The sequence below is a fragment of the Grampus griseus genome (genome assembly GCF_964374135.1).
Source record: "Grampus griseus genome assembly, chromosome: 14".
In the NCBI taxonomy this organism is placed as follows: domain Eukaryota; kingdom Metazoa; phylum Chordata; class Mammalia; order Artiodactyla; family Delphinidae; genus Grampus; species Grampus griseus.
Window position 1 is genome coordinate 63333117 of NC_139008.1, and position 123442 is coordinate 63456558.

Sequence of the window (123442 nt, forward strand, 5' to 3'; positions counted from 1 at the left end):
AAATGGACACTTAAGATCTGTGCTTTTCATTGTATATTGAAAGTTTTTCCATTGCAGCCCACAGACTGGGCAGCCCCCAGGATCACTTTAATGGTTCTAGCAAGTTCTCTGGCTAAAAACCAGTGCCACATCTGTCAGACAATGTTGACAGTCTTATCAAAAGTGATATTCCCATGGTGCTTAATGTTTTTCTGCTTCTTTCTGTCTCTGCATGGTTCCTTGAGGGCTGTGATGTTCAGGCCTGTGTGTTCTGAATGGTCAGTTCCGCTGTCATCCTCAGACCCTTCCGGTCCCCAGTTGCCTTGCAAAGGTCATCACCAACATTTTATTGGAGGGAGACCCAGGAAGCCGATCTTGGGAGCCAGGGCAGACATGGCACCCACTTTCTCATGGCACATGGCTTTGATCTCGTTGGGTTGAACTTGGGTGTCATGGAGGAGGCAGCTGGTGTTGGAAGAACCCAGATGCCAGCTGACAAGAGATGGATGCACCTTGGCCTCCTCCAAGCCGGAAGCCCAACTGCAAGCAAGTGCTGAACTCTAGGTCACCACACATGTGCTGAGGTCTTAGTGGGAAGGGTACTGACGTCTGCAACTTAGTTTGAAATGCATCAAACAAATATGATAGATGGGCAGAATTTAGGTGGTAAAATGTGTTATCTGTAAAACTAACTGCTCTGTGTTTGAAAACTTTCTTAAGAAAATATGAGGTTTCTGGCTATATTGCAGAGAGGAAACGTGAGGGGGCCAGACAAGACTCAAGAAGGCCAGTGAGAAGGCTGCTTCAATTGCCCCAGGGAAGAAATGATGAGGCCTGAGGTGAGGCTATGCAGTGGGGGTGGAGAGGAAGGAGGCCAAAGACATGGGGGAGGCTCCGGAGGCGAGGGGGGAGGGGAGAAATGAGTGGAAACAGCAAGAAGTCAGGCCCCCTGTGAAAGCCTGGAATGGCCTCTCTCAGGAGCAGCAGACACTGAAAGTGCAGAGATGGGGGTGGGAGGGCATCTTGAACATCCCTTCCCAACACAGAGGGGAACATTGAAAAGAGTTCCTGCGATGCGCCCACCTCCAGATGTGTCTCCTGGTTTGTCCACAGGTTACCTCTTTCTCCTCTCCTGGAGGACGGGGTGACTAAGTGAGCACAGGAACCTCCGTGGGGTGACTTCGAAGGAGGTGCCAGATGGGTCCCTGTGCTACCCTCCTAGCCTCCAGGAAGTCGAGATAAGCACAGAGCAAGACATTCCCAGTCCAGGGAGGTCTCCAGTCCAGGAAAGGTGCAGAGAAGTTTGAGAGCTTGCTCGGTTTGGGTTTCGGAGCCTCCGCTGGTGCCAGTGGACACAGCCGCCCACACGGTAAGAGATTTGTGATCCAGCTCGCACACATTCAGCAAGAGCTCCAAGCCTTTCTGGGTGCATGACAGATAGCTTGGTGCAGCACTTTCCAGAAGCAGAGCTGCCTCCCACACCATCGCTGGGAGTGAGAAAGTGATTCCCCTCCTACTCTCTCCCAGTCCTCAGAGGAATTTGGGTACGTCTGCAACCCTTTTCCAACCACTGCCAGTTCTCCCCCGGGGTGCCTTGAACAGGCGACATCCCCAACCAGAGCTCCACAATATGTTGTTTGTTTTCACCGTGACTTTAGGAAAAGTATGTCACCTCTCTGCAGGGGACTCACCTAGACCTCATCTGCAAAACACAGACCTACTAGAGAATGGACTTGAAGATATGGGGAGGGGGAAGGGTAAGCTGTGACAAAGTGAGAGAGTGGCATGGACATATATACACTACCAAATGTAAAATAGGTAGCTAGTGGGAAGCAGCCGCATAGCACAGGGAGATCAGCTCCGTGCTTTGTGACCACCTAGAGGGGTGGGACAGGGAGGGTGGGAGGGAGACGCAAGAGGGAGGAGATATAGGGATATATGTATATGTATAACTGATTCACTTTGTTATCAAGCAGAAACTAACACACCATTGTAAAGCAATTATACTCCAATAAAGATGTTAAAAAAAAAAACAAAAAAAACCCCAAAAGAACAGTGCCCAGCTCCAGGTATCGGAGTGGGGTTAAATGGGTTAATACCAACAAGGGTGCATAAGAACTCGGTAAGCTTAATTATAGCCATTATCTTCATCACTATAATCCCGTTGTCACCTATTTCTGGGAAGCGATGTTGCTCTTTCATTTTGCTGGTGTTATACAATTTCCTGTTAGAAGTAGAAAATCAAATGTATTTACGTTTCAAACATGATCCATTTACCAAAATGCGTGTTGAGTAAACAGTAATCTTAGGAGTTGGCACATATTGCAAAATGTAAATGCAGACGTGGCAGGTAAGGGAAGGCGGTACACAGACAACAGGCGTTTGGGAGATGATGGCTGAAAGACTAAGAGCACAAGCTTTGGAGTCAGATGGACCAGAGTTCAAATCCTGACATCTTGTCCCGGTAGCTGTGTGACCTGGAGCCAGTCTCCCCACCTTTGTGTACCTCATTTCCTCATGTGTACAATGAGGGAAGGGGGAGAATAGCAGCGAACTTGCAGGCTGGAGGCTCAGTCTGGCGGGTAGTGAGCCCTCAGAGATGGTAGGGCTGTTCCTGTCCTGTACTTCAGTCAACCTCTCCTTTCTTACATAATTAGCCCCCAGGATTGTATTCCGAAGTCAAACTTGGGAAATGTGAAAGTCGAACGAGGGAGATTTACACAAGGCAGGTGTGTGTCTGTTTGCGGGGGGGGGGGGGGGGGTGTTGACGGAGGCTATCCAGTTCCCAGAGGGCTAAAACCACTTAAACCTTCATGGTGCTCTGATGGTACAGTTCCAGCATCCCATATTTGTCCTGTATTTTTGGTCTCTGTCCTCACGACTGAGACAATTGAGCACTGTGTTTTTATATTTCTTTGTCCATTTCTGGTTCTCTCTCTATCTCCCCAGGAGAATGTAAGACCCAGAAGGGCAGGGGGCAATCTGTTTGCTCCCTGCTATGTCCAAAGCACCCAGAACTGTGTCCACACTCAGGCAGTGTATAATACAATTAGCTGACTGACCCACTGGCCTGCTGGCTGACTGGGTCTGTCTGTCCCACAGTCCTGAGTTACTAAATAGAATGAGGGAGATGGGGAGAAATACTGAGCACAGATCTAAAACTGCACAAGCCCCCACATGCAGCCAGGTGTAGGCATATTCCTAGCCCTGCCCTGGGCTGCTAAGGAGGCTTTCCTCACCCTCATGACCAAGAGGGAATGGGATGGGGGCTGCCCCTAAGAGTCTGTCTCTGAGGATGGCCATTTGAGGGGATATAAGGCTGAAACTCTGAGTCCCCCAAACTAAGACTCCCCATTTGTGATCTCAGAAGCTCCCAGGGGCCTAATACAGGGACCTCCACCTCCCAGGGGATCCCCCCAATATTCCACCCCACCTGCCTGCCACAGCCAGACCCCATTTCTAAGGGCAGGCAGAACTCCTAAAGGACGGTTCTCCTAACGTCCCCCAGCTCGTAAAACCACTCAGTTTCTCCTTTATCCAGTTATAGCCACACAATATCAGTAATAACAACTGCAACAATCTTAATAGAAATCTCAATACTAAGAGCTCCCTTACTGGGTTCCAGGCTCTGCCCTAAGGAAGCACTTTTCTTCGAGCCTCTCAGCTCATCTTTCCAGCAGCACTACTGTTTTTGTTAGAGGAAGGGGGACCCCTTCCAGGGTCTGAGAGTGGACTCTTGTCTAACACTCAGAAATAAATTGTCTGAGGAGACAAGCGCTGACAAAGCAAGAGACTTTATTGGGAAAGGCACCTGGGCAGAGAGCAGCAGGGCAAGGGGACCCAGGAGGACTGCTCTGCCACGTGGCTCACAGTCTCAGGCTTTATGGTAATGGGCTTAGTTTCCAGGTTTTCTCTGGCCAATCACTCTGACTCAGGGCCCTTCCTGGTGGCACGCACATCACTCAGCCAAGACGGATTCCAGCGAGAAGGACTCTGGGAGGTTGGTAGGACATATGGACTGGCATCTCCTCTCTCCTTTTGACCTTCCCCGAATTATTCCGGTTGGTGGTTACTTGTTAGTTCTGCTTTCCTTACCAGGACCTCCTGTTGTAAGATAACTCATGCAAGTGGTTACTATGGTGCCTGGCCAGGGCAGGAGGTTTCGGTCAGTGGTTCCCCTAACAACTCCCCCCTGAGAGACTTCATACTCAAGATACTTCTTGGGAATTGGGGCAGAGGTCTCTTTCTTCTGTAACTACTTCCTGCTGAGAGTGGGCGTATTCCTGCCTAGTAGAGTAGAAGTTTCTCTCCACCTGATCTAAATCGAGGTATTCTGTGCCCAAAACCAGCATAGTAACAACAATTTAGCCTGAAACTGTCAGACGCTGTCAGAGATGAACCTTGTAAGCAGTTGAAACAGACAGGGGCCAAATAGGAAGCTTAACAGGATGGTCACCGCCAGGCCCAGAAAAGGAAGGCAACATTTGGGGTGAGGGCTGCAGGCTGTGTGACTTTCTTCTGATTGGTTGGTGGTGAGGTAACAGGATGGTGCTCCAGGAATCTTGCACTCAGCCTGAAATTACCATCCTCCACCTGGGTGGGGGCCCCAGTTCTGCAGAAGAACTCAAAGATATTGTTATGCTTACTCCTTGAGGAGAAACCAGGACCCTGCCCCAAGGCTGCACTACCATTTGACTGCTCCTCCCCTATTTCTGCATCCCGTCCCTTCCCTGATTTGCAACTGTTTGAATCTGCCCTTTGGAACTCAGGGAAAGTCAAGGAGGTTGAATAAAGCCTAATCCTACAAACAAGAAACAGGGGACACAGAAAGGATTTGTATTCCAGAGCCCCAGAGAGTCCTGCTCAGTTTCAATTCAGGGAACTGAGCAACGACAGCTCTGGCCACTTCCTGCTATAACAGGCATAGTCCTGCCTCAATTTGGGGAATAAACACTGAATTGGAAATATTTCTGAGTTCAAAGTCCTGTATCTATGTCTTGTATGATTAAAATCTCAATCCCTTGGTCCTCCATTTTGGTGTAACAGACCCAGTTAGAAGTAGCTGGAGGAGGGACAACAGGAATTTTAATAGACAAAATAAATCTCATCTCCTGAGGAATTCAGAAGAGTAAGCCTGAAACCCAGTCTGGACCTCACACCCTGGGGAGACTTGTAGCCAAAAGTTGTTTACTTTTATCTGTCGGTTTTTACTCCCAATGTGGTATCAACATATACATAACAGGAGCTATTGGCCACTATACATCTTTTTCTACTAATATCTGATCTAAAGCAATTTCATCTTCTAAAAATTTAATAGTTACAAGAGGATACCTTGAAACCATAAGGTTGCAGCTAACAGCTGCCAGCAGCAGACATTGTTTCGAGAATGGCTGGTGGCCTCCTAAGTCTGACACAGCACAGAAAACTCAAGTTCTTAGCAATACAAGGACTTGTCTGAAATCATGTCCATAATGCCACCTAGTATTACTTTGGATGTCTGAACCACAGATACTCCATTTTGACTTTCAATTGCATTTCTCTCCTTAATGGGCAAAGCAGATGTCACCATTAATGATTTTAGTGCTTTTCTAGATATGAGAAGATGCAAGATTTGGGGCTCATAAAATCTTTTCCTGAAAGTGTCTAACTATCTGAAGGCCTGTTCTGCTAGTTTTTCCAGAGCACAGAGCACCTCATTCCTGATCTCCACCCTGAACTCCTTTCAGAGTGTGTTGAAGGTCAGTGGCTGCAATGGCCATTGACCTAATCCTTGCAGAGGCAAGGAAAATATTCCCTCTTGTTGCTTCTTCTCACATCTAGTGTTACACTATTACAATCATTGATCTCATAGGGGACTATATCATCATTTTATCAGAGACTCTGTCATACATTTGGTAATGAAACAAACAACAATTCTGTAAAACAGGCAATATAAAAATAATATAGGGTTTCCCTGGTGGCGCAGTGGTTGAGAGTCCGCCTGCTGCTGCAGGGGACACGGATTCGTGCCCTGGTCCAGGAAGATCCCACATGCCGCGGAGCAGCCGGGCCCATGAGCCACGGCCACTGAGCCTGCGTGTCCGGAGCCTGTTCTCTGCAACGGGAGAGGCCACAACAATAAGAGGCCCGCGTACCACAAAAAAAAAAAAAATAAAATAATATAGCTAGCAGTATTAGTAAGGTCATAAGTAAACACTCAAGAACTTCCATTAGGTGCCGTCCAGTATATCCCAGGTCATCTGACTTAGCCTGTTCTGAACCAATCCTTATCTTTAAGGGAAATCATATATCGGCACTGTCCATAAGGCACCCAGTCCAGTTTCCTAGTGTTACTAGACTGATTATCCTTAGTATGATTTAATTGTTCCCAGCACAGAGGAGCCTTTAACCTTAAATTACCATAGCCTGGTGTTAACTACGTAAATCCAGCCCATAATTGTGGGAGATTTTATTCCTTGGCTGAAATGTTGCTTGTTCCTTTGATTGAGCTTGAGTAATAGAGGAAAATGCATATTTATGGCCAGGGTCAGAGCAGGCGTTATTAATTGGCCAGGTGAGGGGATTCCATCTAGTAATATCAATATCAGTGGCTTGAACAGGACTAAAAGTTTTTCTTTTAAAATAAATTCCTAAGAGCCAACCAGTTAGACCCTTGGAGTGGAGAAATCCACCAAGGCAACCCAGAAGTGCTAGACACAGGTAACTGGCCACAAACCCAACAACTGGACTGATTTTTAAGACTAGCATGAGACGGTGCCCATGGTAGAAATACACGTGATTCATATGCAAAGGTCCAAGAAGTCAAGAAAACATTATAATATGAGTCAGGTCGAGGATCTTGGGCTAGCTGTCCACTTCTGATGTTGTCTTCTTCTTGTTCTGGTAGGAGTGTAGTTTCTCCTCTGTTGGAGCATTGTTTTAAGGTGAGCCTTAGTAAATACAGACCTCCATTAACAAAACTGGAATTTAATGTTCGCTGAAACATAATCTTTTTTTCTCTCTAAAACTACCCTCATTTTTATCAAATATAACCAAATTAAGACTCATTTTTTGCAAAATAAGTCTGGTCTCAATAAACTTGATCTGATGATTTATATAAACTATGATTGTTCTTATAGGCCTTTTTTTTTTTTTTTTGCTTTGCTGAAACTTTTATAAGAAGTCTCGGACTGAACTTTTAAAAGACCTCTCGGGGCTAGGAAAGTCATGCCAAGGTCTCGTCACAGATTTCGCCTGACAGATCTAGGTGAATTTCTCCCTTTTCAAGGTCCCCAAAATACCTTAAGATTTCTGTACGTGTTAGTGAGGTAGCCTTCCTAATTTATCTGTTAAAGCTGCTGGGAACCTAAGAGTTTCCAATCTCTGGAGGGAACAGATAGACAGAAAAGATAAATGTTTCAATTCTGCTTACAAAGGTACAATTTACCAAATTACTGTAAGTCATAATGAGTTTAAGGGGAAGGTTTTCCTTATACCTGGAAAACACAGATTCAAACCAGTAATTTTTCAGATAGAAACCATAAAAATTATAACCATGTTTACCAGTTCACTCAGTCCTATGTAGATAATCCTTTTTGTTAACAGTTTTATAAAGCCATCAGGTTTCCCATTTGAATTCTTCAATTTCTTACCCAGTTCAGCATTATGGTCTAAAAGTCAGAAACTTGTATTTATCCAAAAGTCCTTTCTATAAATCTTGAAGATGAGGCATTTTTGCTAAGGCATTAGAGTGAAACCGTAAGTGTCTACGAATGACAAAAAGAATTAAGAAGGCAGAGAAAAAAAAAAACCTGATTACAATTCAATCAACAGGGAAACTTGGTTACTGCTGTGACATACAACACTTGCAGATAACAACTAGAATTATGATTGACAACATTTTACCAGGACATATCAGAACATATTTAGGAACTCCACATAATTTCTAGAATATCTATATTAGTAACATTTACCAAACAATATAACCTTAGAGGATTTACTACTCATTTGACAATACTTCCCATGTAATTTAACATACCAAATGAACTTAATTAGTTTAATATCCTCTTTGGGATGTTTCAGGAGCCCTTTGAAGCATCCCAAAGTTAGCTAGAGGTCAAAAGGAATTCATTAGAATTTAATTTTGGAAGTGTTGTCAAAAAAAAATCAAAAGGATTTAGAATACTCAGTCAGATAGGATCATAGATCACTGTGAAACAATAGTTACTCAGTTAAAGTAACAATAAGAGATTTCAAAGACAAATACAGAACAGATCACTTAAAAGGTCATAACACTAGAATTTCAAGTTACCAAAATCTGGAGAGACTATTTTTAGATAGACATTCTTAAACATAATTCTTCCTATAGAGTTTACCTAAAAGCTCTTCCCTCATTTGCATTTAATTCACTTATAAAATTTCACCAAGTTATTTTTCTTCCTGACAAATCTGCAACTTATTTATATAAGATCTTATTTAACTTTTATTAAACCTAGGTACAATAAGGGTATTACACTTAATGTTGATGACTCTGAAGACATGTCTATATTAATTAGATCAACAAGCTTATACATTAACACCAGATATTAATTTAATACCGAATATTTCCCAGTTCACGTGAACCTGAAATTAATTCCGGCCAGTTACCTTCTGTATTTTTCTGAATTTATATAAGCGCCTAATTTTCTTTGAGCCAATTAAGTAGAGCTCATTGACAAATTAATTTTGATAATACTGTCAAAGGTAAAGACAAAGAAAATGCACACATAAACACATAGACAGACACTACAAGAGATCTCATAGTTTCATTTTCTAAACTTAGTCATGAATCAGATATTACAATATAAAACTCACTAGTTCATAAATAACTGCTGGAATAAGTAAAATGTTAAAAGGCTTCTTCTCCGTTTTTTTCCCCATCTCAGAGATGGTCTAGATAAGATAAGTCTTCCTGAGAGACCTGGTGTCAAGGTACAGGGAGAGAAAATTAAGTTATCCTAGTAGGACTTGTTCCTCAGGGTCAGAATTCTGAAAAGATGTGGGGTTTTTTTGTTTTTTGGTTTTTGTTTTTGCGGTACGCGGGCCTCTCACTGTTGTGGCCTCTCCCGTTGCAGAGCACAGGCTCCGGACGCGCAGGCTCAGCGGCCATGGCTCACGGGCCCAGCCGCTCCCTGGCATGTGGGATCTTCCCGGACCGGGGCATGAACCCGTGTCCCCCGCATCGGCAAGCGGACTCTCAACCACTGCGCCACCAGGGAAGCCCTGCAAAGATGTTTTTATCAAGCTTGCCTCTGTGTATGCAAAAAGAACCAGTTTGGGAATTTTCAAGAGTTTTACCTAAACCAATTTTCTCTGGAGTCTAAACAATATGGTGGCCACACAATGTTATAATAAAATATCATCTCTTTCTTAGTCATAGGCTCATAACGAAAATCTTTGCAGTCAGACAGAATTCACCCAAGAGGGCTCTGCAGTGGAACAGAAGCAGAATTTCACAAGGCAGAATGGCCGTCACAAATCACAACACAGAACACAAAGTATAAAACACAAACAGGCAAGGCTGTCCTAATCAGACGCTTCCTTAAATACAAGATTGCAGTCTCTCAGAAAACCTCCTACAGAAACACAGAACTTCAGATCTGAGTACTGACAGAGTAAATAGAAATATCTCAGGTCTTCAAAGATTTCAAAGGGAGGAAAGGAGCCCAGGTTGAAAGAAGTGGGGAAGGGAGAGGGACAAAATGGGTGGCCTTATGGACGTCTCCTGCCACCTGTGGATGCCCAGGTGTTATGGAACTTTTCCCTGGGCTTCCAAGAAGGGAGAACAGGAACTCAGCCCACCAGAAACCAGATACAAGATACCAGACCAGAATTTGAGCTCTCTGCCACCAGAGGTGATCAGGCTCCGACCCTCAGAACAGGCTGAGGCCGTTCAACCAGACTCCTGCATCCAGGACCAGTTCAGAAGAAAGAGATGTAGGACAGGAGGGGTTGAAAACAGGAAAGGGAAAGGGAAGAGGAAAGAGGTCAACAAAGTCTCTTGTTCCTTACCCATTCGGGGCATTCTGGCCAGTCGTGCGCATCAGGAGGAGACCAGGGACAAAAGGGTCCCGGGAGCGGCCACTGGGTCTGGTTCGTCAGCAGGTGAGCTGGTCCCTGACTACCCCAAGTGGTCAGGATGTCAGTCCTAGCAAAGAAGAAATCCCGCCAGAGTTGCCATTTGTTGCAGGAAGGGGGCCCCTTCCAGGGCCCGAGAGTAAGCTCCTGTCTAACACTCAGAAATGAATTGTCCGAGGAGACACACGTGCTGACAAAGCAAGAGACTTTATAGGGTAGGGGCGCCCGGGAGGAGAGCAGGAGGGTAAGGGAACCCGGGAGGACTGCTCTGCCACGGGGCTCACAGTCTCGGGTTTTACGGTAATGGGATTAGTTTCCGGGTTGTCTCTGGCCAATCATTCTGATTCAGGGTCCTTCCTGGTGGTGCTCGCATCGCTCAGCCAAGATGGAGTCCAGCGAGGAGGATTCTGGGAGGTTGGTAGGACATACGGACTGGAGTCTCCTCTCCTTTTGAACTTTCCCGAATTCTTCTGGTTGGTGGTAGCTTGTTAGTTCCGCCTTCCTTACCAGGACCTCCTGTTGTAAGATAACTCATGCAAGTGGTTGCTATGGTGCCTGGCCAGGGCGGGCTGTTTCGGTCAGTGGTTCCCCTAACATTTTGAGAGTTAAATGAGTTAATAAGTGTTTAGAACAGGGCCTGGGAAGGGAGTGAGTGCTTGTGTGGCTGTGAGGTTCCCTTCCCATGTCCACAGCTGAACCAAAGTCAGCCGCTGCTCAGTGACCTCGGTGACGAGGGCAGGGCCGGAGCCCCTTCTGACAGCAGGGTGTCTCCACAGGGCTCCCCCTGCTCCCTCTTGGGCCTCTGATGTGGCCCCCAAGAGATGGACAGAGACAGGGAGAGAGAGAGACAGAGGGAAGGGGACAGAAAGAGATAAAGGCGTAGAGAAACCAGTCTGTGTGAGAGACAGAGACAGAGGCCCCAGGAGAACTGGTGTCAGAGTGTTCAGACAAGTAGGGTCCTGGAGGCCTGGTTTAGGGGGTCAGACCGGACTCTCCCTCTGCCTGAGGGAGCCTCCACTGCAGCCTGTGGCTTTCTGGGGCGAGCCAAGGGGCTACCAGGACCCCAGCCCGGCTAGTGTTCAGTTCCCATCCCCCACCTCCACCTCACCTCCGACCCTGGGTCTGGTTTCTGGTGGAAGTGGATCCAGCCCACTTCCCTGCCATCCACTCTGTTCCATCACAAGGCTCAGATATTACCTGAAAAACGGGGTTTGCCTCTTGGTGGCTGTCAGGCCAAAGACACAGCCAAGGCAGAGATCGGGAGAAGGAAGGACTTATTACTTGCAGCCAGTAAGGAGAACACCGGGGATCTTTCCCAAAGCAGTGTCTCCCTGAGCAGCACAACCGGGGAAGTTTTAAGCTCAGGGTACGTGCATGAAGGGGCTTGAGCAGAGGAGAACTCAACACAGGATCGGGGCCAAGGTCGGCAGAGTCCAAGCTTTAGTTGACTGAAGTCACGAGGATCAACGTCATCATTCCATCCTCCACCCGGGTGGGGGCCTTAGTCCCTGCAGAGCGCAAAGACTGTGTCAGATTGTTAGGTACATCCCGAGAGGAGGAGCCAGGACTCGGTTTTATCACTGAGCTATTGTTTCCTGACTGCTTTTCCTTTGTTCCTGCATTCCCTGACTTCCCTCGAAATCGGTGATTACTGAGACTTGTTCAAGGGCAAGCATTGCGGCCAGCCTTAGACCACAAAATGGCTTAGGCCAAAATGGCTTCTCTTATGTCAAGAAAGCCTTCCTTGTTCTCTTTCTCCAGAGAAAGAGACAGACAAGCCCCTTGACTCACTCTTTCCAAAACCCACCTTGTTTCTTTGTCCCTACACCTGGAAGGCCCTCCTTTTCTGACCCTGCATGTCAGCCTCTTATCATCAGCCCCGATGAAAAGTCACCTCTTCCAGGAAGCCTTCTCTGAACTATCCCCCTCCCCAATCAGGCAGGGCACCGCCTCCAGGCTGCTGGCAACTGTCACGCTCAAGACAGGTGTGGACCAAGCTACCTGCTCTATCATCTGACACCTTTTGCCTGAGTCCCACACTCTGGCCTTTGTACTGCTTGCCTGGCCCTGCTAACACTCCTGTGCCGACCTCCATCACAGCACTTCCGGGAGAGCCTGGGCTTACTGCAGTTATAGCACTATAGCTCTGTCTGGGTCTCCCTTCCTTAGAGCACTTGCTTACCAAGGCCAAGCTGACCTCCACCTAATCACATGCCACCTCATTGATAGGAAATCACAGTGCTTAGCCCTCTGCTTGCATTGACCCTCATATGACCCAATGCCTGTCCTTTCTGTCCCTGTAGGACCCATCCCCCCCTTGACTATGAGCCCTACAAGGGCAGGGCGTACCTGATCTTTGTCGCCCCCACTCCCCTCCTAGAGCTAGGAGTCTGGTTTAGCCAAGTTCGTTTGCATTGAATCGAAAATCTATTCCTGTCCCATAAAAGAGGGATTACGCCTACAAGGTTCCAACACGGATTTCTTTTTTCCTTTTCCTGGTGGTTCCGGGACTAGCGTGACAGAGCTTTTGTTTCATCCATCAACCTTGTCCCTGGCAGTGTTTCCCAAGAATCCTGAGCTGGTGAGGGCTGTGGGCCAGCTCTGGGAAAAGAATGAGAGCTTTCCTCCACTCCCTTGTTCTCAGCCCAACCTGTTTACTCATTTTCAAGCCATTTCATGGGACTGATTGTTGGCTGATCCAAAAAAATGCATTCAGTGTAAACATTTTTTTAATTCTGAAAACACAAAGACAATGGTAAAGGTCACCTATGATGACACAACTAAGAAATAAGCATTGTTACCATTTTGGTGCCTTTCTTTCCAGTATTTTTTCTAGATGGAAAAAATAATTTTTTTTTAATACAAAATAGAAGAAACTGTTTCCTTTTTCACTTGCTGAGAGCCTTAAATTAGTTTCTCCGTATTGTTTTGTGACAGCTGCCTGGTGGCCCACAATTTATTTAATAAATCCCCTGTCGATGGACATTTAAGCTGGTGTCACTTTATACATAATGCTGCAGTGCACATCCTAACAGTTCATTTGTCAACATCATCAACCTCCTAGTTCCAACCCGTCTGGGGTCTACATGCTTGTGGGCAGCATACAGTTAACTTCTTCCACCTGGTAAGGGTTTCTGCAAAAACAGCTCAAATGATATGGCTCAGAATATTACCTATAGCTCTCGAGGAGGAACTGCTAAAGGTCCTTGACTTTGTGTAATGGCTAAACTATTATTATTTTGTCTTGCTTCACCGTTTCCCTTTACTTCTGCATTTTCTTACTATTCTGATTAATTATATTCTTTGGAACTCAAGGAAAGGGCTAAAGTTTTCCATAGACAAGAGGCAGGCAGAGGACGTTGGGCGGAGGAGGGGGAATCTGTCCCAGGAAGGACCCATAACACGCTGCTAGGTTACACTAATACTTGATTTTGCTCACACCACTGGGCAATTCCCTCTGACAGAACCTACACACACCCTGGGTCATGGATATGAGGCTTCCTAAGAACAAATTTGCCCTGGAGAAAAGGCCATTCCTCACTGTGTATTTACCAAGCTCCCTCTGCTATAAGCAAAGGTTATCAGAGTCAGCCTGGCCCACAGCATCCTTATCTAACAGTTGGGGAGACTGAGGCCCAGAGATAAGGGATTAGCAAACTCTACGTTGTATAGAGATTTTTCTCCCCTCTGCAATCTCTCTGACATTTTGCAAGGGAATGCAAAATCTTCAAGGATGCAGGTGGGATGGAGAAAGGACATAGCATCTATATCTCTCACGGCAAACATTGCTAACAAGCATCACAAATTCTTCTGCTAGTCCAGACACTTGAGAACGTCTCCAACAGCCATTACCATGCAACAGGACTTGACAAAACAAGTGAAGTGTTTCTGCCATTCTGGTGACATCTTTGGTGCCAACAAAGAGCCTTTTTATTTTATTTATTTATTTATTTATTTATTTTGTGGTACACGGGCCTCTCACTGTTGTGGCCTCTCCTGTTGCGGAGCACAGGCTCCGGACGCGCAGGCTCAGCGGCCATGGCTCACAAGCCCAGCCGCTCCGCGGCATGTGGGATCCTCCCGGACTGGGGCACGAACCCATGTCCCCCTGCATCGGCAGGCGGACTCTCAACCACTGCGCCACCAGGGAAGCCCAACAAAGAGCCTTTTTAAATTGAGGACTTGAGCCCATTCAAGTGAGTTTCTCAAGGTGGCTTCCTTTTGCCTTCTGAGATAGGAAGAGTCCACAAGTCCTCCTGATTTCTGTCTGTCTAACCCTGCCATGTCCTCAGAGACCCTTTCTGGTTTTCCACAGAACGACAGATTTCTAGGAAGAGGATGCCCCTCATCCCAGCTGGAGGTGACAGGGTGGGCTGGGACAGAGGGGTAGAACATGGGCTCCAAAGTCAGACAGAAATGGGTCCAAATCCTGGCTCCACATTTTACAGCTGTGAGACCTTGGGCAAGTCACTGTCCTCCCCCAAGAACCTTCTTTATCTGGAAAATAGAGGTGATAACACCTCTGTTTTCTCCCTTCTGGGCCTTACTTTGTTGATTTGTAAACTGGAGATGGTCTTTTTCCACTCTGCCACTTTGCTGTGTCAGAGTGTATATCTTTGATTCAACAGCAAACTCTCTCCCCACCCCTAACTGAGGTTTCTACATACCTGTTTGGCAGGGGAGAGGAGATCTCTCTCTCTCTCTCTCTCTCTCTCTCACACACACACACACACACACACACACACACACACACACACACACACACACACACACACACACCTTTCCCCCTCTCTGGCTCCATGCAGGAAGGGAGCACAGGCTGGAAGGAGAGGAAAGGAGGAGAGGGTTACCTTGACTGATACTATTGCAAGATGGCCCCCTACTCTCTGGGGAGAAAATAACTGTTTACAGCTGAGTCTCATGGGCACCTTCATGGGAGTGTTTGAAACCTCCGTGTCGGGCCTCCCAAGCTGCAGCTCTAGACGAGGGTAGAGCTTCTCCAATGGCTGACAGCCCTACATGCCACCCCCAGCCCCTGGTTCTCTGGCAGCCTTTCCCCACTGCCCAGGGATGATAATGGGAAGGACTGAAACCAGTCCCATTCCAGATCCCTCTCCTGCAGGGTCCACACCAGGCCCTTGGAAACACACACACACACACACACACACACACAGAGACACACACACACACACACACACACACACTTTGACCCTGTCCAGAAGGAGCAGAGAGCAATAATTTTTCCCTCCCAGAAGCCACTCTGCCCACAATGACATCAGCTCATCAGCCTGTTTCTCTCAGGAAGAGACAGAATCCAGCCCGTCGCATATCCCAAGTCCAGGGTCACACCCCTCTAGGTGCGCACTAGGGGTAGACACCCCTGCTCTCCACGCTGAGACAGTGGGAGAAGGGACCTCAGCTGCCTCCTAAGAAGTATCTTCACCAATCTGTCTCCTTTGTCCTCTTGACCCCTTTGTCACCTCAGTCTGGGTCAGGAGCCTCCACGTGAGGGACCCAAGAGCCGTGCCACTGCCTCTTGGCCACCGGCTTGCACTGTGGTCTGGCTCTTCCTCTTGGTTTACAACATCCGTGGAAGTGTGGTGCCTCAGAGGACACTTGTGTTTTGGGACTTGCGGAAGCACTAGTGAGGACACTTATTGATGGGCAGTGGTCAGGTAGCTTGATGCAGATATTGTCTCTGAATTAGGCCTTGAGGGTCAGTAATGTGAATATTTCAATAATCATAATAGCGTTTCCCATTTACTAAATTCTCTGATGTTCCAAGCATTTCACATTATCTTATATGACCCTCAAAACAGTCCCATTTTACAACTGAGGAAACAGAAGATCCCAGAGAGGAAGCCATTTTCCCACAGCCATACAGCTGATAAGGCCCAGAGTAGGGATGTATCCACGTCTGGTGGATTCCAGCTGCTTCCCCTGCCTGCTGCCCAGACAGGGCAAGACGGCGTCTTCAGGGGGGTGGATGAGGCATCCCAGGAAGGGGACACAGCACAAGCAAAGGTCTGGGAGCTGGAAAGAGGGGAGGCCAGGACAAAGAGGCCCTGAGCAGTCTGGGGATTGGTGGGGGCTGAGTGGCACTGAGGGCAAGGTTGTGGGTTCCAAGGACAGAGGCACGCTGTCCATGGGGGGCAGCATAGCCAGCTGGAGAGCCCGAGAGGAGGCATCTGCCTCTGGAAATGCGCCCAATGGAATGGCAGGCTCCCTCTGGGAGGCCGCTCTGGCTACAGAAGCATCTCATCGTTAGGTGTTTGGGGCCGTTGCAGACGTGGCAGGATGGCAAATGCTCTGCCTTCTTCGTCTTGACAGCTCCAGGGAGGGGAGACCAGCCAGGGCCTGGCCATGCACTGTGTGACACCACGGCCCTCGCTGCCCCTCTCTTGTCCACCTGCACACGGAGGCAGCATTCAGTACCGGCTCTCCCAGCTCTGAACCACAATCCCAGCTTCTAGACTGAAGCCAGGCAGCAAAGGATGATTCCCCAGATTATGCCAAAAGGCCCTGTTTGGGTCCAACTCCCCGACACTAAGCTGGAGTCACTGGGGAAGGACAGAGTAGTAGTGAAGAGTGTGTGGTCTGGACTATACAAAACACTCAAGTCCCAGCTCTGGAAGCCCTGGGCATGGACCTGGAGCAAGGCACTCACCTCTCAGGGCCTCAGATACCCTGGGTAAACTCAGGGCTGCTGACACCCACCTCTGGGTGAAGTGAGCCAAGGCACCCAGGCAGTGGGCGAGAGGGGTCCCCTTGGTTCACAGCCATGACTCACTCATTCACCCCGTGAATACTCACTGAGACTTCTGAAGGCACGGGCAGGGCAAAGTTGGTGCAACTGCTGCAGAATGAACGAATAAGAACACAGGCTAAGGGCTGGGTGAGCGCGCACCTCAGTTCATGCTCTCAGCAGCCTGCGAGGGAGGTGCTAGCATAATCCCCATTTTACAGATGAGGACATTGAGGCCCAGAGAGGTGAACTACCTTGCCAACAGTTACACAGCAAAGAAGGGGCAAAAGTGGGATTCAAACGTATTCTCTTGAGTGAATTAATTCATGGAGATGTGTATTCTTAAATCCCAGGACATATTTAGGAATAAGGGATGGGCAAGGCTATCCTTTCCATCCCCTAGGTTAATTATTTGGCTACACTATGATCATAACCTGTCTGCAAAGGCTCATCCTATTCTAAGCAATAATAACAGCAACAAGCACTCACATTTATTGAGCACTTACTCTGTGCCAGGACTTCCAGTCCCTGTCCTCTCAGCACTTGAGGAGGCAGGTGCTACCATTATTCCCATTTCACAGATGGGAAACTGAGACTCAGAGAGGTTAGGGAACATGTCCTGAGTCACAAGGCATGGAAATAGTGGCACCAGGACTGAAACTCAATCGGTCTCAGGACGCCCTGTGTCCACCAAGATATCCCTAGACAGGTTATGAGGTCAGAGTTTCGGTTTGAGTGCTGGCTCTGCCGTTTGCTGGCTGGTGAAGCCGGTACCTCTGTGGCAAAGTCAAGGCAACAATGCTGACCCTGGTGGGAATGAGACTCCGTTGATATGACTGATGTAAAGCCTGGGGTGGCACCTCCACGTTATAGGTGCTTAATATGTCATCACTGCTCCTGTTTTCATCATTGTCCCCACGGGAGTGGCCGCCCAGGAGGCAGGGAGCCCCTTGCAGAGGCCAAGCTGTGCCCGGTCCGGCTCCCCTGCCAGTGCCCCACCCACCCCTCGCGTCAGCCAGATCCTCCTTTCTCCAAACCTCAGGAAGCTGGAGTTCGAGGTGGGGCTGTGGTTCATCAGATGCCACAAATATTTACCTTTGGAGACCTCAGCCCAGATGCAGAGGGTGTACAGGATATAAGGCTGGACTTCCAGACCCACTGCCCAGGTGAGGAGAGCAGCAGGCCGACGCCTCCACGTGTCCAGGTAAAAGGGTAGGGAAGGGGCTAAGGGCCTAAGTCACCAGGAAGGGACTGAGCTGGAGGCATCTGTTGGGGTCAGGTCAAGAGCAGGAGGGAGGCCTGGCCCCGGTGTAAGATCCCTCAGTCCACTAGGACCTCTGAGGGTCAGGGCCAGGGGGTAGAGAGGTGCCCAGCTTCCTCACCCAGAAGACCAAAGAGCAGTGATGAGGGACTGGACTGGCCCAGTCTTTCCCCGACCTCATCCCCACGACATTAATCCACTCTGCACGCACCAGCTGCTCTGTGGCCAGCCCTATGCTGGGGTGATTCTGGGGATAAGAACTATCAGACAGTCCTGGCCATCAAGAAACTCCCAATATGGGCCAACATGGTACATGCTGTGCTCAAGGAAAGCCCAGGGACATGGTGGTGGAGGACAGTCAGGGAAGGCTTCCTGAAAGAGGTGATATGTTGGTGGAGAAGCTCAGTAGAAGTTGGCTGGGCAAAGGAAGAGAGAAAGGCATCTCATGCAAAAGGAACAGCATAGGCAAAGGCCAAGAGGTGAGGTGCAACGTGGTGGGTGTGTGTGTCGTGCTTGGATTTGTAGAGGAGACAATTTTCCACAAGAGGGGAGGCTACCATCCTCTTGCTTCCCTGAGCACCTCTGATCAGAAGAGGACAGAGGGGTGTGAATTGATAATGAAGGCAAAAGAGAATCAAGGTATTTGAAAGAAAAAGACAGTGGCGTGGGGCCGGGGGGCTTCCCGGGTAAAAGAGCAGGGTGCAGGCAGGGCGTCACCGCTGTCTTCTGACTCTGACTGCAGGTGGCTCCTTCTGACCCTAGTATTAGCAATAATAACTCTCATCATCGGAGTAACAGCCAACACTCATTGAGTGCTTGCGGCGTGCCGGGCCACAAAGGGATGGCCCTACTTAATCCTCCCAAAAACCCTGTCATGTAAGTATTATTATTATTACCCCTTACTTTATAGATGAGAAAACTAAGACAGAGAGGGTAAGTCACTTGCTTGAGATCACACAGCAAGTGGTAGAGGCAGGCCTCCAATTCAGGTCTGTCTGACTCCCAGGCCCACGATATTTCTCCTCCACCCTCAGGTCTCCTGAGACTCAGGGATGAGGGTCCTATGACTTGACAGGGGTCCTCGTGGCCCAGACCTTCCCAGATTAGCAGGCTCACATTCTCCCACTATTCCAGGGCTCCCAGGGGCCATTCATTCATTCAGCAACCATTTACCTACTAAACACCCACTGTGTGCCAGGAACTAGGCTGGCTGGTGGGGACACAGTGGGGTGCAGGTAGACCCAACCCTTCCTCCCGGAGCCCTTGGCCTGGTCAGCAAGGCAGATATTGAAGCGTTACTGCAAGTGCGTCAGAGAGCTCACACTGCGCCAGCTCACAGAAGACACTCGTCATCCAGAGGCCACGTCTGTCTGAGGCAACAAGAAACCCGGGTGCTGAGCCAAGCAAGAGCCCAGGTCTCTGGGTCAGGATCCTCCGTCCCTCCAAGCAGGACCGCCCATAGGAGGCAGAAGGGTGCTTGGGGGCAGAGCCAGGATGCAGGCTGGCGAGCTCAGGATGAGGTTATAGCTGCGGATGCTCTACGCCCTGCAGGGGACAGAGCAGCCCAGGAGCCAGGACACCCCAAGCTCCTCTCCCGGGAGGCACCCATGGGTCTCTCCTCTCTCTTTCTGCCTTTCTCTTCCTGGCTCCAAACAGCCACCTACTCCCTCCTCAAACCACTGAGTTTTATGAATTAAGCAAAGAGCTTTCCTACCACTTTGCATCTTACCTGAATTCTCATCTCCCTCCAGCCCCCAAACTTCCTGTCCTGGGCACATACCAGCCTCCAGGGTGACATTTCTCCAAGTGTGGTCCAGGCTCCCTGGTTGCAGGAGAGGGAAAGCTTTACAGAGAAAGGGACACGTAAGCGGTTTTCAAGAATGAACAGGAGTTCAGCAGGCAGATAAGGAAGCAGGAAGAGCAGGGCAAACGCACACACAGGAGAGAACGAGGTAAGTTCTGGGAACTTCAAGCAGCTTGGAAAGACTGGAAATTTGTAAAGCAAGAGGGGAACCCCAGGAAGTGAAGTTGGCTGAGGAACTGAAGAAGCAGAAGTGTTTTGTCCTGAGCACTGTTTTGTCTTGTAAGAAAATAGCTAATATCTTCCAAGTGCTTGCCACGCGAAAGGCACCGTGCCAAATGCTTTCTAGATATTAACTCATTTAATCCCGACTCCATGAAGTAGTGGTTATGATACCCATTTTCCAGAGGAGAAAACTGAGGCACAGAGAGGTTAAGTTGATTGTCTAAGGACACAGAGACCCAGTAGGGCTCCAGAGCCCACTCTATTGACCATCTCACTAAACAGCCTCTCCTGGACTACATGCCCCAAGTCACCAGGCGTGGTGGGCCTGGCCTGGGTCTCTCTGCCCAGCTAACAGGGCCCTCTATGCTCACCCCAGGTTGTGCCATGGGCCACCTGCCCACCCCCAAGAAGATGGCCAGCCCACGGACCTTCACCTTCCTCTGTGGTTTGCTGGCAGCCAATCTGGTGGGAGCCACCCTCAGCCCTCCTGCGGTTCTCAGCCTCGGCCCAGAAGTCATCGAACAAAGTAAGTCTTGGCTGCCCAAGGCCTCACCACCATAAGGCAAGGGGGCAGGTAAAGCAGCCCTCCAAAGGAGGGAGAGAGTTCCCCATCACTGGGGGTATGCAGGGCACTGTTGGGCTCCCAGGTCTTGGGTGAGACTTGATTGGGTGAGTTACAAAATTGGGGAGTGTCTACGATCCTCAAGAGTCCATGATTCCAAGATCCCCTTCTTCTTAAATTCCACGATTCCCAAACTCACTACTCTGAGGTTCCACGGCCTGCAGAAGGGGTGTGCGGCCACTGCACGCGACGACGCAACTGCCTCTCCGGCCGCTCTCCCTTAAACCCCTTTGCCAGAGCGCCTCTTCTGAGTTAGACCCAGGGCGCAGCTAGTCTCCAGAGCAAAGACCCTCAGCTGGGAGTCTGGCCGCCTGGGCCACGGGCACAGCTTTACCACGCTCCAGCTCTGTGGCCCTGGTAACTCCCCGAGCCTCGGTTTCCTCCTCTGGAAGAGGGTCCGCCCCCTTAGGTTGTTGAGAAGTAACAACAACCTTCTTGTTACAGGAAGTAACAAGAGCTTCATGGCCTCTACAGCTCAGCTTCTCAATCTCAGCACTGCTGACCTTGGGGGCCGAATACCTCTGTTGTGGGTGGCTGTGCTGTGCACTCTAGCTGTTTAGCAGCGTCCTCGGCCCAGCTGTGACACCAAAAATGTCTCCAGACATTGCCAAGTGTCTCCCAGGGTACATTGCCCCAGTTGAGAACCACTGCTCCAGTGTTGTCCCCTGAGAGGGAGGAAATCAGTGGGCTCTGGAGGTCCCCCTAGAGCAAGTAGAGACCAATCCTCTGTACGCAGTGGGTCTGGGCTGCATCTGGATGGGCAGGGATGGGCCAGGTCCTGCAGGGCCAGACAGGCATTGTAACCAGAGGAGGGAACCCCTAGGAGGGATGGGAAGCAGAGAGCTCTTGACACTCTTTGGGGAGGCATATGTGCCTTGGGCCCACGCTGAATCGCAAGCATGTGGAATTTCAGCCAGAAGGAGCTTGGAGAAGAGCAGCCATTTAGGTTCCCCAGCAGCAGCGTCTGAGTTCAGGAGCTGTGTGCAGGTGGGTTGTCCTGGAGGCGATCCCAGGAAATACCTGCAAGAGAGCGGGAAGCAAGTCAGGTAAGGGGAAGCCAGTTACCACCGGGAGCTGCAGCTCAGTCCTACTGGGCGTCTGTGTTAGTCAGGGCCAGTCAGAAGCAGAAACCACACAGTAAGCCCAACGGATGGGTTTGTATGAAGAATTATCAGCAGGAATTGGAATACTGGAAAATTGGCTAAAAGGAAAAAAAGTGAGAACGCCAAATGAGACCCTAGGGATTGGGATGCAGTAGGGAGCTCAAATCCAAGTAATGAAGAAACTTGGAGGAGAGAATCCTCACCAGAACTCATGGGAGGAGTGTGTTGAAGCCCCTTGAGTGGTGGGGAAAGTCCCTGAGCTGTCTGGGGTGAGAGCTGGTCCACGGTTGGCAGGCTGAGGCCACCTGGCAGAGAACTGCCTGCCAAGGAGCAAATGGATTTCTTTGGGGGGCAGCCCCTGGACAAAGGGATTGCTGTTGACTCACTGGGAAGTTGTCCCTGGGTAACTGCCTGGAAGGGAGCTGGGGTGCCCCCAGCATGGGCTGCCCATGGGAGTCCACTCAACTCACAGCCTGAAGCTCTGGGAGGTGATGCCACTGGAGTCTGGCAAGAGGAGCACCAAGGCCAGGAGGGGAAGCTCCTTCCTCCCCCATGTCCCTCCAGAGCCTCTACTGACAGTGCTGAACAGTGCGCCAGCTGGCAGAGGAGGAATATTTACAGGGACCAGCTCCATTGTCACAGGGCAGGCAAAAAGGCCCACTTTGTCTCTGAGAGGCACCAACACACAGGGACTCTGGGATACAGCGTCCCCACGGGGCGGCGACACACCTAAGTCCTCCTGCCCGAGGGTGGAGGGAGCTGGGGTATTTATACACCAGTTCCCGTCAGTCACTGGCTGAGGTTTTCTTCTGGAGCATCAGCTCTCCAGCACTCTGAGCTGCTCTGCACACAAGTCAAATGGGCTCCAGCTGTCAGGAAAAAAAGTCCAACAGTGACCAGAACCCAGGGGTCCTGGCTCTTCCTTTCTCTACTCAGCACCTGGGGCTCTTTGGACAACAGGCCCATAGGATATGGATGTCAGAGAATCATTAGCAAGTGAGTTTCAGCAGCAAAACAGCCCCAAACAAGGCCTTATGAGTTCCCTGCCTCTTGGCTCCAGAGTGTTTGCCCCTGGCTAGGGAGAGAGTTGCAGGTCCATGTGCCGGGTGTCCTGGCCAACACTCCCGGCAGAGGCTGGCAATGTTCAAGGGTGTGAATGGTCCCACCCGTGCCCAGCCACAGTCTTCATGTGAAAGCGACCCATCCGGACCATCGTCCTGCAGGCCACATTTACACAGTGGAGATGATCAGCATGGAGCCATCCAGAGCCTCACCTTATATCCCAGTCCACGTAGCCCTGAGTGATGTCCCCTTCCAGCCTGGAGCCCCCACCAAGCCATCCTTCTCGCCCCCCCTGCTGGACCCTAATCCCTGGGATCTGTCTCCAGGGCTGACACAGAAACTGAAGGATCACGATGCTGTCAACACCCTGCGGCAACTGCCGCTGCTCAGTGCCATGAAGAAGGAGTCGGCTGGGGGCATATTCAGCAGCCTGGTGAGGTCCATCCTGAAGCATATCGTCCGGTAAGTGGAGCAGAACCAAGTCGGGAGCTAGCTCTTTGCCCACACATCTGCCCGGGACGCGCTTTGCATGCTCAATCGATCGGTCAACAAGCATTGGTTGGTATCAGCTCTGTGCCTGACCGTGAAGGATGGCTCAAAAAAAGCCTCTCCCTCAGAGGCTCCCAGAGGAGTAACAATAACCGTAAGAGAGTGACCCAGGAACCCTAAGGGGGGTGACCTCAGAGGAAGGTCACCTGGTATGGGAGGGTGAAGGGATAAGGCGATGCTTCTCAGTGGAGGGGACAGGGGAGCCAATGACTCCATGCTCACCAGGAGACAAGAAGAAATGGCATTCCAGGCAGAGGGACTGGCCTGAGGAAAGGCATGGGCAGGGGGAGGTGAGGGTCAGAGTGGCCGGTGCTCAGACCCCAAGGCCAAGAGGGAGAGATCAGCAGGGCCAGGGCTCAGATGGTCTTACAAGTCAGCCCCAGGAGCTTGGATTCATCTCCTAAGTGAAGGGGGAGCCATGGAAGTGTTGCGGGCAGGGGAGAGGAGAAGGATGGGGGCAAGACCGTGCTGAGGAGGAGTCAGCACACAGGGCTTGGGTCCAGCTGCTGGCTGGGCACTGGGGGGTTGGAGACAGGAAAGATGGAGGGAAGCTGGTCTGGGGACGATGCTCAGTGAACATGAGGCATGAATCTCATCTCTCTTGTGTCCCATCCAGGCTGAAAGTCACCTCAGCCAGCATCCACCAGCTGCAGGTGCAACCCCTACATGATGGCCGGGAGCTGATGATCAATGTTCCCCTGGACATGGTAGCTGGATTCAACACGTGAGTGTCCCCTCAGTCAGGCACAGCTGGCCTGACAGTTTCCTCCACTCATTCTCCCCACCCCCATCCTCCATGCAGGTGTCTGGAAAAGAGAGTTCCAAGCAGAGGAAAGAGCAAGGGCAAAGGCCCTCAGGCAAGAGTGCACTTGCCTTGTTCACAGAACGGAATGAGAGCGGGGAAAGGGGGCAGTGAGGTGGTGCCCCAGCAGGCATCTGGGGCCAGATCGTACAGGGCCTTGTGGGTCAAGGTGAGGACTTGGTTTTACCAAGCGAGATGGGAGCCGTGCAGGGCTCTAAGCAGAGGAGGGACATGACATGATTTCACATTCTTCAAGAAGCCCTCTGGCTGCTGTGTATGGGGGCAAGAGTGGAGACAGGGAGGCTATCCAGAAGCTACTGCAATAATTCAGGAGGAGACAATAATAGCATGGACCGGGGTTTAGGAACAGGAAGGTGGTGAGAAGTAGACAGATTCCAAATACGTCTCGGAGGACACAACAGGATTTCCTGACAGATTGAATGGGGGCTCAGGGTGGGGCGGGAGGAGAGGGGAGATTGAGGGGTCAAGGCAGCATGGAGTGGCCAGCAAACAAAACAGGGAAGATCATGAGAGGAGAAGATTCGGGGAAGGAGCCATAGTTCAGTTTGTACATGTTAAACCTGAGATGCCTGTGAGACATTTGAGAAGTGAGTATAAGTTTGGAAGCTACTGACATAGGCAGAGGATTTAAACCAGGAGAGGAATCCAGAAACTGAGCCTGGGACACAATGAAGTCAACAGTTGAGGAGATGAGGAGAACCCAGCAAGGAGCCTGAGAAGGGAGGAGTGAGAGCCAGGAGACAGAGGTAGAAAGCAGGCTTGGCTTGATCCAGCCTGAAGCTGGGTTGGAGCTCACAGCATGGGGCTCCTCCACTCCCAGGCCCCTGGTCAAGACCATTGTGGAGCTGCACATGGAGGTGGAGGCCCAAGCCATCATCCACGTGGAGACTAGCGAGAGAGACCACTCCCGCCTGGTCCTCAGCAACTGCTCCAACAGCCACGGGAGGCTGCGCATCAGCCTGCTACATAAGTGAGTGTGACCTCCTCCCACTGGGCTCCTGGCATGCCTGGGAGGGAAGCCAGGTGGTGTCCTGGCCCCATGTTACAGATGGAGAACATTGAAGCCCACAGAAGGAAAAGGACTTATCTCTCCTGACTCCTGATCTGGAGCTCCCTCCAGGAAATCTGTGATGTCAAAGAGAGCTCAAGATATCAAGGGTGAAGTGATAATGATGGGATTTCAGGCATCATGCCAGAAATTGGGGCAAACTTTTGAAGGTGGAGAGGAGGCTCTTTCCTAGGCCCCTCAAACCACACAGGTAGACTAGGGTGGAGCCATGGGTATAAACTGTGGAGTCAGGCAAACGTGTCTCCTTCATTTACTGTCCAGGTGACGCTGGGCAAGTCACCTCCCCATGCCTCACCTTCCAGGCCACAGTGAGAGGATTAACAGGGCAGCAGCGCTAAGCACTCAGCTGAGGGCAGGGCACGCAAAAGATGCTCAAAGACATGGTGCTTCCCTCCATCTCTCCTTAGCAGGAGAATGGGGGGGATGCCAACTGTCCTCATCCCAGTGTCCAGCACAGCCCCAGGCCCTGTCCCTGAGAACTGTCTGCCACTGTCTACACCAGGCTCAGGGTCTACCCCAGCCTTGTTTCTAATAGGCCCTGTGCCTTGGGCAAGTTCCTTCCTCCCCTGGACTCAGTCTCCCCTCCTGTAAAACAGGGGAGGGGTGATCATCTCTGACCCTGCCTCATCTCTCTCCTCTTCTCCTCTTGGGAAGGCGCTCCTTCCTGCTCAACTCCTTAGCTGACAAGGTCATAAGCCTCCTGGTGCCAGCCCTGCCCAAACTGGTGAAAAGCGAGGTAAGTGGAATCAGGGTCTCTCTGGCCTCTGAAGCTTGCTCCCCCTGTGGTTGGGGATGGAACTGCACGCTGGTGCTAAGGGACCTGCGTTTCCTTGAGTGGGAAGCTTCTGGGCTTGGGTCACTCTTTCAGCAGTGGATTCTTGAGATCAAGGTAATGAAACTCCCAAAAGTCAGCCAGGGGACCTTGAACAGTGATGTGCTGACAATTGCTCACAATTGACTCAGGAGGGGTTGGTTGAAGGAAGGGAGCTCTGATTTGTAACATTTACTGATTTCCTTGATGTAAACACCCCTTCCATTGCCAGTTTCAAGCTACTAGTGTGACGTCACTGAGCAGAGTCAGGAAGAGATGCCTGGTGGCCCACTCTTGTATGGCACTTCCACCATGCAGATACAATAGATGTAAATAAGCTAAGAACAGTAGATAACAGCAAAATAAACAAAATAATTAGGAAGTAATGAGTTTTCATTGACTTTGATCTTAGCATAACTTATTTAATTGTAAGTTTATACAACTTAATTTTTAATAATGTCAGGTTTAGCACCAAGCTCAGATATTCCTAAAAATTTAACGTTTGGCCCTCGTAAATTGGTCCAAGCTGGCTCGAGCACACCAGGGCCTCACCATCCTGGTTGTGTCATCAGGGGTTTGTCACCCACCAGGTCTTGCTGCACTTATTTTTCTTATGTTTCTTATTCATAAACACGAATCCATCTCATTTTATATGTCCCTTCAATGTCACAGGTAAACTAAAACTCTATAAGTTGGATTCATCCACCGTGACCATTGATTTTCACTGTAAATTCCAAGATGTGTTCACAACAGTGATTCTCCTGGGGTTAAAAACACCTTGTCAGGGACTTCCCTGGCAGCCCAGTGGTTAAGACTCCACGCTTCAACTGCAGGGAGCGCAGGTTCGATCCCTGGTCACGGGACTAAGATCCTGCATGCCGCACTGCGCTGCATGGCCAAAATGAAATAAATAAATAATAAAAACACCTTGTCAAATAATTAATATACTTTTAATAAAAAAACTTTTTTGAATGGAAAACACACTATTATAACCAAAACTTTTGGGAAAAAAATACCCATAATCCTTCAACCTTGGCAGTTATTTTTTCTTTTGCCTGTTGTTTTCCAAATCTCCATCCACATGCACTCAGATTTTTATGTGGCTGCACTCGACATCAATATTATTTGATATCCTCTACAGTGTGTCTATTTCCTATGATAGATATGATAATCATAACTATTTTAATAGCTGCACCGTATTTAATACTTCTTAAAACCATTCCAGAGAGCCTTCTGAAAGGACTCTGAAAGTAAATAATTCTGTAAAACTTAGCTTTACTTATGTGAGGTACTTTTTCTCTTAAGAAATTTTTTTTTCTATTTAAAGGTGGCAGTTTCTTCAAGTAGAGCCCAGCTGGAAATTTTTTCCCAGCCTCCAGCAAAATCATATTTTAACTGGCATTATACTTTAATAGCTAAAGATGTGTCTTCCACTAGAAAAGATGGCAAGAACTTAGGATTATAAAATGTTCTTTGCATGATATCTGTTTTTAAGGGTGAAAAGCCAAATAAAGTGAAACTGGCATTCCATTAATCATCATGGTTTCCCACCATGAATCACTGGATTTGAAACTGCAGTCCTATGAATATTTTACTTGGCATGAAGGGAAAAAGGCGCAGCATGTTTAAATCTGGCAGGAGCCCATCTAGAAAATGCTGATGCCCCTTTCAGTGTAAATATGTGGGTCCCAATCCCAAATGCACATCAGAACCTCTTGGGAAGGCTTTTTAAAATACCGATATCAGGGCTCGACCTGAAAGATTCAGATTTAATTGGCCTGGTGGGGCCCTGGTATCCCGGAGGATCCTAGCTGCCCCAGAGGAGGATTCTAATATGTAGCCAGGATTGAGACCCAGGGGTGGAACTGAAGGAAGGGGAATTGTGGGAGAAGACGCAGAGGGTGCCAGCGACACCCTTCCCGTGAGGAACAGGCAGTGAATGCTGGGAGTCTGTGAGCTCAACTCCTCCATCCTTCCTGGGTTCAGGGTTGGCAAAGCAGCTGGAGCAGGGAACAGGATTTTCATAGGAAAAATTAACATTCGTCAAAGTGCATTGTCATTTCTCGAGAGTAGCAATGGGTGGTCAATGAGAAGGTTCTTCACTGGGGAAATTGTACCTAAGACAAAATGACAAAATCTCAGAGCACTGCCCTGGAAAACAGGCTGCCTAGAGCAGAGAACAAGGCGTTTGGGCCCCATGGTCAAGTAAGCCAATTGTTTAACTTCCTGCCCAAGAAGAACAGCTCAGGCCAGAGGTTGTGACTATGGACATTTGGGCCCCCTAATTCTTTGTTGTGGTGGCCGTCCTGTGCATTGAGGGATGTTTAGTAGCATCCCTGGCCTCCACCTACTAGATGCCAGTAACACTCCCCCTAAACTGTGACAACTGAAAATGCCTTCAGAAATTTCCAAATGTCTCTTGGGAGACAAAATCCTCCCCTGCTGAGAACTGCTGCAATTTTGAGGGGAGAAGAGTTTGGGGGGCAAAGAGATATGTTGGAGCTAGAAACCCACAGAGATTGTTCGCAAGTCTGGTTGGGTCTGTCTTGCTGGCCTGTATTCTAACCTGACACGTGGAAGGAAGTCAGTACCTAGTGTTGACTCAAGAAGTGAATGAAGGAACGCATTCTCCATTTCCCTCCTATGGAAACGTGGGCTCTTGTGAACACGATGAGTCTGAGGGGAGGACAGCTGACAGGACAGGCACACCCTGGACACAGGGCAAGGGACAAACCATTGCAAAAGATGCCAAGTGACACCAGAGGCTGTGACGGGCTCCGAGCAGCGGTGATGGCTGGGGACGTAGACGCACCACTGAGTCCTCAAGCCCATGGGTGAAAATCTGGCTGGCCGTGGGCACAGGGATGGGACTCAGCTCAGGAGAGCTGGGCATGGGTCACTGTGGGGCTATGTGCTGGCGCCTGGCTGATGGAGGCCCTGCATTTGTGCTGTTGCAGCTGTGCCCTGTGATCGAGGCAGCCTTTGAGGACATGCGTGAGGACCTCCTGAACCTGACGAACGGTAGGTGCGCCGCTCTCTCATACCTTTCTCCTTGACTGCTGAGCTGGCCTCCAGGCCCTGGCCCTGCCCAAGGCAGGCCTCCCCCCATCAGGCTTGAGCAGCAACTTGGCCCAGGAGCAAGTGAGACAAGAATCATCTGATCCCTGGCCAGGATGAGCAGACAGGAAATCACCACAACTGTGACTTCATGAGCACACAGTATGTGCAAGGTTCTATGTGAGCCAGTGGGCGCCCCAGATAAACGCAAGTTCAAATCCCAGTTCTGCCACTGATTTGCTCCATGGCTTTGAAAAAGCCAACTCCACCTCCTTATTCTGTTTCCTCATCTATAAAATGGGGTTTATGCAGCCCTACCTCACAGAATTGTTAGTGAGGCTTAAAAGTTTATGGGAAAGTTCCAGATACATAGCAGGTTCTCTGCCTGGCACAGAGAGGTGCTTACAGATGTGTGCTGGATGGGTGGATAGATGGATGGATGGTTGGATGGATGGATGGATGGATGGATGATCAGAGACTACTATGGGCTACTAGGGAAGAAATAAATTGTATCCTCAGATCACTCACAGTGAAATTCTGAGTTCTTGGACCCCTCAGAGAGGGAACTGGTAGGAAGAAGAAAATTCTACCATCTACTCTTTTGGGATCTGAAGAGGTTCGTTCAAAGCCCCCAGAGAGGAGTGGAAAGAAGAGAATGGAATCAATAGGCATTCAGCACCCATAGAGCACCTGCTTTGGGCCAAGCCCTTGGGCTGAGTGTTTTATATACACTATCTTACTGACTCCTCAGACAACTCCATGAAGTGGAGTGGATCACTACCCCACTTCACAGATAAGGAAACTGAGGCTCAGAAATGAAATCATTTGTCCAAGTCCACAGAGGAAATTAATGATAGGGGAAGGCTTTAACCCAATTCTTCAAGTTCCAAATCTGGTTTAATTCAGATTTGAGCCAACTTTACTAGGTACCAGTCCTGTACAACCTATGAGGCCGGTATACTACTCTATCCCCATTTTAAGATGAGGAAACTGAGGTTCAGAGGCAGGAAGAGGCTAGCCAAGGCTGCTGGGGCTCCAACCCAAGTCTGTCCGGCTTCCCTGCTCCCCAGGGGCAGGGCAGGAGGCCTCCCCGAGGAGTAGGCAGACCAACGACCAGCTCCCCGTCCGCCTCTGCGCCCCTCCCTTGTCCTCTCCATTTTCCGCCCGGGCACATGAGACGCCGCCGCCATCTGGCGGCCAGGTGGGAAATCCCAAGGCAAACGCACGCAATCCCTAGCACAGACCCAGACCCTGGGGGGGCGTGCAGATCAGTCTGGTGGGGGAGGTAGACAGGTATAAGCAGTAGGTCAGTTTTGTTCCAAACCAGAACCCACAGGATGCCCTTGAGCAAGTCACTTCACTCTCGTGAGCCTTGCTTTCCCCATCTGTAAAATGAGGGTAATTGTAGGACCTACTTCCTAAGGTTATTGTGAGGATTCCATGAGCTAACACATGTAAAAGTTTAACACATTACCTGGTGCTTGATATATGCTCAATAAATGTCAGTCAGTATCATCATCATCTTTTTTTTTTTTTGATGTTGTGGATAGGAGTTTATTAATTTATTTATTTATTTTTGCTATGTTGGGTCTTCATTTCTGTGCGAGGGCTTTCTCTAGTTGTGGCAAGCGGGGGCCACTCTTCATCACAGTGCGCGGGCCTCTCACTATCGCAGCCTCTCTTGTTGCGGAGCACAGGCTCCAGACGCGCAGGCTCAGTAGTTGTGGCTCACGGGCCTAGTTGCTCCGTGGCATGTGGGATCCTCCCAGACCAGGGCTCGAACCTGTGTCCCCTGCATTAGCCGGCAGATTCTCAACCACTGCGCCACCAGGGAAGCCCCATCATCATTTTTATCATGGTCCTTATCAACATCATCATTACGCCTGCCCCTCCCCTTACTCCACCTCATGCAATAATGCTGTCCCAGCCCAAAGCAGCCCCAAACCATCCCATCCAATACTGTCCTCCGCCCTCACAGAACTTTCTTCTTCTCCCTGAGCAGTGCCTGTTTCTCTCAACTCTGACCATCTGGAGTTTGACTTTATGTCTCCTGCCATCGACCATAATGTCGTTCATCTCATCCTGGGGGTGAGTGTCATGGGACCTCAAGGAGAAAGTGGGGACATCACTGCCCTTCTCTGACTCCCAAGGGTCAGACACCATGGGTCTGTTTCAGGGGAGAAAAACGCCAGTCACAGTTAGGACACACAGGCTGATTTAGAAGAATCTCAACAGGCTGAATGTGTCCCATGTAAACCATTCTGATGGAGAAAAATCAGCAGCTGGAAGCCACACACAGAACATGGACCCCAGTGACCTGATTTCCTGCAACCCTGATTTTTCCAGTCAGGGTCCAGAGTGTGTGGGGTTCTTGGCCTTTCTTGCAGGCAAGCCCCTTCCATTCCTCAAATACCTGGTGACCTTGAACAAGAGCCCAGGATGGAGACACATCATTGAGGATCACACAGACCTAAGTTTCTCTCCCAGCTCCACAGCTCCCTGGTGTGTGACTTTGGGCAAGTTTCTTCACCCCTCTAAGCCGCAATTTCCTGATCTGTAAAATGTAATAACAATGGTCACCAAGGAGAGGAAGAAATGAGGCTGCATGGGGCCTGGCAAGAAACCAGTAACCATCAGTTCTCTATAAAATGTGGAGCCTCCCACCCACACTGGGGCTGGACGCCCTCAGGGACCAGTTCAAGCAACGGAGCGTGAATCTCAGACCAGCTTTCGTGGATCCTTGGAAAACAGCAGCATCAAACATTTCCATCCGTTCTGTTGCAGTCTTGAATTTTCCCTTCATCTAAAGGGTTTGTGAGGTATCTGAGAAGTTGAAACCTAAATGCCACATAAGACATCTAGATTTTTTAAAAATCAGAGATTACCTGAGGGGTGCAAGTGCAGTAGATGTTGCTAGGCACCTGAGATAAGTCATCATCTACAGCAAAGCACTGAATGCCAGGCTGAGTTTCCTGGCAGCAAATGCAAAAAGGGAAACAAGATGAATGGTGTCATTTCCTTCTAGGTTATTACTGGATATGTCGTGGAGTTAAAGTTCCCAGACAACTTTCTGCTCTGTGTCTCCTTAGGCCAAGTTGGTGGACTCGGAAGGAAAGGTGACTAAGCTGTTCAATGACAGTATGGATTCCCTGAATCTGCCCTCCCTATACCACAGCCCTTTCAGCCTCACCATGAGGAAGGATATAGTGAATGCTGCAGTAGCTGCCTTGCTCCCTCCAGAAGAACTCATGGTCCTGTTGGACTATGTGGTAAGCCTCAGCATGGGACAGAGCGTGAAGCCACCTCTGCCGCATTATGGGGATTTCCTGAATCAACGGGGACACAAGGACCCCTAAGCAGGCACCATCTGTCAGGCTCAGCTTACATACCTGCAGTGATGGAGAGCTCACTCCCTTCTCGAACAGACCCTGCCTCTGATATATAACTCCAAAGCTGAAAACCTCCCTGTAACATCCAGCACCAGTCCTAGTTCTGCCCTCCTGGAACCTGAAATGCCTGCTTCCTCTACCAAATAACAGGCCTGTCCAAAGGGCATTTTAGATTCTGACTGGCCCTGGGATGGTGATGGCACCACCGTCGTCCACTGCAGGACCCACGGCAGACATCACTAATCTCTCGGGGCCCTCCTTCCTGTTGACCCTGGATGCCGACACAGCCACAGAATCCTGATCAAACCAGCACAGCAGAAAACCACCCCTAGTCAACTGGAGTGTGCCACCTCACCGGGATGACCGATGGGGAAATCGAGGCCCAGAAGGGGATAGGGTTGGCCCAAAGTTAGGGGAGTGGGACAGGACTTCAGGTCAGCTGACAGACAAGAGATCACCAAGATCTCGGGGATTAGAAGTCAGGGTGAGGGGCTGGGATGACAAGAAAAGGGGAGTGGTCACCAGCAACCACATTCATGACTATAGTAAGAATTCGGTTGCTTCTCTATGTCCTCAGAACAGGGAGCCATCCGCCCACAGACCCACGAGCACCACCAACCCACAATAAAAGTCCAGGCTGGCAGGGACTTCATTCTCCACAGCCACTGACATAGGGGATGTTTCCCACCAGGGACAGACATGTGCACTGGACCACCAGGTCCTCCCAGCTTTTCTGGGGTTTGGGGGATCCCAGCAGTGGGGCTGCTGGGGGTGTGTCTCCCCTCTCCCCGCCAGCGGACCTGCTCTGGCTTCCTCTCTTCCTTAGCTTCCTGAGACGGCCCGCAGGCTGAAGTCAAGCATCAAGGTGATCAGTGAAAAGGTTGGTCCATTTGCCATCTGCAGCCTGAAGGGTGTTTGCTGTGCTCTGTCTACTGGCCTCTGGGGAGTAAAGTATGTGTGGAACTGCTCTGTCCTTCGAGCACTGGTGACTGTAACAGACTGGTCCCAGTCCTCACGGATATTTCAATCTTACAGGACAGTTTGACCTGAATCAAATAATTACACAGATAATAATTCAGTTACAAGTGTGATGACAAAGGACAGATTCTAGGGGTTATGAGAGCACTACTGGGGCACCTGATAGAGTCTGGGAGATTAGGAAGGGCTTCCCTGAAGGGAGAAGTATTCCAGATATAGGGAGAAGCAAAACCAAAGGCTGTGAGGTGGGGAGAGCAACAGTCTACTCCAAGATCTGAGGAAGCAGGGAGTCCAGGAAGGTTGACAGTGGCCAGACCACATGGGGCTGCATGGGGCCGGCAGGCCATGGTGAGGCACTTGGGAGGTCACATGTGGGTCTGATGTCCTTTCAGGCAGCAAATCAGCTGGGGCGCACACAAATCGTGAAGATCCTGACTCAGAAGACCCCAGAGCTCCTTGTGGACCAGGGCCATGCCAAGGTGGCCCAACTGATCATGCTGGAAGTATTTGCCACCAATGAAGCCTACCGCCCCTTCTTCACCCTGGGCATTGTGAGTTCAGTTGTCTGAGACGTTGGCAGCAACCTGCGGGACACCCCTGTCCACTGTTCCTGTTCACCCCTTTTGCTTTGCTAAACCTTTCCACCACTCTTTTTATCTCAGAGGGATAGGGGAAGGGAATTCTGAACCAAGAATCAGGAGATTTGGGGGCCCAGCTCTTTATTAGTCAGGATCTTTGGGCAGAAATTTAATTCACATGCACAAAATGAATTCTATTAGCTCATATAACTGAAAAGTCTAGGTCATGATAGCTTCAGGAATAGCTGGATCCAGGCGTTCAAGCAATGTCATCTTCATTCTTCTCTCTTCCCTTGTTTTTCTTTGTGCTACCTTCATCCTCAGGCAGGTTATCCCTTCATGGAAGTGCCCCCAAGCTACATCAGGCTTACAACCTATCCGCTTGGCAACCCCAATGGAAAAGCTTCTCTTTCCCAGTAGTTCCAGCAGAACTTCCAAACCTGACTCTCATTGGCTGAGTTAGGGTCAAATGCCCACTCATGAACCAACCAGTGTGGCCAGAAAAACGAAGTATGTAAATTTTCTGAGCTGGGACACACACACACAAACACACAGGAGTGGGGGATTGGGTTTGGCTCTATCCAAACCACAGGGCTGAGAGGGAAAGGGGTAATTCCTCTTCTGAAATATGAACAGAACTAAATCAGCTCCAAGTAAGTTCTTAACTGATTTTTGCAGTAACCCCAGCAGGTCAGATCTCAGAGCTTCTATATAGGGGGACCCTGTGCGTAAAGGTATGGGGCTGGGAGTCATCAAAGGGCAAGCCCAGTAGGAAGGTATCTTAGATGGGGCCCTTAGAAACAGGCCCGAGACAAAGACTCTTATAAAAGTGATGTATTGGGGGAGAGCTCCCAGGAGAAGGACTGAGCAAGGATGTGGTCTCAGCTGGAGGCTCGCTTCTGCTTCACCCCACAGAGAGCTCTGGAGCATGGCGGCACCACAGAGTCGAGTCCAGGCTGAAACAAGAAGGTTGGCCTTTTGTTCCCCCTTGTCTTTCAGTTGTTGGCCATAACTGTCCCCAGAGTAGGCACAACATAACCTCCCAGCAAGGCCGCTCCGCTCCAGCAAGGGCAGTTCCCCAGACAAGGGGAAGGCTGGGCACTGTTCGCAGCTGCATTCAGCTGAAGAATGATGCCCCACCCAAAAAATGGATCTGAGTGGGCCACCAGCTGCATGCTACAGAGGACAGGGAGAAGAAAGAGACGAGGCGAGGTTCATGGTTGGGCCCTGGATAAGTGAGGCCGAGGAATCTGGACATCACCTGGTTGTTGGAGGCTAACGTTACACTCTCCTCACAGGAGGGTCGCTGCATGTCCTGTGCAGGCTGTCCACACGCCACGTCAGCGGGCACCATTCACACAACTCCAGGACGCTCAGTGCCCTGGTTTCCTGTGTGGGAGGATACTCTGAGCCCCCAACCAGCAGGGGAAGTGGACTGCCCCTGGCCAGCCTCACTCCCTGGGGACTTCCCCTCCATGGCCAATGGCAGGCACTTTTCAAAAGGTCACCAAGCCCAGGCCTGCAGGAGAAGTTTGTTCTCTGGGTGCAGCTGCCCTGGAGCTGGAGCCTGGCACTTGGGCTCACCCCAGCCCATGGGTCAAGATGATGGATATCTTCGGCACCTGCGTTTCAGGCCTGGCTGTTTCTGACCTTTCCAATAATAATAACCGGTTAAGATTTACCATCCTGTCTGCCCCTCAGTTTCCTCACCTCTACAATGGGGTAATAATAGGACTCACTTCACAAGAGTCGTGAGGATCAAAGGAGATGATCAGATAAAGCTCTTAAAACACCACCTGACACACAGTGAGGGCTCTGTGTGTATTGGCTACTGTCATCATTGTCATGATCAGTAATCCTCTGTGCAGTCTCTTCAATGGGGAGTGGGTACAGGTACCAGCCCAATAAAGAAGGAATTTGAGGCCCACAGAGGTCAGACCCTTTCCCAAGGTCACAGCCAACAGCTGAGATTCAGACGGTGTCAGCTTGGTCCCAGAGCCTCCTCGCAGAACCCCACACTCTACACCTGACACATCCTCTAAATAAATGGGGCCTGGGTTTCTCTTGTTGCAGGAAGCCACCTCAGAAGCTCAGTTTTACACGAGAGGTGACCTACTTATGCTCTACTTTAACAAAATCAGGTAAACATGAAAATCACTGTGAAGATTCTGCTGATGAAAATGAGTCCTGTCTGGTGACCACTGGTTTCTTTAAACACCCAGTGTTTTGAGCCTCTGGGGTGACAGCGTGAGTGAAGGCTGCTTCAGGACAGGCAGAGAGGCTGTCTTGCCGGGTCTGTCCTACTGTCAAGGACTGAGTGTGAGAGAAAGCAGAGGGACATGGCCTTGCAGCAGTCACGGGGCAGGCTGACCCTGGCCACGTGGGAAGGGGCCGCCCAGCACCATCCCCTCGGCCTGGGGCAGCCCATTTTGGACACCAAGAAAGTGGCAGTGACAGTCATGCCCAGATGCTGAGCCCCAACGGAGCCCAGCCCAGCAGCACACGGCTCCCGCTGCCTCCTACAACCCTGCCTGTCCTCCCCTCATCCCACCACCCTCCTGCTGCCCCAAAGGGAGTTCAGGGGTTGCAAACTGGAGCCTCCTGGGACAAATCAAGCCCATGGATGTGTTTTCATCAGCTCACATAGGGTTAGGTTTTTTAATATAAATTAGTCGCCAACATATACAAATCAGAATATCTGGCCGCCATGGCCTGCATTCCTACATGGCAACAAACAGTGGAGCTAGGAATTAGGTACCCCCTTTAGAAGGAGAAAGAGCTCCTCAGTCCACCATGGTCCTCACTCCTGGGGGTGATCTTTCTGCCTGCTCTCTGGGCAACTATTTGTTTGCTATCTCCCCCTGCTTCCCCCATGCATTACAATGTAAGCTCCATGAAGCAAGGATTTTATTTGGGTCACTGCTGTACATCCAGAGCCTGCACCGTGTCTGGTACACAATAGGTGCTCAGTAAGTAGTTGGTGAATGAATGAATGGGACTCCGAGGGACCAGCCTCATGGGCATCTTCTGTTGCAGCTCTGATCAGATTCACCTGATGAACTCAGCCATTGGCCTGTTCAATGTGAGTATGTACAGATTTTCGCTGGGTATGCAGGGGATTGCCGAGGATAGTCCATCTCAGAAGCAGACATTGCCCAGGATTTGCTTTGAACAAGGTCCCCACGGGCAGCCCCATGGTGAGCTGGCCAGCCTCCCCGATCTCAGCCTCAAAGTCCAACCTCCTGGTTCAGGTGTTTACTGAGCACCTACTGTATGCCAGACACAGCTGAGAATACACACATTCACAAACACAGATACACACAGACTTCCCTTCTGTAAAGTTCTGACCCTAAATCAGAAACAAATCTCCTTTATTCACATCTCATTTTGCTCATATAGACTCACCTCAGTGGTGACCCTGGGCAGCCCCTTCCCCCCCAGTCCTCAGTTTCCCTGAGTCAGACTGAATCAGAGATCTCAAATTGGTTGAATCCTGTCTTCTGCTGTGGTGGGGTATTTGTTTCTATGTTTTGGAGAGGGGCAAATTTTTCCACCCTTTTGTTCTTTTAATTTTTTTTGACAAATTTTTTTTTTTTTTTTTTTTTTGCGGTACGCGGGTCTCTCACTGCTGTGGCCTCTCCCGTTGCGGAGCACAGGTTCCGGATGCACAGGCTCAGCGGCCATGGCTCACGGGCCCAGCTGCTCCGCGGCATGTGGGATCTTCCCGGACCGGGGCGCAAACCCGTGTCCCCTGCATTGGCAGGCGGACTCCCAACCACTGTGCCACCAGGGAAGCCCGACAAATATTTTTTAATGGGGAGGTTTCCACATGAAAATCAGGACTTCTGGCTTCCCTTGAGAAGTCAAAAACTCGGGAAACAGGGTGAAATTCCCTTGGAGAATTCTGCTGAAACAGAGCGGTGGAGTCCTTGAGATTGGGGGTGAGGGATGCATCCCACAAACGTACGCCAGTCCCCTACCTGCTGGATTCAGGGTCACCTGGTTTGTGCCCCACCCCTCCCCCCACAGCCTGTCTTGTCCATGGAGCCCTTGCAGTTCTGACCAGTCAGGAACCTGAGATTCAGCATCTCCACCAGCTGCCCTCGCCACAGGGCGGGACTGTGCCCATCCTAGCAATGGCTGGGAGGACTTCAGATTCTCAGCCAGGGTGATGGGGCCCCTTCTCTTTCACAGCCTGAACTTCTGAAAGACTTCACCACCAAGATCCTTGCCTCTGTCCTGCTGCCAAACGAGAACGGTGCGTCCCTTTGCTGTCCATCCCCCTGGTCCCCAGGGCATTGAGGGCAGGTGCTTTACTTCTCCTGCCTGTGTCTCCACTTGGGGCCCCTTTCATTTATTTTCCACCTATCCTCAGAGCCTAGTTCTAATTCTGCCTCCTCCAGGAAGTCTTCCAGGTCACCCACCTGGAAATAAGCTTTCCCATCTCCAGCATCCCAGCCCAATTCCTTCACTCATGCCAGAGCCTAGGCATGCATGGCAATGCCCCAGGCTCACAGGGCTGACAGCAGGAGAGAGACAGAGGTGGAAACAGACAACTAGAGCACACCCAATGTGCCTCCGATAGACCCGGGCTCAAGTGCTGATTCCCCTTCTTGCTGGCTGCCTGGCCTTGGACAAGTTGCCTTATCATCCTGAGCCTCAGTTTCTCCCTCTGTAAAATGTGAAAATAAGAGCACCTTCCTCAGAGGCATAAAGGAGAAGATGTGTGTATGGGGGCAGAGAGGGGGCGCCTGACACAGTCAGTGTTCAACAGTTCTTAGCCTTTGCTGTTGTTGGCTGTTATTCATGTCAGTAGTGGAGGAAGCCAAGAGAAAAGGTTGGAATTATTCCCGTTCAGCCCCAGGTCTTGGGGATGGGGAGAATTGGTAACCTCTGACTTTTGTCATGTCTTTGTTTTATCAGAGTAAGAAATCTCAAAGTATAGGCACGTGTTGTGGATGATGGGAGGCCCTGATCTTTCTTGAGCAGGAGCAGGAGAGGATGTGAGGGTACCTTTAGGAGCAGCCAGAAGCTGGGGCTGGAGACAAAAAATGGGGAGATGAGGCTGGGTGGATGCTAGGGCTGGAGAACAGGGAGAGGCAAAAGGGGCAGTCTGAGTCGGGAGTGCCACGTCAAGGAACTGTGAGCCTCCCACAGCTGCCCAATCCCACCCCAGGCCCACCATTCTCTGACCACACTTGTGATTTCAGGCAAATTAAGATCCGGGATCTCAGTGTCAATGGTGAAGGCCTTGGGATTTGAGGCAGCTTCGTGGTCTCTGACAGAGGTGAGTGGGGTTAAACATACAGTCGCAGGGAGAGCCCAGGGATGGGAGGTGGGTGCTGCTCTCCAATCCTGGTCCCTCTGGTCACTTATGGGGGACCTTGGGCAAGTCCCTTCTCTCTCAGGGCCTCACGTCCTCATCTGTAAGCGGAAGAGGATGGCTGTCCTAGCCTGGAGTCATAAACCTCCAGCCTTTTCTATCTTACCTGTCATCCCACCTGGCAGAGGGAAGGGTAGGAGGCTTTGTTAACTGGCTTCAAAGGCAAGGCGACATTTGACTCATTTTCAGCTGCCCAGCCTCAAAAACTGTGTCCATGCTTCAGCTGGCTTTGATGGAGAATTATGACAGCATACTGTGCATGATACCTAGGCTGGGTCTAGACTCAGGGACCAGAGGACCAGTTCAAATGCTAACTCTGCCTCTCTCTCTAGCCAGGGGCCCTCAGGCAGATCCTTTGGCCTCTCTGAGCCCAGGTTCCTTACCCATAAAACCAGCAGGTGTCTAAATATACAGGCCAGCCATGCACTAATGAACTATATACAATGATTCAATTATAATATAAGCAGTTTATCTAAGACACATACTGCATTTAATTCATGTTGGATGGACACAACAGGTGTCCATCCAACTGGGTGGCTGGAGCTTAGTAGATCTCATGTATCTCTTATTAGGGGGCATTTAGCAACTGTCCTTTTTTTTTTTTTTAATCAAGTTGCAAAGCATCATTTGCAGTTCGGGTTAGAAAGGTATCATTTCACACTTTGGATCTGCTTTTTCCAAATTTCCTGTTTTGCTCTATTAATTTGTTTTGGACTAGCAGCACACTGATATCCTTTTTATAGCCTTACAATGTAATATGTTTTAAAATCTAGTCAAAGGAATGAATAAATGGATAGATTTGAGGGAATTCCCTGGCGGTCTAGTGGTTAAGACTCCGTGCTTTCACTGCCAAGGGCCCAAGTTCAATCCCTGGTGGGGAACTAAGATCCCACAAGATGCGCAGCATGGCCCCCAAAAAAAAGGACAGATCCGAGATTAAACAAGTATGGCTTTTAAAAAGTTAATGGTAGAATCTAGGTGATGAGTATACAAGTGTTCACTATAAAATTCTTTCAACTTTGCTGTATATTTGAAAATTATCATAATAGAATGTTGGGGGAAATCGAATAGGTTACATTCCTTGTATCACACTTAGTTTCCTCAAAAAAGGCAGACTGTTGTTAAAAATTTAGCTGCCTGGGACCCAATGGATACAGCCAGGAATCTACATTTTCCAAAACTTCTTGGGAGTTTTGTTAATCTGCTGGGCCTGGGGACAACAGTCCTATATAACCCCAGACTTTGCACTCAGATACTTTACCTGTGCCCCAGGCCCCTGCATGGTGTCACTGTTCACACACAGACGCTCCTGCTCTGACTCTCCCAAGAATTTTTTATGAGTGAGTTCAAGGTCATGACCCCCAATACCAGCAGTCACCTTGTGGAGGATAAACTAGCATAAACCACAAAAGGGCAGAATGTTAAAAAAACTTTTTTGACTTTTCTCCTCCAATTCCAGGATGCCCTTGTGGTCACCCCGGCCTCCTCGTAGAACCTCAGACCATTTTCCTCTCTCCCAGTGAAGACTTGCACTGGAAGTGTGGAAGCCAGCTCTGTAGACTGGCCCTCTCTGCAGTAAATAAACTTGTCTGTGACTCCTGCAGTCTGGAGTGTGTCTTTGTCCCAACTCAGAGGTCATTTTGCCCCTGGCAGGCTTAGGGACTGGACATCCAAGCCACATCTAGGTCATGTTCAGGCACATCTGAGCCAATCTGAGCCATGTCCAAGACATGTCTTGGTGATATCAAAACACACGTGGACAAGGTCCAAGGTTTTGGCCACCTCCCTGAGCGACAGGAATAAAAAAGCCAGTTGCCCCCTCCTGCCTTCCACGTCAGCTTCTAGACCACCTATGGTAGGACAGCCTCTCTGGGGGGTACGCACGTTGTGTTGATCTTGGTGATGTGGTGGGTCGGGGGCTCGCTGAACAGTGTGACTCTGGAGGCAGGATTTGAGTTCTGGCCTGGACCCCTCAGTGGTTGCTTGACCCTAAAATATGGCTCCCCGTCTCTGGGCCTCCGCTTCCTTCTCTGTAAAATGGGGAGAATCTTAGTCCCCACCTTGGAGGGCTGTGGTGAGGATGAAATGAGAGAAAATAGTTCCCAGCACGTGGGAGGTGCTCAAACAATGTCATCTGTGGGTGATGTCATTGTCACTCTTGTTACCTGGACTCCGGGATGTTGGGCCTTATCACTGAAGTCCCTTCCCACTTAGACAGCACGTGACTGTCATTGTCTCCCTGGCCCTCCTGATGCCAGCAGGTTCAGGACAGACAATAAGGCCCCTGTCCTCCAGACTCTGGGTCCGTCCCAGCACACAGAGCTCACATCCCATGAGGGGCCTTGCAGGAAGGGACAGGCGGGTGTTTCAGGAAAAGACGCTACACAGCTTCACAGTAAAAACATCCACAAGAACACCTCGCAACGTGGAACGGCAGCCAGGTAGGAGTTTCTCCTACAGGACTCCTACAGGTTAGGCCGAGAGGGACAGGACAAGACCCTGCACGAGGTGCTTACACTGGGGTCAGTGAACACTCGCTGGGCAGTTGCTGAGTGCTGGGCCCTGTGCTGCAGCTCCCCACATGCATCCTCGACCCCCAGCCACGCTTTGTGGTCCACATCCCACATTCCATTATTTTTCTGTATCATATTAAACCTGGGTTTTGAGCCCCCACTCACAAGGGAGCTGAGACAGTCCATCTCCATCTTCTCTGGCTCCCTAGGGTCATGTCACGTTCTATTGTGAGAGTTTCCCAGGAGCCTGGAGGGTAGGGCAGGGCTTCCGGTCCTTGGTCCCATCTGGTGCCGATGAACGGATCTCCGTCCCAGCCCACAGGATCCTGTCAGAGGTGAGCAGCTTGGAGCCCTGGCCACACTGGGGCACTTCCCCAAAACAGCCATGGCCATGGCTCCTGGGTTCCGACCGCCCACAACCTCTTGGGCTTCCTGGAGGGTGGTGAATATATAACCCTGCTTCCTCACCCCTTGGGAGCAGGGAACAACTCCACACTGGCCCCCACAGCACCCCAGAGGAACTGAGCCCCAGGTGCCCATGGGGACACTTGCTTGATACACACCTTTATGGGCTGTCTCCCTCCCTGCCTCACTTTCCCCCTCTCCTACCAGTGTCTCCTGGCATCACCTACCCTATCAGCTACCTGCACTCAAATCCTGGTCTGAAGTTCTGTTTCTAGGGAACCCAAACCAAGACAAGTATTTGCTCTGCAGGTACTAGGCCAAAGGTCTTACAGACCTTCACTCACCCAGTGCCTCTCCTATGCTGCTCCCACTTGGCAAGTGAGGAAACTGAGGTTCTCACAGCTCAACACGACTACCAAGCAGCCCCTATGCATTACCCCGCACCGCCTCCCTCTACTCTCTGCTCCCTCATCACTCCCCCAGAGTCTCCACCCCCCCCGTAAAGAAGAATAGAGGTGGTCTTCTGTGCCAGCCCCCTTCCGATTTGCACCCTGAAACACAGGAGCCATCCGTACACCCCTGAGGCAGGAGCCGCAGATCCGGAACTCCAAGATTCCAGCACCTTCCTGGGCTAGGAGAGGGAAAAGTCCTCTGCTTCCCTCTGAGTCTTAGCAGCAGCAGCAAATGAAAAACACCAAGTTATATCTCAGTAACTCTTCCTGCCTTGCAGGAATTGTTGTCTTACAGATGAGAACTCAAGTAACACAGAGCTGATGAAGTGGTGGGAACCCAAGCCTCACTCACTTGCCCCAGCCTCCCACCTGAATCCACAGCAGGACAGTGACCCAGTTTTCTTTTTTTTTTTTAATTGGAGTACTGTTGCTTTACAATGTTGTGTTAGTTTCTACTGTACAGCAAAGTGAATCGGCTATATGTATACATATATCCCCTCTTTTTTGGATTTCCTTCCCATTTAGGTCACCACAGAGCATTGAGTAGAGTTCCCTGAGCTATACAGTAGGTTCTCATTAGTTATCTATTTTATACACAGTATCAATAGTGTATATATGTCAATCCCCATCTCCCAATTCATCCCAACCCCCCCTCCCCCTTGGTATCCATATGTTTGTTCTCTGTTCCTCAAAATAACAGTGACAACTAACAGCCTCTATTCCCTGAGGGCTACTCAGTTCCCAGTACAGTACTAGACATTTCCTGTGGGTTAACTTTCCCATTTTATAGATGAATAGACTGGGGCTCAGAGACAGACAATAATGATGTCTTGTACCTCTCTGTGTCCTTCCCAGGGCTTCCCTTTCATGGAGGAGACCCCCAGGAAATCTCCCATCTCTCAGCAGAGATTAGTCCATGAGGTAAACATACAGAATTCATGGTGCTCCAGCCAAAATCTTTCCTCCTATCCTGTTTAGAGAGGCCAGATCTTGGAAGGGAAGGGAGACCTCTGTGCTTCCACCAATATCCTGCACCAGCCCCTAGTGACTCAGATGAGGAAATTAACCCTAGAGCCTTTCTCTGCTCAGGCAGGAGGACAGCACTTGGCAGTATGTTGAGACCCAATTGACAGAAATGAGGGGGACCTGCCAACTTTTAAAGCATCTTCCAACCAAAACGTCCATGATGATGATGCTGAGATCCTAGAATAAGTACATCCCATCTGAAATATGGCACCAAACCATACTAATATCAGCCATTGACTTATTTATTTATTTGATTGCACTGGATCTTAGTTGCGGCTCATGGGCTCCTTAGCTGCGGCTTGCCAGCTCCTTAGTTGTGGCTTGCGAACTCTTAGTTGCGGCATGCATATGGGATCTAGTCCCCTGACCAGGGATCAAACCCAAGCCCTCTGCACTGGGAGCCCGTAGCTAACGTTGCCCTAGCATTTCCTGCATAGCTGTTGTCTTCCAGAACCAGCCCTTTCATCATCAGCCCTTCTGTGCCATGTTCCAGCCCAAGAATGGAGTTTAACACCTGCCCTAACCACAACTCTGACTGTGAAAGGGAAAGGAATTATCCACAAGGAAAATCTAAAAGCCGCCTAGAGGTGAGTCCTGCCCACCATTGAGATGACTGCGCTGGACAGCAGTTAATGAAGGAGTGGATGCTGACACAGTCAGCTACGTGCACTCACAATGGTGGCGTCAAGATTCTCATGGAAGAGGTCTGCAGAGCAGTTTGGTTGGGAGTGAGGACTTGAGGTCTTGGAGCTGCATTACATAGTAACACCAAATTTCCCTTTCACTGGATGGCCAGTTTCCTCTCTGGGCTCTGATTTCAAATCCCAGTTTTGCCACAGACATGCTGTGTGACCTTGAGTAAATCACTTAACCTCTCTGAGTCTCCATTTTCTCATCTATAAAATGGAAATTAAAATAAGCAACTTTTTTGGAACATCCACATGAATTGCCCCAATGAATGTTCACAATACCAAAAGACATAGATGGATTATTATTCCCATTTTGCAGACATGAAAAGTGAGGCTCAGGAGGGAAAGTAACTGGCCAACATTTATACAGCTACTGAGTGACAGTGGGGATTGAACCCAGACCTGTCTGGCTGCAGAGGCATGGCATGGGTGCCATATATGGAAAGAGCATGGGGAGTGGCCACAATGTGGTCACTGGGCCCCTCCCAGGCCTGCCTCTAGCCCTGCTCTCCTCTACACACACCCCAACATACATCCTAACTCCCTTGGGTCCTGTGACTGCTACATCCTGCAACAGGAGCCTCCTCGGGCCCCTCCTGAGAGCTGGAGGCCCTGCCCCAGGCTCCATAGCACTGATGTGGCGCCTAAGGGAAAGGGCCCACCCCCAAAACCACAAGGCCCCCACCTACTTCCTCCCTGGGGTCTGTTGGCCCAGGACTAGAACCTACCCCTAGGACCCCAGTGACTAGCCCCATCAGTTTTGGCCAGAAGCCCCTAGCCTTCCGGTGCCAAGAGGACCCCTCCCTCCTCTGAAGGGCTCCACTGAGCACAAACCGGCCAGGAGGCTGGACTTCCTGCCATGTTTCCACCCACCCGAGCTTCAGAGCTCGGGTTATAAAAGTTGTGCCTTTCTGAGAAGCTAGTGACAGAGGCCCGGGAGAGATTCTGGACAGCCCTATTCTTGGAGAGGTAAGGACAAGGAGGCTAACATGGGCATTTCGCAAATATTTCTTAAGTACCTACAATAATGTGGTGATGTGGTGCATAGATTCTCAGCCAAACTGGGTTCCAATCCAGGCTCTGCAGCCACTACCTGTGTGACCTTGGGCAAGCCATTTCTCCTATCTGTGCTCATTTCCGTAAAATAGGCCTGCTATCAATGACCCCAGATCGTTATGGTAAGGATTCAATAATGCAACAAAGCTTGTAAAGCTCTCGGCATAGAGCCTGCTACATAGTAAGGACTCAAGTAAAAGTCGGGGCCAGTATGATTCAAGACTGGTACGAGATGGAGACAGCTGGGGGACGGTGTGAAGTACTAAGGGCAGGAAGGGAGGAGAGACCTGACTTGGGTGAACTGATTAAGTGCCTAACATGGGCACTGGCTAAACAATGGTTGGATGAGTAGTGGATGAATTTAAGATCAGCCTGGTAGCAGAATATGAATAGTTAATGCCATGAGTACACATTTCCCAATCCAAAATTCACATCTGCAAATAAACAAGAAACTTTCTTCTTTTTAGGACCCATTTTAATCACTGTTTTGAATTCCTGCCATCAAGCAAAAAAAACTGGATGTTGCTGATTTGAGACGATGCCAGGATGTTCTCAGGCACTCCAGAGTAGGCTCAGCCACTCTGGGGGCTTTGCCCAGAGGCAGCATTTACCCTCTGGGTAGTGTCTTCATGGGCATTGGGGTGGGGATGTGGTGGCTCCTTAATGGGCCCCGCTTACGCTGGCATCTGCCCTGGACGTGTCTGTACCCAGCTGGCCTCTGCCTTGCAGTTCCAAAGGCTGCATCTCCTGGCAGCACACCCTTGCCCACCTGGAGCGCCCCCTGCCTGCAGGCTCTGGGGTCCCAACTATGCCGCTTGGCCACCTGGGCTGAGGCTCAACAGGCAGGAACCAGTACAAACGTACTGTTTGAAATACTGAAGTATTTCCCTACTAGTTGGTAAAGAGCCATGACTTTAAGCCCCCCAGGTGCCTACCCTGGCCACTATGGAGCTTCCCCCAGGACCCCCAACCCTTGTCCTCCTCAGGATTCAGAAACCTCCATGGTTTTAATGTCTCACAATGTCACACAGCCACGTTAACAGCTGTTGGGCACACTGCTTGCTAAGTGCTTTGTGCATATTGAGTGCATTCCCCACAACAATCTATGATTGTCCCCCATTTTACATATGAGAAAACTGAGGCACGGAGAGATCAAGTAACTTGCTCAGGGTCACACAGTCTGGAAGTGGCAAAGCCCAGAATTGAAGAGAGCCCACTTGAGAGGGAAGGACATTTCAGGCAGAAGGAACCGAAAGCACTAATGTGAGATGGTGGGGGTAAGGCTGTGTTCAAGGACTAGCAGATCTAGAGCGAGGGGGAGAAGAGAGGGAAAGAAAGCTGGAGAGATGGCTCTAGGAGAGGCAGAGCTGGGAGAAGCTAGCCAGTGGCTCCCCAGTGAGGTGGCCAGTGGGGTTCCCAGCTCTGTGTCCCCAGGTCCTGGCCAGGAGGATGCTGCTGTTCTGGGGGTCACTGCTATGCTGGGGGCTGCTGCCCCAGGCCCCAGGGGAGGCCCAGCACCTAGTCTTCTTGCGCTTCAGCAAGGATCAGCTGGAAACAGGTAGCTTTTTAAGGGGTGGGTGGCAGGAGGCAGGAACTCAGGGAAGAGCAGGGGTGGAAGGTGACACCACCTCCCTGCTCAAGCCTTTTCCTCTTCTGGCCTCCCCATCACCAGCAGCAGAATTTGCCTTCCTTTGCCCAGAGCTGACCCCATCCTTCCTCTGCTCTAACACTTGCTGTGGCTCCCTAGTACCTTCAGAAGCTCCAAGCTCTTCATCCTGGTTTTCAAGGCCCTGCCTCTCCAGCCTCTTCTACCACCACCTGCCCTGACCGCCCCTATAGACTTTCCAGCCTCCTTCCTTTGCTTGTGCTATTCTTTCTCCCATTCTCAACACAATGGATTCTGATTCACCATTTAAGGCAAAGCTCTAATAGTCCCAGTTTCCCCAGCAGGAGTCTCCTTCCACTGGGTTCCCACAGCCCTTTGGTGAAGCTTCATCTATGGCCTTATCCAAGCATACTGTACTTGTCCTGTCTGTCTGTCTTTCTGTCTCTCCCTAACTCTTGGCTGTGAGCTATTTTTTATCCATTCACCTCCTTCCCCATTCAACACAGTCCAACCTCACTGATCTTTCTGTTTCATATACTCACCAGGCTCATTACCACCTCAGGGCCTTTGCATGTGCTGTTCCCTCTGTCTACGTTGCTCTCTCCCCAGGTCTTGCAATAGTGGATTTCTCCACTTCATTCAGGTCTCAGCTCAAATGCCTCCCCTTCAGAGAGGCTCTCCCTGACTACCCTATCTAAAGTAGACCTTCCCCCTAGTCATGCTCCAATCCGACTCCATTTTATTTTCAAAAATTGCCTTGCTTGCTTATCTGAGGGCTCAATTGTTTTCTGTGCCCGCCCCCACCCCCCCACCCCTGCTCCTAGAATGAACCCCACGGGCCCTGAGCCCAGAAGAGAGTAAGTGCTTCATAAGTACCTGTTGCTAAATGACTGTCTAAATCGCTGGCTCGGGGCAGGTGCTGGTGGGCCTTTGTTGAACGACTGAATGAAAGGTGAGCCCCACCCTGAGGAGGGCCTTGTCCTCAGACATTTCAGGCCTGCTCTCGAAACACCATGTCCTGGACCGTGTGGCCAGGATCCCTGTGATGGGGGCCACAAGTGAAGGAGTCGCCATCCTGGACCACCTGCCCTTCGTAAGAGAAGGCCTCTCCAAAGAGAGCAGTGGGCTTGATCTGTTGCTGGTCTGGGACCTGCTCTCGGGGCAGAGCTTCCCCCTGCTGGGGGAGCTGCTCCAGTTGGGTGGGTGAGTGGCCTTCTGGCTTTTCTTCCCCCTCAGAAACAGTGTTCTCACCTTGTGGGTGGGTAGGAGGCCCCAGCGTCGTCGGAGCTTTTCTCCAGCCTGGAAAGCCCTCAGCAAGTACATTTTTATTGTCCCTAAACCTCTTGAAGCCACTTGAAATCCTCCAAGGAACAAAGCAGAGTCTCAACCAGGGATCTTAGCCTGGCAGCCCTCCAACCCTCCACATTCAGCTTATACCTGGGTATTGCAAACTCCCATAGTATTTTTTTAATATTTTAGTGACTTGCCAATATATAAAAATCTGGAGTGTTTTAATAAAAATCCAGATTTTCTGATTGTATTAGTTTGCTAGGACTGCCATAACAAAATACCACAAACTGAGTGGCTTAAACAACAGAAATTCAGGAGACTAGAATTCTGAGATCAAGGCGTTTTCCATGTCTCTCCCCTAGCTTCTGGAGGGTTGCTGGCAGTCTGGTTTTCCTTGGCTTGCAGAATCATCACCTGATCTCTGCCTTCCTCTTCACTTGGCAATCTCCCTGGTTGTGTGTCTCTGTCTGTGTCCAAATTTCCCCTTTTTATAAGGACACCAGTCACATTAGGCTAGGGGCCCACTCTACTCCAGTACGATCTCATCTTAACTACATCTGCAACAACCCTATTTCCAAATCAGTTCACATTATAAGGTGGGGATTAGGAACTCAATATATGAATTGGGGGACTTCCCTGGTGGTCCAGTGGGTAACACTCCATGCTCCCAATGCAGGGGGCCTGGGTTCGATCCCTGGTCGGGAAACCAGGTCCCGCATGCATGCTGCAACTAAGAGTTCACATGCAGCAACTAAGAGTCTGCATGCTGCAACTAAAAAGCCTGCATGCCGCAACTAAAGATCCCGTGTGCCATACCTAAGACCCAATGTGCCCAAAATAAATATTTATATATATTTATATATTTATATATATATATATGTATGTATGTGTGTGTGTGTGTATATATATATATATATATATATGAATTGGGGGGGTGGAAGGCAGACACAATTCAACCCCTAATAGCAACTCTCTCTATAACAAAGATCTGGCCACACCTGGCCTGACCTCCCACGTGGCAATCATTGGTGTAGGATCTGTAGTCCCTAAGTCAGTCCCCAGACACCTCCTCCTCCACTCCCTTTACATTACCTGCTTGGCCCTGAAGGCAAATGAGTTGGAGACTTCTGGCAAAATAAGTACCAACATAAATGAATGATATTTATGTAGGTTGGGGCAGGGGTTCCTGCAAGGTCAACTATGTAGCCACAGGTAGGCCTCCGAATCCATCCCCCAGAATGAGGAGGGAGAGCCAGATGGGTCCTAAGATGATAAGAGTCCAGAAGAAGTTTTCTGATGGGGGTGAAATGAAATGAAAAGCTAGGGCCTGGGGTGGGTAGGGGTGCTTCCCAGAGAGGCCTGGGAGGAGGGTGCTGGGCCCAGCACCCACACCTGCCCCAGCCCATTCCAAGGCCTAGGACTAGCCACCACTCACCCCTGCCTGTGCATTTGCACCACCTCTACTCACCCATCCTGGCACAGGGCATCAGCTTGGGAGGGCCGTAGGAAAAACCCCACATGGTCCAAGTCATTCTTCAAAAACCTCTGGAAGGTGCCATGGTGGAGGCAGGCATACAGCCTTTGGGGAGCCCAACCCATCCAGGTCTTCCTCCAGCACTGGAACTTGTTGCTGCCCACTCCAGTGGGCACCAGGTAAGTCACCAGCTTGTATCTAATGTTCAAAAAGTACATAAAACTCTGGGTTCCTCTTAGCTCAGGGAGATGCGAGGACCTGAGGCCATCATGGGGAGCAGAAGTTTCACGTCCTCCTTCTTGGATGCTCAGCAGGGCCGGTGGTCCCTGAGTGGAAGGCGGTGGGATCACCAGCCGTCTTGCTCTCTCTGACTCCTGCCTGCTTGCGTCTTTTTTGCAGAACCCTTATATTTGAATTCAGACCTGTTTAATGTGCACGGACAGGTCCTCCACTGTATTCTCCTCATTTTGTAGAGGGTGACACTGACGCCTGGAGAAGGAAAGGGACTTTCCCAGGTCTTCAAGGCTTAGAGGCTGTAACTAGAGCCCAGTGTTCTGCAGCTGGGCTGAGGGTCAGGGAAGGGGTTGTCCCAAAGCAGCCCCCACCCCTCCTGGGGTCTGCCCCTATTCTAGCCAATACAGACACACTCCAGAGAGTCACAGGGGCCTTACCAGGCCATACAAACAACACCCCCCAACCCACTCACAGGTTGGTCACAGAAGATGCCAAAGGCCCTGATGTCACCCTACAAATCCTGAGTGACAGCTTGCTGCAAGTCACATTGCGAAGCAAACTGTACCTCTCGCTCTAGAGGTGAGTGTGTGCTCTGGGGGCTTCCTCTCCACCTCCCTCGGTTGCCATGCAAGGCTAGCAAAATTCTGCTGCCTATGTCACCAAAAGGGTTACAATAATCCTTTCCACTTGGGCATGTTTCAAAGTCACTTTTTTGTGATGGGGAAACTGAAGCACCAAGTAGGAGAGGGACCTGCCCAGGATCACACAGTGAAATCTGCAGCAGAGGCTGAGATAAAACCCTCTGACTTCCATGTCAGGGGACATGTGCCCCATCTGAGTAAAAGGCAGATGCTTTCATGGGATGATCCAAGGAGGGTCTGGTTCAAGCTCACCTTGGGGTCCACCACGCCTGGACGCCAATCCCACTTACCATCCAGGCAACTTGAGTAAGGGCGTCTGTCCTCTGGGCCTCATCCACAAAGTGTTATGATCAAGTCCCCTACTGCCCTTGGCTGTTATAAGAGTTCACTGCTAATCTAAGAGCTCAGACCGCTCACTAAACTGTGGAAGATGATGCCAACCTGGGGTTGTAAACACAACAGCCAATAAAGGGAGTGATTTGCACATGAAACAGGAATATTCTTACATGCCCCTTAGGAATATGCCCACTGTCTTTTTTTGTGTGTGTGAAAGATGGCATTTTTTGTCTAGCTTCCCTTTTTAATAGAAAAGTGAGCACAAAGAAATATTTTCTTCACCCGGATGTGGGCACAGAGAAATATTTCTCTGCTATACAATAAACATATCATCACCCTTATAATGATGTGCAGTAAAAATGCAGCTTGACCCCTGGCCTGGTGGGGACTGTAGCAAACAGGAGAGGATGTGGCCCATCTCAAGGTCACATCAGCCGCCTGTGAGGATGCTGGCCGAGAGTTTCCAGATCTTTTAGGTTTTCCAAAGTTTGAACCCTGTATTTTTAATGAACTCTTCCAGTTTTTCATTTGAGCCCTCCAGACAACTGCAGGCCCCACCAGCCTGTGACTTCTGGACTCAGTCTTGGGCTGCGGCTTGGAGCCTGCCCAGACATGCTGCCCCTACAGGATCCTGCGGTTCAAAGTCACCAACAACATCTGCATCGGGGTACAGCTGGAGCAGACGGGGAACAAGACCAATGTGGCCTTTGAGGAGTGCCACACCCCACCAGGATACCTGAGCACTGAGGTTCTGGAGCAGTGAGTACCTACCCCCTACCACTCCTGCACCCAGCCCTTCACTGAGCCTCTCCCCAGAGAGTCTCAGTCTTAGGCTGCCTCTCCCCAGCCTAAGCTGTCTAGAGTGACCAAGGGTGTCAGGGACACGGTCATCTCCAAGACCACCAACTGTACACACCACCCATCAGTATCTCCTGCCTTCACATTGAATGTTATGGCCAAAGTGTGCAGCCACGCAGGTCAAACCTTGGCTTGGCTGCTCGCTAACACCAGGAGCCCTGGCCAAGCTATTTGGCTTCCAGGAGCCTCAGTTTTCTCACCAATAAACAGGATCACAGAACTCAGCCAGCACGGGGTGGTTGTGGGGAAGAGATGAGCTAACCCCTGTGAGCTACTTAGCACAGAACCTGCCGCATAAAGTGGCCATTGCTTATGATTCTTAATATACCTAACAAAAAAGCCACCTCCTCCAGGAAGCCTTCCATTAACTTCCACTCTGGGATTTGAAAATCCCAGAGACCTTTATTAGAGAGAGAAATAAAGCAAGAGAGGCATAAAGGGACAATCAGGAAGAAATAAAGTGGAGGAGGGCAAAGTCTAGAAGAGAGAAAGCAAGAATGGGAAACAACAGAAAAGGAAAGGGGAGAAAGAGGAGAGAGGAGAGGAGAGGGACACCAGGCGGGGAAGGAAGCAGCCACCCTGAGCTTCCCTGTTCACAGGCCCACTGGGGCTTTCCTCAGCCCTGCCCTGGACTCCCCTCTCTGGCCTCAGTCTCCCCTTCCATGGTGTCTCAGACCCCACCTGCTCTCCCCGCCTCTAGGATGGACCCCCTCTGGGTGAACAAAGCTCTGGGTTTAGTGACAGGTGTCCTGGATGAGGCATTGCCCTTCCTCCTACAGAAGATAGTAAGTTGCTCATTCCCCCCGCCCCACCCCCTGAGAGAGGGGTGTGACCCCATGGGACAGCCCCTTGATCTCGCCCTGACCTCAACAATGACCCCCTCATGCCTTCCCTCCAGGGGTGTCCCCTGGCCACAGCCCTGCTCAACTCGCTGCTGGAAGACCTGTTACACATCACTCTGAGTTCGTAGCTCCCAGCCAAGGAAGGGGCTTATCTGCTGTCCCCCTACTGTGTGCCAGGAACTCTTCTAGGCTCTGGAAATATGATGGGAAATAAAACAGTCAAAGCTTTCCCACGGGGAGCCTACTTCCTAGAGGAGGGGGAAAAGGGCATTATGCCTTATGATCTTGGTAAATCATTTCCCCCCCCGAGCCTCAGTTCCCCAGTCTGTAAAATGGGATTAATCACAGGCTCACAGAATGGACTGTTGTGATAATACATAAAACCTGGCACAGAGTTATGGCTCAATAAATGCTCATTGTTACAAGAAGCTGAGGCCCAGCCCACAATGAACTTCAAGCTAAGCAGAGAGGGAGAAGAAATTTCTTGCTGCTTCAGTGCCTCTCCATGCCCTTCCCTCCATCCCCCAGGGAGGCTGAGCCCCAGTTCCATTTCCTCATTGCAGCCCCAGCCATCTCCGGCCCGGAAGATTTCCAGCACTATGTCACCAGCACAGAATTCACGGAGGAGGCCATCCTGATGAAAGTCCAGGTGAGCAGCCCCTGGCCAGGGCAGACCCTCTGAGGATGTCCACTGGTCTGGGGGAGAATGGGCACAGAGGAAAATGAGGTGGGGCTTCTCTGGATAGGAGGCAGAGGAGAAGGAGCAAGCGAAGGAAGTGGTGCGCAAAAGAGGAGGAGAGAGGGGAAGGGAGAAGAAAGGGCAGACCAGGCAGGCCCCACCCTCTGGAGCTCACACTGAGCCTGGGAAGTCCCGCTCAACCCTGGAAAGGTGGAGAGGCCACGGGGCTGTATGTCCCACAAGTGAAAATTAGGCTCCAACAAAAGGGCAGATGGGGTGGCTCAGAACAGCAGGACCGCGTGTAACACCCAGCTGGAAGGGACCCCTCAGATGGGGAAACCAAGGCCCAGAGAAGGGATGAGGCTGGCTGCCCCTCTCCTCCATGGGATGGTAGCAGGTGAGTCAGGAGGACAGGAGGATTTGAGTGGATAGGAAGGAGGCACTGTTAACAAAGTCACGGAGAAAAGAATGGGGTTACGTGAGGGAGAAGCAAAACCCAGCTCCACCTCTTACCATGTATAGGATCTTGAGAAAGTCACTTCACTCCTCTGGGCCTCAGCTTCCTCATCTATCAAATGGTTTCCATCTCATGGTGCTGTTGTGAGGTCAAAATGAGATTGTGCCTGTAAGTGTTCAGCGCTGTGTCTGGCACATACTGAACCCTCCATATGTTAGCTGTAACCAGTTTTTGCCTGAGGAGACTGTTCCCTCTGAATTTCTCCTTCCTCCTTCATTTTTCTAAAGCTTATGATCCCTGCAGCCCAGGCCAGAGAGCCCCAAGGCCTGACCACCTGGCCCCCAAGCCCCTCCCAAAGTTAGCCCCGGGCAGCCTGGCAGACCTGGTCTTTTCACTGCAAACCTACAATGACATCCTGTCCTTCCTCTACACCAGCAAGGAGATACATGTGAACCTCCAGGACCCCATGGTGAGTGTTTGAGAAAAGTACATTACTGCTCTACTTTTCACATGAAGAAACCAAGGCCCAGGTGGCATAAGTGCCTTCCTGGGTGGGCCTAGGTAAGTCACTTCCCCTCTCTGGACCTCACCTGGAGAACTCTTATTCAGCTTTCAGAACCCAGTATAGAAGTTCCTTCTTCTGGAAAGACTTCCTTGAACACCCCTTTGTTGTTCCTCTCTTCATAACATTTATGCTGCAAACATGTATTGAAGGCCTACTGTGTGCCATGCCCTGTGCACACAGGGTCCCTGCCCTTTCACAGATCAAAGTCTACTGGAGGAATAGAAACTGAACAAGAAAACAGATAAATAAAATAATGTATCTTATTTATAATAAGCAGAGCAATGGATCAGCAAGTGTGTGGTGGAGGTGAGAGAGCTATCCTGGACACTGTAGTCAGTGAATACATCTCTGAGGAGGTGGCCTGAATGGTGGCAAGGAGGCGCACGCGCGCGCGCACACACACACACACACACACACACACACACACACACACACACACACACACACACACACAGAAGTCAATGGGAAGAGCAAGTTCCCAGGGTCGATGAGGGCATCACATGAGGGAGAAATACAGATAGATCACTGCTCAGAAGCCCCCAGCAGCTCCTCATCGTGCTCTGAATAAAGTCAAGTCTCCTCTCTGCAGCCCCAGGGCCTCGTGAGATCTGGCTCCTGCACACCTCTCTAGCTCTGTCTCTTCACCCACTATGCTCCAGCCACACAGGATGGGCTGATGCTCACCTCAGGGCCTTTGCACATGCCGTCTCCCTGCCTGGAACACTCTTCTCTCCACTGTTGGTCTCTGTGCGAATGTCATCACCTCAGAGAGCTGCTCCCTGACCACCACATGTAAATATCTAAAGTAAGCCTTTTCTCTCTCCCTCACCCAAAACCCTCTCTCTCTTTCTACTCTGCTCCCTTCGAAATACTGATCTCACTGTGTGTATGAGTAAAGTTATATATGCGAAGTTGTATATATACATATACACACATATGTATATTTGTGTGTGTTCATTTATTTAACTTTGTGTGTTCACTGTCTCTCCAGTTTGGGGACGGGGACTATGAACAGTATACTCTCTGAAGGGTACACAGGGTGTGCTCAGTAAACATTGAAATACGAAATCCCAAGATCTATATCTGGAAGAGATCTAATGTTATTGCTCCATTATTAACATGGAGAAACCAAGGCCCAGATAGGGAAAATGACTTTCCCAAGTCACCCAGCAGGTAGGATCAGGACTGGAGCCAGGGCTCCTGCCTCCCCATACTGTTCCCTCCTTTCCACACAGGTGTGGCAGCTCTGAGACTAGAAGTGAACCCTGTGATTCCATGTCTACAGAAATTCTTACACCAGTGGATGAGGGTACATGTGCAAGGGTGTTCTTTGCAGCTTCACTTGTTACCGGGTGAAAAATAAAGTTAACCTAGGTGTCCATCAATAGGGAATTGGTAAAATAAGTCAGGTAATGGCTATATAAGGTGGAATTCTATGCAGCTGTTTAAAAGAAAGGGGTTGTTCTATATGTACTGATGTTGAGAGGAACAAACAAGGTGCAGGACCATCTGGTTAGAATGTTCCCATCTATTCATTCTTCTATGTGTGTAGAAAACAGTCTGTCAGGATATACTCCAAAATGTCAATAGTGGTTACCCCTGAGAATAGGATTTAGGAGAAAAGGGGAAGAAGTGTTGGGATGGACTTTCATTTTTACTGTATACATTTTATAGTGTCTTCTATAATGATTTACGACTTTCAAAAATCAATGGATTGGGGCTTCCCTGGTGGTGCAGTGGTTGAGAGGGCCTGCCGATGCAGGGGACGCGGGTTCGTGCCCTGGTCCGGGAAGATCCCACATGCCGCGAAGCAGCTAGGCCCGTGAGCCATGGCCGCTGAGCCTGTGCTCCGCAGCGGGAGAGGCCACAACAGTGAGCGGCCCGCGTACCGCCAAAAAAAAACCACATATGAAAGGTCATAATCCTGATGCCAACCAAGACAACTGTGGCTCAGCCGGGCCTATTAAGACCTCTTCACACAGAGGTCATTAAGAATTTGTCCCTGCCTTATGACCTACAACTGCGATCCCAGCCAAGCCTTGGCCAACCCTGAAAGGGCCCTCTCCTTCAAGAGTCGGCAGGTCAAATCACTTAGAGCTTGGGAACAAGCACTGTCCTTGTGCCCAGCCTGAGAAACCACACCTGCATGAAACACCTTCCCACGGATCCTGGATTAGCAGAATTCAAAGGCTGCCCCACCTTCTAAAGCTAAAGGACAGAGACACAAAGAACTGGGAGGTCCCAAGGGCCGTCAGAGGTTGCATCCCTGATGTGCCCCTTCCCGACCTCTGGAGTTGGGTTCATTCTCTGGGTCCAAAAAATCAATGGATGCACTGAAATCAAAGTTCACCCACCAACAGGTGTCACAAATTTCACCTAAAAGATGATTCCATTTCCCTCAAATGTCCAAGAAAAATAAGACCCAGGACAGTTGGGTTTTGTCTTCTGCTTATCATCATGTATAGGTTCTGCCTAGGTTCTGCCCTCTGGAAAAGGTCAATGTCATTTGTTCTATGCATCTAACATTCCAGCCAATTCCAAAATGGGATCTTTGGCAACTGAAACTGTAGCTGAGGTTCACAGTATGAGAGCAGTGAAGTTGGGGAGGGCCCTGCAGCAAAATGCTGAGCCTGAAGGCAGGGACCCAGCCCAATCCCCACCCCAGCCCCTACTCCCCCACTTCAGGCATTAACCATCCCATCAGTCAAAATCGCCTCCCTCTCCCACACTCTTGCATTGTAAAGCTGTGGGAATACCACAGCATGATCATAACAGGACGTACAAAATCACAAAACATCGAGTGGTAGGAACCTAACAGAGAACTGGGCCTTCTCTAAATTATAGGAAAAACCTGAGGCCCAGAGAATAGGCTCTAGAATTTGGGGAGCTATTAAATGAGACAATAAGTGAGAAGGAGCCTGGGCTAGAGACTGGAAAATCCTGAATACAGATGAGCACCACAGCAGGCTACTGACACCATTCAAGCCTCATTCCTGAGGCAATTAGGGAAAGGAAAAGGGGCTGAACAAATCATGTAACAACCATGTTTAAAATCCCCCAGGACTGCATTCATGCTCTTGTCTGCCTGAGACACTGTGTACTTTCCAATCCTCCTGCACCCATTTGGATCCTTCATATCACACACATCTGATACAAAATGTCACTTGACATGGAGGCCATCCCCGAACACCCTATCCAAAGGGACCCCATACCCACTCCCTCAGATCCCCGCTCTAGTATTGGTCACTCAATGCTGAGTGCCAACTATGACCAAGGCGTGACACTGGCACCACAGAGTGAATCTCCCAGGCTTCAGCCATAACACCTAAAAGCCTGCCATAGGGGCCGGCCATGTATTCACTTCCATATGTACAATCCCTGTGAGGCATTACAACGATGACCATTTCTCGACCAGTAGGACGTGTTCAGCACAGGTCTAGACACTCAACGGACAATACATAAGAAAACAGAAAGTGCCGACTCACCCACCCAGGGAATGCAAATCTAGGCCATGAGGAGAGGCAAGGTTTTGGACCCACTTCTGTGAATCCATCTGTATTAAACATCCTGAGTATAGATATATTTAAGTACAAAGAAATACAGATATTAATGATGGGGAAAGAAAAAAAAACTAGAAAAGAACAAAAAGGAAATATCTGAGTCAAGCATGAGATTAGAAAATTCTCAAAAAATGTAATGGTGTACAAAAATGCTTATGAAGGTACTGTTAATTTTTCAAAAGCAAAATAAAAATGACATTAGGTCTATGCAAACAAAAAAAAAAAAAAGGAGAAATACCAGTGCCGTCACTCAGAATCTCTTTTCCCTTCTTCATACTTCTCTGAACTTTTCCTGCCATGTGGGGTCTGTATTTTATAAACAGAGAGCGAAATGCGTATGAAGGGAAGAGGAATTATTCAATGGAGGCCAGAATTCCACAGATAAGATGAGCCTTGCTTGAGCTTGCTTGAGAAGAAAGTCATTCTAAGGTTGGGAGAACTGTGAGTTACGTATAAACATGCATACACACACATGTTACTTGAAGCACTACTTAAATGGAGGAATTCACCTGAAAAATGAAGATGTGTGGCTTCTCTTGGAATATCAGAGGTCTGGGGGACCGAGCCGTCTGCTTCAGGGCTAATCAGCTGGAGAGAGCAGTGCTTCCTCCTCTCTAAGGGGCTCCTCTCTCCGTCTCCACAAACCCCGCCACGCCCCCACGGTCCTGCAACATGGAGGCTGGGAGGTCAACTGCCCTTTGCCTTCATGCTCATCCACTGGGGTGCTCACACCGGGCCACCTCACTCCTCAACATCAGAGCCAGGCCTCCAAAGATACTGAAATTGATGGTAGTCTCACATGATAACAGGGATTTTTCTCTTGTTCTCCCTCTAGACCCACTTTAACCAAAATACATCCCCTGTGCCTGGAAGTCCCCTTCCTCCAGATCCTAAAAATGTCAACACTGCTGTAATTTTGTCCCAAGAAATGCTCAAGGAAATCATCACTAACAGTGCCAGGCAGAGCTCTGTCAAGGTAAGCCTTACGCACATGGCTCCTCCACTCTCCTCTTTGCTTAAGTCTAGTCTATCAACCTCTAAGTTTGAGAAGGTAGAAATACAAGTAGGTTCTGGAACATTCTTCCATAGATAAATATGAGGAAATGCTATGGGATACATATTTTCCCTTAATGGTCATATAAGTGGGTCCTTGCTTACACTGGGGAAAAGGAGAAAGCAGGGGCACAGGAGGACAAATGTTTTCTGAGTGTCTCCTATGTGCCAGGTACAAAGCCAGGTGTCTTTACATGATGTCATTTCGTCCTCACAACAGCACTGAGAGGTAGAGCTTCTTATTCCCACTTTACAGGTGACCAAAGTGAGAGAAGCAACTTACCAATAGTCAAAGCATGTGCAAGGGGGTGGGTTTATCTACATATGAGGTATTCACTTGCCCCCCGCCCCAAAAGCGGTAGAAGGCAGTAGTTACAACAAAATACTAACCTTAAGTCCTCTCTGTGTCAGGCTCTATTTCAGCAATGTACAATGTTTCCTTACCAGAGTCTCCCAAAATCATCAAGTGCAGAACTATCTGCCACAAGAGCATAGAAAGAAACGGGCTTTAAACAGGATGAGGAGTAACAGAAAATGTGTCTCTGTGTTATATGCCCCACTGTCCTTCCAAGAAAGGAAATGAGATAAAGGGAAATGTCTGGAATTAGTGTCTGTGTGGTCATATCACCTGTACCAGCACCCAGCAAGGTGACCAATGCATACTGCAGGATCAATAAATATTTAAATAAAAGAACCAAGCAATGCATGGCTATCTCGCAATGTAACATCCTGCAGTCCTTCTTCCTCTCCACACTCTAAATGATGACTTCTTTACAACAGATGAGTAACCTAGGTGCAAAGATCACCAAAATAGTCTACAACCACCTGTCAAGAAACAAAATCCACGCCACCTACTGGGTTGACATGGAAAAGGATGGTGAGAAGTTTGCCACTGGGCAGACGGTGAGTGCTAAGTAACAAATCACGACTGAGCTGTGAGGAGGAACTAGCAGGAGCAGAGGTCACATGGAAAGAAGAGTGTTCTGTAGGGGGAACTCATACCAAAACCCTGGGGGCCACAGTGTGTCCCTAGGAGGAGGAGACCAACCAGGCTGGTAGGCTCAGCCTTGAGGGAAGACTAAACAGGTGGTCCCCTGAGACCCGGTCATCTCCACTCCAGGCCTCACCTGTGACCTTGTTGGTCATATCACAATATGACATGTTTGCTGAGTAGCGTGGTGAAGGTATTTTTTTAACTCATGTTTGTTTTATATTAATGCAGGATTTAATCATCTCCCATGCATGCAAGATTTCAAAAGACAAACTGATAGCGGACATCAAGATTGAGAGGTACTTGTCTGTAACTACAAACCCCTCAACGTTCGTCAGCACAGGAAGCAATATCAAAAACCCAATTCAAATCACATGCGAAGAGTAATGGAGAAGGCCCTTGGGAAATACTTGGATGATCACAGGGAAATCAGAAGGAAGTTTTACTCATGTGCTCTTATTCACCTTAAATTTGCTCTTTCCCCTCTGTATTCAACATTTTAAGGGGATATGGGGATATATGTATTCATATAGCTGATTCACTTTGTTATACAGCAGAAACTAACACAACATTGTAAAGCAATTATACTCCAATAAAGATGTTAAAAAATAAAAGTAAAAATAAAATTTTTTTAAATAAAAAATAAATTTTATACGTGACTTTAAGAAGCAACTGAACTGGGACTTCCCTGGTGGCGCGGTGATTAAGAATCTGCCTGCCAATTCAGGGGACATGGGTTTGATCCCTGGTCTGCGAAGATCCCACGTGCCATGGAGCAACTAAGCCCATGCGCAACAACTACTGAGCCTGCACTCTAGAGCCCATGTGCCACAACTACTGAGCCCGCATGCCACAACTACTGAGACCTCATGCCACAACTACTGAAGCCCATGAGCCTAGAGCCCGTGCTCCACAACAAGAGAAGCCACCGCAATGAGAAGCCCGCGCACCGCAACAAAGAGTAGCCCCTGCTCACCGCAGCTAGAGAAAGCCTGCGCACGGCAACGAAGACCCAACACAGCCAAAAACAAATAAATAAAATTTTAAAAAAGAAGCAACTGAACTAATACCTAAACTCTACTTTAGAACTGGTTAATAATTTTTATTTAAAAATAATTTTTCCTTGTATTTTGTTTCCTGACAGCTCTCAATACAGAGTGACACCCCCTGAGGCTGTAAGTCGATTTGATTTTCAAAACATTTATCTATAATAGAGGAGAAATTATTTTAAAGCCAGGCACTCAGTGAAACGGGGACTCTGCAAAGGAAAAGATCACACAGACTAGATCACAGGCACAATGTGGAGCAGGACTGCAGGCTCCAAACCTAGGTTCTCTCTGGGAAGCTCTTAAAACTTGGTTCCCCAAGCTCAGTACTGGAATGCCACATTCAGTCAGTGACCTAAAGGAAGGCCTAGAGTCTGTGCTTTTTTAGTGTTGGGTGATTCTCATACACCAAGAAGTCTTGGGGGTCCACTGGAAGGAAAAAAATGATCTAGATTCTAATTTTGCCTTGGCTCACAGGAGGATATCCAGCCTCCCATAGCCTCACACTTCCCATCAGAGGTTTTCAGTCCTTGTTCTACAGAGCAAGCACATGGAGCCCCAGACGAGACCTGGGAGGTACGCAAGTGGGGAGAGCAAGGGTGGGACCCAGGGACCAGGCTCCAGAAAGAGATATGGAAACTTACAGAAGGTTCACCAACCACCTCCGCATTTAAGACATTTGATCTCCCACATGTTCACACTTTCATTCAACAAACATTTAGTGAGCATCACTACGTGTCCAGCCCTAAATCTATAACATGAAACGGTGATGAGGTCCCAGACTCCAGGAGTGACCCTCTAGTTTAAGCAGGAGGACAGGAACAGATTAAAACCATAAATAAATAAGCCACATCATTAAGAGTCTGGTAACCACACACTGGACGGAGGCACACAATGGGTACCCAGAGGTGAACAACCTTATGTCTATGTCCCATATGTCAGCCGTGAGATAGTGGGGAGTCATGTGAGAGGTAGACTCTGGGAGTTGGTGCAAGCCTGGGGTTGCTTCACCTTATCTGCACCGGGCAGATATGTGTTAGGCCAAGCTCTGTGCCAGGGAAGGATCACAAAAGGCATGAACCCTGACGCCACATAACTACCCACCTGACAGGGAACACAGATACTCATGCAAATAGCTGTCAATTGAGCATGAAGAAGACAGAGTGGAGGAAGCATGAAATGGAAGGCAGACTGTGGGTTCACTGAGAAAATGATGCCTGAACTCAGCCCTGAAGAAGGAGCAGTTTACCAGAGGGCACAAGTGTGTACCAGGTAGAGGGAACAGGATGTGCAAAGGGTAGGTCGCATGGACACATCGGCCTCTTGAGGGGAATGCAAAAGAAGGGAGGTAAACATAGCACCAGCGAGGACGACCAGATCAGGGAGGGACTCAGAATGGATCCAAAGGAGGCACCATCCATCCTCCCCAAAATACTGAATTCACATTTGGCCTGAGGGCACGTGGCTGTACCACTGTGCCTACAGCAATGTCTGGAACATAAAAGGAGCCCAAAAATCACTGGTAAAGGAGCCACCTGAGGCATCAAAACCTACTGAAGGGCCTTTGAAAATTCCCAAAGAATTAGAGGCCTGAGAGATAGATTAAGATCCACTTCCCCTCATAGCCTTGTAGAGTACCAGACTTCTTCCACCAGGAAAAAAGCCCATATGTACAGAGGCACCTAAGACCACTTTCCCTGATGTGAGGACTACCTGGGGGACTAGCAGATATACTAACAAAAAAGCTCTACCCATCTCTTTCAGATGGACGAGGTGCAAAATGTGATACCTGTGGTTCTGAAGAAATTACTGCTTGCCACTGTTGGTATGTGGAACTAATAATGTGAACACCTACAAGAGTCAGTGTCACAAGAAAGGTACAAAGATGGGAAACCACACTCCAGAATGTGACACGGCGTCTGACCACTGTGATTGAAAAGCACTTTGTTTTTAGATAGGGACTTCAGCATCTTGAGATGGCAAAACATGAAAAACAAATCAAAATGTCCCTTCTACACTTCCAAATGAAATCCAGCCCACTAGGTGTTTTCAGAACAACAGCATCATGACAGGAAACAGGGACCAAGTCACCTAGTCACATAGATACTGGGGTTTGAGAAATGCAAGAGTGTGAGTTCATAACCCTTATAACCATCAAGAGATATGATGCAAAATGCCATCTGTACATATTTATGATGAACTCTAGGGGGTTCAATGTACTGCAAATGAAATCAAAATAGTAGGGCTTAATTCTTCTGTTTTCTCAAGGTAGGGAGGGGAGACATGGTGGCATATCTCTTGGTATCAATTCTCCGCACATATAATGTCCATCAGATTTCCAGTTAGTTCTAGGGTCCTTGGGAACTTACCCTCACACACACAAAAGACTGGGAGAGACTATGTCTTAACTCAAATCCCTCCGTTGAATGAGCAGGGGAGAGATTTCTCCTAGAGCCATACACTGCCCAAAGATATCCTCCAGCTGACTGTGGCTAAAACAACCCAGCCTAGTCATTGTTTCTTTCAACTCATATCATAAGATGCTCCTTCTTTACTTCAGAAAATTTAAATCAATGGAATATTCCACCAGGAGTAATCTCAAACTCACTAACAATGCCAAGGTTCAAGTGCTTAAATCGGTAAGAAAAAGAAATATAAACATTTTCCTTTCACGCTAAAGCTCACTCTGCACTTCAGTCTTCAGAGTAACAAAGAGGGGCCAGTGGGCCCTGGCATCACAGTCTGTTCAGGGCTCTCCCACCAGCTCCCTCTGGTCCCCCCACTCTTTCCTAGGCAGATTCATTGCGTACTGCTCCTTCAGTTACCATGTAAGTCCTAACCCTGAGATTAGAAACACCCCCACTACATATGCCTAACTCATCTACACTATCACCTTGTGACTACTGGAGCCTCTCATTCTCTGCCACCCTGACTCAAATTTCCCCTTCTTCCCATCTATCTAACCCTACATTCAGAGAAAACTGAAAAGAGAACTTGTTTTCTGAAAAACATTTAAAAGAACGGGAGTTTTCCATACACAAAAATAAATTCAAAATGGATTAAAGACCTAAATGTAAGGCCGGACACTATAAAACTCTTAGAGGAAAACATAGGCAGAACACTCTATGACATAAACCACAGCAAGATCCTTTTTGACCCACCTCCTAGAGAAATGGAAATAAAAACAAAAATAAACAAATGGGACCTAATGAATCTTCAAAGCTTTTGCACAGCAAAGGAAACCAGAAACAAGACAAAAAGACAGCCCTCAGCATGGGAGAAAATATTTGCAAACGAAGCAACTGACAAAGGATTAATCTCCAAGATATACAAGCAGCTCATGCAGCTCCATATCAAAAAAACAAACAACCCAATCCAAAAATGGGCAGAAGACCTAAATAGACATTTCTCCAAAGAAGATACACAGATTGCCAACGAACACATGAAAGAATGCTCAACATCACTAATCATTAGAGAAATGCAAATCAAAACTACAATGAGGGGTTTCCCTGGTGGCGCACTGGTTGAGAGTCCGCCTGCCGATGCAGGGAACACGGGTTCGTGCCCCGGTCTGGGAAGATCCCACATGCCGCGGAGCGACTAGGCCCGTGAGCCATGGCCGCTGAACCTGCGCGTCTGGAGCCTGTGTTCCGCAACGGGAGAGGCCACAACAGTGAGAGGCTCGCGTACCGCAAAAAAAAAAAAAAAAAAAAAAAAACTACAATGAGATATCACCTCACACCGGTCAGAACAGCCATCATCAAAAAATCTACAAACAATAAATGCTGGAGAGGGTGTGGAGAAAAGGGGACCCTCTTGCACTGTTTGTGGGAATGTAAATTGGTACAGCCACTATGGAGAACAGTATGGAGGTTCCTTAAAAAACTAAAAATAGAACTACCATTCGACCCAGCAATCCCACTACTGGGCATATACCCCGAGAAAACCATAATTCAAAAAGACACATGCACCCCAATGTTCATTGCAGCACTATTTACAATAGCCAGGTCATGGAAGCAACTTAATGCCCATCGACAGACGAATGGATAAAGAAGTTGTGGTACATATATACAATGGAATATTACTCAGCCATAAAAAGGAATGAAATTGAGTCATTTGTTGAGAAGTGGATACATCTAGAGACTGTCATACAGAGTGAAGTAAGTCAGAAAGAGAAAAACAAATTTCGTATATTAACGCATGTATGTGGAACCTAGAAAAATGGTACAGATGAACTGGTTTGCAGGGCAGAAGTTGAGACACAGATGTAGAGAACAAACGTATGGACACCAAGGGGGGAAAACTGCGGTGGGGTGGGGATGGTGGTGTGCAGAATTGGGTGATTGGGATTGACATGTATACAGTGATGTATATAAAATTGACGACTAATAAAACCTGCAGTATAAAAAAACAAACAGGGCTTCCCTGGTGGCGCAGTGGTTGAGAGTCCGCCTGCCGATGCAGGGGACACGGGTTTGTGCCCCGGTCTGGGAAGATCCCACATGCTGCGGAGCGGCTAGGCCTGTGAACCATGGCTGCTGAGCCTGCGCGTCCGGAGCCTGTGCTCCACAATGGGAGAGGCCACAGCAGTGAGAGGCCCGTGTACTGCAAAAAAACAAACAAACAAAAAAAACCAACTAATACTAAACTTTCTTAGGGTTATTTGTATGGAAATATGTTAATATAAATGTTTCAGACGTTACATGAAATTTCTAAAAATCTTATATGTTCTGGTATAATGTTATAAGTCATAATTCTAGTTATTATTTTAAAATGTGTATCTCAGAAATAACTAAATTTCCTTGTCAATTGCATTATTATGAACTTTCATCAAATCTTTAACCGTGGTCATTTTTAAGTCTTTTGTCATTTACAGACAGTTCTGGGTATACTCTGATGCTTTTGCAAATATGTTCCTATAAAAGGGTTTCATCTTCAAGGAATTCATGGAAAAGACTCTGACAAGTACAGGTTTCTGGTAACTGATTATATTGCTGAACTGAATGAATAAGCATTTTCAGAACTCTAATGGAAAACTGATGAATTCATAAAAGTGCTAACAAAAGATCAAGATGAAAAAAAAATTAATTACATGGGACTGAGTGAACTGATGAGGATGATTATAATTTTTGTGACTTTCTGTTTGAATAAAAAAAAAATCCCACAAGGACTCAGAGGCAAAAAATATACAAATCAATTTTCACTGCAAAGTAAAGGAGCTGTTACAGTGGAGGATTACTGGACTGAATGTCAATATTATGACATAGTATGAATGTGTTTTGTGTTTGGTAATTGCAATCATTGTTGCTTTTGTTGTGGTCATCCATTTACAATGCTTGGTGTCAGTTTATCTCTTGTAAAAATAAAATACAGCGTGTATGTGAAAAAAATAAAATAAAATAAAATAAAAAGATTAAATGAGGTAATGCATGCAGAAAGCTTATCCCTGGTTCTAGCACACAGTGAGCGCTAAATACGTATTACTTATTTTTGGAGATTAATATGAACTTTCTTGTGATGGGGTGGAGGCCAGAAGAAGGCAAAATGTTTTGTGAACTTCATTCTCAGGAATAAAAGAACAAAAGTGTGTTGGGACATATATCTACCCTATGACCCAGCAATTTTAGTTCTGGTCATTCACCAATGAGAAATAAAAAATATGTCCAAAATGGGCAAGGATTTTCCTCACAGCTTTATTCATAAAAGACTAAAACTTGAAACAACTCAAATGTCCACCAACAGGTGAATGGACATACAAATTGTGATATTTTCATACAATAAGATATTAATCAGTAATAAAAAGGAATGAACTGATGTGTACAACAACATGGATATATCTCAAAACATTATGTTGAGCAAAAGAAACCAGACACAAAAGTTGCTTACTGTATAGTCTGTACAGTCTGTAAATGAATTTCTGGAACTGACAAAACTAAGCTAATGTAATAGAAATTGGAGCAGTAGTTGCCTTAGGGGAGGGTTGACTGGAGAGGTGCACTGGGAAATTTGTGGGGTGATGGGAAATATTCTATATCTTGATTGGGATGGTGGTTACGAAAGTGTACACATTGTCAAAACACATCAAAATGTACACTTAAAATATGAGCATTTAATTTTACGTAAATTCAAATTCAATAAAAAATAACTCCCAAGAAAATGCAAAAAAATATATATAAAAATCCTAGAAGATAACATAGGAGAAAATCTAGGTGACCTTGAGTTTGGCAGTTACTTTTTAGGCACAACACCAAGGGCACAATCTAAGAAAGAGGTCATTAAGAAGTTGGACTTCATTAAAATTAAAAACTTTGGCTCTGTGAAAGATGAAGTTAAGAGAATGAGAAGACCAGGCACAATCTGGGAGAAAATATTTGCAAAGCATATATCTAATAAAGGATTGGTATTCAAAATATACAAAGAAGAGACTTCCCTGGTGGCACAGTGGTTAAGAATCTGCCTGCCAATGCAGGGGACACAGGTTTGAGTCCTGGTCCAGGAGGATCCCACGTGCCACGGAGCAACTAAGCCCGTGCACCACAACTACTGAGCCTGCGCTCTAGAGCCCGCGAGCCACAACTACTGAAGCCTGCAGGCCACAACTACTGAAGCATGCAAGCCACAACTACTGAGCCCGCGTGCCTAGAGCCCTACTCTGCAACAAGAGAAGCCACCACAATGAGAAACCCTCACACCGAAAGGAAGCATAGCCCCCACTCACCCTGCCAACTAGAGGAAGCCCATCATGAGCAGCAACGAAGACCCAACACAGCCAAAAATAAATAAATGAATAAATAAATAAATGTATATAAAATATACAAAGAACTCTTCTTTTTTTTTTTTGTGCCACGCTGCATGGAATGCCGGATTTTAGTTCCCCGACCAGGGATCAAACCCACATCCCCTGCAGTGGAAATGCGGAGTTTCAACCACTGGACCTCCAGGGAAGTTCAAAATATACAAAGAACTCTTAAAATCCAACAATAAGAAAATTAAGAACCTGATTAAAAAGCAGACAAAAGGGCTTCCCTGGTGGCACAGTGGTTGAGAGTCCGTCTGCCGATGCAGGGGACACGGGTTCATGCCCTGGTCCAGGAAGACCCCACATGCCACAGAGCGGCTGGGCCCGTGAGCCATGGCCGCTGAGCCTGCACGTCCAGAGCCTGTGCTCCGCAACGGGAGAGGCCACAACAGTGAGAGGCCCACGTACTGCAAAAAAAAAAAAAAAAAAAAAAACAGACAAAAGATCTAAACAGACATCTTACCAAAGAGACACAGATGGCAAAGAAGCATATGAAAAGATGCTCAACATATGTCATTAGGGAACTGCAAATAAAATAACAAGATACTACTATACTACACATCTATTAGAATGGGTAAAATTCCAAACACTGACAACAACAAATGTTGATAAGGCAGGAACTCTCATTCATTGCTGGTGAAAATGAAAAATGGTGCAGCCACTTTGGAAGACAGTTTGGCAGTTTTTTATAAAACTAAACATACTCTTCACATATGACCCAGCAATCACGCTCCATGATATTTACCCAAATGAGTTGTAAACTTATGTCCACACAAATACTTGTCACAGATGTTTTATGGCAGCTTTATTCATAATTGCCAAAACTTGGAAGCAACCAAGATGACCTTCATTAGGTGAATGAATAAATACATTTATCCAGTGTAGTATATCCATACAATGGAATAATATTCAGCACTAAAAAGAAATGAGCTATAAAGCCATGAAAAGACATGGAGGAACTTTAAATGCATATTACTAACTGAAAGAAGCCAATCTGAAAAGGCCACATAATGTATGATTCCAACTATATAACATTCTGGAAAAGGCAAAATTATGGAGACAGTAGAAAATTCAGTGATTGCCAGAGGTTGGCAGGAGGGAGGGATGAACAGAATTTTAGAGCAAGGAAACTATTCAGTATGATACTATAATGATGGATACAAGTCTATAAATTTGTAAAACTCCACAGAATGTATAACATCAAGCGAGAACCGTAGTGTAAACTCTGGACTTTTGATGATAATGTTAAGTCAATGTAGGTTCATCAATTGTAACAAATGTACCACACTGGCGTGGGATGTTGATAGTGAGGGAGGTTGTACATGGGCACGAGGCAGGAGGTATATGGGAATGCTCTGTGCTTTCTTGTTATTTTGCTGTAAACCTAAAACCACTCTAGAAGAACAAAGTCTATTTTTAAAAGAAAAAGAAGATCTTGAATCAATAACCTACCTGCCACCATAAGCACTAGAGAAAGAAGAGCAAACTAAACCCAAAGCAAGCAAAACAAAAGAAATAAAAAGGATTACAAAAAAATCCTATGAACAATTTATGCCAATAAATTAGATAACCTGGTTGAAATGGACAAATTGCTAGAAATACACAACCTACCAAATCTGACTCAAAAAGAAATGGAAAATATAAACAGATCTATAACTAGTAAGGAGACTGAATTAGTAATCAATACATTCTATTAACATGGAGTATTACCAATGATTGACATTATTCAACGATAAAAAAGGAATGAAGGACTAACACATTACACAACATGGATGAACCTTGAAAACACTATGTTTAGTGAAAGAAACCAGACACAAAAACCACATATTGTATTATTACATTTATATATTAAGAAAATGTCCAGAATAGGCAAATGCATAGAGACAGAAAGGATAGTAGTGTTTGCCAAGGGATGTTGGGGGGAGTGGAAAATGAGAACTGACCACTAACAGGCATGGGGTTTCTTTTTGGAGAGATGAAAATGTTCTGGAATTAGACAGTGGTAATGGTTGCATAACCTCATCAATTTACTAAAAACCACTGAACTGCATACTTTAAAATGGTGAAATTAATGGTAGGTGAATTACATCGCAACGAAAAGGGAGAGGGAATCAGTCAAAGTGGCTATATAGGGTTACAGTAACATTAGACAATGTGGATTTCAAAGCAAAAAATATTACCAGGGGTAAAGAAGGTCACTTCATGTTGATAAAGGAATCAATTATCAAGGGGACATAAAAATCCTAAATGTTTATTCATGTATTAACATAGCTTCAAAATACATGAAGCAAAACATTGTAGAACTGCAAGAGGGAAAGAGACAAATCCATAATTATTTTCAAAAATTTCGGGCTTCCCTGGTGGCGCAGTGGTTGAGAATCTGCCTGCCAATGCAGGGGACACGGGTTCAAGCCCTGGTCTGGGAAGATCCCACATGCCGCGGAGCAGCTAGGCCCGTGAGCCACAACTACTGAGCCTGCGCGTCTGGAGCCTGTGCTCCGCAACAAGAGAGGCCGCGATAGTGAGAGGCCGGCGCACCGCAATGAAGAGTGGCCCCCGCTTGCCACAACTAGAGAAAGGCCTCGCACAGAAACGAAGACACAACACAGCCAAAAGTAAATAAATAAATAAAAATTAAAAAAAAAAATTTCAATACCCCTCTCTCAATACCTGATAGAACTTGATAGATAGTAGGCAAGGATATTATAGGTTTAATGTGAACTGACTGACATTTACAGAACACTACACCCAACAACAGCAGAATACATATTCTTCTCCAGTGTACACCGAACATTTACAAAGATAGATCATACTCTGAGCCATTAAACAAGTCTCAATAAAATTCAAATGATTAAAGTCATACAAAGTATGTTCTCTAACCACAACGTAATTAAATTAGAAATCTAACACAAAGATCTCAGGAAAATCCCCAAACATGTAGAAATTAAATAACCCAGTTCTAAATAACCCATTGGTCAAAGAAAAAAATCAAAAGGGAAATTGGGAAGTATTAAACACAACATGTCAAAAGGCATGACAGAAAAATCCATGGTAGCTTGGGGATGGGGGATCAGAGGCGAGAGGGATTACAAAGGGACATGAGAAAAATTTCAGGGGTGATGAATATATTCACTATTTTGATTTGGTGATGGTTTATACATGGTTATATACATAGGTCAAAACTTACCAAACTATACACTTGAAATGTGTGCATATCAGTTGTATGTCAATTACACATACTTCAATAAAGCTGTTAGTAGTGTACATGGTGTATAACCATTTGTATGAAACAAATACACACACTAAACACCATATATACAGAGACTATATCTGAAAAGACATATTAGAAAATGATAAATGTGCTGGCTTTTTTTTTTGGCGGGGGGGCCACATCCTGCAGCATGTGGGCTCTTAGTTCCAACCAAGGATCAAATCCGTGTCCCCTGCAGTGGAAGCGCGGAGTCTTAACCACTGGACCACCAGGGAAGTCCCAAGTGCTGGCTTTTTAAAAAGGAACTAGGGGATTAGAAAAAAGTGATGGGAAGGAAACGGACCAATTACAGATACCTACTGTATTGTTTGAATTATTTACCACATGTATGTTTCACTTTTTCATAAAAAGTAAAATAAAATTTCCAAAAAAGAATTTTTCACATATTTTGAATGAAGAACTGAGGTGAAGAGCCATAACAAACATTTCTTGAGTAGAAGATGGATCTTGAGGGCAGAAATCAACCCCCTCAAGCCATACCGACAGGTGAGGAAGATGTTCCTGGCCTGGGATTCCCAAAGGCTACCATGCAGGTCCGTGGAAGGGGTCAAAGGAGATCATAGCCAGACACACAATAAAAGCCTCAGCATATCCTAATATACACAGTCTGTTTTAGAAGCAAAATCTTTCAATGATCACTCTCATTTGTTAAGATTTTACTATGGGGGCTTCCCTGGTGGCGCAGTGGTTAAGAATCCGCCTGCCAGTGCAGGGGACACGGGTTCGAGCCCTGGCCCGGGAAGATCCCTCATGCCGCAGAGCAACTAAGTCCATGCGCCACAACTACTGAGCCTGAGCTCTAGAGTCCACGAGCCACAACTACTGAAGCCCGTGCGCCTAGAGCCCGTGCTCCGCAACAAGAGAAGCCACTGCAAGCCCACGCATCGCAACGAAGAGTAGCCCCCTCTCACCGCAACTAGAGAAAGCCCACGCACAGCAACGAGGATCCAACACAGCCAAAAATAAATAAATAAATAAACTAAAAAAAAAAAAAAAATTTACTATGTTCCATAAACAGTGCTAAATTCTTTACAAGTATAATCTCACTGAACTCCATATGAGATAAGCATTTTTTTATTATCCCCATGTCACAAGAGAAAATCAAGGCACACAAGAATAATAAAGTAACTACTCAAGTTCACACAACTCTGAAGCAATGGAGTGGGGAATTCAACGAAAGTCCTTCTGACTCCAAATATTCTACACTACCATCTTTTGGATTTTTTTTCTCATGATCCCCACAGAATGACATAATCTTGGTAGTGAATGGGCCAAAAATGACTCCTCAGAGCCTACTATAAGGTAATGATGCTTTCTAAACTCCAAGTGCTGTCAGACCTGAAGGTAAAGAATGAACTGACAGGGGCTTCCCTGGTGGCGCAGTGGTTGAGAGTCCGCCTGCTGATGCGGGGGGACACGGGTTTGTGCCCCAGTCCGGGAAGATCCCACATGCTGCGGAGCGGCTGGTCCCGTGAGCCATGGCCGCTGAGCCTGCGTGTCCGGAGCCTGTGCTCTGCAGCGGGAGGGGCCGCAACAGTGAGAGGCCCGCGTACCGCAAAAAAAAAAAAAAAAAAAAAAAAGAATGAACTGACAGGCTAAAAAAGGGGTCCATGAGGGAAATTCTCAGGTAAAATATGAGAATAAAGTGAGGAGACAGGCAGCTAAGTCAATGTTATCAAACCAAAATGTTAGAAAGATCTAGAGCAGTTTTTGCTAAGCAAATGGTTCTCTCCACCTTCGCCTCCCCTTCAGTCTCTAATTCCTAGGGTACATGGGAGAAAACCAGAGAGGTTTTCTGGTAGAAATCGGGCTGGGAAACACTTAATCCAGAAACTATAGGGAAAATCTCAGAGACACTAACCAAGGCAAAAATGAAGTAAAAGTAGATAAAAACGGACCACTTTAGTTTAGGTAAATTTAATGACTGTAAAAGCTGTTCACAAAGGAGCAAAGAAATGCATTTTCCATTTCATAGAAAGTTGCTTCACCACTTACAGCTTGTCTCCAAAGCTTCGTTACCTCTTTCATTAGTGACCAGTCATATCTCTCTTCCTGCTGGGAAGGAATGAGAGGCCAACCACTCAGGTCAGCAATATGCTGCAGAGTCCTTCAGAGTGGTCCTGCAGAGAACATGTCCTTTAAGTGTCTGAGAGCTGGCTGAGGTGATCTGAAAGAAAACCAGTCAGAAGAAGGCAAGGTAACCAGGACTGAACTACAGGGACTTAATGTGAATCATCCAGAGGAGAGGCCACCAAAAGGAATCTAATGGAGATAACAGGCCAGCAGAGACTGCATGGTTCCTCTGTGCCCCCAATGCTTAGAGGAAGAGACGTCTGATACAATGCTAATGCATATAAGTTAAGAAGTCCAAAACAGGTCATTCCCAAACAGCCACTTCTCCCTTTTCTCTTGGGAGACGGCTTCTCCCCAGAGGCAACCATAAAGTTCAGGTGTGAGCTGCCTATCACAGACCCTACCCCTCCTAATCCCAGAGGTAAGCTGTGATCCAGGCTGTACCAGTCAAATTCCTCCTTAAGATATTTATGGCCAATATTTGGTGAGAAAGGCTCTCTTTTTTCTCTAATTGAGAGCTGAAAGCATGTGACCCCCAAAATTACCAGAGGCCTCATTTCTGACCATAAGAATGAGTCAGTCCATTAGTAAATATTTATTTAGTGCCTATTGTGTTCTAGGAATTGTCCTACGTGCTAGAGATATCAAGAAGAACAAAACAGATGTTTTTCCTACCCTCAAAAGAGCTTTCAAGAGAAGACAGACAATATATAAACAAACGAAAATTATTTCAGGCACTAAAAAGTGCTATGAAGATAAAATGGGCTAATGTAAACAGTGAAAAAAGCAAGGCAGAGGGAAGCTGCTTTCAGCACTACAGTGGGCCTCTCAAGGAGATGACATTTAAGAGAACTTGAAGGTTTAAAAGAAGGCAGCCAGGCAAAAATCAAGAGTCTCCTAAGCAACACAGCATGTGCACAGTCCCTGACACTAGAACTAGGTCTGAGGGGCAAAAAGGAGGTCACCAAGACTAGAGGAAAGAGAATAAAAAGAGTACAGGGCATATGAGGTTGGAAAGGTAGCTGGGGAAGATCACAAAAGGCCATGGACACCCTGCATTTTATGCTGGCTCCAATGAGAAATCACTGTGGGGCTTAAGCAGATGAGTGAGTGATCTGATTTAGAAAGGTCACACTGACTTCTATGGGGCAGAACGACTAGAGGGCAAGAATGGAAACAGGAATATGAAGCCTCTGAAATTCTCAGGTACTGTTGGTGGGAGTGTAAACTGGTACAACCATTTTGGCTATTTCTATTATACACACCCTGTTACACAGCAACTCCAAACCATATACCCTATAGAAATGAATATATACTTGCACTAAAACACAGGCATAGTCGTAGCAATTCTATTCATAATAGCTCCAAACTGGAAACAACCAAAATGACCAATATATAAATTGTGGTATATTCATATAATATGGATAAATATAATCATGGATGAATTGCACAATATCCATGCATCAAAAATATACACTGTATTAGAGCAATTATACTGCAATAAAGATGTTAAGAATATATATATATATATATATATACACACACACTGTATGATTCAATTTTATATCAAAAACAAGCAAAACTGAACTATGGTATTAGAAATTAGGACGCAGGGGAAAAGAGTAACTGGTAGGAACATGACAGGGGTTTGGGGAGTTCTGAAAATATTTTGTTTCTTAATTCAGGTGGTATTCACATGGGTAGGGTCACTTTGTGATGATTCATCAACTAGTATACTTGTGAGCAATTTTCTACATTTATGATATGCTTCAATAAATAATTCATTTTCAAAATATAGAAACAGAAAACCTGTGAGGAGGCTGCTCTAATCTCCCAACCAAGAAATTATGATGGCTTAGAGAAGGAAAGAAACGGTCAGGTCCCAGATACATTCCACAGGTAGAGCTGAAACAGATGAACTACTGATGGGGAGTACAGGAAAGTAAGTATCTAGGATGATTCCTATATTTTCAGGTTGAGCAACTGAGTGGTGCCACTTGCTGAGATGGAGGAGACTTGAAAAGAAGAAAGCTGCAGGGAAGTGGGAAGAATTCATTCTATTTTGGCCACATTAAGTTTAGGATGCAAGAAAGAAAGGAGACAAATGCAAATCTGGAGAGGAAGTGAACGGATGGAAGCAAAAAGCACAAGGAGCAGCGTGACAGAAGACGCAGACATTTCCTACACAGTCCCACGTGAGCAGATAGCGTGGACAGGTGGAGATGTGAGTGAGCTGGTAGAAATAATGATGAGACAATGAGATTTCACCTGATTGTATCGATTTTCTCTATGAAATATGAGGCAAAGACATCAGCTGAGACTAGGATTTAGATAAGTGAGCGAAGATTTAGGGAGAATGAGAGTGGAAAAGTTACTTTACTGGGGAAATACAGTAGGATTAGGATTTCAGCGCCATTCATTTGAGTTTTATGGCATGAATGTGAACTGAGTGCAGTTGGTTTATGTGAAGAGACTGTTATTTGTCCCCCAACAGTTCTCCTGTTCTTCCTCAGTTACTCCTCAGAATTCCCAATTTTTAACTGGGCACATTATCATTCAGAATGAAGACCACACTTCTCAGCTTCTTTGCAGCCTGGCGTGATATGTTACCATGGTGGAAATAGGATGTGCAACTTCTGCAAACTGTCCTAAAAGGAAGAGGACAAGCCCTTCACCTTTCTTCTTCCTGCTTGCTACTAGCTAGGACATGGCTGCTGGAACAGCCAACCTGAATCATAAGGTAATCCTGAGAATGGAGGCCACACACAGCAGAGCAAAAGACAGAAGGAGCCTAGACCCTTGGTGATCATGGAGCCATCAAAATCACCAGTCCTGGACCTTCTATATCTAGATTTTTATGACAAAGAGAACTCCTACCTTATTTAAGCCACCGTATTTTGAGTTTTCAATCCCATCATCTGACCTAATCTATGTAATAAAGATTAACTGTGTGCTCTTCCCCAACAATGTTCAGCTGCTAGGGTGCGGCTGCAGAGTAAGCAGATAACCACTTTCACCAAGGCTGGAGTTTAGCCAAATAAGCACCATAGAAGAAAGGGAGACAAGAAAATGAAATTTATGAGGAAATGGTTCTAGCACAGCCCGGGGACTCTTAAGTAGAGAAAGATGAGAAAAGTGACAGAAAAATCCAACAGACCTCTGGTTCCACATCTTCTCCTTCATTCTGATCCTTTCACTAAATCTCACTTGTGGGGTTTATGTCACTTCGCATCAAAAGAGTCCCAAGTAACGTAAGTATCGGAACAAAAAAAGAGTCCCAAGTATCACCTTTCTATCTTTCTTGACAAATGGAATTTTTCCATTTTACAAAAGAATATCATACTAACATTACAACCCATACCACCAAACTCATCTTGCAAATAACCCTTATCTATAGTAGAAAGAGAACAGGAAGAGGTATGAAAAAGCAACTGAAAATCAAAGAAGCAAACATTCAGAAGACAAAGAAGAAAACAAGACAATGTCAAAAAGGAAGAATGAACAAGTAGAAGAGCCTATGAGAGACTGTTTCCAGATCAATCACGTTGTTGCCTAGTAGGAATTACTTCATTTAGGAAATCTCTAGGTAATGCTGAAAGTAAGACAATCCCCAGTCAGGACAAGGCCAGAAAGGAAGGGGATCATCAAGTTCCCAACATGAAAAATCACTGTTTTTGTTAGATGGACAGAACAGAAAAGTTCTGAGTGCTGGTATTTCCAGGCCAATCTACAGAAGTTACATGCCAGGGGAATGAGCCTCCCTCAGCTGCACACCATGAACCATGGCTCCCATGACTCCAGAGGGAGGTGATGAAGAGCAAGGACAGAAAGCAGAGGAGAGGGTAAGGCACTAAGGAACAGGGTGGAGGACATAACACTGAACAACATCAGCAGAAGCATCACCCTCTCGCCACCTCTCTCTTTGCAGATGCTTCAAAGCTCAGTGTTGGAAAAGTGGTCTTACTCCTGCCCACCTCATCAGTACGTGTCCTGCCAGTCTCTGGCTCTGTGGCAAAGTGGACATGAGGAAAAAAAGGAAGATGGCAGTAGCAGACCTGTGGTAGTGTAGGAAGAAAAAGAAGAAGGAAGAAACTCATGAAGGAGGGAAGAAATGAGGAATATCCTCAGTGAAATGGGGAGAGGGAGAAAGGGAAAATCCCACAGCCATTCAACTAGACCTGTTAGTCCAGGGAAGGGATGCAGGAAACTGGAGCACACGTAAGTTAGGGATGCCTGCAGCATCAGAGACTTTGAAGGGCATGCTGATCTCTGACAGAGAGAACTATCAACTCACTTAAAATCACTTACACTTCCTGGCCTCTCTGCAGCAGGAAACTACTTGCCACTATGTATTCCAACCTCACCAAACTCCCAGAAAGAACCCTTTCAGGGCAGGAGAGAAGAAAAACAAAAAGCCTAGTTTGGAGCAGGCTAAAATTCAATTCAAGTGCCCTTCCATTGGTCAGGTTGAGAAGAGATTTTTATTTTACTAAAGAATTTCTCCAGAAAAAAATTTCATTCCCCCAAATTATCCAGTCCAATACCCACTTCACAGTGCAAGTCAACAGTGCAAAAGGACACCTTACCTTCACCAGCACATAGTCCCCAGGCTGGGCTTGGACCCTAAGCCCAGGGTTAGTGACATCCTCCATCGCTACATCAGGAAAGATCACCTTAAGGTTTCCATCATTCCGGCCATACAGGTCAGTGGCAGAGCGTTTACTGAGCTGCAAAAGAACAGAGGAGAGGTTATGAGTCTGTCACAGTCATCAGTTCTTGGTCTGTCTCAGATCCCCAGGGGTCTGACCCATAGAGCATTTTTTTTCTTTTTTTAAGTATGGTACCTCTTTTTTTTTTTTTTTAATTATTTAGTTATTTATTTTTGGCTGCATTGGGTCTTTGCTGCTACGTGCAGGCTTTCTCTAGTTGCAGCAAGTGGGGGCTACTCTTCGTTGCGGTGGGCTTCTCATTGCGGTGGCTTCTCTTGCTTCAGAGCACGGGCTCTAGGCACACGGGGCTTCAGTAGTTGTGGCTTGCGGGCTCTAGAGTGCAGGCTCAGTAGTTGTGGTGCACGGGCTTAGCTGCTCTGCAGCATGTGGGATCTTCCCGGACCAGAGCTCGAACCCATGTCCCCTGCATTGGCAGGCAGATTCTTAACACTGTGCCACCAGGGAAGTCCCCATAGAGCATTTCTTAACCAAGGAATCACAAGACTAAGTGCTTTACTGCTGCTTCACCAACAAGGGCAGTAAACAGCACACAACGGAAGCTCAATAAAATTTTCTGACAATATAATATATGATTCAATCAACGAGTCTTTGATTACAAAATTACCTTTCGCGGGAATGGACCTCCAACAGGCCTGATGCCAAGTACATAGGGGAGATACACTTGGCAAAAGGACTCTCACTTCAGAGTCTCATAGTCTCAGACTCTCATAGTCTCAGGAATGTTCTGGGGTTGTCTGGCCTGGGTTACTTGTCCCAGTGAATAGGCAGACTGGAAGCCAGAGTCTCCATCACAACATACAAAAGACTGGGCCAGGAGAATACTAAAACCAGTATGATGGTATTAATTTCCAGAACATACCCAAGTCTTTCTGCTCCAATCATGATGAAGTGACAAAAACCAAATTTATCCTCAGGCCTTAAATAACAGGAAACTGGACAAAATATATGAGACATCTATTTTCAGATACTGGACAACAGATTTGCAAAACTATGATCCCCAAGAGAAGGAAAACAAATGGGGTGAGCCCTTCAATCACCCCTGCATTCTACCAGAAGACATGTGCCAGACCAGAGAATGCAAAGCGGGGAGGGAGATCTCAAGGCAGAGCATGGTGGTTCTCTCTGAATTGAGGAAAGTTGGATCAAAGTCCAGGGAGCCTGCAATAGCTGGAAATTGTGGAGCAAGTTCGAGAGAGGAGGGAGCTAAGCAGAAAAAGAGCTGTAGAAATGTGCATAGCGGCCCTCTGAGTCTTTGCTGAATAATAATACGTCCCTGTGTGGAGCAAAAATCCATGATGTCAGACAAAGAAAGTAACCTGGGAACTGCCAGCTGGTTAGCTCCCAGATCTCACAAAGGGCTATGAATCATCTGTCCTACCACCAAATAGTCCTCACTGATTCCTTGGGATATGCAGTAACAACTCTAGAAGAGCCATAAGTAGTACTAAGACTAAACTATCCCTAGAATAAAAAAACTTTTCTAGCAAAGATTAAAAACAAGACTTGATGGCCATTCTGACCAGTGTGATGTGTGGAATCTAGAAAAATGGTACAGATGAACCTATCTGCAGGGCAGGAACAGAGAGGCAGACATAGAGAATGGACATGTGGACACAGGGGGGAAGGGGAGGGTGAGATGAACTGGGAGATTAGCATTGATATATACACTACCATGTGTAAAACAGATAGCTAGTGGGAACCTGCTGTATAGCACAGGGAGCTCAGCTCAGTGCTCTGTGATAACCTAGATGGGTGGGATAGGGGTGGGCGGTAGGAGAGAAGTCCAAGAGGGAGAGGATATATGTATACATATAGCTGATTCACTTCGTTGTACAACAGAAACTAACAACATTGTAAAGCAACTATACCCCAATTAAAAAAAAAAAAACCTTGAAAGGATCAAACAAAACTACAAACAACAAGTAACAAAACTGCTTATCAGAACAAAGTCCAACACAAAACCCAGACACTCAAAGATAATGTCTGACAACATAATGTCCAACATCCAATCAAAAATCACTAGATATGCCTAGAAGCAGAAAAATGTGACTCATAATCAAGAGAAAAGTCAGTCAATAGGGGCTTCCCTGGTGGCACAGTGGTTGAGAGTCCGCCTGCCAATGCAGGGGACACGGGTTCATGCCCTGGTCCAGGAAGATCCCACATGCTGCAGCACGGCTAGGCCCATAAGCCATGGCCGCTGAGCCTGCGCATCCGGAGCCTGTGCTCCACAACGGGAGAGGCCACAACAGTGAGAGGCCTGCATACCACAAAAAAAAAAAAAAAAAAGGTCAGTCAATAGAAACAGACCTAGAAATGATAGCAGTGATGGAATTATCACAAAGATATTAAACCAGCTATTATAATTAGGCTCAAATACTAAGTTTCAAAAGAAAACAAGAACACAGAAGAGAAGCAGAAGATATTTTAAAAAAAACAAATGTAAATTACAGAGATGAAAAATATATGATCTAAAATTTTTAATTCAATACATAATAGCAAATGAGACACTGCCAAAGAAAAGAATAATGAACCTGAAGACAGAAAAATAGAAACTATTTAAAATGAAGCACAGATATGAAAAAGAGAAAAAAAACTGAACAGCCTCAGTGTCCTATGACACAATATCAAGTGGTTGGACATATAGGTGACTGGAGAAGGAGAGAAGAAACGGGGCAGGTGACGGGTGGCAGGAAGGAGGAGTACAGAAAAAATATCTGAAGAATAGTAAATGAAAATTTTCCAAATTTGATGAAAATTATAAACTCACAAACTAAGTAGCCTCAACATATCCCAAACAAAACACAAAGAAAGCCATGCCAAGACACATCAAATTTCTAAAAAGTGATAAAATGACAACTAACACAACATGTAGTACTAAACTAAATCTTTTTCTTATAAATGACAGTTCTGAGCCAAGTGGAGAATTTAAATGGGGGTCTAAGGACTGGATAGTAGTAATCTAACAAGCTTAATTTTCTGATTCTGATGGTTGTACTACAGTTGTACAGGAGAATGCTCCTGTTTGCACAAAATACACACTGCAGTATTTGGGGAATTGGGGGCACCAGGGCAACTTACTCTCAAAAGCTTCAAAGAAAAAAGTACTATACTGCTACTTTTCTACAAGTTTGCGATTGTTTTACAATAAATTTTTTTAAAAGAGAGAGTGTTCATGTTCCGTTATTTGAACAAACCAACCATAAAAGAACATTTATAAGACAAAGAGGGAAACTGGAACATCAACTACATATTTGATAATATTAAGAAACTACTGTCAATTATTTCAAATATGATAGTCACATTATGTCTATTTTAAAAAAGAGTCATCTTTTAGAGATATATACTGAAATAATTACTGACAAAATAATATATGTCTTGTACTTGCTTCAAAACAACTCAGTGGGGGCAGTAGAGATGAAACAAGATCAGCCATGATTAACACTGTATTAACAAATTGCTGAGGCTGGTTAATGGGTACGTGGGCATTCACTATCCTCTCTATACCTTTTTTTTTTTTTTTTTAGATTCTCCATAATTTGAAAAGGTGGGGGGGGTACTTATAGGCTACAGAATGAGACAGATATGGGTCAAATTCTGGCTCTGCCACACTAGCTGTGTGACCTTGGGGAAGTTATTCCTACTTCTCTGAGTCTCCTTTCTTCATCTACAAAAGTGAGGTAATAACAGCACTACCCCCAAGGACTGTGGTGGGACTCAACGTGCTGATGCCTGTAAAATACACAGTTTCTGGCACATAGTAAATGCTCAGTATACAGACGTTATCATCTTCTCTGACACTGAATACAGCAACCCAGTGTTTTAAGCTGGCCATGGGACTTCCCTGGTGGTCCAGTGCTCAAGACTCCACATTTCTACTGCAAGGGGCACAGGTTCGATCCCTGGTTGGGGAACTAAGATCCCACATGCTGCCCAGCGCAGCCAAAATAAATAAATGAACTGGCCATGACTGGAGGAAAGAAAGTCTCCCCTAAGCAAAAGTGAAGGAGGGAGAAGGGGAAGATGGCAGGAGGGAGAAGGGGAAGATGGCGGGAGGGAGAGGGGGAAGATGGCGGAAGAGTAAGACACGGAAATAACCTTCCTCCCCACAGATACATCAGAAATACATCTATACGTGGAACAACAACTACAGAACACCTACTGAACGCTGGCAGAAGACCTCAGACCGCCCAAAAGTCAAGAAACTCCTCACGTACCTGGGTAGGGCAAAAGAAAAAAGAATAAACAGAGACAAAAGAATAGGGACGGGACCTGCACCAGTGAGAGGGAGCCGTGAAGGAGGAAAGGTTTCCACACACTAGAAGCCCCTTAACGGGCGGAGACTGCGGGTGGCGGAGGGGGTAAGCTTCGGAGCCGCGGAAGAGAGCGCAGCAACAAGGGTGCAGAGGGCAAAACAGAGAGATTTCCGCACAGGGGATCGGTGCCGACCAGCACTCACCAGCCCGAGAGGCTTGTCGGCTCACCCGCAGGGGCGGGCGGGGCTGGGAGCTGAGGCTCGGGCTTCCGTCAGAGCGTGAACACAGCCTGAAGGGGTTAGTGCACCACGGCTACCCGGGAGGGAGTCAGGGAAAAAGTCTGGACCTGCCGAAGAAGCAAGAGACTTTTTCTTCCCTCTTTGTTTCCTGGTGCGCGAGGAGAGGGGATTAAGAGCGCTGCTTAAAGGAGCTCCAGAGACGGGCGCGAGCCGTGGATAACAGTGCAGACCCCAGAGACGAGCATGAGACGCTAAGGCTGCTGCTGCCGCCACAAAGAAGCCTGTGTGCGAGCACAGGTCACTCTCCACATCTCGCTTCCGGGGAGCCTGTGCAGCCCGCCACTGCCAGGGTCCCGGGATCCAGGGACAACTTCCCCGGGAGAATGCACGGCACGCCTCAGGCTGGTGCAACGTCATGCCGGCCTCTGCCGCCGCAGGCTCGCCCCACACTCCGTACCCCTCCTTCCCCCCGGCCTGAGTGAGCCAGAGCCCCCGAATCAGCGGGTCCTTTAACCTCGTCCGGTCTGAGCGAAGAACAGACGCCCTCTGGCGACCTACACGCAGAGGCAGGGACAAATCCAAAGCTGAACCCCGGGAGCTGTGCGAACAAAGAAGAGAAAGGGAAATCTCTCCCAGCAGCCTCAGGAGCAGCAGATTAAATCTCCACAATCAACTTGATGTACCCTGCATCTGTGGAATACCTGAATAGACAACGAATCATCCCAAATTGAGGAGGTGGACTCTGAGAGCAAGATTTATTATTTTTTCCCCTTTTCCTCTTTTTGTGAGTGTGTATGTGTATGCTTGTGAGATTTTGTCTGTATAGCTTTGCTTTCACCATTTGTCATAGGGTTCTATCCATCTGTTTTTGTTTTTACTTTTAAAAAAATTTTTTTCTTAATAACTATTTTTTTATCTTAATAACTATTTTATTTTACCTTATTTTATTTTATCTCCCTTCCTTCCTCCCTCCCTCCCTCCCTTCCTCCCTCCCTTCCTCCCTCCCTCCCTCCCTTCCTCCCTCCCTCCCTCCCTCCCTTCCTTTCTTTCTTTCTACTTTTTCTCCCTTTTATTCTAAGCCGTGTGGATGAAAGGCTTTTGGTGCTGCAACCAGGAGTCAGTGCTGTGCCTCTGAGGTGGGAGAGCCAACTTCAGGACACTGGTCCACAAGAGACCTCCCAGCTCCACGTAATATCAAACGGCAAAAATCTCCCAGAGATCTCCATCTCAACACCAACACCCAGCTTCACTCAACGACCAGCAAGCTACAGTGCTGGACACCCTATGCCAAACAACTAGCAAGACAGGAACACAACCCCACCCATTGCAGAGAGGCTGCCTAAAATCATAATAAGTCCACAGACACCCCAAAACACACCACCAGACGTGGACCTGCCCACCAGAAAGACAAGATCCAGCCTCATCCACCAGAACACAGGCGCTAGTCCCCTCCACCAGGAAGCCTACACAACCCACTGAACCACCTTTAGCCACTGGGGACAGACACCAAAAATAACGGAAACTACGAACCTGCAGCCTCCAAAAAGGAGACCCCAAACACAGTAAGATAAGCAAAATGAGAAGACAGAAAAACACACAGCAGATGAAGGAGCAAGATAAAAACCCACCAGACCTAACAAATGAAGAGGAAATAGGCAGTCTACCTGAAAAAGAATTCAGAATAATGATAGTAAAGATGATCCAAAGTCTTGGAAATAGAATAGAGAAAATGCAAGAAACATTTAGCAATGACCTAGAAGAACTAAAGATGAAACAAGCAATGATGAACAACACAATAAATGAAATTAAAAATACTCAAGAAGGGATCAATAGCAGAATAACTGAGGCAGAAGAACGGATAAGTGACCTGGAAGATAAAATAGTGGAAATAACTACTGCAGAGCAGAATAAAGAAAAAAGAATGAAAAGAACTGAGGACAGTCTCAGAGACCTCTGGGACAACATTAAATGCACCAACATTCGAATTATAGGGGTTCCAGAAGAAGAAGAGAAAAAGAAAGGGACTGAGAAAATATTTGAAGAGATTATAGTTGAAAACTTCCCTAATATGGGAAAGGAAATAGTTAATCAAGTCCAGGAAGCACAGAGAGTCCCATACAGGATAAATCCAAGGAGAAACACGCCAAGACACATATTAATCAAACTGTCAAAAATTAAATACAAAGAAAACATATTAAAAGCAGCAAGGGAAAAACAACAAATAACACACAAGGGAATCCCCATAAGGTTAACAGCTGATCTTTCAGCAGAAACTCTGCAAGCCAGAAGGGACTGGCAGGACATATTTAAAGTGATGAAGGAGAAAAACCTACAACAAGATTACTCTACCCAGCAAGGATCTCATTCAGATTTGATGGAAAGGTTAAAACCTTTACAGACAAGCAAAAGCTGAGAGAGTTCAGCACCACCACACCAGCTTTACAACAAAGGCTAAAGGATCTTCTCTAAGCAAGAAACACAAGAGAAGGAAAAGACCTACAATAACAAACCCAAAACAATTAAGAAAATGGGAATAGGAACATACATATCGATAACTACCTTAAATGTAAATGGATTAAATGCTCCCACCAAAAGACACAGACTGGCTGAATGGATACAAAAACAAGACCCATATATATGCTGTCTACAAGAGACCCACTTCAGACCTAGAGACACATACAGACTGAAAGTGAGCAGATGGATAAAGATATTCCATGTAAATGGAAACCAAAAGAAAGTTGGAGTAGCAATTCTCATATCAGATAAAATAGACTTTAAAATAAAGACTATTAGAAGAGACAAAGAAGGACACTACATAATGATCAAGGGATCGATCCAAGAAGAAGATATAATAACTGTAAATATTTATGCACCCAACATAGGAGCATCTCAATACTTAAGGCAAATACTAACAGCCATAAAACGGGAAATCGACTGTAACACATTCATAGTAGGGGACTTTAACACCCCACTTTCACCAATGGACAGATCATCCAAAATGAAAATAGATTAAGGAAACACAAGCTTTAAATGATACATTAAACAATATGGACTTAATTGATATTTATAGAACATTCCATCCAAAAACAACAGAAAACACATTTTTCTCAAGTGCTCATGGAACATTCTCCAGGATAGATCATATCTTGGGTCACAAATCAAGCCTTGGTAAATTTAAGAAAATTGAAATTGTATCAAGTATCTTTTCTGACCACACGCTAGATATCAATTACAGGAAAAGATCTGTAAAAAATACAAACACATGGAGGCTAAACAATACACTATTTAATAATGAAGTGATCACTGAAGAAATCAAAGAGGAAATCAAAAAATACCTAGAAACAAATAACAATGGAGACATGACGACCCAAAACCTATAGGATGCAGCAAAAGCAGTTCTAAGAGGAAGTTTATAGCCATACAATCCTACCTTAAGAAACAGGAAACATCTCGAATAAACAACCTAACCTTGCACCTAAAGCAATCAGAGAAAGAAGAACAAAAAAACCCCAAAGTTAGCAGAAAGAAAGAAATCATAAAGATCAGATCAGAAATAAATGAAAAAGAAATGAAGGAAACGACAGCAAAGATCAATAAAACTAAAAGCTGGTTCTTTGAGAAGATAAACAAAATTGATAAACCATTAGCCAGACTCATCAAGAAAAAAAGGGAGAAGACTCAAATCAATAGAATTAGAAATGAAAAAGAAGTAACAACTGACACTGCAGAAATACAAAAGATCATGAGAGGTTACTACAAGCAACTCTATGCCAATAAAATGGACAACCTGGAAGAAATGGACAAATTCTTAGAAACGCACAACCTGCCAAGACTGAATCAGGAAGAAATAGAAAATACGAACAGACCAATCATAAGCACTGAAATTGAAACTGTGATTAAAAATCTTCCAACAAACAAAAGCCCGGGACCAGACGGCTTCACAGATGAATTCTATCAAACATTTAGAGAAGAGCTAACACCTATCCTTCGCAAACTCTTCCAAAATATAACAGAGGGAGGAACACTCCCAAACTCATTCTACGAGGCCACCCTCACCCTGACACCAAAACCAGACAAGGATGTCACAAAGAAAGAAAACCACAGGCCAGTATCACTGATGAACATAGATGCAAAAATCCTCTCAACAAAATACTAGCAAACAGAATCCAAAAGCACATTAAAAGGATCATACACCATGATCAAGTGGGGTTTGTTCCAGGAATGCAAGGATTCTTCAATATACGCAAATCCATCAATGTGATACACCATATTAACAAACTGAAGGAGAAAAACCATATGGTCATCTCAACAGATGCAGAGAAAGCTTTCAACAAAATTCAACACCTATTTATGATAAAAACCCTCCAGAAAGTAGGCATAGAGGGAACTTTCCTCAACGTAATAAAGGCCATATAGGACAAACACACAGCCAACATCATCCTCAATGGTGAAAAACTGAAAGCATTTCCACTAAGATCAGGAACAAGACAAGGTTGCCCACTCTCACCACTATTATTCAACACAGCTTTGGAAGTTTTAGCCACAGCAATCAGAGAAGAAAAGGAAATAAAAGGAACCCAAATCGGAAAAGAAGAAGTAAAGCTGTCACTGTTTGCAGATGACATGATACTATACATAGAGAATCCTAAAGATGCTACCAGAAAACTACTAGAGCTAATCAATGAATTTGGTAAAGTAGCAGGATACAAAATTAATGCACAGAAATCTCTGGCATTCCTATACACTAATGATGAAAAATATGAAAGTGAAATCAAGAAAACACTCCCATTTAGCACTGCAACAAAAAGAATAAAATATCTAGGAATAAACCTACCTAAGGAGACAAAAGACCTGTACGCAGAAAATTATAAGACACTGATGAAAGAAATTAAAGATGATACAAATAGATGGAGAGATATACCATGTTCTTGGATTGGAAGAATCAACATTGTGAAAATGAGTATACTACCCAAAGCAATCTACAGATTCAATGCAATCCCTATTCAAACTACCACTGGCATTTTTCAGAGAACTAGAACAAAAAATTTCACAATTTGTATGGAAACACAAAAGACCCCGAATAGCCAAAGCAATCTTGAGAACGAAAAACGGAGCTGCAGGAATCAGGCTCCCTGACTTCAGACTATGCTACAAAGCTACAGTAATCAAGACAGTATGGTACTAGCACAAAAAACAGAAATATAGATCAATGGAACAGGATAGAAAGCCCAGAGATAAACCCACACACATATGGTCATCTTATCTTTGACAAAGGAGGCAGGAATGTACAGTGGAGAAAGGACAGCCTCTTCAATAAGTGGTGCTGGGAAAACTGGACAGGTACATGTAAAAGTATGAGATTAGATCACTCCCTAACACCATACACAAAAATAAGCTCAAAATGGATTAAAGACCTAAATGTAAGGCCAGAAACTATCAAACTCTTAGAGGAAAACATAGGCAGAACACTCTATGACATAAATCACAGCAAGATCCTTTTTGACCCACCTCCTAGAGAAATGGAAATAAAAATAGACAAATGGGACCTAATGAAACTTCAAAGCTTTTGCACAGCAAAGGAAACCATAAATAAGACCAAAAGACAACCATCAGAATGGGAGAAAATATTTGCAAATGAAGCAACTGACAAAGGATTAATCTCCAAAATTTACAAGCAGCTCATGCAGCTCAATAACAAAAAAACAAACAACCCAATCCAAAAATGGCAGAAGACCTAAGTAGACATTTCTCCAAAGAAGATATACAGACTGCCAACAAACACATGAAAGAATGCTCAACATCATTAATCATTAGAGAAATGCAAATCAAAACTACAATGAGCTATCATCTTACACCCGTCAGAATGGCCATCATCAAAAAATCTAGAAACAATAAATGCTGGAGAGGGTGTGGAGAAAACGGAACACTCTTGCACTGCTGGTGGGAATGTGAATTGGTACAGCCACTATGGAGAACAGTATGGAGGTTCCTTAAAAAACTACAAATAGAACTACCATATGACCCAGCAATGCCACTACTGGGCATATACCCTGAGAAAACCATAATTCAAAAAGGGTCACGTACCAAAATGTTCATTGCAGCTGTATTTACAATAGCCAGGAGATGGAAACAACCTAAGTGTCCATCATCGGATGAATGGATAAAGAAGATGTGGCACATATATACAATGGAATATTAGTCGGCCATAGAAAGAAACGAAATTGAGCTATTTGTAATGAGGTGGATGGACCTACAGTCTGTCATACAGAGTGAAGTAAGTCAGAAAGAGAAAGACAAATACCGTATGCTAACACATATATATGGAATTTAAGAAAGAAAAAAAAGTCATGAAGAACCTAGGGGTAAGACAGGAATAAAGACACAGACCTACTAGAGAATGGACTTGAGGATATGGGGAGGGGGAAGGGTAAGCTGTGACAAAGTGAGAGAGTCACATGGACATATATACACTACCAAATGTAAAATAGATAGCTAGTGGGAAGCAGCTGCATACCACAGGGAGATCAGCTCGGTGCTTTGTGACCACCTAGAAGGGTGGGATAAGGAGGGTGGGAGGGAGGGAGACGCAAGAGGGAAGAGAGATGGGAACATATGTATAACTGATTCACTTTGTTATAAAGCAGAAACTAACACACCATTGTAAAGCAATTATACTCCAATAAAGGTGTAAAAAGAAAAAAAAAGTGAAGACTCCAATGCTGGCCTTGAAAAATTCATTTATTCTCTAGCCCCAGGTGAGTACTGGCTTATGCTGGATGTGTTTTTTTAAAAAAAAAAAAAAAAAAAAAAAGCCTTGTTTTGGTTCATTTAATTACCATGGGCTCTCTGTGGGGTTGATGAAGTGTTGGACAAAAATTAGTAACCTTTGAGTACTTATTCATTCAATCAAAAGACAGGTACACTATTCTGTACCAGACCCTGTGTGAGGAGAGCTGGGCATATAATGACCTAATTCCTACTGGATAAAATGTGGATTACTAATAGACATGTTCATGTACAGGTCTCCAGAATCACAGTGACACCCTAAATAACAAAGCATTTATCGAGGCAAACACTTTTGAGGTATTTCACCAGCTCAGCATCACCAACCATCAGCAGCTACTAGACCAGACGACAGGAAGATTCCTAACCCAAGCTGAGGTGATCAGACTCCCTCTCCTGGAAATCTGAATTGGAGCTGAAAGACACAACTTTGGTCTGTGAAAAACTGGAACTACACCATGAAACACAGGAAATATAGGGCTGCTGTACTCTACCACACAGATGAAGAATCAGGAAAAGCTGGTCTGAGGAGGAGAGAAGAAAGTCTGAGCCTCAAGGGCTTCCCAGACTGGGTACAGTCCCTTCCAGACACCTGGCAGTATTCTTGCCTTTGGGCTCCACAAAACACTCCTGAAGTCTTATACAACACAGAATTATTTTTGGCTTAGACTGAATGGCTTGAACAAGTTTCCCACTGTTACTCACTACCAGAGAGTCCTAACAAACACAAATACCAAGCATTGCTGATTTTGACACTGCCATATCCTAAGGCATGAAGCAGGACTCTCCTTTCTCAAACCTGGACTCGTGAGGAGTCACAGAAAGAGCCCTATCTCTCTCTTTCCTCTCCTCTTCAATAGCCGAAGAATGCAGCTTCACAGAAGGTTAGGTTCCCTAACTCACCCCTTATCCCATCTGTTTAGTGCTCTAAATGATGACCAGGTTCCCAAGCTTGACCACAGAAGACTACAGAACTCCAAACTTCCAAAACGCAGTACATTTCTAAGAAAGTGTGATTTTTAAAAGGACTGAAAACAAACAATAAAATTGTTTCTAAAAATACACATATAATAGTGTTTCCAAAAAGGTGGAGCAGAAATACTTTTCACTAATCCTTGCACTAAATACAAAAATATCCTTCAGGAATGAAGAAGAAATCAAAACACTCTAAGATGAAGGAAAACAAAGAGAATGTGCTGCCAGAGTGTCTAAAGGGAGTTCTCTAAGCAAAAAGTAAACAAAAAAGAAGGAACCCTGGAACAACAGGAAGAAAGAAAAACAGACATGATAACTTGCAAAGAAAATCCCAAGCAACCTACCCAGAAAACTCCTAGAACTATTTAGTTCAGCAAGATCAGAGGATACAAGATAGAAATATAAAAACCAATTATTTCTACATACTAACAGTGAACATATGGACACCCAAAATAAAAATATAGTTGCAATTACAATAGCTAAAAAAAAGAAAAAAATGGGTGTAAATCTAAGAAAACATGTACAGGATCTATATGCTAAAAACTGCTAAAAGAAATCAAAGATCTAAATAAAGGAAGATATACTGTGCTCTAAAAAACAAAAAACAAAACAAAAAATATATATATATACATACACACATACATACACACATAGCCTCACCCCCTCCACCAGCACCAGCTGGGTACAACCCACAAAGGTCTTGTTGACTTTTGTTGCTTCTTCTCGGAAGACAGTGATAAGTTCCTCCAAACGCCTTAATTTTACCTCTTCTGGGATATCATCCTTCAGCCTGTGATATGCCCGTGTCTTCTATAAAAAAAAAAAAAAAAAAAAAAGAGATGGAGGTCACCACGGACTTGTAGAATCCGTTCTTCAAACACGGAGGCAGACATGCTCATCCAATTTGCAATTTACAGACACATGTATAGGAACACAAGCCACACCACAAGGGTTCTCTAACTCTTGGGCCTTCTAAGAGAAAAAGGTAACTATACAGTGGAGGCACGTTTTTACAAGGGTTAAATTCTAAATTTAGCACATGAAAATCATAGACTCAAAATTGTTCTTGATATTTTTATAGGACACAGACACTAAATAATTCATATACCAGGTTACTCAGCAGCAGTGTTTATAAAGACACAAGATGCAAAGCATAGTAAATGTTTATCAATAGGGAACCAGTAGGGTCTTCCCTGGTGGTGCAGTGAGTAAGACTCTGTGCTCCCAATTCAGGGGGCCCAGGTTCAATCCCTGGTCAGGGAACTAGATCCCACATGCATGCCGCAACAAAGAGTCTGCATGGTGCAACTAAGAAGTCTGCATGCTGCAACTAAAAGATCCCACATGCCACAACTAAAGATCCCAGGTGCCGCAACTAAGACCCGGTGCAGCCAAATAAATAAATAAATTTTTTTAATTTATTTTAAAAAATAGGTAACCAGTAAAACAAATTATGGTTTATCTACACAATGGAATATTACACAGCTGTGACAAAGAATGAGATAGCTACGTATACAGATATGATTGCTCTCCAAAATATACTCTGAACAGAAATAAGCAAGGCACAGATCAACATGTATAATAACTTTGATGTAGAAAGTATACAAATAAATATATTTATAAATACATGAAATGTCTCTGGAAGGTTAAAGAAGTAGTTGCTAAAAGCAGTTGCCTTCAGGGAAGGAACTGAAAAACTAGGCAACCCAGGAAGAAAAAACAACTGCTTTGCACTGCATACTATTTTGACCTTTTGAATTTTATACCACACTCAGGTTTTACCCAGTCAAAAAAAAAAAAGAAAAGAAAATGTATCCTTGAAAACCTTTTAAATCATCCAAAATCATACTGTACATACATGTTTATATATATAAACACACACACTTTATATATATCTTTAGGTACGCAGCTCATAATGGAGTTGGAGAACCACTGAGCTAGACAAAAGTGGAAAGTCTATACACCAAAGTCTAGACATTCAAACCAATCTGCCTTTAAGAGAACTACCACATCCAGAGGGAAATGAAGAATGGGTAGAGAATTCTAAAACAGAATTCTCTTACAGGATTTACTCTATTCTGTCTTATTAACAACTAACCTCTACTGTGCACTTAACTATTATAAAACACTATTTTAAGTGCTTTATATATATTATCTTAAATCTCAAAATAACCTGATGAGGTTGGTATTTATGTTATCCCTTTTCACAGATGAAGAAAGCAGAAACTTTTCCCAAGGTCACACATTATTAAATGGGAAAGGCACAACGTGAGTGCTTGTTCTCATCCACTATGCTACTCGATTAAGCCTCTAGGACCTTAACCCTAATCTAGGAATTAGACTCCAAGTAAACACTCATATTCAATGCCCATAGGATATGCTTCCACCTCACACTGAAAACTCACTTCCCAACTCTAGCATTAAAAAGAATTTCTCGGGCTTCCCTGGTGGCGCAGTGGTTGAGAGTCCCCCTGCCGATGCAGGGGACACGGGTTCGTGCCCCGGTCTGGGAAGATCCCACATGCCGCAGAGCGGCTGGGCCCATGAGCCATGGCCACTGAGCCTGCGCGTCCAGAGCCTGTGCTCCGCAATGGGAGAGGCCACAACAGTGAGAGGTCCGCGTACCGAGAAAAAAAAAAAAAAAAAGGCTGAGGATGGCTAGGAGGGCAACAAGGAGCCTCTGTAAAACAAATCACATCTGTTGGCCAAAAAAGAAGTTCTGCATATTAATAAAAGATTTTCGGTTTCTTTTAAAGAGAACAGTGCCCCTCCCTCCACTTTCAAATTCTGAACAACCTAAACATCATTTTAAATATTCTAATGAAGAGGAATATTAGTACAATTGTTTTTCATCTCAAATTGCTGAACTATATAAAAGGGTAGACAGGTTTATTAGAAAAAATAAAGAAATGAATGGTAAGATCCTTGTGGTTTCTCAAGGACAGCCTCGCTGCCACTTTCTTTTCTTCCCAGCTGTCCACAATCGACCAGAAACTGGTCGGGAATGATGTCAGTCTCAGCATAGAAGGAGCTCCTCCCCCAGCCCAGGGCTCACCTGTCTCATGCTATAGGCAAAGAGGAAGCCCATGTTGTACTGAACTTCCTGAAGCAAAGACACTGTCTGGAGGTGATCTTCCTCCGTCTCACCACAAAAGCCAGCAATGAAATCGCTGCTGAGGCTCACACCTGTGACACACAACAAAAGACAGCATGTCACTGCTGCTTACCTTCAAGAGAAGCCTTTGGTACCTGTGGATTACGGAGGGAAGGATAGAGACTGTAAGGCCTTCCCTGGAGCTAGCCAACCCGTGTGCAAGTAAAACGGAACAGTTATTATAGAGCAAGGAGGTGAAGGCCTGCTCATCAACAAGGTTCCATGCCAGAGCCTGGCTTCTCAGTCTACATTCCCCTCAGTGCTAGAAAAGATATTTTTCACTACAAATATTGGATTTAAGGACACAGTAGGAGTCCGTATTTTCAAATTTGTCCTGCTTTAACTTTTTTTTTAATTTAATTTTTATCTTATATTGGGGTATATTTGATTTACAATGTTGTGTCAGTTTCAGGTGCACAGCAAAGTGATTCAGTTTTACACATACATATATCCATTCTTTTTCAGATTCTTTTCCCATATATTTAGGTTATTACAGAATATTGAGTTCCCTGTGCTATACAGTAGGTCCATGTTGATTATCTATTTTATGAATTCCACTTATAATTGACATCATATGTTATTTGTCTTTGTCTGACTTACTGCACTTAGTATGATAAACTCTTGGTCCATCCACAGTGCTGCAAATGGCATTATTTCATTCTTTTTTATGGCTAAGTAATATTCCATTGTATATATGTACCACACCTTCTTTATCCATTCCTGTCGATGGACATTTAGGTTGCTTCCATCTCTTGGATACTGTAAATAATGCTGCAATTAACACTGGGGTGCATGCATCTTTTCGAATTATGGTTTTCTTGGGATATATGCCCAGGAGTAAGATTACTGGATCATATGGAAGCTCTATATATAGTTTTTTAAGGAACATCCAAACTGGTTGTACCAATATGGAGGTTGTCTCCATAGTGGTTGTCTCCATATGGCTGTCTCCACAGTAGCTGTACCAATTTACATTATCATCAACAGTGTAGGAGGGCTCCCTTTTCTCCACACTCTCTCCAGCATTTATTGTCGGAAGATTTTTTGATGATGGCCATTCTGACCAGTGTAAGGTGATACCTTATTGTAGTTTTGATTTGCATTTCTCTGACAATTAGCAATGTTGAGCAGCTTTTCATGTGCTCTTTGGCCATCTGTATGTCTTCTATGGAGAAATGTCTATTTAAGTCTTCTGCCCATTTTTGGATTGGGCTGTTTGTTTTTTGATACTAAGCTGCATGAGCTGTTTGTCTATCTTGGAGATTAATCCCTTGTCGGTCGCTTCGTTTGCAAATATTTTCTCCCATTCTGTGGCTTGTCTTTTCGTTTACGGTTTCCTTTGCTGTACAAAAGCTTTTTAAGTTGAATTAGCTCCCGTTTGTTTATTTTTGTTTTTATCTTCATTACTTTAGGAAGTGGATCCAAAAAAGATATTGCTGCAGGAATTCCCTGGTGGTCCAGTGGTTAGGACTTGGCGCTTTCACTGCCATAGCCTGGGTTCAATCCTTGGTTGGGGAACCAAGATCTCTCAAGCCATGTGGCATGGCCAAAAAAAAGATACTGCTGCCATGTATGTCAAAGAGTGTCCTGCCTATGTTTTCCTCTAAAAGTTTTATAGTATCCAGTCTTACATTTGGGTCTTTAATCCATTTTGAGTTTATTTTTGTGTATGGTGTTAGAGAATGTTCTAATTTCATTATTTTACATGTAGCTGTCCAGTTTTCCCAGCACCACTTACTGAAGAGACTGTCTTTTCTCCACTGTATATTCTTACCTCCTTTGTCATAGATTAATTGACCATAGATGTGTGCATTTATTTCTGGGCTTTCTATCCTGTTCCAATGATCTATATTTCTGTTTTTGTGCCAGTACCATACTGTTTTGATGACTGTAAGTTTGTAGTATAGTCTGAAGTCAGGGAGCTTGATTTCTCCAGCTCCATTTTTCTTTCTCAGGATTGCTTTGGCTATTCGGCATCTTTTATGTTTCCATATAAATTTTAAAATTGCTTGTTCTAGTTCAGAGAAAAACGCCATTGGTAATTTGATAGGGATTGCACTGAATCTGTAGATTGCCTTGGGTAGTATAATCATTTTGACAATATTGATTCTTCCAATCCAAGAACGTGGTATATCTTTCCATCTGTTTGTGTCATCTTCAATTTCTTTGATCTTATAGTTTCTTAACTTTCATCTTATAGTGTTTTATAGTTTTCAGAGTACAGGTCTTTTGCCCCTTAGGTAGGTTTATTTCTAGGTATTTTATTCTTTTTGATGCAATGGTAAATGGGATTGTTTAATTTCTCTTTCTGATCTTTTGTTGCTAGTGTATAGAAATGCAACAGATTTCTGTACATTAATTTTGTACCCAGCAACTTTACCACATTCATTGATGAGCTCTAGTAGTTTTCTGGTAGCATCTTTAGGATTTTTTGTGTATAGCATCATGTCATCTGCAAACAGTGACAGTTTTACTTCTTCTTTTCCAATCTGGATTCCTTTTATCTCTTTTTCTTCTCTGATTGCCATGGCTAGGACTTCCAAAATTATGCTGAATAAAAGTGTCTTGGGGCTTCCCTGGTGGCGCAGTGGTTGAGAGTCCGCCTGCCGGCGCAGGGGACACAGGTTCATGCCCCAGTCTGGGAAGATCCCACATGCTGCGGAGCAGCTGGGCCCGTGAGCCATGGCCGCTGAGCCTGCGCGTCCGGAGCCTGTGCTCCGCAATGGGAGAGGTCACAACAGTGAGAGGCCCGCGTACCGCAAAAAAAAAAAAAAAAAAAAAAAGTGTCTTGTTCCTTGGGGTTCCCTGGTGGCGCAGTGGTTGAGAGTCCGCCTGCCGATGCAGGGGACACGGGTTCGTGCCCCGGTCTGGGAAGATCCCACATGCCGCCAAGCGGCTGGGCCCATGATCCACGGCCGCTGAGCCTGTGCGTCCGGAGCCTGTGCTCCACAACGGAAGAGGCCACAACAGTGAGAGGCTCGCGTACCACAAAAAAAAAAAAAAAAAAAAAAAAGTGTCTTGTTCCTGATCTTAGAGGAAATGCTTTCAGCTTTTCACCCTTAAGTATGATGTTAGCTGTGGGTTTGTCATATATAGCCTTTATTATGTTGTTAGGTTCCCTCTATGCCCACTTTCTGGAGAGCTTTTATCACAAATGGGTGTAGAATTTTGTCAAAAGCTTTTTCTGCATCTACTGAAATGATCACATGGTTTGTACTCTTCAGTTTCTTTTTTTTTTTTTTTGCGGTACGCGGGCCTCTCACTGTGGGCCTCTCACTCAACCACTGCGCCACCAGGGAGGCCCCTACTCTTCAGTTTCTTAATGTGGTATATCACACTGATTTGTGGATATTGAAAAAAATCCTTACATCCCTGGGATAAATCCCACTTGATCATGGTATATGATCCTTTCAATGTACTGTTGGATTTAGTTTGCTAGTATTTTGTTGAGGATTTTTGCGTCTATGTTCATCAGTGATATTGGCCTGTAATTTTCTTTTTGTGGTATCTTTGGTTTTGGAATCAGGGTGATGGTGGCCTCACAAAATGAGTTTGGGAGTGTTCCTTCCTCTGCAATTTTTTGGAATAGTTTCGGAAGGATAAAAAGGATAAGTGTTAACTCTTCTCTAAATGTTTGACAGAATTTGCCTGTGAAGCCAGCTGGTCCTGGATCTTTGTTTGTTGGAAGTTTGGGGGGTGGGTTTGTCTGTCTGTCTATCTATCTATCTATCTATTTATTTATTGCTGTGTTGGGTCTTCGTTGTTGTGTGCAGGCTTTCTCCAGTTGTGGCAAGCAGGGGCTACTCTTCGTTGCAGTGTGCAGGCTTCTCATTGCAGTGCCCTCTCCCGTTGTGGAGCACAGGCTCTAGGCACATGGGCTTCAGCAGTTGTGGCACATGGGCTCAGCAGCTGTGGCCCACAGGCTCTAGAGCACAGGCTCAGTAGATGTGGCACACGGGCTTAGTTGCTCCAGGGCATGTGGGATCTTCCCGGACCAGGGCTCAAACCTCCATCCCCTGCTTTGGCATGTGGATTCTTAACCACTGTGCCACCAGGGAAGTCCCTTGTTGGAAGCTTTTTAATCACAGTTTCAATTTCAGTACTTGCAATTGGTCTGTTCATATTTTACTTCTTCCTGGTTCAGACTTGGAAGATTTTACCTTTCTAAGAACTCATCCATTTCTTCTAGGTTGTCCATTTTATTGCCATATAGTTGCTTGTAGTAGTCTCTTATGATCCTTTGTATTTCTGTGGTATCAGTTGTAACTTCTTCATTTTCATTTCTTTTTTTTTGGCTGTGCCACATGGCATATGGAATCTTAGGGATCTTAGTTCCCCAACCAGGAACAAACCCTTGCTCCCTGCAGTGGAATCATGGAGTCCTAACCACCGGATTGCCAGGGAATTCCCCCATTTCTGATTTTATTTATTTGAGCCCTTTCCCTTATATTCTTATATATAAGCCAAAGGTTTATCAATTTTGTTTATCTTTTCAAAGAACCAGGTTTAGTTTATCTTTTCTGTTGTTTTCTTCATCTCTATTTCATTTATTTCTGCTCTGATCTTTAAGATTTCTTTCCTTCTACTAACTATGGGTTTTGTTTGTTCTCCTTTCTCTAGTTGCTTCTGATGTAAGGTTAGGTGGTTTGAGGTTTTTCTTGTCTCCTAAGGTAAGATTATATTGCTATAAACTTCCCTCTTAGGGACTTCCCTGGTGCCGCAGTGGTTAGGACTCTGCGCTCCCAATGCTGGGGGCCCGGGTTCGATCCCTGGTCAGGGAACTAGATCCCACACACATGCCACAACTACGAGTTCACATGCCACAACTAAGGAGCCCGCGTGCTCCAACTAAGGAGCCAGTGAACCGCAACTAAGGAGCCCACCTGCCGCAACTAAGCCCCGGCACAACGAAATAAAAATAAATAAATAATTTTAAATAAATAAATAAACTTCCCTCTTAGAACTGCTTTTGCTGTGTCCCAAAAGTTTTAGATCGTCATGTTTTCATTTTCATTTGTATCTAGGAATTTTTTGATTTCCTCTTTGATTTCTTCAGCAATCCATTTTTTAGCCTCCATGTGTTTGTGTTTTTTACAGTTTTTTACTTGTAGTTGATTTCTAATCTCACAATGTCGTGGCTAGAAAAGATGCTTGATATGACTTCAGTTTTCTTAAATTTCCCATGGTTTGCATGACTCAGCATGCGATCTATCATGAAGAATGTTTCAGTACCTCATCCAAACATATACTTTTGAAGTTAAACACAATGTTCCAACACACTTTAATTTATTTAAGTATCCCAACAATCCAATAAGGTGAGTACTATTAACTCCATGTTACAGATGAGAAAACTGCAGCCCAGAGAACCTCCACACTATCCTGTCCCATCCAAATGAAAGTATTGGTACAGAACACAAGTTACAATAATTAGAAATTTGTAAAACAATGTAGACATTGTCAACAAATCTAAACTAAAAGACTTACAGAGTAATTTTATTCGGAGGAAGGGAAAAGAGAAAGGGGAGTAAGGGTTATGATAACAAGAAAGGAATTACCTCTAAGTACACATTTTTAAAAATATCAATTGCTCCCAAATCAGAACTAATTTAGACTATAACTTTGCCAGCTAATGAGCAGGAACGAGGTTTCTCTCATGTGTTCAGAAACACAAAGACTATAGAAAAGGAATCCCTTTAGTACCTGAGGCCACAAGCTAATCCACACCTCTGAGTATATCTAGCAAGACCAAGATATTAAAAAATCGGAAAGAAGAGAAAGAGAGAAAGGAAGAGGAGCAAAAGAAGCGAGAAAGGTGACACAATGTACTACCACAGGTGTTGCCTGTATCTGACCAAGAAGACTGGGGTCACTGGTAGAGTAATGTGCTCAGCAAAATATGTTTCTTAAATGTACCTGGGATAGACTCTCTGATATGATGAATTAATTCCACATAAGCTTCTCTTGAATATCTGCAATAAAGAACAAAAAGAAAATGCTTAGATGAACCAATCTTCTTTAAATGAATGCTATAAGAAGATAGCACTATGAACTAATCACATGTAATTACTTCTCATTCACATAGGACAGTACAAGAGTAAGTATCCAGAAGAGTCCTTTTGATCCAAATCCTGTACTATAACCTAATCCAAAGCCTATAAAATTTTAATTCAAGAACATAAATTACTCTAAATAGATGTTTTTATTTAACTAAGAAATGAAGACAAATTAACATTTAATATCTCTAAAACTCTTTGCCAATGTGGAATACAAGGAAATTACTAGTTCCATACAGCTTGCCATTTGTCACATGATCCTTTCAGTCTTATCTTTGCTATACTTACTATTCCCAAAGTGAGTGAATACATGGAGCTATATTTAAATTCTAAGACCTAAAAACCTTTAATGTTAAAAGCTAAAGGATTAAAATCTCAGCGTGCCACCCAGTAGGTGCTTAATAAAACACATGCTAAACAAATGAAATGAGTGATCTAGTCCTCAGTCTATACTTATAGAATGAACAGAAGCAAGTTATAATGTCCATGGGTTTACTCATGTAATAAATATTTAGTGAGCAGCTACTGTGTGCCACACACTACACCAGGTTCTTAGACACTGCTTGGTCCTTAAGGAAACATGGAAAGGTATGGGATGCCCCCCCCCCGCAAGCAAGTCTGACCCCCTCCGCATGGCCTCCAATACACGGCTGCTTCCACTCTGGGCTGGTAGGTGGATCTGTTTACAGATATTGTCCCTCTCGTGAATCAGCTGCAGAACCTGATCAAATAGAACACATTAAAGGTCATCAAAGTCACACCAAAGAATCTTGCGGAAAGGAATACCACCCCCCACTGTTTCTCCACCAAGGTTAATTTTTGAGAATTAAGAGGCTGACTAAACCAAACACATAAATTACCGAAAATCTTTACTTTTGCTCAACCCACGTTCTGTCTGTCCCAGACATTTCACCTGATAGCACCTCTGCTTTCAAGGAGTGAAGAAAGTAAGCAGAGGTCAGATTCAAGCCATGGGGCTATACAGGGGTAGTGCCAACAGAGGCCAGAAAGGAAAAACAGCATTTGTTTCATCCAGCTTACAAACTAATTAGCCACTTCTAAAGATATCATCAAGAAACTAAAACTAGGGCTTCCCTGGTGGCGCAGTGGTTGAGAGTCCGCCTGCCGATGCAGGGGACACGGGTTCGTGCCCCAGTCCGGGAAGATCCCACATGCCACGGAGCAGCTGGGCCCATGAGCCATGGCCGCTGAGCCTGCGCGTCTGGAGCCCGTGCTCCGCAACGGGAGAGGCCATGACAGTGAGAGGCCCGCGCACCGCAAAAAAAAAAACTAAAACTAGGAGAAAATACCTGAAAAAAAATACTGACAAATGATTTGTATCAAGAATACATAAAGAACTTTCACAACTCAATAAGACAAATAACACAGAGGGGAAAAAGTAGGGGTGGGGCCAAAAGACAGACATTTCACCAACACAAAAAACCTTCCAAAAAAAGGTTCCACACATGAGCTACATACTACATGCCAAGCACATTGCCGAGTACGTTCTACCTGTTATATCTACTTCCCAATAACCCAAAGCAGGAAGTGATTATTAACCATCTTACAAACAAAGATGACAAGTTGAAAAGGTCACCCCTACTGGTAAAGCAGTGGAAGAGCCAGGACTGAACTCAGCTCTGAGGCCAAAGTCTAGACTGTTTCACACTGCATCACACTGCCCCCCACCTGTCCTTCCCACAACATCCTGTAATAAAATCTCTCTCTGCACAGCCCTCATGGTCCCACTGGTGGTCTTAGTATCAGTCCTTTACTTGCCCCCACCTTGGGAGACTTCAAATCTTTCCAAAGGATGGGTAGATTCAGAGGGCAATATATAGTAATACACCACAGGATCCCCTGATCCTCTGACGACGGATGCCTCTGCTGCATGCTACTGGCTGCAGCCTTTGGCATGCTTAAGGATACTGATGTCAGTTCGACACACTAAACTCTCAATACTCACCTCATCAGGAAAGTCCTTGGGGTGGGGAGAGGTGAAACGAATCCTCATTTCAGGATCTATTCTGGAGACCTGATCCAGAAGGTAAGCAAAACGGAGGCCCCCTTGCTTGGCTTTATAGTTGGTAGAAAAGCCACGGCTAAGGTTGGTGGACACTGCATTGTTGAACTGGACCTCTGAAGTGTCCCGAAAACTATTAACATTCTGACCAAGGAGTGTCACTTCTTTCAGCCCCTGAAAAAGGGAAAATAAATATACTGGAAGCGATTTTAAAACATGTTTGGCAGCTTCATACCAAATCTCTAAGTAAAATTAGCTAAACCTACCAAGAGCCATCCATAAATGTACTCTGTCTTTAACCCAATAATTTCATGCTTGGGCACCTTGTCTGAAGAAATGAACTTCAGAATAAAACCTTATGTAAAAAATCTTCAAAGCATTTTTTAGAATAGCAAAAAAGCTGGATTCAAGCCCCATGTTCAATAACAATGGTTAATTTATAACACCCAAAATCAAGTTATGACACCATTCTGTCCACTGAATGTTATATAACCATCACCTATGAAGTATTCTTGCCAAAAACATTTAGTCTAAATCCCATCAAGCTTTTACACCTAACTTCCAGTTTACCAGAATTCAGGGCAATATTTTAAATGACAACATGAGGAAGCAATCAGCCAAACCCAGACATGTCTAATGCATCATTTAAGACACACAACAAAAAAGTGAAAGGACTGTTTTAGATTAAGGGAGTTTGAAGAAATATTACAATACAATCAAACAAAACTGTACAAATCTTGATGGGATCTTGGTTTGAAAACAGAACAGTAACAAGATATTTTTGGATAAATTAATAAATTTTGAATATGGGCTGTGTGTTAGAGAATATTAGTTAATTGTTAAATTTCCTACAAATGATAATGGTATTATGGTTATGAAGGGGAAAATTCTTTATTCTGAGAAAATACATACTGACGGATGCAGGGCAAAGTGGCCTGATGACTACCACTTACTTTCAAATGGTTCAAAAAAATATATTTATATATCTACAGAGATCGGCAGATAAAGGACATATGACAAAATGTTAATAATCATGTTTATTAGACTAGTCTTTCAACCTGTCTGTTTGAAAATTTGCATTGTAAAAGTTCAGAAAGAAGAATAATGGTTTCTATAAAGACTATTTTTTATAATTTTATTTTGACATAACTTCAAACTTATAGAAAAATTGCAATGGTGTAAAAAACTACCAGGACTTCCCTGGTGGTCCAGTGGTTAAGAATCCGCCTTCCAATGCTAGGGAAGCAGGTTCAATCCCGGGTCAGGGAATTAAGATGCCACATGCTGTGGGGCAACTAAGCCCGCGCTGCAGCTCCTGAGCTCGCGCACTCTGGAGCCCACGCACCACAACTGGAGAGCCCACATGCCATAACTACTGAGCCCAAGTGCTCTGGAGCCCGCGTGCCACAACTAGAGAGAAACCCGCACACTGCAACAAAGAGCCCATGCGCCACAATGAAAAGATCCCACATGCCACATCTAAGACCCAACACAGCCAAATAAATAAATAAATTATTTATTTATTTTTAATTAAAAAAAAAAAACTCCCATATACTATTTGCCCAGATTCAATAACTGTTAACACTGTGTCCTATTTCTTTATTATTCACATTCACACCTCATGTATATACTTTGTCTCTCTACACACACACGCAAGCACACATTTTTCTAAGTCTTCTGAGAATAAGTTGCAAACATCATACTCTTTTACTTCTAAATATTTCAGCATATAGGAATATTTTCTTATATAATAGTAGTCACAGGACAATTATCAAAATCAGAAATAATGATAATATATCTAATCCACATTCCATAAGCCAAATTTTCACCAACTGTCCTATGTCCTTTATAAGTTTCTTCTTAATCTTTATTCAGCAACAGCATGTCTAGAAGTTTATCTTATGGATATAACTGTGAAGATGGACAAAGATTAATGCATAGAGATGTACTTCTACACAGCACTGTTTTAACAGAGGAAGAACTGAAAGCAAATTGAAAGCTGCTGTCCTACAAGTAAATCATAGTGCATCCATACCAAGGAAGGCCACACAACTACAAAAATAAATTAAAAGCTGTTAATGACATGAGAAAATGTTCACACTATCACAGACAGGATACAACCTTGCTTAGGCAATGACATCACAATCACATTAAAATATATAATTTTTTTTTTTTTTTTTTGCAGTACGTGAGCCTCTCACTGCTCTGGCCTCTCCTGTTGCGGAGCACAGGCTCCGGACGCGCAGGCTCAGCGGCCATGGCTCACGGGCCCAGCCGCTCCGCGGCAATGTGGGATCTTCCCGGACAGGGGTACGAACCCGTGTCCCCTGCATTGGCAGGCGGACTCTCAACCACTGCGCCACCAGGGAAGCCCACATATGTAATTTTTTTAAACATTTTTTCCCCCTGATTAGAATCCCACTCCAGGACCATGCAATGCATTTAACTGTCAAAACCCGAGTCTCCATAAACACTATTTATTTTTACAAGTTGTGACATCATGTTAGCTTAAAAAAACAGGGTATACTAAATGAAGCATGGATCCTGGACTGGATCCAGAAAGAAGACATTAGTGGGGAAACTGGCAAAATCAGAATAAAGTCTGAAGTTAGTTAACAATAATATACCAATGCTAATCTTTTAGTTGTAAGAAATGTACCAAAGTTAAGTGAGATGTTAACATTAGAGGTAACTATCTTTGCAACTTTTCTTACAGAAAAGTTTGAAGTTATTCCAAACCAGAAATTTTTTTAAAAAGATAATGAGATATAAAACTAAGTAAAACACACACATATAAAGAGATGTAATGACCAAATGCAAAATGTTATGGGACAATTGGGAAATTTTGAATATGCGTGGACTAAAATGAAAAGATATTTAGCATTTTTTGTTAATCCTCTTAGAGGAATTAATGGTATTGAAAATATCCTTATTTTTTTTTAGGGATGCACAATCACTTAAGGGTGAAATGTCATGCTGTACTCTGAGATACTTAATAACAAAAAAAATAAAGTAAATATAGCAAAATGTAACAATTATTAAATTTCAGGGACTTCCCGGGCAGTCCAGTGGGTGGGACTCCACGCTTCCACTGCAGGGGACACAGGTTCAATCCCTGGTCAGGGAACTAAGATCCCACATGCTGCGGGGCAACTAAGCCCACGCGCTGCAACAAAAGATCCTGCATCCCACAACGAAGGTCCCAAGTGCCACAACTAAGACCCGATGCAGCCAAATTAATTAATTAATTTTTAAAAACACACACACAATGCAGAATCTTAATTTTTCATAAGTCAGTGTCTTTGAATTCACTAAGATTCAGTTTAATATTATTAAGTTCCTTCTTTTATATGCATATACCCTAGAAAAGTTAGGGGGTTTTTGTCATCACCTCAGTCTATTTAAACAGAATATCTCCATACCAAAGGAGTGAGTTTTGGTACTATTGGGGAGCTGGAAGGGGAGAGGAAGGAGACCACTTTAGACCACTTTGGATAGCACTGGGTGAGGTAACGTATGAAGAATACTCACAGTGCCTGTAAGCAGCCAGAGACCGAATCAGGGAACTGAGAATCTGGGGATGGGAGAAGAGAACGTGCCCGAATGCACAAACAAAGGCAAACTGTTGACTTAGAACTGGAGCAGGGGCTAGCTTCCCATGGTTCCTAAGCCAAGCAAGTAAGAAAACACAGAGACTCAAGTGGAAGAAAAGCTCTGTATTCCCACCTATTGTCCTCTTTTGCAGGGCTGGAAAATTAGGGCCTAGGGTTAGGGAGAGACCTCAAGGGCTGAGGGACCAGCTCCCAATAGGAGGAAGGCAGGAGATATCTCCCCTCTGGCCTCTGATCTGATTCACTACCCTCACCTAACCTCTGTCCCTCAACCAGTGAGCTGGCTCAGTGATAAAATGAACAAGAGATTTGGGAATAGCCTAGAATACAAAGACAGACTAATAAATCATTCTCTGAAAACTCACTAAGTGCCAGTAACAACTGTCCTTCCAGTAACAGTCCTTCCAATAACCTAGCAAAGAAGGTATCTACCCTCTTTTCATAGATGGGGAAACTATGTTTTGAAGAAGATAGTTAAGTGACCTATGCCAGGGCATCAAGCCAGAGAATGGTGGAGCCAGAATTCACAATCATCTGACTCATGCCCTCTCCATTCTACTGTGCTGCAGCCCAAGCAAACCTCTCAGTGGATCTGCCTATAATTCCTGGGCAGCAAACCCAAGATGTATACCCAGGTATTTCCTTCTGGCCAGGTATGGTTCTAAACTTGTACAGCTTAGAGATAGCACAGGCTGCAAAACTAGAAAGGTTGTCCTCATCCTCCCACAAACACGCTCAGAGTAAGAAGGGCTGGAGAATTTTTCACCTGCTCAGAAAGCTTCCTCACTTCCTCTAGAATGGAGGCAACAGGCCGACTCCTCTCCCGGCCACGTGTGAAAGGAACAATGCAGTAGCTGCACATGTTGTCACAGCCTCGCATGATAGACCTGGGGAGGAAAGCACCAGAACTTAGTAACAGGAGCAGGATGGCCTGGTCCAACCCAAGGAGCAGCTCCCTTGGCATTATCCTTTGGCTCTGAATTCTCTTGGCAACAGGCTCACACTGGACCAATCGGAGATCTAAGACGCAATAAAGCAGACATTTTTTATCTTTAAAAACTATTATGGGGAGTTCCCTGGTGGCCTAGTGGTTAGGATTCCAGGCTTTCACTGCCGTGGCCTGGGTTCGATCCCTGGTCGGGGAAATGAGATCCCACAAGTTGCAAAACACGGCCAAAAAAAAATAAAATTATTATGTGTTAATCACAGGATATAAACCAAACTGTAACTGGTGGATGCAGTGGTTACCCTAAGGGACCGCAGTGGTGAACGAACGGGTTGCAGATGTACCACACTTTCTACTGTTTATATTTACATATTTTTGAACTCTTTAAATCTAGACCAGAAAAAAATAAATACTATAAAGAGTGTATTAGGGGGCTTCCCTGGTGGCACAGTGGTTGAGTCTGCCTGCCGATGCAGGGGACAGGGGTTCGTGCCCCGGTCCGGGAAGATCCCACATGCCGTGGAGCAGCTAGGCCCGTGAGCCATGGCCACTGAGCCTGCGCGTCCGGAGCCTGTGCTCCGCAACAGGAGAGACCACAACAGTGAGAGGCCCGCGTACCACAAAAAAAAAAAAAAAAAAAAAAGAGTGTATTAGGAATGGAGACCTTGGATTTAAAACACAAGGTTCTGCATCTCTCACTCATTCCTGATCCAAATGCTAAGTATCTAAGTTACATCACCCTCTTTCATTGCGTCATGTATATGAAAGCCTAAATTTATCTTAAGGAAATAATGATGGATAGATGTATAGTAAAGATGTTGACTGAAGGACTGTTAAATAAATGTTAGCTATTAATTTTTATAAAGCATTCCAACAACAGAGTATTGGACAGCAATTAAAATGGGAGGGTGGCAAACTTTTTCCGTAAAAAACCAGATGGTAAATATTTGAGGTTTTGCAGACTATACAGTAGAGACTCATCCTCCTCACAACTACTCAATTCTGATATTGTAGTGGCAAAAGCAGCCACAGATAATATATAAACAAATGGGTATGGCTGTATTACAATAAAACTTTATTTACAAAAATAGGCTATAAGCCTATTTGCCAATCTGTTAGAGAAAATTTCATGACATAACAAATGTACATTATTTTAAATATGAAAAGGTTATAAAACCAAGTACACCAAGAGCCAATTTTTATAAATAAATATACACAAAGCATACACATACAAACGCAGAAGAAAGAACAGAGTGATACACACCAAACTGATAATAGTGTTTATCATTAGCAGGTAGGAGTATAGGTAATTCTTACTCTCTTCTTTATGTTTTTCTATCTTTCCACATATTCTTCAACAAACATGAACTATTTTGTCATCAGATCTTCTTTTTTTAACTTAAAAGATCAGAGGAGGGGAATAAAAGATCCTGAAAGCCCTAGATATTTTAAGTGAAAAAAATAATAAGAGTATAGAAGGGAGGGTAGGAAAGATTCCATATTATATACATGAATGCATGTGCAAAGAATACCTCTGAAAGGATTATATAAGAAACTCCTAACATGGCTGCCTCTGAGAAGGAGCCTAGGAGACTGAGGATGACAGGTGTGAGGGAGTCTTACTATACCATCTTTTGTCTTCAGTTTTTTGTACTATGTGCATTAATTTTTTTAATGTAATAAAATTAACATGTTATTTTAAAAGTAAGAAAGGAGAAGCTGACTCCCCATCTCTTGGTCAGTGACTCACACAAAAGCAGAAGTGGCACTGGGGCTCATCTGGACTGGCAAGACATCAGCATAGGTCTCATCCATAGAGAGCAGAACATTGGCAGCTTGCTGGCCTGACTCGGCAACAGCAAGCAGCCGAGGAAGGTCCCTGTAGGCATCTGGACCAGCCAAAATATCCACCGTTTTCTCTCTGTTGAGGATCTCCTCCTTCAATCTCTCAGCCATGCAGCCTGGGAGGGAAAAGAAGTAAGCTAAGACCTGTTCCCAAATTCATCTCGTCTCACTTCTTTTTAGTACACATTCTCTCCGGCTGGATCAGAGACCAGGTCACAGAAACTTCTCTAAGAGTTTAGCAGCATCCCTCAAATTTGCCCAACACTTCTATACCTCTGGAACCTGCATATTCCTATATAAGAAAACCACAGGAAAACAGCTCTATAGCAATTCAATTAAATGCCTGGAAAAATGAAACCACCATCCAAAAACCTTTCTAGACATGAACCACCTCTTTTTTCAATTGAAAATTACTTGGTGCTACAAATAAAAACTATTTTGTGTCAGGAACTTATTTATTAAAATAAAACTTATTTATATACATCTGCACTTACACACTTTATCCCTCTTGTTGCCCATAATACTTATTAAAACCTATAAGAAATGAGTTATCCATCTACGCTGGTATCTTCCATAATCAAGAATACCACTATTAGTAAAACTATACAATTAAAAAACTCATTTTATTTAAAAAAAAAAAACCTTTAAAAACACTGGTTTAAGAACTCTTCTTGGCTGTACAACCGTGTAGAGCAGCATCATTCACAACAGCCAAAAAGTGGAAGCAATCCGAGCGTCCATAAACAGATGTGATATATACATACAATGGAATATTATTCAGCCTTAAAAAGGAAGGAAATTCTGACACAAGCTACAGCCTGGATGAACCTTGAGGGTATTATGCTAAGTGAAAAAAGCCAGTCACCAAAATGTTGTATGATTCCATTTATATGAAGTACCCAGAGCAGTAAAATTCACAGAGGCAGAGAGTAGAATGGTGGTTGCCAGGGATTGAAGTGAGGGAGGAATGGGGAGTCATTACTTAATTGGTGTGGAGTTTCAGTTTGGGAAGATGAAAAAGTTCCTGAAATGGATAGAGGTGATGGCTGCACAACAATGTGAATGTACTTAATACCACTGAACTGTACATCTAAAAGGGGTCCAAATGGTAAACTTTATGTTACATATACTTTACCACAATTAAAAGAAAAAAACTATTTGGGGGATTTCTGACATTCCTAACAGATATATACCCAGGGGCTTCTATAATGAAGGAACTGGAATGGAACAAAATATTCTAGCTAATCTTTCCATCCTCCTGCATCACTCAGTACATTAATCTGTGTAATAAAGGATATGCTCCAACCTGTGTTTCGACCCATCATCAAGAAGAATTAATTTAACTATTCCACAATGGACACAGTCTATTTTAAGGTTAAGTACATTGACTAAATTCTGGGACCATGAGGGTACAGAATATTTATTTCTGAAATATTCCTCCCAGCTATCTATACCAGAGCTGTCCAACAGAACTTTCTAAGACAATGGTAATGTGCTGTATCTACACTGTTCAAACTGGTAGCACTAGTCAAGTGTGGCTACTGAGCAGTCGATATGTGGCTAGTGAGACTGAAGAAGTGAATTTTTAATATTATTTAAGTGTAATTAAATTTAAATGACCACATGTGACTATTGGCTATTATACTGGTCAGTGAATAATTAGATCTTCACTTGCGCATGCTTCAGGAGTCAAGATAAAAGGTGCCTACGTGGTAAATTCAAGCTGCCCCTTCAGACTCCAAACTCTCTCCTATCCACTACTCTGTGCCACCATGAGCCCCATCAGACTAGTGAGGACAGATCACTTTCTGAGTACAGTCCCTATTACTTTAAGGCACTAAGAAAAGCCCTCTTATGAGCTTTATCTCATTTAATCCTATAGCCTCTGACATTAAGTATAAGAGTTGAACGGCATGTATAAGATTGTATAAGATTTCTTCACCACTGGGAATCCAGCCTCTAAGGGAAATCCTAGCATATAAAGCTACACGGAGCCCAAGTCTCACAAAATTCACAAAATCTGCAAATTACCAGATACCTAGAATCCCAATCCTCAGAGGCACTCGGGAGCAGAGCCGTTTTGACTTCAAGGATTTGAGCTGATGTAAACGATTCCAGATGGTCTGTTCAGCCTTCTCCCTGCAGAGGTCAAAAAAGGTAGACCTGAACCTGAAAATAAACTACAAAGCAATCTAAAAGAGCAAGACAATGGGAAGAATGGGAATTCCCTGGCAGTACAATGGTTAGGACTCCACGCTTTCACTGCAAAGACACAGGTTCAATCCCTGGTTGGGGAACTAAGATCCTGAAAGCCATGCGGTGTGGCCAAAACTATTCCTAGAATGATGCCCTCCCTGCACATCTCCAAATCCTGACAAGCCTTTAAGCCAAAATCGAAAACAATCTACTCCACAAAGCCCTCCCCAATTCTCCTCTGTTGGAGAGTTTGTTCTCCTGTCACTTTAACTATTCTATTCCCTGTACTCAGCAATTTCTTTTTACTGTTTGAATTTTTTACCTAGTGCTTTCTGCCAGATGTTAGAGCTATTTGTGTATGTCTCTTAGTTCCCATATCAGACCAGACTCCTTAAAGTCAGGCTCCATGGAGGAAGGGTTCATTTCGGAATCTCTCAAAGAACTTAGTCCAATGTCTTGCAGCAAAGACCCTCAGGACAAAAATGCTGGATTAATTAATTGATAGTATAGCCAGCTGAGGAAACATAACACCAACATGCCTTGTACACAGAGACAAAGTAATGAACAGGGTATGTTCACTTCTGATGGATGCCACCCATCTCTGTTCAGAAGAACTCTGTCCCTGACCACTGACGGTACCTAGCCCTTATGATGTGAGGTACATCATAAACATGTGCCATTGGCTGCAAGAAAAACCCAAGGAAAAGTTGGGCAACTCAGCACACTCTCGGTTTCCTCATCAATAAAATGAGTTTGATAACAGCACCTACCTCATAGGGTTGTTGTGAGAATTAGTTAGTGCACGTATAGTACTCAGTACAAGACTTGACATTCTACCATTACTATCTCCACTGGTGTAAAACTGCAAATCCACTGGCTCATCTCCATAGGTAGGGCCAGCCTGGCACCGTTGGCTCTGGCATTATTATATAAGATATATTCACTCTCTAGGTAAAGAACAAATTCCCACCTGATAGAACATGTGACAAGGAGGACCACATCAGCCTGGGTGGAGAGCAAGGAAAAAAAAGAAAATTATGACCTTTGAAATTAACCTTTTAGAATCACTACCCACAGCCCTTTTTTTTTTTCAGATTGTGGTGAAACACACATAACATAAAATTTACCATTTTAACCATTTTTAAGTGTACAGTTCAGTAGCATTATGTACATTCACACTGCTGTGCAGCTATTACCACCATCAACCTCCACAACTATTTCAACTTCCCCAACTAAAACCTGTACCCATTAAACACTAACTCCCCATTCCCCTCTTCAAGGCCCATTTTTAACCTAGTTCCTTGCCTGAAGGTGAGCACTACCTTAAAAGTTTCAAAAATAACTGCAACAATAGTACAGCTCGGTCCCACACTGCACTTTCCTCAAGGGAATTCACTGTCACTAGGCCACAGCCTGCTCATGAAACTCCACCCAAGAACTGGCACACATGCAGAATCTCGCCCAGGAAACAAGGGGAAGCAGGAAATGTGTGTACCTCCTGAAGGTTACTGGTCCGGAGGTAGCCACTCTTCTGTAAGATGGACCAGGCTATCTCTGTGTCATTCACATTCATCTGGCAGCCATAGGTCTCAAGGTAGACTGCAATGAGAGGGCAATTCCACTGTAGGCAGATGAAAAGGGACCGCATGTCTCAAAAGGGCTCCTCCCCAAATGCCCCAGAAACACCTGAGGCAACTGGTTAGCCGCTAAGTCCCCTGTTGCCTCAATTCTAAGGCATCATTAATTGCCAGATGTACCCCCAAATTAATGACAGCCTTTCAGAACAAAAGAAATACTATATTATATACACACACCAATTACAAGCCGTATCATTTAAAAATGGAGAAAACATGCACCTGAGAATCAGGAAATATGGTTATAAAAACAATTAGAAAAGGGAGAACTAGTTGACAATAATTATCAACCTGGGGGAAATAAATTTAAATCCATGTTAGGGCTTCCCTGGTGGTGCAGTGGTTAAGAATCCGCCTGCCAATGCAGGGGACACGGGTTCGAGCCCTGGTCCGGGAAGATCCTACATGCTGCGGAGCAACTAAGCCCGTGAGCCACAACTACTGAGCCTGTGCTCTAGAGCCCACGAGCCACAACTACTGAGCCTATGCTCTAGAGCTTGTGAGCCACAACTACTGAAGCCCGTGTGCCTAGAGCCCGTGCTCCGCAACAAGAGGAGCCACTGTAATGAGAAGCGCATGCATAGCAACGAACACCCAACACAGCCAAAAATAATAAATAAATAAAACAAATAAATTTATTTTTTAAAAAATCCATATGTTACACTCCTCCTTCTCAAAATGAGGTTCTCCAGACTCTGGAGGGAGCAGCAGTGGCCAGAGGGTACATAAAGCCACAAAATAAAAATGAGGCAACTTCCTACAGTAACTTCAAACGTCTTAAGTGAAAGCAAGCATGGCTAACATGACATAAAACACATTTGCACAAAGTTATAAGAACCTCAATTTCACACCGCAGTAAGACCCTTCAAACTAAATTCCTATTTCAACCCCTGTGCCCACCAACGCACTTTAATCTACAAACCCAAATAAATTCTAAATGGAGTTAAAAGTTGAAGGATAATCACATGAAAACCAATAGAAAAGATCAGTAATTTTTTAAAAAAAGAAACAATCAGGATTTTTTTTTAAACCTTCCTTGGCTCACTTCCCTTGTATAAAAAAAGAAAATACCAAACTTATGTCAGGGAGACACTGAAGGGAACAACAAATTTTAAAGGACTACAAAATACTGAGCAGGAGTCACAAGGTATACAGACTCCTTGATTTACCAATTCAACTCCTAGAAATTTATTCCAGAATAAAATTTTTAAAGAAGCTATCTATATATGCATGTATCTGTATACACATATATGAGGCACTTATTATAGTGTTATTTGTAATATAAAAATTTTTGAAACAGCCTAATGTCCCAACAATTGGAAAACATCATGGTACAGCATGTGATATTTTGCACCAATGTTTTTAAATTTAATTATTAAGACTAGTATTTGGAAGAATATTAAATGAAAATAGCACATTACAAATAATTTGCACCATATGACTGCAACCAAATCATTAAGAATTATAAAGGGAAATTTTTTTTTGAAACAGTGCAAAAGGGGAGAGATCTGGTTGTCTCTTAATGTCTCTTCAACCTTTTTTTTTGGCTGTATTGGGTCTTCATTGCTGTGTGCGGGCTTCCTCTAGTTGCGGGGAGCGGGGGCTACTCTTCGCTGTGGTATGCGGGCTTCTCATTGTCGTGGCTTCTCTTGTTGCGGAGCACGGGCTCTAGGCATGCAGGCTTCAGTAGCTGTGGCATGCAGGCTCAGTAGTTGTGGCTCATGGGCTCTAGAGCGCAGGCTCAGTAGTAGTGGCACATGGGCTTAGTTGCTCCATGGCATGTGAGATCTTCCCAGGCTAGGGCTCGAACCCGTGTCCCTTGCATTGGCAGGTGGATACTTAACCACTGTGCCACCAGAGAAGCCCTCAAACATTTTTTTAAGGCATTTTAACTGAGTGCATTATGTTTCTCAGAAGACCTCTGCCTACGCATAATGATTTTCTACAGCACCAATTATGAAACCTACCTTATAACTTAGGATGATCTAAAAATCAGAATAGAGATCATAAGGGTTTCCAAAGGTAACCAAAAAGAGGACTACCCAGGACTTCTACCCACAAGTTGCATGTACCAAAACTATAAGTTCCTTTATATTATTGTTACTTGGTAGAGTCTGACAATTCCATAACTTAGCAGCCTTCCCACTCTGTTAACCCTCCAAAGCCAGGTCTGTAATAAAAGACCTGTTAAGAATCAGACTATCGGACGTCCCTGGTGGCACCGTGGTTAAGAATCTGCCTGTCAACCCAGGGGACATGGGTTCGAGCTCTGGTCCAGGAAGATCCCACATGCCATGGAGCAACTAAGCCCACGCGTCACAACTACTGAAGCCTGCGTGCCCTGGAGCCCTCACGCTGCAACTACTGAGCCCACGCACCACAACTACTGAAGCCCGCGTGCTGCAACTACTGAAGTCCGCATGCCTAGAGCCCATGCTCTGCAACAAAGAGAAGCCGCTGCAATCAGAAGCCCGCACCCCGCAGTCAAGAGTAGCCCAGAAAGCCCGCGTGCAGAAATGAAGACCCAACGTAGCCAAAAAAATAAAGAAAGAAAGAATCAGACTACAGATACTGGAAAGGAGTAAAGCAGGAAGTCCAAAGAGAAGTAAAGTAAAACCAACCTTTTCTCTGCCTTCCTAAAAGATCATCCACTGTGAGATATGGGGGTGGGTCCTCCACATCTGGAGTAGACGGTTTCTCTTGAGGAACTGAAGCACTTCTTAAAAAATGCTGAAAAGTCGGTCCAGTGGCCAGCCTGGAGCTGAAATCCTTCCAAACTCCATCCTCCTGCCGCCTCTCTGGACTGGGACCTGCAGAGCTGCGGACACCACTGTGTGCCCTGCAGGTCCTAAGCAGCAGCCAGGACACAGAGGTCAAGGGCCCCCACCTCAGACATCTCTGTGCTTGGAGGACACACTGTAAAGGATGCATGGCACTAAAACAGCCCAAAGACTGCAAGAGAATGACAGACATCACCAACATTTATTGAACACTATATACAGGGCACTGCTCTAAGCACTTCCAAGTGTATTAATACATTTAATCCTCACAAAAACCCAGGAAGGTACTCTTAATAATATTGTCCCCTTAATAATATTTTACAGGTGAAAAAACTGAGGCAACTTGCCAAATATCACACAAAGAAGTGCCAGAGATGAGACGCAAATCCAGGTAGTCTGTTTTCAAAACAAAGGGGTGGTAGAGATGAAATGAGAAGCCCTGACAAAATAACAAAGTAGCACCTTGTGCCAGGAACAGTTCCAAGGGCTGTAAGTGTATCAGCTCTTTAAACCTTCACAGCATCCTGAGTAACATAGGCAACAGACACTATTATTATCCCCATTCAGAGAGGAGGAACTAGACAGAAAGGCTGAGGGACTTACCTAAGCTCCCACAGCCAGTAAGCAGCAGAGTCGGGATTCAAAGAAAGGTCTCTATTACAACAAAGCCTGTGTCCCTAGCCACCTTGCTACACCGCCTCCCCACACTGTGAAAACCATTTACTGAGGGCATCTTCTTTTGGGTTCCTTCAAAAGTAAAGTATCTAACATGGGGGCACCATATGCCTGATCGGTGACTACTTTCGACCTCCAAGAGTCTCAGATTACTGCCCTTCAAACTTCCCACCCAGACTCTCTCACATATGGCTGGGGGAGAGAGATGGAAAATGGCACAACCTTTACAGAGAGCAATTTGCCACCTTCCATCAAAATTACAAATACACAAACCCTAGATAACTAATAAGAACCTACTGTACAGCACAGGGAACTCTACTCAGTACTCTGTAATGACCTACATGGGAAAAGAATCTAAAAAAGAGTGAATATATGTATATGTATAACTGATTCACTTTGCTATACAGCAGAAACTAACACAATACTGTAAGTCAACTATACTCCAATAAAAATTAATTAAAAAAAAACACACACAAAAACCCTTTGACCAAGCAGTTCCATTCCTAGGTATTTATCCTACAGATAGACTCATGTGCAAAATAACCTATGCATAAGGATATTTGATGCAGCAGTGTTTCTAATAGCAAAGAAACGGGAAAGATCTAAATGTCACCCATAGGGGACTAGTTAAATAAGTCACAGTACGTCCATACAATGGAATAAGATCCAACCGTTAGAAAGTGAGGTTGAATCTATACATGACAAAAAAGCAAAGAAGCAAAGTGCTATACTAGATACAGCGGGCCACCCACAAATCTGTGTAGGAAAGAAGACATGAATATTCAGGTACATATTTATAAATGCACATAAGAAACAGTGGGTGCCTCCCAGGAAGGAACCTAGGTGACTCAAAGTACGAAAGGTGGAGACTTACTTTCCACCACATATTCTTAATGGACCCCACATCTCCAGCCTGACTACCTCACTCCAGCCATACCAGACATCTTTGTACTGATCTTCACTAGCTTCTAGGCTTTTACACATGCTGTTTTCTCTGGCTAGTGTATCTTCGCTCAACTGACGTGGCCAACTCCTACACTACTTTTAGGTCTCTGCTTCCTCCTGGAAGCCTTTCCTGGCCACCACCGCCAAAGTCTAGGGGTCCTCCCCTAGGTTCCCAAAGCCTCCTTATAACTATCACAAGACTCATCACACTTTGCTGTTAATTACTGCTTATCTCTTGTAAGCCGGAGGTCTCTGAAAGCAGGGAACAAATCTCATTCATTTTTATATTCTTAGTATCTCCCATTCTAGTAACATGGCAGGTGCTATACATGTAAAATGAGCAGATGTGGCCTGTTACTTCTCCAACCCCATCACCTGCTGTACATGCTACCAGCATTTTAGGCAGGAGCAATGCCAACCTACTTTCAAGTGACAGACAACAGCAGACTTTTAGTGTGAACTTTAAAGTCACCCGTTTCTGCCCCTTACTTGTTGTGTGACCTCGGGAAAGTCAAATTCCCACCTCTGAGCCACGAATTTCACATCTGTAAAATAAGGATAAAAATAATACCCACCTCTCAGAGGTGTTGTGAGAATTAAAGATGTTAAAACCTAACTTGGCATACAGTAAGTCTTCAGTAACTGCACAATTGCAGCCCACACCTCCTTTGATGGTGGGTATAGAGCATTGTGGTTAAGACGCGAGAGACAGAGTCTGACCCAACTGCTGCCTCGCCAGGTAACTTTGGGCACGTGGAAGCGTCTTAAGTTCTGGGAGCTTCCATTTCCTCATGTGTAAAATGGGAATAATAGTACCTATTAGAGCACCTGTCTCCATGTCTGTTGTGAGGATCAAATGTGACAATGCGAACAAAATGCTTGCATAGCACAATGTAGGGGGCCTCGGTGAGGGCCCACATTAATTAGTCGACAATAACGATGAGACAATAGCCTCATCTCAACATAAACAATAAAGCATCCCACTTCATTGGTGATTACAATGTGTCAGGCGTGGTGCTAAGCGCTTTTCATGGATTACCTTATTTAATCCTGACAGCAACTGTGAGGCAGGTTCTACTATCATCCTCACTTCACAGGTGACAAAGCTAAGGCTCAGAGGAAAGAGGGCTGACTTGTCCAAGGTCATAAACGAGTAGGAAGCGGGGCTGGAGTGCGAACCCCGACAGCCGAACTCCAGGGTCCGCGCTGTAACCACCGCGCCAACCTCCCCTTGAACACCGCGCATTCCCGGGGCACCGCCGCCCCTCCAGTCCCAGACGTGGGGCGTGGCCGAGGGCGCAAGCGACCTCCGCCGGCGCTCCGTTCACCTACCGCTGCCCGAAAGCCTGGCGTCCAGCCGCGGAAGCTCCTCTCAGTAGGCAAGCTCCCGGCTCAGCTGTCTGCGGCTGCGCACGCACACGCGCAACTTCCGTTCCGCCTCCAATTTCCGTCCGGGGCGCTCCGTCCGGCGGAAGTGCGTCTTCTCTATTGTCCGGGTGGGTCCAAGCTCCTGGCTTTGAAAACCCTCCACTGGTGAGCTGAACCAAGCGGTAACCCCTAGCCGGCAGGTGGCAAATGAGCGCTTGAAATGTGGCGAGTGCGAGTTAAATGTGTTCTAAATGTAAAATACACACCGGATGTCGAAGAAAGGATGCCAGCTATCTCCTCGATAATTTTTATATTGACTACGTGCTGAGATAATATTTGGGATTTATTGGTTTAAATGAGTATATTATTTAAGTTTGTTTCATCTGTTTCTTTTTACTTTTTTCATGTGGCTACTGGGAAAATTTTAATTATTTACGTGGCTCGCTTTCTATTTCTATTGGACAGTGCTGCGTTATAGGTTAAAGATTTCCCAATTCACGTTTCCAGCATAGAACCCCCCTCCCAACCCCTGGAGTCACAGACACATAGTTCCACTGTCTATGGGGCACCTCCCCTTGGGTACCTATCGACCGTCTGTAACTCAATACAGAACTCTTCATTTCTTCGTACACATCCTAACCCAAAACCTGTGTCTGCCCAGTCTTGCCCATCTCAGTAAATGACCCAAGCATCCTCCCAGTTGCACTAGGAGAAACTGAGTCATTTTTTGTTTCCTCTCCCTCAATCTCCACACTCAGTCTATCAGCAAAGTTTTGTCAGCTCTAACTCCAAAATGTCTTAAATCTATCCACTTCCCATTCTCCCTTTCTTCTGCTGCTGCAACTCTAGCCCAGGCCACCATCATCTCATCAGAAAGGACAGCAATAGCCTGCTAACTGGCCTCCTTGCTTTTGCCCTTAACCTAGTCTCCTACCAACTATTTCCCACACAGAGCCTAAGAGAGTTTGTTTTCTTAACTCAGATCATGGGAATTCCCTGGCGGTCCAGTGGTTAGGACTCCGCAGTTTCACTGAGGTGGGCCTGGATTCAATCTCTATCCTTGGTTGGGGAACTAAGATCCTGAAAGCTGTGCAGTGCATCAGGAAGAAAGCAAAACAAAACAAACAAACAAAAAAAACAAGACAACTCAGATCACATCATTCGTCTGCTGAAAACTCCCAGTGGCTTGCCATTGCCTTTGCAATAAAATCCAGATTTCCTACTGTGTCCTAGGACCTGCATGATCTGGCTACTGCTTACTTTTTACTTCTCCAACCTACTTATTTATTTCTTACTATTTACTTCTCCTAGCATGTTCTCTCTAATTAACTATATTTCAACTACACAATTTTATTTTGCTCCTTCAATACCCCAAGCACATGTTTATCTCAGAGCCTTTGTACTTTGAACATTCTCTCTGGAATGTTCCCCCAAATTGTTTCAAGGCTGGTGCCTTCTCATCCTTCAGCTCTCCAGAGAGGCCCTCTCTGACCACCCCATGTAAAAGGCTCCCATCACTATCACCTCATTTTCTTCTCAGTATTTGTCACTATCCAAAATGATAGCATTTTTTGTTTACTTGCCATTGCCTCTCTCCTAGACATTCAGCTCCCTGAGAGGAGCAACACATTCTGTCATGTTCACGGCAATATTCCCAGGACGTAGCACAGAGTCTGATTCATAGGAGGCCTTAATAAATACTTGTTGAATGAACAAATGACTGCTTTATGTATTAGTTTGGGTTCCCCAGAAGCAGACCTTGAAAAAAGGACTTGAGTGCAGGCAGGTGATCACAGGATACGCTGATAAGGTAACTCAGGGAATGAGACAGGGGAGACAGCCAATAAGGAGGGTGTTATCAAGCCAGGTGGGCATCTGGGTCTTCATTCTGTTGGGGAGCTCTAGGAAACAGTGTAAGACACAGACCTCAGAATTATTTCACCGAAACGGAGAGGAAGCTGGGGTAGTTACATACTACCAGCCATGGTGGAAGTATACTACATGTGTTAATTCCTCAGTGCTTCTACTCTGCCTATGCAGGGAAGGCTGTGGTTTGGGAGAAAGCCCTCTATCAATAAAATGCAGTCACTGACTCCAGCATTCTGAATTACCAAGGCTCTGGGCGGCCTGACAACCCCTGCTACAACTGGCCTCTTCGACACCTCATTAGAACTCTATGAGGTTATTATTGGCCCAAGTTACAGGTGAGAAAACTGAAAATACAAAAAGGTAGTCGAGTGCTGAAGCTCACATAACTAGGGTATGGCAGAACTGGGATCCACCCACAGGTCAGTCTGATCCCAAAGTCCTATTCTTAACACTGACTGACTAATTCAAAGTCAGACTGGCTGGTTCACATTAAGGCTCCGATGCTTACCATGATAGCCATGGCCAAGTCAGTCCCCCCTGCTGACTTCCACTTTCTTTGCATATAAAGTGGCTGCCATGTAGAAAATATACTGCACTGAGGGTAGGAGGGTGGGAAGACAAATCAGTAGAGTACTGAGGAGGCTGTGGCAGTTGTCCAGAGATTGTGGAGTCCTGGGCCAGTGCGATGGCTTGGGGCAGTGAGGAAAAAACAAACCCAGATTTCAGGAGTTTGAGACATACCACAATAAATTCCACAGCATCTCTTTACATGACTGCTGGGTGCCAATTGAGTCAAATATACAAAGGCAAACACAGCCCAAGAATTGTATTATGGCTCTTGTTTTTTACTGTGGTTCTCCAGGTAATCTAGAATGTGCTCTGATCTTTTCAGGCAATAATCAGCACCGAAAATACAAAATTTCAGAATTCCTGGAAAACTTTTACACTCTAGAGACGAGTTCCTGGAAACTCTGAGATCTAAAGACTCCAGTTGGAGAAATATTCAGGTTTCCTGTCAAAGTTTTTACTACAAGGGGAAGATGTTCTGTCCTAACGCGGCCGGGGGTGGGGTGCCACCTGTGCCACACAGAGCCCCACCATGGTGGCCGAACCTCCATCCCAATAGGAGTTATGTTGAGGAGGGAAGCCTCCCACCCACGCTACCAAGGTCAGACAACACCCATTCACTCTCCACAGTGACCCCAAGCATGGACCCTGTCCTTCCTGACACATCAATTCTCTATTTCAGGTCCTACTTATCATTTCAACATGGCCCTTCCCTCTTTAGCCTTGGTATTGTCCTCCTAGAATCACAGGAGAGAGGGATTCTAGAGCTGGAAAGAAGCCACTTTTAGAGCTTCCAATGTGGGAGTCAGGGAAGAGCCAGGATTTCAACCCAGGTCTCTTGGCCTCTTAGAACTGTGCTCTTTCAAATCTGGATCTTCCCCTAGTGGCCCCAGAAGGAGGTGTCACCTTCCCCTTTTGTGGCCAGAGCAGGAGGCAGCAAGTCAGATGTCAGAGCTACCCCTTGCCAGTTCTGATTGCCCATGGGATGGGCATGAGGGATGTTCTCTGGTGCGTGTTATACTGCCCCCACCTATACATACACATACACACACACACACACACACACACACACACACCAGCCATTCCCAACATCCCTACTATCCTTTCCCACACACATCAGCCCATGTGAGGGCCAGGGACCATTTCCAACCTCCCAACCCAACACCCACTACATTCCAACAAGTGTCCTTTCAGCTGCCATATTGTGGAGTCTCAGACAGTGTTGTGTCTTGGGCAATGAAGGTGATAAAAACAACACCCCCCACCCCCGCCCAGATCTCCAGGAGCTTGGAAGGCTCATGTTCCATCCCACCTTGGGAATCTGTCATCTGGGATGCCATTCCCCCTCCTACCTAACTCCTCCTGGTTGCTGATAGTTCTAACAGTTACTGAGCAATTTCTTCTTCCCCTCCTCCTTCCCCACTGATTCAGCCTCAGCCAAATGACTTGTTTTGGCCAACGGAATGAGAGCGGACACAATGCAGAGGATGTACATGTGCTTGTGCACTTTGCTTGTCTTTGAACTCCAGTGACTTGCCATGAGAACATGCCCTGGGAGCTGATGCCCCTTCATCCTGGGCTCCAGAAGGAAAATCACAGAGTAGGCCTGAGCCCAACCCACAGCCTGGACCAAAGCCACCCAGCCAAGCCCAGCTTCTAATGGTCAAACTGCAGTCAACATGCAGCCCCAGAAGCATGAAAATAAATGCTTGTTGCTGTGGCCACAGAGTCCGGAGCTGTTTTGGTCCACAGCATTACTGCAACAGCAGCTGATTTTTAGCCTGCTCCTTCAGAAGCACACCAGCTTCAGGTCTCCTCCTGAGAGAAACCTGCCCTCACCCCCAGAGCAGGTCAGGTCCCCGCTGTCCTCTCTGGTATTTCCATGAGTCTACCCAATCACACATTTGATTGTGAGAGCTTCTGCTGAATTTCTTTCCCCTGTGCAAGGGGGCCTGTCAGTCTTGCTCCCAGCAAATCAGCTCCTGGACCCAAGGATTAGCACAAAGTAGGTGTGCACTATGCATTTCTCAAATGAACAGTGGGTGCTTCCCTGGTGGCGCAGTGGTTGAGAGTCCGCCTGCTGATGCAGGGGACACGGGTTCGTGCCCCGGTCCGGGAAGATCCCACATGCCGCGGAGCAGCTGGGCCCGTGAGCCATGGCCGCTGAGCCTGCGCATCCGGAGCCTGTGCTCCGCAACGGGAGAGACCACAGCAGTGAGAGGCCCGCGTACCGCAAAAAAAAAAAAAAAAAAAAAAAAAAAAATGAACAGTGGCTTGACGAATATGTGGGCAGATTGAGGTGGGCAAAGCTGGAATATCTCTGCTTACCTGCATTTCCCCAGGTTTCTAGAACAAGCTCTGGCTCTGGCTTGTTACGTGAATCTATGTGGGCCTCAGTTTCGTGTGGGACCTTGATTAGAACTGCTTAGTCTAATGCAGTAGCTACTAACCACATGTGGCTACTGAGCATGTGATATGCAAGCGGTATGAATGAGGAACTGAATTTAATTCCATTTTAATGAATTTTAATTTAAAAACTGATAATTCAGTTATTGGAAAACTTTAGTACATTTGGAAATACCTGATTATGTGAATCTAATTTTTTCAACTGGAAACTTTATGAAATCTAAATACCAATCAAAGGTTTCCAATGAAAATTTGGTATCTGAATAGAGATGTGCTGTAGGTATAAAATACACAGCAGATTTCAAAGACAGTATGAGAAAAAGAATGTAAAACATTTCATTAATGAATTTTTATAATATGTGTTGAAGTGGTAACATTTTGGATCTACTGGGTTAAATAAAATTTATTATTAAAATTATTTTCATCTGTTTTTTCTTACTTTTAAAAATATGGCTACTAGAAAATTGGTAATTACAAATGTGGCTTGCATTATATTTCTAGTGGATGGTGCAGGGCCAGAAAGTCTCTAAGGTGAACAAGGGCTCTGCAGTCAGAAAAACCTAGTTTGAATCAAGCTCAGACATTTCATAGCTGTGTGACTTCGGGCAAGTCACTCTCCTGTTCTGAGCCCCCGTTTTCTTACCTGTGTAATGGAGACTGCCGTGCCTATCAACATAGATACGTGGTGAGGATCCAATGAGGAAATGTATGTACAGTGCCTAGCACATAACAAGCACTCTCTAAATGTAAGCTATCGTTACTGTCATCACGGTAACTTTCTGGACAACGCAAGCAACTGGGGCTCATATGCAGCCAGCTGCATGGTACAGATTCCAAAGAAACATTCCACGAAGTACACTCCAAGCGTCCTCCCTTCTGCAGGAAAGGAGCGAGAGGCTCTCTATGATGGTTTTAAAATAGGTCCACACACAAAAAATGTT

General features: G+C 45.7%; 2 protein-coding genes across 5 annotated transcripts; one reads left to right on the forward strand and one right to left on the reverse strand.

Moving 5' to 3' along the window:
* Positions 1-20517: 20517 nt before the first annotated feature.
* Positions 20518-41126, forward strand: BPIFB1 (BPI fold containing family B member 1; the record flags this gene model as incomplete). Its single annotated transcript, XM_082670440.1, has 15 exons — positions 20518-20632; positions 23220-23355; positions 24059-24166; positions 25086-25235; positions 25989-26070; positions 29103-29166; positions 31205-31290; positions 32292-32471; positions 33418-33471; positions 33962-34120; positions 36221-36288; positions 37184-37229; positions 38342-38405; positions 39358-39434; positions 40990-41126. The coding sequence occupies 15 exons, from the start codon at positions 20518-20520 to the stop codon at positions 41020-41022; spliced, it is 1422 nt and encodes a 473-aa protein (XP_082526566.1). The 3' UTR covers positions 41023-41126.
* A 12358-nt stretch (positions 41127-53484) lies between these two features.
* Positions 53485-117747, reverse strand: CDK5RAP1 (CDK5RAP1 mitochondrial tRNA methylthiotransferase). 4 transcript variants are annotated; one of them, XR_014297675.1, is made up of 15 exons: positions 114513-114837; positions 111753-111856; positions 111228-111262; positions 110100-110200; positions 107967-108177; positions 106037-106157; positions 101603-101833; positions 100260-100357; positions 99497-99552; positions 93485-93615; positions 91090-91239; positions 78033-78173; positions 73393-73540; positions 54145-54226; positions 53485-53648 (listed from the first exon to the last, which is right to left on the reverse strand). XR_014297675.1 is itself a non-coding variant. In XM_082669975.1 (15 exons), the coding sequence occupies exons 3-15, from the start codon at positions 114820-114822 to the stop codon at positions 73460-73462; spliced, it is 1770 nt and encodes a 589-aa protein (XP_082526101.1). In that variant the 5' UTR covers positions 114823-114843; positions 116781-116836; positions 117624-117634; the 3' UTR covers positions 72480-73459. The 4 variants fall into 4 exon arrangements, 3 of the variants coding, with proteins under 3 accessions (XP_082526101.1, XP_082526100.1, XP_082526102.1); XM_082669975.1 differs by lacking the exons at positions 53485-53648; positions 54145-54226 and adding exons at positions 116781-116836; positions 117624-117634 and having other exon boundaries at positions 72480-73540; positions 114513-114843; XM_082669974.1 differs by lacking the exons at positions 53485-53648; positions 54145-54226 and adding an exon at positions 117624-117747 and having other exon boundaries at positions 72480-73540; positions 114513-114843.
* Positions 117748-123442: the final 5695 nt, after the last annotated feature.

Bases quoted from the DNA above. Each gene is read 5' to 3' on its own strand.
- CDK5RAP1 (XM_082669974.1), bottom strand. From the start codon at position 114,822: ATGCATCCTTTACAGTGTGTCCTCCAAGCACAGAGATGTCTGAGGTGG. The intron at 108,178-110,099 runs GTATCTGGTAAT...TTTCCCTCCCAG, and splicing joins TCTGAGGATTGGGATTCTAG to GCTGCATGGCTGAGAGATTG. The intron at 106,158-107,966 runs GTGAGTCACTGA...TTTCCTCCCCAG, and splicing joins AGTGCCACTTCTGCTTTTGT to GTCTATCATGCGAGGCTGTG.